Source organism: Meriones unguiculatus, chromosome 6 (assembly GCF_030254825.1).
Source record: "Meriones unguiculatus strain TT.TT164.6M chromosome 6, Bangor_MerUng_6.1, whole genome shotgun sequence".
NCBI classification, from domain to species: domain Eukaryota; kingdom Metazoa; phylum Chordata; class Mammalia; order Rodentia; family Muridae; genus Meriones; species Meriones unguiculatus.
This window is the reverse complement of record NC_083354.1, coordinates 47,892,689-48,035,409: the sequence shown is the minus strand read 5'-3', so window position 1 is coordinate 48,035,409 and position 142,721 is coordinate 47,892,689. Positions and strand designations below refer to the sequence as shown.

The 142,721-nt window shown below is 48.2% G+C and overlaps 1 protein-coding gene and 3 long non-coding RNA genes across 7 annotated transcripts; 2 read left to right on the top strand and 2 right to left on the bottom strand.

Annotated features, from left to right (window-relative positions):
* The first annotated feature begins 49,024 nt into the window (after positions 1-49,024).
* LOC132654669 (uncharacterized) lies at positions 49,025-57,493 on the top strand. The gene is made up of 3 exons (XR_009592339.1): positions 49,025-51,631; positions 55,344-55,546; positions 56,528-57,493. It is a non-coding gene; the product is annotated as an uncharacterized LOC132654669 (long non-coding RNA).
* Positions 57,494-57,929: 436 nt separating this feature from the next.
* LOC132654670 (uncharacterized) lies at positions 57,930-59,967 on the bottom strand. Its single transcript, XR_009592340.1, has 2 exons — positions 59,521-59,967; positions 57,930-58,142 (listed from the first exon to the last, which is right to left on the bottom strand). It is a non-coding gene; the product is annotated as an uncharacterized LOC132654670 (long non-coding RNA).
* On the top strand, positions 58,136-137,261 carry Slco2a1 (solute carrier organic anion transporter family member 2A1). Of its 4 annotated transcripts, none has more exons than XR_009592338.1 (14): positions 58,136-59,293; positions 94,756-94,893; positions 96,278-96,440; positions 112,378-112,605; positions 113,558-113,656; positions 114,699-114,835; positions 117,347-117,422; positions 117,946-118,110; positions 119,180-119,369; positions 120,924-121,146; positions 123,212-123,375; positions 126,505-126,569; positions 128,744-128,819; positions 128,932-129,055. XR_009592338.1 is itself a non-coding variant. In XM_060385414.1 (14 exons), the coding sequence occupies exons 1-14, from the start codon at positions 59,198-59,200 to the stop codon at positions 129,942-129,944; spliced, it is 1,932 nt and encodes a 643-aa protein (XP_060241397.1). In that variant the 5' UTR covers positions 58,136-59,197; the 3' UTR covers positions 129,945-137,261. The 4 variants fall into 4 exon arrangements, 3 of the variants coding, with proteins under 3 accessions (XP_060241397.1, XP_060241398.1, XP_060241395.1); XM_060385414.1 differs by lacking the exon at positions 128,744-128,819 and adding an exon at positions 129,824-137,261 and having other exon boundaries at positions 120,924-121,089; XM_060385412.1 differs by lacking the exon at positions 128,744-128,819 and adding an exon at positions 129,824-137,261 and having other exon boundaries at positions 58,141-59,293.
* LOC132654671 (uncharacterized) lies at positions 120,045-122,438 on the bottom strand. Its single transcript, XR_009592341.1, has 2 exons — positions 122,197-122,438; positions 120,045-121,239 (listed from the first exon to the last, which is right to left on the bottom strand). It is a non-coding gene; the product is annotated as an uncharacterized LOC132654671 (long non-coding RNA).
* Positions 137,262-142,721: the final 5,460 nt, after the last annotated feature.

Below are 142,721 nucleotides of genomic sequence, written 5' to 3'. Positions count from 1 at the left end.
CGCTAAGATAGAGCTATCCACTCTTCCCTGTGTGTGCAGAGGTGGGCGAGGTGTTCCTTTAGAAAGGGTAACAGCTGGAGCACACCTTTAGTCCTGGCACATTTGAGGCCAACCTGGTCTACAGAGTTCCAGGACAGCCAGAGTTATGCAGAGAAACCCTGTCTCAACACACACATACACACGCATACAGAGAGAGAGAGACAGAGAGAGAAGCTGTTGCAGGGTAATCAGTCCCACTGTGAAGTGGAAAACTGTGAACTGTAAAACACTGTTTCTTGTTTGTGGTTGAACCCTATCACACACCTTTAAATCCAAGAACTTTCTGTTTCTTGTAATCAGGTGATTATGGTGTGGTTCACCCAGCCCTAGCACACACCTTTAATCCAAGAGCTTTCTGCACACAGGATTTAATAAAATTAAGTTAACCCTAGGTTAAGAGGCGGAGCGAGAAACCAGCTGATAAGGCTTAATGAGTAGAAGGGACTTTGAGTTAAGGAGTGTTCAAGACAGCAGGAAGGTGATGCCTTGAAGAGCAAGCCATGGTCTCAGCAACTGGAGGAGTGAAGCCACCTTCCAGCACTCACCTACTCCCAAGGGGCGAGTCACCCCCACCAGTCACTGAACAGTCCCTAGTGGGATTCTATAGAGACTCCCTCTCCGCACAGGGAGATCAGTCTTCTTATGAACTTTCTACAGTCTCTCTGCGCTTTTAGACATTCAGCCAGGACATGTGTGTCACACAAGGAGGAGAAAACTGAGACAATTCCAGAGAAAGGGCTGCTATCCTGTCCTATGTGATCACAGCAGAAAGCCGTGGAGAGCCGAAGCACAAAGCTGGAGAGACAGCTCGTGCCTAAGAGCACTGGCTGCTCTTCCAGAGGGTCCACAGTTTGGTTCCCAGCACTCACGCGGTGCTCACACTATCTATAAACTCCACTTCCAGGGGATCTGATACTCTCTTCTGGCCTCTGAGCATACAAGGCAGGCAAGTGGAGCACAGGCAGACATGTGGGCAAGACATTCACACACAGAAAATATTTTTTATTAAAAAATATAAAAAATATGCTTTCTTCCACTGTAGCGGTTTAAACCAGATGGAAGGTACCAGGTTCCTCTAGATCAGTGGCCCCTACAGGGTGTCCTTAAGTTGTTCCTGCAAACACCTGGATCGTCTTTTTACTACCTAAGCAGTAGAAGCTTCTAGAAAGAATCAAGGGACACGCTGGGACCTTTCCTGAAGTTCGCTGCCCTGTGCATCTATCACAGTGACACTGGTGGCACCCTGAGGAAGAGTTCATCTCTGAAGGGTTTTCCTATGGAATCGTCAGGCTCCCCCTTGGGGTGTGGAAATTTATCATCTCATATGTGGAAATGTAGAGGAGAAGGCAGGAAGGCTCGGGAGACGCACCCTCAGGATGACACATTTTCACCAGCAGCCTCCTGTTGTTTCTGGAGTTGCCAGGTCAGAGCCTCAACACTGGCCACCCTAACAAAGCAGTCTGGGCTGTCCTCAATCAGCCAGCTAAACAGACAACTAAGTAATAGCGACAAGCAGAGGAAGGTGATTTATCCCATGTGGCCGCAGAGGGAGGAAGAAGAGGAATAAGTAAAGATGTCCAGTGACCCTGCCCCCAAGGTCATCTGTGGGATCCTGATGTGAAGCTGAGGTTTAAATAGAGGGCAAGAGGTAAGGGTGTGGTCCTTCCCATCAATGAGCCAGTCATTGATGCTGGTCTCTTCCAAAAGGTGGTCTGGCAAGTTGCCAAAACCGTGTGGCAGCTCTTCCCTAGCTGGCTGGCACCAATGCTTTGGCCTCTTCTGTCTTCCAGATGAGACTCCTGGAGAAATTCCAGTTTCCTGGGATCCATTATCCGAACAGTCTGGAAAGGGGAGCGAGCGTCTCTTTGGAACTCTGCACGCCTGTCAGGACCACCTGGGTGCATTTCTTAAGCCAGCTGTGTCTCCAGCCAGTCCTGTACAGAAACAGATGTTGCTTGGCTCTGCCAGCACACAGCGTGATTACAGAGCTGAAGAACAAATGGGCCTGATGTGTCCCAGGTGCATTTTATTGTTCCCTTTGTCCTAGCATCTGTCTCCCCCATCACCACCACACCTTCCTCAGGATTACCTCCTCTTTACACTTTAGATGACCTTTGCTGTATTAATTACTCATCTCATCTGTGAGACAAACAGCCTTATGAAATCAGCTTCAGGAAGGATTGGTTTTGGTCCAGTTTAGGAGTGCCGCCCCTCACAGAAGGGAAGGTACGGTGGCCCTAGCAGACACACTGTGGTGGCAGGAGCACGAAGTGGCTGGCCACCCTATGTCTAGAGCGAGGAAGCATGGACCGAGGAATACTGGTACCCAGCTGCCTTCCTCTTTCACCCCTTTTATTGAGCCTGGAGCCATTTACATTACAATGGGTCTCCCCCACTCACTTAAGCCTCTCAGAAAAACATCTTTACAGACACACCCAGAAGTGTGTCTCCTCGGCGGCTCCAGCTCTCACAGGTTGACAGCAAAGGCTAAGCATCACACTTGGTGAGAGATGAAGTAAGTTTGCATCTTGCCCCAGGAAGGGAAGTGAAGAATAAGGAGACCCTGCTCATCTGCATAAAGCCTTCTTGTCCCCAAGGGTAATTGTAGAGAAGGAGGAGATGCATTCTTGGACAGGGGACATTGGTTAATGTGAGGATCCCGTACGGAACAGAGAGTCGTTGGCTAATTAACTGCAAAGTCCATTGGACTAGAGCCTGTATTAGTTGAATGAGGTCCTCCACACCCAGCATGGTACCCAGCACATGACAGGTATTCAACAAGCTCTACAATGACTTCCTCACTAAAGACCTTAGGTTATAGCACAAATGTAAGAATCATTAATGGGAGCAGCTCTGCCTCCAAGCCCATCTTAGTGGGGAGGGTGCCTGTGAACCTTCTATTAATTGAAACTGAAGGTCCTGCTCTGTGACCTCTGTTGTGACCTTAACTGTTCTCTGAGTCAAACAACCACCATCTTGAGGAGTCCCAATTCTTGCAAAAGATCATTCCGGTTGGGATGATTGACAGTTTATGTGATAGAGGCCAGAGAATCCATTTCTCCTGAGTATCCTGCTGCTCCCTACCACCCACCCAGCGAACCTGCATATGGTCTAGAGAGGAGCTAGAATATATAGGCTGGGGAAGGTTAAGAAGACCACATCTTTCCAGATGTGGACAGTGGGAGGAGTGTCACAGCCCTGAAAGTAACCCTTCACCTAGGCTTAATAGAGAAACCCAGTAAAGTCATTTGTTCTCAGGGAGACGTCTGATGGAATCCTACCTGGGTTTGTCACTGGGACCTTGGAAGGAAAGATAGACGTTGCTTTATTTCCCCCCAGGGAAGGAATTCTAGCAGCATCCTCACATCACCTGGCCTCAGGAGGCTGCTTCCTTCCACATACTGTGCTGTGCTGCACACAGGTTCAGCTTTCTCGTGACAGAGACTGGAGACAAGAGCCATCGGCATACAGTAGAAGCTGTGGGAATGTCTTGCTCCTTGGTTGAGTCACTGTGCCCTCATTCTACACTTATTTCCTCGGCATGCACCTGGTGCCAGAGGCAGAGAGACAGACAAGGTCTGTCTCTGTCTGTAAGGGCCTCAAGGTCTGGACAGCAGGATGGACACAGAAGCCAAAGGGCACTGGGTGGTACAATAGCCAATTCTCCCTCTCCAGTCTGTGTGTCCAAAAGAAGGGTCATAGACCCTCTTCCTCGCAGTCCAAGTATAAAGGCCTAGGTTCTGTCCTAGGGACAAGGTGTCTCCACTAGTGACGTGAGAGCCATTCGTCCCTTCGAGACACCCCCCCACCCCTCAAATTAAGAAATTAAAAGTTAAGAAAAAGATGCAGTCACGGGTATGAGGAGCGAGGGCAAGAGAGCATGGAACAAGGCACAGGGGAGAAAGTGCCAGGAGGAGCTGTCACTAACCTCCTTGCCCCTAGGCACCATCTCCCATCACCACAGATTAAGAACTGAATGTTCCAGCCCTTGGATTTTGGGAGGACACACTCAAACAACAACGCTTGGCTATCAGCTCCCATCAGCCTCTGGAGGGGTCAGTGCGCAGAAGTACCGAACAGTCACAAGGAGGAGGATGTGGTAGTTAATTTCCTGTTTCAACTTGACTGGGCTGAGGGATGTCCAGATAGTGTGTTAAATATTATTCCTAGGTGTGTCCACGAGGACGTATCTAGAAGAAACATTTGCGTCAGAGACACTATAAAGAAAATCACCTTGGGCAATATGAATGGACATCATCCAGTCCATTGAGAACCAAGACAGGACAAAAAAAGACCTAGGAAGCTGTCCTCTCTTCTCCATAGATGTCAGCACCATTGGTTCTTAAGTCTTTGGATTTAGACTAAGAAATAAACAATTGGCTACAGGTTCTCAGGTTTTATAACTCAAAAGTCTATCAGCATTTTTTGCTCTCCAGTTTGCAGGTCAAAGATCTTGGGACGTCTCTGCTTTTGTAATTGCATGAGCCGATCTCTCATAATAAATCTCTTTCCAGCCAGGTGTGGAGGCAGAGGCAGGCAGATTGCTGTGAACTTGAGGCCAGCCTGGTCTACAAAGTGAGTCCAGGACAGCCAAGGCTACACAAAGAAACACTGTCTCGAGAAAAGAAAAAACAAAACAAACAAACAAAAAAAAAACCTCTTTCCTTATGTTTTAAGTTTAGCCTGTTGCTTTTGCCTTTCTCAAGAATCCTAAGTATGGTGGGTGGGGATAGGTAGGCAGGTGGGCAGAAGTGAAGATGGGCATATGGACAGTGCTATAGATTCACCAAGAAATTGTCTTTCAGAGTAAATTCTGTGTAAGATAATGACATTTCCCAGTGTTCCCTGTTTCTGCACAGGGCCTGGGACTAGTTCTGGCTAATGCAGTATCATTTCCTGGCCCAGTGCCTAGGAAATGGTGGTGTTTGAGACAGGATCTCTCATCTGGCTCTGGCTGACCAGGAACTCAATATGTAGACTAGGCCAGCCTCCAACTCACAGAATTCCACCTGCCTCTGCCGTGGGCCACCACGCCTGGCTGTCTCCTAGACTCTCCAGCTGCCTTTGGTCTTTCAGTACCCCAAATACGGAGAACCTAACTGAGGTGCCTGATCAAGGAGCCACAGCTGGGAGTAACCGCTCAGCCAGGAACACTCACTGGGTTAGAGTAGGAAATAAAACCACAAAACTAGATTGCAATTAGCTCCTTGACCTTATAAAAAGATGGTTAAAGGCAGCGAGAGCTTGTTGGGATAAAATCCCAAAATAGAAGCTGCGGGCTTAGTAGTATGTTGTAACAGTGAAGGGCTGGTACAGGAGTCTGGAGAAGGCGCCCATGTTGTCAGAGGCAACTGTGTGGTAGAATCATTGCTTTGTCAAGAGGGAGAGGAAAGGACTCACACTGCCAGAACCTCAGGACCAGGAAGGCGTAAGGTGAGCAGCATCCTGGATAGAATCAGCCAATTATCCAAAGCAGCAATACAATAAACTGAGACATTCTAAGATAAGAGGTTGGTGCAGAGATGAGAAGATTAAGAGTATTTTGAAGCTCTAAGAAAGAATAAAGTGGGATTTTAAAAAAAGCTCTGAGTAGCAAAGTCTCACTAACACTTATTAGCTAAGTAAATGCTCGAACATTTTATTTTGGCTTTTTTGTTCAAGATGGGCTCTGAGTAGCTGCAGCAACACTGAGAGGCAGCAAGCGGTGGGCATGAGAAAAGAAAGCCAGTGTCGGGCTTTGAGACCGGGAGGAGAAAGAATGTGCAGTGATTAATACCCTGGAACCAACACAGAGAAATTGGCAATTGAGTAAATGCTTGAAGGAATTAACAGTTTGTAATCTACACAAGCCTTGACAGCAGAGCAACAGAAGTGGCTGTCTGTTCAAGACAGAACAGTCGTCAGAGTGACGGTGGTGGTGGAGTGGGAAATGAGCCTGGGTCACACATTCCTCCAAGCACAGAACGTTTTGGGATCTTCTCTTATCTCTCAGCTGCCAAGGTGTTCTCAGCAAGTTCCAAGAAAACAAGCCATTTCCAGGGGACTGAAGGAGCTGCCGCCCCGAAGCCTTTGACTCATAAGGTCCTAGGCTATACATCACCACTTGGATGACTAACAGAGACTTCAGTCTTATCCTCTCAAAAGACAGATATCCGAGACTCCCAATTCTGAACAAGATGGATTAATGGAACAGGTTTACTTCCACCCAAAACAGATAAAACTTCTTGACAAATATGTAGCACATCTTTCTTAGAGCATTACATATTAAGCATTAAGGAACTATAATTCCCTAACACCAGAGAAGGAACGGAGGTGTGCGTCCCACCGTGCCTCAGCTGATCCCAGAAGGGTGAGCCAGGGAGGACCAAAGGAACCTCTCTAACCGGAGAAGACAGAACTAGAGGCCAAGCAGGCTTGACTTAGCAGAAGAAATGATTAACAAAGAGAAGCTGTTGGAAGGAAACTCCAGGAATACACCGGGGGTCCCTCAAGTATGTAGAGTGCAAGGGAAAAGGTCACTCAAGGCAGGGGGAAATAAAAGCTTACCCCCAGCCTTATTCACATGAGGCTTCTTAGTCCTCCCACCCCCTAACTCTGACTCCAGGGGAGCCAATGCCCTTTCCTGGCCCTGTGGGCACCTGCGCTCTTATGCACATACCCACACAGAAATAGATACATAATTAAAAATAGGTGGTTTTTTTTTAAATGTCAGTCTTTAAGTGATTTAATGATATCTCATAACAACGTTCAAGCACGTTCATAGGAATACCAAAACATGTAGTCCCCAGCAAGGTAATATTTACATGCTGGCATACACTCGAAGATTATCAGATATGAAAAAATGTAGAGAGATATGATACTCCATGAAGAGAAATCATTACCAAAAAGAACTAGAGCAGAACTTACATAAATGAAAGAATCAGTAGGCCAAGGTCTTCGCACATCACTTCAGTACATCTTGGGGAAGACAGAGGGAGGAGTGACTGAACACACTAAGGGATATAAGAGTCAGACTGAATTTACAGACACAGAAATGCCCAAACCTGAGGTTTATTTAGTATTGGAAATGGTGGGTTGGACATCAGAGAGAGAGAAGATGAGGGAACTAAAGACAGAGTGATAAGAGCCACCTGGAAACAGATAGGAAAAATGCCACACACACACACACACACACACACACACACACACACACGATGAGCTCTGAGGTAACAACAAACACCCCACACACATGTTGCCGGAGTGCCCAAAGAGGAGAGATCGGACAAAAGCAATTCTGTCCACTACTGACAATGGAAACCACACTAAGCGCCTCATGATTAAATGCTCTGAAAAGTCCGAAACAGAGCCCGAGGGGACAAAGATGGCAGATGGCTCTCTGGTTGCAATCGACACAAGCCAGAAACATTTTTTAAGATAGAGATAAAGAGTGTTTCTTACCTAGTAAAAATGCCTTTTGGTAATGGTGAAATAACCTTTTCAGGTATAAAAATCCCAAAAGAAGCCTTTGCCAAGTGCAGACTTGCACTACTGGAAAAGATCAAAGAAATCCTTGGAACAGGTAGGAGTGTGAATTTGCTAGGAACAATCATGCCTTGAACAAAACAGAAGCTTTTGGGGTTCGTTAATCCCCTTCAGAGGAGCTTGTTTCATTTAAAAAAAAAAAGTATGCGCATTTTTACTTGTGAGAAACGCTGGTTTCCCTCTCCAGACCTTTATAGAGCTAGTTTGAGCCTACTCACCTCCCACTCTTCTTTCCTCCCCGCACTGTTCCCTTTCTCTTCCTTAGTAGCTAACCTTGAACACAAATAGTCAATAAAAGTCTTCAATACCCTTAGCAACATTTTCCTTTAAAAACCATTTTAAATTTACTTTTTGAAATGTTATACATGTTTATGCCTGTACACATTGATCTCATTCACCCCATTTCCTCTTCTCAACTTTCCCAAGGACCTACCAACCTGTCTGTCTCCACATTTCAAATAATCCTTTGAGTTGGATGAGTGTTGACCACGTGACTGTTGGGCCATCCTCCCCTGGGACATGGAGACGACATTCTCCAGTGACTACATTCTCAAGGAAAAGTGACTCTCCCTCCCTAAGTAGCCATGAAATAGCAATATCTCCTCAGCTAGGGGTGAGGCCTCTGGAGCCCTTCCTCATCCATGCTGGAATTTTGATTGGCTTGCTCTTGTGCAGGACTCGTACAGGCAGCCATTGCTGTGAGCTGAAGTCCACATCAGCCTTTTCCTTCCCATTCTCTGGATCTCACATTCTTTCTACCCTTCTTTGATGTTTCCTGAGATTTGAATTGGACAGGAGCTTGCTAGGAATGACCGTCTACGGCTGAGCACTCACAAGCCCTAAGTCTAAGCACTTTAACCAGTTCTGAATCTCCGCATTAACCACCTCCCACTGCAAAAAGAGGCTTCTCTGACCAAGGCTGGAAGCATCATAAATTTACGTGTGTAAACATAGATATTAAGAAGATAGGTTGACAACATGGCCGCTTCCCAGGACACCACCAGTGGATTCCCTGCCTAGGGCCTACGATCTCCACACTCACTGCTCTGTTCACACCGAGAACAGAAACAGCCCAGATGTCCATCAACAGATGAGTGGGTCATGAACACGCGGTATGTGGATGCGATGGAATTTTATCAAGCCATAAAGGACAACAAAATCATGAAAACTTGGTGCAAAATGGGCGGATCTGGAAGTTATTATAGTAACTCCAGAGGTGGAGACAGAGAGACAAATACCACGTGTTCTCTCTCGGATGTAGATCCTAGCTTCTAATTGTGATGCTGTGTGTGTTTCTGGGTGGCTGAGTGTAGATACAGGTCGTGAGATGAGAAGGGAAAATGAGGGGCAAAGGAGTAGAACACTTGTGGCATGGAAGTGGGGAGGGAACTATTAGGAGTGGAAGGGCCCACTGAGGCAGGCAGTGAGGTGGGGGAGGGGAGCAGGGAGGGAGGGTCAGCCAGCACTGTGTGTGTGAAGATGACCTAAGGAAACCCGCTTACTTTGCATGATTTAAAAGTTCCCCTTCTCCTTCCCTGCTAACGGAGAACTGTCTGTGTTGAGGGGGGAAATGTTTATGTGTGTAGGTGTGTGAGCACGTGTGTGTAGAGGCCAGAGGTCAGCCTGACACCCACCCCACCTTGGTTTTTGAGAGAGGGCCTCTCACTGGGCCCTGAGGTTCACTGGTCAGTCTAGGCTGGTTGGCCAGTAAACCCCAGTGATCCTCCTGTCCCTGCCTCCTGAGTGCTGGGACTTCTAACATGCATTGATGCATCTGGCTTTTGATGTAGGTGCTGGAGATTGAACACAGACCCTCACGCTTCTGCAACAAGCGCTGTATCGATGAGCTGTCTCCCCATCTCACTCTCTGTATGTGGTACGTGTTTATGTGTGTGGTGTATCTGTGTATGTGGTGTGTGTCTGTGTGTATGCCTTTGTGCGTGTGTGTGTATGTATGTGGTAGTTTATGTGTGTGTGTGTGTGTGGTATGTCTCCCTGTATGTGATACGTGTGTCTGTGTGTAGATGGTGTGTGGATGTGTGTGTGTATCTGTGTGTCTGTGTCTGTCTGTGTCTCTGTGTGGTATGTGTGTATGTATGTGGTATGTATGTGTGTGTGTGTGTGTGTGTGTGTGCAAAATATATGTCTGCAAGTCCCTCATTTCACATGAAGTGGAACAAAGTCGTTTTAAAGCAGACTCAGCAAATCTCATCTCGATGTGGCAATGTGTTACTCAGACGTTGACAACAGAGGAGACAGGGCCCAGTTTACTGATGCCAGAGAAAAAGAGAAAAAAAAGGAAGGAAATGTCAGACGAGGTGTCAGCCGTTTGCCAGGTAAGGCTGTTTGTTTGCTTGTTTGTTTGTTTGAGAGGGACTTGTCTTTTAAAAAAAATTCTTATTAAAAGTTTATCTACATTTATTTATTTATTTAGTGCATACATGTATGCCTCAGTGGGCGTGTGGAGGTCAGGAAAGCGGCATATGTCCACGGCGGATAGAAAACATGTACACAAGAAGAAACACACACGCACAGGCCTGAGAGACGGCTCAGAGGGCAAGGTGCTTGCCACCAATGCCCTGAGTTCAATTCCTGGGACCCGCACGATAAAAGAAGAGAACTGCCTCCTTCGAGTTGTGCTCTGACCTCCCTATGTTTGCTATGGTTCCCACACATGTTCATACCCAGTCTATAAACATTGCCCTGCCCTAGGTCATCTCCTGTAAAAGAGAAAATTAAGATTAAAAAGAATTTTTTTTTTTTTACACTATGGAATCCCTCTTGAGAAACGGTACCTGGCAGTTATCTGGTAAAAAGCTGCTGCCTGCAACTATTAACTTGTCTTGCAGAGAGAAATAGTGAAGCAGCTGCCTACGGTTGTCCTGTGCAGAGACTATGTTTTACCCTTCTCACCCGGCATCTCAACATGCTTGACCAACTGACCACAGAAAGGAATTTCCCAGCACAAACTTAGTCACGTCGACTCTCTGTGGCTCTTAGTTTAAGTCCGCCAATGATACAGTGGCTTGGAAGCAATGCGAGAAAGCCTACAGATGTAGAAACCTCCGTGCGATCACTCAGACTCAAGACGATTCTCTTCTGTGAGCTGCAAATAATAAAATTTCTCCGGCCCTCTGAGCAGTCTTGCTGTCTGCTTGAGAGCAGTGACGTCCTCGCTCCGTCTTTTGCGTAACCCCTACGTGACTCTTAGCCAATGCAGCTAGGCAACCCCGTGATTTCCCAGCTCTGGTTCCTTCTGCCTCCCAGGAATGTGGTCAGTTGGAAGCATACCTCAGGGTCACCAGTCCCTGCTCTTGTGGATCAACAAGCCATTCCTTGGTGTTTATAGAGCAAGAGCCACGGTTTGAGGACCCCGGTGTTGGGACAACAGTGAAAGCAAAGAGGAAGTCCTGTTGCTAACTTGTGACGTCTGAAGAATGGCTGACATTCCTGGAGGAAATTAACAGAACCAGGAGCCTGTGGCCCTGCCTCCTAGGCTCCCCAGCTGCTTCGGGCAGCACTCCCCAACCCAACACACCTAAGCCCTGCCAATGGGCAGCTACAGGAAGAAACAAACAGCATGCCTTCTCCAGGAGCTGGCCACAGGGTACCGGGAGGAGGAAAGCAAGAGTCAGAAGCCAGGATTGCTCATGTGGGTACTTCTTCATCACATCCAAAGAGAAGGGGTCAGCTGGGCGGAGCTTCTCTGTCGCTAACGTCATAGAGGTCAGAGTGCAGGGGCTTTGTATGGCTCCTCTCCTGTAGGCTTGATCTCAAGCCTGCAGTTAGCTGGGCAGTGTCCCCTCCCTCTGTGGCTTAAGAGAAGGGTGCATTGTATACATTCGTATTTGTATGTACAGTACATATGCTAACACGGCATGGTGATTAGCAGAGCTACTGTGCAGGCATAGCATGCAAATTCATGATGCGCTCCCCTTTAAGAAATTATTTTGTGCGTATAGGTGTTCTGCCTGTGCGCATGTCTGCATCATGACAGTGCTCGATCACCTGGAACAGCAGTTACAGATGGATGTGAGCTTCGTGGGTGCTAGGTTCTCTAGAAGCGCAGCCCGTGAGACCCTGTGCTCTGTGGAAGAGCAGCCAGTGCTCCTAACCATTGAGCAATATCTCCAGCCCACGTGGTCCACGTTTTTAACAAAGCGGTCGCTGCCTGAGGGATGGACAACAAAGGTTGACCACTGGCCTCCACATGCACGCACACACATGTGCACCTCCAGCATCTTCATACAAACATACACATGTACACACACACACAGGGGCAGAGAAGCACTGAGCCTCATGAGACCTCTCTATTCCCACCACCATCACCTGCCTCCATTCATTCACATATAAAGACAGTTAATACCTGACAAGCAAGAGGCTCTGCACCAAGCACAGAGAAGTCATTGAAATATTTTGCAGATTGTATAGCAAATTTACTCATCATTAGTGTGCAGTTTTATAGGTGCCTAAAACATGGTCACACCTGGATAAACGCAATCCCCACCAACATAGAATTTTTTCATCGGCCCCAGAAAATTCTTTAGGCCCTGGTGAAACACCTTTCCCCAGCCCAGCCCAGCTTTAGCTGCTACAGGTTTGTGCTGTCTTTCTAGAGATCATATAAAGGAGCGAGTAGAGATTGTGTTCTTTTGCGTCTGGCCTCTGGAGCTCAGCACAAAGCAGCAGAGAATCGGTAGCTGGTTGTTTTGGTTAGTATTCCGTGGTAGACGCAGACTATACTTTTTATCCTTTTTTTGTCTACTGAGGGGTAGTTGGGTTAGTTGCAGTTTGGAGGGTATTACAAGCTCTTAAGAGCAGCTGCGTGCGAGGCTTTTGCTGGATTGATGCCTTCGTCTCTCTTTGTCTATGCGCTGGTGGAATTGTTGGGCCATCATCCGCCAGTGTTCTGTTTAACTATACGAGAAAATTCTAGACTCTATCATGTAACTGCCGTCTCACTTTCCACTCTGCTCATGTAACCTTTGATAGCGTCCTGTTTTAAACTATAACTTCCTCTGGAGGCAGAGTGGAATCCTGCAGTGGTTTTGAACCCATCTTCCTTTGATTGTAATGGAGTTAATATCGCTCCCACGCTTATTGGTCATTTGTACTTTTTAAAAAGTACCTGTCCAGCCGGGCAGTAATGGTGCACACCTTTAATCCCTGAAGCAGGTGCATGTCTGTAAATTTGAGGCCAGCCTGGTCTATAGATTGAGTTCCAGGGCAGCCAAGGCTACACAGAGAAACCCTGACTTGAAAAACCAACCAACCAACCAACCAACCAACCAAAACCAAAAACCCCACAACCAAACCAAAAAAGTATCTGTCTAAATTTTTTGCTCATTGTCTTATAATTAAATTGTGTTTGTTTTGTTTTGTTTTCCTTTTTTATTTTTCAAGACAGGGTTTCTCTGTGTAGCCTTGGCTATCCTGGACTCACTTTGTAGACCAGGCTGGCCTTGAACTCACAGACATCTGCCTGCTTCTGTTTCCCTGAGTGCTGGGATTACAAGTGTGCACCACTGATATATATATATATATATATATATATATATATATATACATATTATATAATATATATTATAAGTCTTTTGTCTACTTTATATATAGACTAGAATTTAAAAAACAGGGTTTCTCTGTGTAGCCCTGCTGTCCTTGAACTCACTCTGTAGATCAGGCTGATCTCAAAGTCACAAAGATCCACCTGCCATAGCCTCTCAATCACTGGGATTAAAGATATGAGTTACCATTGCCCAGTTCAGGTCAGACAACATTTTAATTTTTTTTCATACTATGTAGCTTGACCTTTTATTTTCTCATTGGTGTTTTTGTTTGTTTATTTTCAGTTTTTCAAGACAAGGTTTTTCTGTGTTATAGCCCTGGCCTGGCTGTCCTGGACTTGCTTTGTAGACCAGGCTGATCTTGAACTCACAGAGATCCACCTGCCTCTGCCTCCAGAGTATTTGAATTAAAGGCATGCCACCATGTCTGGCCTTCGATAGTGTTTTTTCAAGAAAGGCTTTTAACTGTGATAAAATTTAGGCGGCCACCTTTACTTTTACAGTTGATTCTTTTTATACACTAGGGAATCCCACATTATTTTTTCTAGAAATGTAGTTTTGGCTTTTACACTTGTTTCTATGCTTTTTTTTTTTTCCAGTTTTTGTGTATAGTCTGAGCTTAAGAATTGAAGTTCCTTTCCATTTTTGTTTTTAAGATAGTCAGGTGTCTTATTTCATTTGACGAATAAATTATATTCTTCTACATACTGAGCTTTTGATATCCCTTATTGGTTTTTGCTGACCATCTATGTGGTTTTATTCTGCATTGTTGTATTGGTTCATTTTAAGTTAATTCTAAAATAATGTGCATGGGTGTTTTGCCTGCCTGTATGTCTGTGTACCATGTGAGTGCAATGCCCACAGATGCCAGAAGAGGGAGTCTGATCCCCTGGGACTGGAGTTAGAGACAGTTGTGAGCTGCAGAGCTCTTAACTGCTCAGCCATTTCTCCAGCCCTGGTTTTATGTCAACTTTATACAAAGCAGAGTTATTTGGGCTGGTGGTTCTGTGTTGTGTTGGGTAAGAAAACAGACTGAGCAAGCCATGAGGAGCAAGCCAGTAAGCAGTATTCCTCTATAGCCTTGGCTTCACTTCCTGCTTCCTGCCTTTAGTTCTTGACCTGGCTTCTCTTGGCAACGGGCTGTGATATGGAAGTGTAAGCTGGACTAAGCCCGCAGTACAAGCTGCTTTTGTGTTTTATCACAACAATAGAGACTCTGACAAAAAAAAAAAAAAAAAAAAAAACAACTCTCTGAACTGTTTCACTGATCTTGGGCCTCAGATGTAAGGCACATCTGAAAGTCAAATATAACACTAAGTCTCCCAATGAATATATCTTTAAAAAATATTATTTAGCTATTCTAGGTCCTTAGCATTTCAATATAAATATTACCATTAGTTTGCCTGCTTCTACAAGAAAAACCTGCTGGATTTTTTATTAGAATTTCACAAGTCAAATTGGAGATAAATTGATGTTTTAACAATGTAAGACCTTCCAATCCATGAACATGGTATATCTCTTCATTTATTTAAATTCTATCTAGTTTTTCCTAATTTCTTACAGCTTTCATTGAATGAAAACTTGAACATACTTGGTTTAAAATAATTTTAAATACTACATATTTTCTTTATACTACTTAAAAGGGTTTTTAGTTTCTTTTCCCAGTTGTTCATTATTGGCAGACACTAAAATATTTTTTAAATATTTCGTTTACTGTAGTCTTTCTCAATTCTGTTATTGCCAATAGTAACTTTCTAAGATGGATTCCTTAGGATAATTGATGAAATTCTTGTTTGCAAATAAAGGCACTTTTACTTCTTCATTTCTAGTATTTATTCTTTCTTTTTTTGGTTTTATATCCTAGACTAGTACTAATTAAGCTGAATAGAAGTAAGAAGAAGTAAATTTTAGAATAATTTTTGTTTTATTTCTTGCAACCTCACATCATGCCATTATTATATCATATTAGTTCTTTCTTTGAAATACTTGCTTATATTCTATATAATGAGTTGATTAAAATATGAAATCTAGACCTAAGTGCCTATATTTAAATCTTGAATCTATATTTCATTGGTTGTTTATACTTGGACAATTACCTAATCTCTTTGGTTCAGGGTTTTTTTTTTTAATTTATAAAGAAATTGATTATAATATGCCTACTACATGGTTTGGGGAGTAAGGATTAAGCCAAGTACACATTAACTGTGAGTATTGTGTAGCCCCCTAAATGGTCACATACTTCCATCTACTCCCAACATGACAGTCAGATTCCGTTAAAACATAACTCAGAATGCATCCCTGTCCAGTTCCAAGTCCTTCAGTGATTCCATTCAAGTAATGCACAGTCAAAGACGTTATAACAGGTTACCTGTCTAGGCCTCGGGGCCTCGGGGACACTCACCTCTACAAGCTGTAGACTGTGGGGTGGTGGTAGCTCATTCCAGAGCATTGGGGGCATCGTGGGGAACAGATGGACGCAGGCAGCCACCCTCCCTCCCCCAGTGTGGGCTGCCCTGCCCTTCCCTCCAGGAAATGTGTTCTTATGCAGCTAAACTCTGTCCTTCTTGAGCTGCACACAGACCAACCTCAGAGGAACACCGTTCACATAGCCAGTCCTCACAGACCAGGCAAGCGAATGAAGGATGGGGACTTCCTCTCCCCCCTCCCCCTGGCCTTTATATCCAGCAAGCAAGATGAGAGCCATCTCTAAACGGTCCTGGAGTGAGATGGCCCTGCTACTGCTTGGCATGAAAAAGGTAGTGTCAGCTGGTGCCATCTGGAAGACAAGGTCAAACCTGGTGTTGGCATATCTTCACACTGCATTTGGAGCTCTGGAGGCCACCCTGGCAGAGCCCTTGCACTAAATGGCAGGCCCACAGTGATGAAGACAGCTCTGCCCTCAGAGTGCTGGTCATTCAGTGGGGAGACAGAAAGAAAACCCACCACAGACATGGGGACAGCAGGGACTGGGGAAAAATTACTCAGCTGGTCGTGAGGGAGAGCAAGCAACTGGGAAAACCTTCCTGGGAAGTGATAACCCAATTTCTGAGGTCAAAGGAAAACATGCTCTGAGACTTTGCAGGTTCTCGTAGGGGTGGAGGCAGAAACTCTGAGGATTTCCTGCAGTTCTGATAAGCTGGGCTCTGTCACCCACTTCTCACCACACCTGTGCCAGTGTTACCTGGCTGTCCTGAGTGAGTCAGAGCCTTGGCTCAAGCAAGCCTGGAGCTTACCCCAGCACAGTGGAACAAAGGGTGTCCTGGGGGAGAGTTGGGCATCCACTGTGTGCCCCGTAATCCTAGTCTTGGGGCCCACCTTTTCAACACTGTCTGAAACGCTGGCGTCGTTACCTTCAATTTGGAGGTGTACGAACTGAGGTTCAGAGGGATTTTGTTTCATCCAAGGCCACGCAGTTAGGCCTAGATTTGCACACGTGTCTGCCAACCTCCATTGAAAGCGTGAGAGGCCTTCTTCCTTCTTGCTCTTGGCAGTGACGTTTGTGATGGCCTCCTCACGCCTCGGGGCTCTCGGTGTGACAAAAGCCCAGCCGTGATTCAGTAGCTTCCATTGCTGCCCCGCCCCAGCTTTCCTCCACCCAGCCCCCATCAGGCATTCTCACCCCCTGAAACATGAGGTTGAGTGGGGCATGTTTATTATGAACAAGACTGGGGGGGAGGAGGGTGTGCCCGGCAGGATCAGAGGGCAGCCGAGCTTTGAGTGCGGGTGACAGGGGGACAGAGGGAATCACATCCTCTCCAGCTCCCGGGCTCAGGTCCGGGTTGAGCCCACCTCAGCGCCAGTAACAGACACAGAGAACAATTTCTTCAACTTCGGTCCAGCCAGCGCCACTAACCTTGGACTGCAGGAAACAAAAAAAAAAAAAAACAAAAAAAAAAAAAAAAGAGAGAGAAGGCCCAGCATGATAAAAGTATCTGACCTGGAGTGGAGTCAGGCTGACCTGGAAAGCCCATCTCACACCCCTACACTCCCTTCCTCCAGTGCTGCCGGGGAGAGGGGAGGGGCAGGGCAGGAGGCATAGGCTCAACAGCTCTTCCAGAACAAACAGCCCAACCTGGGACTTCTTCCAGACTGTGGAATTCTGCAGCTTGCCAGGCTTCACCTTATCTGGGGGAGAAGACCCTTTAGCAGCAAGGACATTCTAATGTTTGGCCCACGGTGACAACCTTTAAATGAGGTCACCACAGATGTGATGTCCCTGCTCCTTCTTCGTCTTGCTTTCTCAGCTCAGAGGGGATTCTCCATCCTGGCTACATACTGCAATCCTCAAGAATTTCTAGACCCCCACTCCAGCGATGTAGGTCAGGACAGGAATCTTGACGGGTCAAAAGTCTCCCCTGCACCCAGGTTAAATAATACAGTCTCTGTTCCCCCTCAACTTCCATTCTCCTGTGCAGATTTACCCGATGCGAGGACCCTGAGCGGGAGCACAAGGACAGGGGCTGGGGGCTCTGCAGAGCGGACCGCTGATGTCTACTGTTGCTGACTACGTCACCCAGAGCGCTGAGGCTTCTCTGCCGGCTTTGCTCTTCAGACATCTGAATGGAAGCAGAGTGCATTTTTGCAAGGCCAGTTCCCAGTCTCCAGATGTCCTCTCCTTCTAGGGATGAGGAATTTGGGTACTTTGTACCTCCTTCCTTGGAAATCTGACTCTACAGCCGTCAGAGGTTGGCCAAAGGCATATAATTTTATAGGTATGGGGCCAAGGGCACTTCCTGGAAGGCTCCCAAGGTGCCGGTGTCACATAAGCCTCTCTTGCTCTGTTGACACAACCTTTGCCACCCAGGCCTCTGAGGCAGGCCTGCTACTGCAGCTGGGTCCAGGAACCAAGAGCTGCAGGTGACACACTTATAAATGACAGGCCGCTGAGTGGCTTGACAGCTATGTACAGGAAGCAGCGTCTATGGAGGAGGCCGTCAAGGGACACAGGGTGCGTGTTTGCCATTTGGACAGAAGTGCTCGTACTTTTTTGGCTTCCATGTTCATGGATCCAAATCCAAGGCCACACCCCCCACCCCACCAAAGAAAGACCATGAGTCTGGGAGGTCAGAGAAATACTGGGAACCCGTTTGGGGCTCTGAGTGCCTATGGGTGAGATGCACCCACAGAAGTTCTTCCTAGGGACCTGGTATTCCTAGCATCCTTCCTGGGCTGCCACAGGGACAGGAACAAGGACAGTAGAGCCTCTGGGGCAATGCTTTGCCACCCCTTCTACTCATGGACCCTCTCCTGGGGTGGGTTCTTATTGGAGGGTTCCTCCTCTCTAGCAATGACGGGCTGGCAGGACACAGAAAGAGATCCCGAGGCTTCACTTCCTTTCTTTTTTTTTTTTTTTTTTTTTTTACCTGGGTTGACCTCTGTATAAACTGACAGCAAAATCAGTCCGTGGGATGGATAAGAGGGAGGCTTTTATTGTGGATATGAGAGAGAGAACAGCCGGAGGGGTCTGGAAGAGTCCAGGGGACAGAGAGGAAGAAGCAGACTGAACATGGCGAGCACGCTTGCGCATGGCCAGGGCTATCTGTGAGAGACGGAGAATAGCAGGGGATAGAGAACAGAGAAAACATAAAGAGAGAAATATAGCAAAGCACAGAGAGAGGAGGAGTGAGACACAGGAGGGAAGAAGGAGAGAAAGAGAGCAGGGGGATGTGGGATGTGGTAGGGAACAGAGTGAAAATAGCAGGGTTAAAAGGAGAATGAGTAGCTTTGGGGGAAGGAAAGCCCATGAGCTGCAGGGAGTTTAGGGTAGGGGAGAAGGTGAAAAGGCGAGGATGATGTGTGACAGATACTTGTGATACTGAGAAGCCTGGAGGTCAGTGTGTGCTTTGGTATGCTAATAGACACCACGGGTAGCCATACAGACCCTTCAGCCACACGGAGAGGGGAACCAGGTTCACAAGTTCCCGAGGAAAGCTGGCTTTTATCCAACCACCAGAGAGCTCCAGGTTGAGCCCATTTCTGGATATTTGGACTGCCTTTCGGAGTTTGGGGAGTTGGAGTCTCTTTTAGCTCTGCTGGTGTCACTGTGCAGCCTGCCAGATTTCCAGGCTAGGAGTGTGAATCCTAAGGGAGGATTTTACAACCTTGCTACCAGGAAGAGTTAGAAACCTTGAAACTGACAGTGACTTCATGGGAGCCATGGAGCGCTCTCAGGCCTGAGTGTGGCCTACTACCCAGAGACCCCAGGGAAGGAATGTAAGGGGTGAGGGGAGGATTTCACGGGAAGAGAGCGTCAGACACCCAAGTGCTTTGGTGCAGGAGGGCTGGGGCTGCTCCTCATGAGCAGATTCAGAGCTTCAACAGAAACTGTCCCCTTTCTTCAACAATGCTTTTGGCCTCAGGCCCAAGATGGGGGACAATAGGGAACAGAGAAGGAAGGACCAGAGGTGGGCACAAGGAAGAGGAGGCGGTCCCCAGACACTCCCTCCCATCAGAGAGAGGGTTCAGCCCATTGACATGAAAAACATCTGATTTTTGTGTGTGTGTGTGGGGGGGGTGTTGACAGTAATTGTAGTTTGCTCTCTCTTTATGCTAATAACTTCCAGAAAGTAAATTTAAAACAGGCCGTCTCCTTAGGTATAGACACAGACATGGGGCAAAGTGTTCCCAAATGTCATTTAGGGATGAGATAGCTTAAGCCTTTGTGAGGTGGGCTTTCCTTCTCAGATTGACAATCGCTTTAGTTCTGCTCAATACGTTAATGCCACTTATTTGAATTTCTTCAGGTGTCTCATTTGAGAGGCCCAGGAACAGCATTTTGCCTAAACCCACCACTTTCTACCAGGCAAAACTTCTAACATAAGGGGCGAAGCCAGTCTCCACTGTGCCATGAAGAGGTTTAATGATTGTTGCCATCTGACCAGGCTTGTTTCCTCTGCATTCCCACCCCCACTCCCTCCCTCATTCCTGGTCACTGGATTACTGTAGGCCAGCTCCAGACTTGAAGGATTTTATTTGTGAATACTCAGTGTCTCTAAAAAAATAGGGCTCCCTCTTCAAAACCAGACGCACAAGCTAATGCAACGGGCAAGGTTTAACCGTGTGACTCCTGAATATCGTCAGATTTTCCATCGAGATTAAATTCCCCAGCTGTCTCCTTAAGGGCACAGATGAGTGTGCAGGTGTGTGTAGCCAAAAGCCATGGGAGAGCATGGAGAGTCCTCCCCCAGGCTGAGGTTACCGGTGAGTGGGTGGCCACACCCAAATGTTGTCACCTGGGTTCCAGGATCTGAACTCAAGTCCTTATGATGGCAAAGCAGGTGCTCTTACCTGATGAATCATTTATGTACGTCCTTCGGACAGCTTTTCACAGATGGTCGGTTGAAACAAAGCTTACACGATGATTGTGTTTGGTTAACATGTCTCTTAAGTTTTCTTAAGACAACCATTTTTTTTTTCTCTCCTTCTAATAGATTTATTGAAAGAAACCAAGTCACTTGTCCTGCAGAGTCTTCTATGTCCTGATGGTTGTTGATTGCACCCTCCCAGTGCCTTTCCCGTATTCCTCTGGTCTCTCTTCCTGATGATAGTTTAATCCTTGCAAAGTTTTTCAAAAAACCCTGGCTAATGATTTTAAACGACATCCACAGGCCCACAAGATGGCTCAGGGGCTAGGGGTGCTTGCTGCCAAGCTTGAAAACCTGGGTTTAATCTTTGAAACCCACATGGTCTGACGCCTGAGGGTGTCTCTGACTGCCACCTGTACACTGTTACACAGATGCCCACACGATAAACACACAAACACAAATAAGCATAAAAAGAATGTTGAAACCGTCCACGAGTGCCTTGGTCCATCATTACATTAAGACAAGGAAAACAGTGGTTCTCTAAGTCTGCCAAGCACTTCTGAATTTATTACCTCAGATCCTTCCCTAAAGCAGCTGGTTGGACGCGATACTTGGTTACCCTGAAACCCAGTTGAGTGTAAGAGTTTCAGATAAACGGTTCCCTCAGCTTGTGTCCCGATATCTGTCAAAGGCAATTAGTGAGACAGGTGTTAACCTCTGACAGTTTTGCAGAAAGCCACTTGGGTAGCCTGGGTGCCAGCTGAAATTTTGTTGAGTTCCAAATCAGCCTCATCGTCACACCGATTCTCCCCTTCTCTCTCCAAGTCTCTCCGGGGCGACATCACATTTCTCAGCTGGGTGTTGTCTGTGTAATGGGTTGTGTGGCAGCTGAGACGTGCTGAACTTAGGGGATCCTTGAGGGATTCACCTTTGCTCTGAGGACAACATCCTTTGACCCAACACAATTACTCTGTGTACACATAGTTATGATGGCCAGTATGGGTGAGAGGGGATGAGGCTAAGGAAAATCGGAGGTACAGGGCTCATGTCCTGAGCGTGGTGCTCAAATGTCCCTTCTGTACTGGTGGGAGCCTTTGATTTGGCTCCTGTGGTCTCTTGGAATGGCTGCAGTGGTTCTGCATGGCCTTCTACTCTGGCAAGGTCTTTTGGGCTCACCGTGTTCGTTTCCTACTCCAGAACTGCATATATTTCCTCCTTCACTGGCTGTTAGTGTTTAGACCCACAAACAGGGTGGAAAGTGTGCTCTGAGGTCATCGTCCATTCTATGTCCTCAGGGAAATAAGTATTTGTTTTGAAATACAAAACCATTATGGATCGTATTGATGTTTTAGATTAAAAATTCAGACTGCAGAGCTCAACCTAACTTTAAAATGTTTGTCTCCATCTTTGTTATTTTTTTTTAACTTGTGAGAAGTGTATGTATGTGTACCTGTTTTGTGCACATGTGCGTGTGTATATACATGTATGTAGAGGCTAGAGGCTGATATTGGATGTGTTCTATCAGTATCTTTCTTTCTTTCTTTCTTTCTTTCTTTCTTTCTTTCTTTCTTTCTTTCTTTCTTTCTTTCTTTCTTACTGAGACAAGGTCTGTCACTGAACGCAGAGCTCATCGACTGGCTAAAGTGGCTGGCCGTCCAATTCTGGGGATATATTTTTTCCCCATGACTCTCTACCAGTCCCCCCCCACCCCAACCCCTCCACCCCACCAAGGGTTACATGTGTGAACCCAATCTGGCATTTTCACAGATGCTGAGTGTCTGAACTCAGATCCTCACGCTCCCATGAAAAATACATTGACTGAGCCATCCCCCCAGGCCCCATTTCCCCAATTTTTACGTAAAAGATAACATACTGGCAGGATGGTGGCGGTGCGTACCTTTAATCCCAGCACTCGGGAGGCGGGGGCAGCACTCCAAGTTCTTGGCCAGCCTGGTCTACAGAGCAAGTTCCAGGACAGCCAGAGCTACACAGAGAAACCCTGTCTCAAAACGAAAACAAAACAAAAGGACACCAGAAAACAAAAAAGGTAACATATTGTTTCACGCATTTTGCATAGTTGGTGACAAATTTGTGCTGTTTTGAAGAATGTGTTGCCTTAAGTGATCAGACTGGTGGGAACAGGCCACTGGGTGGGCCTTTGAAGATTGTACTTGGCCCTGCTTCCAACCTGAGCTCTTAGCTTCCTGTCTGTGCCATGTGAATCAATGTTGACCTGTTTTCCCTCAGGAGTTGCTCCTGATGTCACGCCTTCCCTACCTGAGTAGACCATAATCCCCCTGAAACTGTGAGTCAAAATAAACTCTTCCCTCCTTTAAATTGGTTCTGCCAGGTACTTTGGCCACAGCCACAAGAAAAGTAACTAATGTTCACAGTATACACGCTGCCTGTGGCTTCCTCTCTGTCTGCTTCACAACATATGCCTAAAACAGCAGAGCTCTTTCTTACTCCTTGTTATCTCTGTATGGTCTGATCACGTGGGGCGGGGCCTATCTTACTCCTGTGGTTCAAATTCATGTTTGTGACCAGACTCGTAGAAGTTCAGTGGAAGAGTGAACAGTGCAGACTCTGATCACACAGTTACTTGGTCCTGTGAGATATCTGAACCTTTTATTGAAAACAAGCCTTGTTTACAGATAGGCGCTGATCGATGTCTGGGTTGGTGCCATTCATTTCCTGTCACCACACTTTTGCAATAAGCTTTTTATTTTTTTTTAACTTTGTTTACAGTTCTAACATCTGCTCTCCCTCTTCTCCCCCCCATCATCGAGGTAAATAAGATCTTTGACTTTGGAATTTTTTTAAATGTATGAGTCATGAATGTATCTAGTCCCCAAAACCAACCAAACAAACACCATCACCACCACCACCAACAAAAAACGAAAGGAGTAAAGGCTAGTGTAATTTAGTTTGTTTCATCATCAAAGTCCCTTTCACAATGCGTTGGCTAGTTTTATGTCAACTTCATACAAGCTAGAGTCATCAGAAAGGAAGAGGGAAAATGTTTCTATGAGATAGGGCTGCAGGCAAGCTTCTGGAGAATTTTCTTAGTTAGTTATTGACAGGAGAGGGCCCAGCTTAGTGCGGGTGGTGTCATCCCCAGGCTGGTGGTCCTGGGTTCTATAAGAAAGCCGGCTGAGCAAGCCATGAGGAACAAGCCAGTAAGCCACACTCTTCCATGACCTTTGTATCCGTTCCTGCATCCAGGAGCCCTGTTTGAGTTCCTGCTCCGACTTCCTTCAGTGATGGACTACAATGTGAAAGCATAAAACAAATAAACCCTTTCGTCTCCAACTTGCTTTTTGGTCATGGTACCTCATCACAGCAATAGAAACCGTAAGGCAGACAGGGTTGGGCCCTGCCACTTCCTACCAGTGAATAGAATACATTATCAAGAGCGATGGGACATTTTTCTTAATATATCCAGAGTATCTTAAATTACATATTTACAGTAATTTAGACTTGCTGTAAAATAACCTTTTCAATTAATTTTGGGAGAGTACAAAGGTCTTTCAAAAAAAAACTTTCAAGGCCACTGGTCCTCTTGTTTCCACTTCCTAAGTGCTAGGCTTCCAGGCATTCATGTCTGGAAAAAGAATTCATCTTAATCATGTGACCAAAGACAACAAGCACTGAAGAGAATATGAAGAAAAGAGCCTCTTCCACTGTTGGTGGGAATGCAAATCTATATAGCCATCATGGAAACAAGGTACGTCCTTAAAAGGTTTAAAAATAAACTCACATGTGGTTTATTGAATATATACCAGAAGAGATGGAGTCAGTGTGTTTAAAAAGACACCTACATCCCATGGTGATTGTAGCACTGTTCATAAGAGCCAATAAATAAATAAATAAATAAATGGCAGCCATTAACCAATGAGTAGCTAAAAAATGTGTAGTCTATACACCATGAACACTATTCAGCCAGGAAAAAAGAAGAATTCTGTCAAATGCAGGTGTTACATGATGTCACTCTTACATAGAATCTTCGGAAGTTGCTTTTATGGAAGATGACAACAGAGTGGTTGTTAACCAGAGAGAGTACAGTGGAATTGGAGACTGTAGATCAGTGGGTCCGAAGTGACAGAGGAATGACATGTTCTCATAAGCTATGACACAGCCATTATACGATGGAATCTAGATAACAATAATGTATTGTTTATTTAGAACATTAGAATGGATTTTGAATTTTTTTTTTTTTTGCCATTAGCAAATGATAGGACTAAGGGTGTGGCTTGGTGATGGAATGTTTGCCTAGCATTTGTGAGGACCTCGGCTCAATCCTCAGCAAAGAAGAAAGAAAGACAGACAGAAAGAAAAATAGAAATGACAAACATTTGTGATAATACAGATATTTGCCCTAATTTAAAGATTTTACAAGCTTGGGGCTATAGAAGGTTTGCTTAGCACATATAAAGACCTGGGATTTGATCCTCTGTGTGTGTGTGTGTGTGTGTGTGTGTGTATGTAAAACTCACGGGTTGAAACCTCATATGGTTCCCGGAATATGTATAATTTAGTTGTTATTGGTTAAAAGGCAAACATTCAAAAAGCACAAGTGGTAACAGAAACTAAATATTTGTATTAGTCCTGGGTAAAGTGCTCTGTTGTCACATGGACCTGAGTCCCCATTCTTGCCTCCTTGTTTGTTGGTCAGGTGAGTCTGGGGGGACCATTAGTGAGAAATGTGGGGTATAAATGCCTGGAAAGCTCATGGGAGATCACTGTCTGAGAGGGACACGTCTCTGCCCGAGCACACACAACCTTTGTCTTCACGGGTCTGAGTACAGGAGGCAATGACACTCGAAACAGGCGGAGTAATTTGCCCTCGTTTGCCCAGAACTTCTCTGACTTCATTCCTGGAAGTCCTTGCCCTGGGACACCCCCACCCCCCCAAACAGGAGTAAACCACAACAAACGGCTTCCCTGCTGAAGAAACAGACCTGGATTGAGGGGTTTCCGAGACCCCCTCAACAGAGTTGGAGACAGAGATACCTCACCCTTGTCAAAAGTTCACAAAGCACAGCTGTAGTGAGAATTTTGGAATTTTGGTTTCTTTAAAAACACAGAACTGTTGTGGGAATGTGTTTTTGTTTTAATCCCAGGTGTGGGGATATGGGGCTGCTTCTCAGCTGTTGACTGTGACTTGCCTCGTGCTCTACCAGGGGTACGGGGTTTCGTGAGCTGCGATCCTGTGATGTTTGGAATTCTGGAGACTTTTCGGAGGGTGTGTAAATGCTAGCTAGAGCCCCGATGTGGGAGTGGTTATTGGTTGCTGTTGGTGGTGGTTTTGTTAAGCAGCCATGGGCGAAGAAGAAATTAGATATCCTGACAGTAAAGATCAAACTTGCCCCAAGGAGCCTGACATTCCTCATCAGCAGGGAGTAGTCTAACAATAATGCCACCCCCTTTCCAACCCCTAACTTTATTCAGGGTTCTCTTTCCTTTCCTCTCTCACGTCTAGTGTTAGGAGTTTGAAAAAGAAGAAGAAAAGGAGTGGAGAAGAATGGAAGAAGGAAAAATCTATAAAGTTAACAACGCTGGTCACACACAGTGGTTTCTAACCTTCCTAATGCTGGGACCTTTTAATACAGTCCCTCACGTTGTGGGGACCCCCAACTTTGTTGCTACTTTATAACTGTTATAATTTTGCTAGTTATGAATCGTAATGTAAATATATGTGTTTTCTGGTGGTCTTAGGTGACCCCTGTGGAAGGGTCCTTGAACACTCCCCACTAGGGTCAAGGCCCACAGGTTGAGAAACAGTGACATTGAAAACAAACATAGCTATTATTGCTGAGGGAACTGGAATTGTCTTGAAGCTAAAGGGAAGCCCTCTTCTTGAGGAAACTACAGATCTGGTTGGTTCCTTTCTCCTGTCTGTCGCTGGGAGCAGTCTTAGAAATGGTCTCTAACGGGGTCAAGGAGATTCTGTAAACTGTTGGCTTTGTAAGCACAAGGGTTCAAGTTCAAGCCCCTGAATCCATGTTAAAATCCAGGTGTGGTGGTGCACACTTATGATCTCAGCGTTGGCAGGCAGGGACAGCAAGGTTACCTGGGGCTCGCTGGCCAACCGGTCTAGCACTTGGCAAGATCCAGGTTAGTAAGACTCTGTCTCAAAATAAAAGAAAGGTGGATAGCGTCTAAGGGGTACTACTGAGGTTGTCCTTTGATCTTCACATGCGTGCTTACACGTGCATACACCGGTCTTTGGCCTATTGGTATCAATGTAAACTGGAAAGACAGTCAGTTTCTCTCAGGCTGATGAAGGCTAATATTTTCTTGGTAACAATGGTGAGGTATGCATTAGCCTTCAGCCATTCTGAATTATGGCTTCCAGTTTAATAAAAGGCAATCGCCTGGTGTCGAATTTTCTCATCCTTATTCACTGAGGGGCTAGTCATGCTTTCAGAATGGCCAAGTGAGAGCCCTGGTATTTGGCAGCCTGGGTTTCAGGCCTCATGGCAGGAGTTTCTGTGCCAGACTTGTGTCATTGATCGCGTTTCTCTGCTCCAACTATTTCATCATTTTCAGAAAAGCGCAATGTCCTTCCATGGACTATAGAGTGTCCCCAAGATTGCCAAGAAGTAGGCTACTCAGCCAGAAAATTGGAGGTTGTGCTGGGACCTCCCTATGTCCCCCAACGTCTTGATCCTCCAGCTCTCTGCTTTTTACTAGAAACCAAGGAACAGGCTCAGGCGTGGCTCCTCAGACCCCTCCGGGGGCGGGGGGAGGGGAGTGATTTATAACTGAGTCATGCATCCTAAATCCTTATTAATTGCCTTTGAAGTGTAGCTTTCCATTCAAAGTAGTGTAGCCATTCTCCAAAGCCTGGGATTTCTTCTTTGTGGACAGGAAATGAGTGTCAGTCTCCCGTGGCCTATTACACGCTCTTCGCTCCCTTTGATCCGACCGTCCACTCTCACACTTCTTCTCCCTCCAATTTCAGGTACATTTGTTCTGTCAATGCTGTGAGGGATGTGGGAATCAATTTCCTTCAGATGTGAGGCCATTCCCCCGTGGGTAACCCAAGGTGGTTGCAAGATGCTTACTTCCTGTCCCTCTCTTACCACTCAGACAGACACAGCCTAATGTGGCCCCGACCCAAGGGGTCTTTCTCTCCAGAGACCTTATTCTCCAAAACAGCAAACCACGAAGAACGCTGGGGCCACGTTTATACCTGAGCCCACTCAGGGTAGCTTGCAGAGTGGCTCAGAAGCAGCCTGGCTCTGCAGGCCCTGGCCTCCTGGTGGCCACCAAGCGCCTTCCAGCTCTGCGCAGTCTTCGCGTGTGCTGGGTACTCAGTGGTGAAGAAAGCCTGTGGGCAGCTTGAGTGAGGACTTGCCCACAAAACAGTCTGGCTCCTTGGAGTCTGAAAATTGAAAAAGGAGAATTTTTTATTTTTTATTTCAAAAAAGATTAATTGCTCATTTTGCTTAAACAGTGTAAAGCCTGATATAAAACTCAAGACACATCATAAAACACAACAAAATTTACTCTGCCTTCTGTTCCCATCCCCCACCCTTCCCCTAGCCTCCTGCAGGTCCTGACTCACATCTATTAAGGAGAGCGAGTGAGCGATGAATTAATGGCTGGAAGGCTTGGGCTCCTTGGGCACCTTACTTACTTACTTACTTGGCTACAATTGAGCTTTTCTCTGTGGTGCAGATGGGAACGGGTAGGTGAGTGGTTTTCATTTGTCTGGAGGTGGACAGTGATCTTGGGCACCGACAGTCAGGACCGGATGCAGCCCATGAATGGCCCCATGGGTCTGTAGCACTGCGGCCCTTTCTACCGGGAGACGCAATGCCGGAGAGACAAAGCAAAAGCCACACGGCTATCTCATCTGAGGATGACTTTGTAGTGGATGCATGCCTCTGGCACCTGTTGTTCTGCGAGGAGTGAATGGGGTCAAGAGAACAGATCCTTTCCGTCCCGTTAGCACAATGCCCTGGCACACAGTAGGTATTGCAGAAGTTTCCTTCTGCCTAAGCCCACAACACAAATACTGCAGCCTGCCCTGCCTGTGTGATTGCAGCCCGCCTTGCCAGCCCTTGTTCGGGAAGCAGTTTTGTTGGGGTTTGGTGCCTTTTGTTTCTTCTCCATGGAATATCCTGCTGCTTCTGTTCTCCTTTTATGGGCTAGTCACCCTCACTGGGAGGTTCTTAAGCTCCTTCCATGGCTGGCTGGCCATGAGGGCAACAGCTGTGACTGGCATCATGTCCAGCTCCTGAGAAGATTCTGTTCTGGGGAGGAGGGTGAATGCCATGCCACAAATGTATATAGCAGACCAGGAGGCAGAGAGGGGGCATATGCCAACAATTTCATCAGGAGTGTCTGGGGAGATCTCCCTGAAAAAGGACAGGGGGAGGAAGTGGGGAGCGGGCCTGAGGGGACTGGAGCATCGCAGGACAGTGACAGGATCAGACTTACAAAGTCATTTGGTTTGCAGCTGTGTAGGGAAAGGCTGCAGCAGCTCCGGGCAGAAGCAGTGGGAAGAGCCCGAGGCAGTGACCCAGGCTGGGGAGGACAGGGCCTCAGCTAGGGTGACCCTGATGTAGTGAGAGAGGACCTGATACAGGCAAGATCCAAAGGGGGAGCCAGCTGGAAGTGATGAGAGCTGAGTACCTGAAAGTGCAGGGGTGTGGGGAGCAGGGAGGGGGAAGCTCCTCCCAGAGGGGACAGGTCCACCCGGCTACTCAACAGGGCCTCCTGTGAGGGGAAGAGCCTCTAGGGTCTCTTTTGACTCAAGAAACCTGACAGGTTTGCTCCTTCCTGTCCTTACCCCGTTCTTTATGACCAGCTCACCTGACAGATTTAGATCAAATTTCTCAAAATTTAACCAGAAAGACAGCTTATAGATTCTACCAGGAGGTATATGTGTTTTAAGTAATAAGTTTTGCCATCATCACACAGCCTGGCCTCAGCCGTGAGGCACAGGAATTCAGACCCACTCTCAGCCTGGTTGTGGGATATGGGCACACTGTCATGGCGGAAAGGCCTGGTGCCCTGCGGAACACTGGAGCCTGCTAAAATGCAGGCAGCACCCTCAGTCCTGGCTGCCCTGGGCAGGTGCTCCTTCCCCGCTCCCTCGTGGTCTCTACACAGCCTGTCTTTCAGTGAGAAGATGCAAAGAGGCTGCTCCTCAAATTTCTGGGTCTGGTTACCTAGCAACGTCAGCTACCCACTTATGTGGTAGGGTGGGGGGGAGCTGCCACAGTCCTCCTATGAGAAGCCCCCTTACAGCTCCAGACTGGGACGACGAGGGCTCTCTGATGAGAACACAAGCAGCTGCTTTGGCCAATTCTTTGAGATTTTTTTTCCCCTTTTCCATTTGTGTGTGTGTGTCTGAGTGCCCATGCATGCACAGGTATGTACACGTGTGTGTTGAGGTCCGACGCTGATGGAGAGCGATGGTTCTCGGTCTTCCTAATGCTGCAGCCCTCATTGTTGTGGTGACTCCCAGCCGTAAAATCACTTCGCTGCTGCTTCATAACTGTAATTTTGCTGCCGTTATGAATCATGATGCAAACATCTGCCGGCACGATGGCTGACGGGCAACCGCCGCAGGGTTGCGACCCGCGGGTTGAGAAGCACTGACGTAGGGACTCAACTTCGATGATCCTTCTGCCTTATTGAGTCAGGGGCTTGCAACCAAACCCAGACCTCACCCACGTGGCTGGTCTCAGTGGTCAGCATTGTTCTAGGCAATGCTGATGTTCTAGGCACCCAGCGTCGTAGCCTTCCGTGGCTGGAATTACAGGCAGGTCACCACACCCACAAGCATTTATGTGGGCTCTGAACTCCAGTCCTTACGCTTGTATGACAGGCTCTTTCCCCACTGAGCCATCTCTCCAGCCCCAATTTTGATCTGCAGGCTGTTGGGCTGTAACAGTGGTGGAGTCGGGCATCTATGGACGGTTTGCTGTGTGCCTGGAACTGTCCAGAGCACTTGATGTGACAGTACTATCTAATCCCCTCGACTGACCGATGATGTAAGCGGCGTTTCTGCTATCCTATGGCCAAGGGGACATCCGTGTTTGGAGGAATCCGCAATGTCAAGTGTGTGTATGTGCTCACACATGTGCGTCTGTGCATGTATGCATGTATGTGTGAGTGTGTGTGTGTGTGTGTGTGTGCTTAATCACTATGCCCAACACTCTTAGGGTTCCCATTAATTACATAGATCTTTTATTCCAAGGTGGACACAAAACCCACACTACAAGTTGTTAAGCTGGTAGTTTTCAGTATGCTAAAATTTGTATGTAACACATTTGAGTGGGTGTGTTGTTTTTATTTTAATTTTTGAGGAATGGGAAAATCTTCATGTTAGAAACATTCAAACCAAATGTTGGCACATTTCCTGAAGCCCTTTGAGAGTCAGCTTGGAGCCAACAGTGCTGGTTTGGATCTGAACATGGTCACAGGTTAGGCTGGGAGGGCAGCCTAGCCATTGCCCAGGGGAACCTTTACAAACACAGGCTTGGGGGGGGGAGGAGACTGTGTGCACAGGCCTGGGAACCTCTCCTGAGAGGGTCTGGGACTAAAGCAAGGAACTAAAGATTGATTTAGGGTGTGAGCCCAAGGGAAAAAACAAGCCCCTGGCCCTGTGCAACACTGAGAAAGAGCCTATGATCCCGGTGACGCAGGGCCAGGAGGTTAAACCCAGAATAATCATAATGAAAACAATCTGTTTGCACTACTGATGTTTCCAGAAATTCCTGGGAGCAAGTCCAAGGTGGAGAACCCCAGCCGGAAGTGCTGCTGGTTGGAACTCAGAGGGTAGAGGTGGGACCAAGGGCCAGAAGAGAGCGTCTTCCTCTGCGTCCAAGAACAGGGGCACGAGGGGAGGGGAGGGCGGTGCCCCCCCCCACCCCCCGGGGAAGCAGCAGCCAGCAGAGGCAGAGGGGTCCACGAGCTGCAGAAACGACAGCTGGGTTTAATGTTCTTGGAAGCAGTCCTTTGATGGAATCAATTTGTTCTCCCTTCTCTGAAATTTCAAGGCTTGCCCCTCAGGAAATCTGCCTAACATGAGGTGAGACGCCTGACCACAGGCCACCTACCACAATGTCCACGGGGATGTAACAGACACAGTGACCCACGGCGAAGTCCTGACAGGGCAGCCAGCTGTCCGCTTGTATCTCCGAGACCTCAAGGGTAGTTCTCAGCAGGAGCCTGGCCTGGGGCTAAGGAGGCACAGAGAGGCCATGTTTCCTCTCCTCCATGCTTAGGGCAAATCTCGTTCTTGTCCATTCCCGTTCGCCAGATATTACTTTTAATAATTTGTTTTAATTTTATGTGCATTGGTGTTTTTGCCCCGCATGTTTGTCTGTGTGAAGGTATCAGATCTTGGGGTTACGGACAGTTGTGAGCTGCCGTGTGGGTGCTGGGAATCAAACCCCAGACCTTTGGGAGAGCAGTCAGTGCTCTTTTCTGCTGAGTCATCTCTTCGGTCCCATGGGTCAGAAACTTGTGCTAAGAAAGGCTTTGGAAATAATATGGTCGGAGGGATTAGTGAGACTTTAGCAAGATGACATAAGTCACCTGCCCAGGCTTCCTGCCCAACTGTGTTCTTCTAAACCTGCCAAATTCTTCCCAATGTGAACGGCCCAAGGCTTCTCAGCTTGATCACCCTGCAGTCTCCTGGGACGCAGTGTGTGTGGATCTATGGACACTGGGGTTGTGTGCGTGAACCCCAGTGTCTACAAGTCTACACACTAGGGGACTGTCACCTGATTGTACATGTATAGAGTGAAGTGCTGACACTAGGGTAAGGCTTAGGGAAGGACCAGATACCAGGGTGAGTGTTGAGATTGAGGTAGTCCTCGATGGCCCTGGAGGGTCTATGGTTGGGGCTGTTATTAGTTCAAATAAGACAGATAAGTCATCCCCAAAGGAATGGTTTAGGAAGGGCATTTAGAATGTGACTCGAAGAGGGACTTGGGAGGACTCCCATGGCAAAAAAAAAAGAGTGAGGCCTGGGAAGCTGAAAAACAAGGGCATGGTTGGGAAACACCCAACAGTCCCTGCTGTCTGTGGGGTTGGGTCTACACGAGGAGCAAGCCGCCATCTGGTCGGCATCTGTCGAATACCCACTGCATGTCTGGTGCTGTGCTGGGTGCTGGGGGCCAAGCCAGAGGAAAGGGTTTAGAGTCCAGCATGAGTTGCTGTTGTCTGGCTTCCCACCCACAGAGCCCCTGGTCTGTGGGTTCTGAAAAGAATGAGACATGGTCCACACCCCAGAGAACTCCCTGACCACAGGGAAGACCCCACAGGTTCATTTCAAAATGGAGTGCAGAGGGATATGGGAGCAGCCAAGCTAGGGTGCTGGAAACTGTACTTAATTCCTATCCTAATCTTAACCCCCGTACGCCAGCCTCCCAGGGCCCCATAGCGAGGACTTCGTGTTTCATTCTATCTGGAACGAGTGTCTGAACTCAGGGGGTATGTGCATATGTTTCCATCGCCTCCTGGGAAGAGCCTCAAAGGACTGCCTCCCAAACAGAACCCTGGGTCTGAGTGTGGGGAGCTCAGCGTTCATACCTCCTTGGGTGAACAAGGCCTACCGGTGCTAACTATCCACAATGTGGGGATCTCTAGGTCCCAGCTCACCAGCTTCTTCCCCTTCCTGTCACCTCAAAGTCCTCCACGGGACTCGATAGATCAGGTTCCATCTTAGAGGCAAGGACATGGAGGCTGGGGTGGTAGAGTAGCTACTTCCTATGCGACTGACTGACTGGTTCAATTTCCAAAACCAACCGTGAGGTTTCCTGAAATGTGCTTTAGAGTGGCTGGCTTCAAGGGCTCTCAGCAGGGCCCTGCCCAGGAAGTAATGAGCCAACACTTCCCTGGCTATGTGCATGTGGCTGACCCTGGCTTCAGGGGCCTTCCCCTCCTCATTAGGGAAGGATGCTGAGGAGGGTGGAGTAGGCTCTGGAGACAGCCAAAGCAGTTCTGGGAACCATCTTAAGGGAAATGGATGCTCCTGCATGGCCCCGCCTTCTTCTGGGCCTAACCCACCCTCAGCTTCGGCAGCTTTTGGTGCCGGAAAGAATGGACCTTGCTTCCTGAACCATGCAACATGAAGAGGTCAGCACATTCCAGGGCCTGGCCTTTCTTCTTTGGTCAAATATTCCTAGCAGATGGAAGGCGTGGGCCTCCTCCTGTCCCTAGAGTGACCAGGGAGTTGGCAGGTCTCTCTTTGATGGACGGAGGTAGATACTGAGGCTGGCCCCCCCCCCCACAAAGCTTCTGGGCTCGAGACCATTGCCTTCACCCGGGGCCTGGTCACATGGGGTAATCTCGTATTCTAAGACTTACAAATTCTAGTTCTGTGGCTCCTGCAGACATCTCCAGGTGTTTTGACCTCCGGCACGAAGGGTCTTCTCAGGTCCCCATACCTCTCTCCTTGCCTTCTCCTTGGCTAGGAACACCCTCTCTTGCATCTTCCTCTTGCTGCCTCCTACTCGTCCCTCAGCCCATCCCTCAGCCCAAGCCCTATTTCCACTTCCCCACAAGTCAGTGTATGCCTGGGAGGGTTGGTCCTTCGGCCCCACATGCTGGGTTTCCGCTCTTGTAGTCTTGATAGTCTTTAGAGAGCTTCAGGCTCCTGGCTAGTCCCAGTTAGTTCCCTTTCCTAGACAAGCATGGAGTTAGGGTGACAGCTCCCACACTAGCTCTGGGCACTGAGCCCAGACTGGCTCCACCCTTATCTGAGAGGATAGGGACTCTGTCCTTCCAGTTGTTCTCTGTGGTGGGGCCAAAATCCTAGAGTCATCCTGACCCTCCCCTTTCTCTCACAATCCACACCCAAATCCATTAACCAGTCCTGTTAGCTCTGCCTCAAAATATGAGCAGAAGCTAATTCATGGGACCAGGAAGCAGATCTGTGGTACCTGGAGAGTGGAGTGAGGGGTAGGGACAGAGAGGCTTGGAGAAATTTGGTGAAGATGCAAACCTAAGCACCTCAGTCACGGAGATGGTTTCTTGGGTGTCCATGAACACATAAACTCATTAATGTGTGGATTATGTGCAGCTCAATGTGTGCCAATAAAGTTGTTTGTTATTTAAATCAGAGGTTCTGCCCAAAGTTTGGCTGTGATTCTCTGCATCTGCTTCATTCCCCTGTTGGTGCGCAGGGAGTCTTAGGAAGAAGGGGAGGGTAGAAGGACCTGGAGGGGACAGGAGGTCCACAAGGAGACCAACAAAGCCAAATAATCTGGGCCCAGGGTGGACTGCAGAGATTGATGCACCAACCAAGGACATGGAGAGGACCTAGACCCCCTGCTCAGATGCAGCCCATAGGTAGCTCAGTCTCCATGTGTGTTCCCAAGTAAGGGGAGAAAAGACAGCCTCGTGGACATGAACTCAGTTGCTTACTCCTTGATCACTTCTCGCTGGTAGAGTGACCTAGCCAGCCCACAGAGGAAGAGGATCTAGGCAGTCCTGATGAGACTTGATAAGCTAGGGTCAGATGGCAGGGGAGGAGATCTCCCCTGTTAGTGGACTAGGAGAAGGGAATATGGGGGAAAGATGAGGGGAGGTGAGACTGGGAGGAGATGAGGGAGGGGCTACAATTGGGATATAAAATGAATAAATTGTAAAAAAAAAAATTATAAATAAATAAATAAATGGGAGGTTCTCCATGGCCTGTGATACTGTGACTAGTTCCCTTTCTTTCTCTTAGCTTGCAGTAATGGCTGGCTGATTTTGTGTCAACTTGACAAAAGCAGAGTTGTCAGAGTGGAAGGAGCCTCAGCTGAGGAAATGCCTCCATGAGATCCAGCTGTCAGGCATTTTCACAATTAGTGATCAACGGGGGAGGGCCCAGCTCATTGCGGGTGGTGCCAGCCCTGGGCTGGTGGTTCTGGATTTGATAAGAAGGCAGGCTGAGCAAGCCATGGGAAGCAAGCCAGTAAGCAGCACCCTCCATGGCCTCTGATCAGCTCCTGCCTCCAGGTTCCTGCCCCATTTGAGTTCCTGTCCTGACTTCCTTTGGTAATGAACAACAATGTGGAAGTCTGAGCTGAATAAACCCTCTCCTCCCCGATTTGCCTTGTAGGTCACAGTGTTTTGTTGCAGCAATGGAAACCCTAACTGAGACACTTGCCCACATATGAAGTGTGCTCTCCATAGAATTTTCCAGCAGGGCCTTATCCTGTCACCCAGAGAGGCTGCAGTGGGTGGGCTGTGTCTGTGTGACTCAGGTTTCTTCCAGGACTCTTCTGACCCTGGTTCAGCCCCTCAGCACTTCCTGTAAAAGTGGCTCAGACCTAGCTAAGGGATCAGCTGGAGAGAGGGAGCATGCCAAGGTGCACAGTCAAATCATGCAGGGCCGATCATTTCCGGGGGTCTTTGCCGCTTGGAGCAATTTTCAGATCCCCCCAAACCTCTAGAGCTTGCTTGGAGAGAGGCTCAGAGATGGTCATCAGTACCCACGTTTGGCTGGTGGGAAACAGGCTTGCACAGAGCATTTTGCAAATCCACTCATCTGGGTAGTGATAGAGCTTATATAGAGATGCTAGATTCTTGATTTATTTCCCCCTGAGACAGGAAATCACAAAGTTGTCCATGTCTTCAACATGCAATTCTCCTGCTTTGGCTTTATGAGTACTAAAATGATAGGCCTGTGCTACAGGCCCAGACCAGGTGACTAACTAGATTCTTCATCTAATGCTAAGTCACTCACTCCCTGATCCCTGTTTCTTTCTTTCTTTCTTTCTTTCTTTCTTTCTTTCTTTCTTTCTTTCTTTCTTTCTTTCTTTCTTTCTTTCTTTTCCTTCCTTCCTTCCTTCCTTCCTTCCTTCCTTTTTATTTGCATAGCGTCTTTCCTTTTTATTGTATAACATAGTTTACTTATTTATTTCAGGTAATCTTTGTCCCCCTTGGGAGAAGGTAAGATCCACACAGCCAGAGGTGGGTGTCATTCTATAAACTGAAGAATTCTGAACACTTAGAATAGCATCTTTCACAGGCCCTGGCATAGACCCCGTCCTTAAACAAATGCCTTAGCCCAAGGTCACTGCTGTGCAGAAGAACAAGGGCTCCCAGATTATTCTATTGAACTCAGTGGTTCTCTACAGGACTACCGCTCTATCTCATCCTCGCTGGCCTGTGTTTTCTGACCTACAAAATATGGTTTCCCAGAGTCCACGCAAGCACCGAGGTGCCTAGCAGGGGCCAGCTGCAGGGAGAAGGGCCTTTATTTAGCAAATAAATGTCACAGGGTGAGAGTAGGACAGGCAGAGGACCAGCAGGCTTGATTTAGGTGTGAAGCCCACAGAGGAAGGATTTTCCTCTCTCTCCTTGTGGAAAACTGTTCTGGTTTGAGACCCAGGAGGTTGGAAGTGCCCTGCGGTGGAAGAGCCTTTATTGTGCTCAGCTCTGGTCACTCGCACTTGCTGGCAACGGGGCTGCTGTCTTCCCCTCTGTGAAATGGGATGAGAATGTTTTCTCCATTGGCTTCTGGACTGATTGGAGGGTGGAAATGCTCTGACAACGCTTTATGAGTAGTGTGGGGCTCTGCCTGGCGGTAGGGGGCTCCAGCTGACAGCAGGCTCACAAAGCTGCCTTCTTGTTTTGGACAGTGTGCTGGCTGCTTGGGCTCAGTCTGCATTCCCTGAAATTCATATGTTGAAGTCCCAACTCATCCCCTACTCCCACCCCAAGACACTCGAGGTGTTTGTAGACAGGGTCATCAAAGAGGCAGTAAAGTTACAAATAGGTCGTTAGAAGCCAGAGACGGTGGCACACACTTGTAATCCCAGCTCCCTGGGAGGCAGAGACAGAGGAATCTCTGTGAGTTGGAGGCTGGCCTGGTCTCCAAAGTGAGTCCAGGATAGCCAAGGCTACACAGAGAAACCCTGTTTCGAAAAACAAAACAGAACGAGAACAAATAGGTCATTGGGGGAGGACATTATCCAATCCTAATGCCCTCGTTCTATGAAGGGGAGTTTTGAGACGAAGCTAATATCGAGACAGGGAAGTGAGCATTAATAACCAAAAAGCAAGAGAGACCCCCACTCCCACTCCAAAGAAACCTGCCCTGCCAATGACGCCATTGCCTTCCAGCCTCGGAATCAGGAAGTGACACATTCCTGAGGCAGAAGCTGTCCAGTGTCAGCAGCTCCAGGAAAACAATGCAGAGGCTGCTCTCTCTTCTCCCACAAAGACCCCTTTCTACACATAGCTCCAAACATCCCATCTCTACCTGGATTCCAGAGCTGGGGACTTATGTGCCTGTTCCTGAGAAACCTATTAACTCGAGACTGTCCCTAGGACACTGTGTGCACTTTTCCTGAGCTAGACCCTAGGAACATGGCTTTTGAGGAAGCACTTTTAGAAGGATTTCATCAATTTTCAAGAGATGGAATGCGGTCTTGGCTCACCTTTTCTCCCATGTCATTCAAGTGAGTCAGATGAGTAAAGTCTAGTCTCTGTAACAAACAGTCACCCAAATCCCAAAGGTCCTGTGTGGACACACAGGGCTGTTAGGATTGGGGGCCATGTCCACATGCAGGACTACATCCTGAGCCAGGGACTCTTGGCTCACCCACGGGACGGGGCAGGGTGCCAGGCAGTTGCCAGGCCTGTCCTGGCTTTTCTACTCAGTAGCCATCCCTGCTGGGGCAGCTCATCTGGACACCTTCTGTTCCGATCTGGGCTTTGACTCAGTCACAAAATGTCGAAGCGTCCTGTTACCAGGATCACCCCATCCCCCCCTTCTGGCCATGAGACCTCGTTCAACTGCTATAGTCAACAATATAGGCCAAAGGCCACAGAAATGAGCTCAGCATATCACAGTTGTGAACATTAATGAAATCCTTTTGGAAGAGTGTCCGAGTCAAAGGGTGGGGCAGAAATAGTATGCAACCTGGTAGAAAGGATCTTATTTTCTCTTCAGAGTAAGGGGAAAAATAAAAAGAAAATAAGGCCACCCACGTACAGTCTCCTCGGAAATCTAGGCCTGGCAGGAGTGACTGTGAATTTTGGTCCATTGTCGTGTGACTGTCATTCTGTAGCCCATGGTCTGCAGCCATCTCCTTATTTGACTCACTCTTGGTTTAAGAAAGAGGAGCTGCCAGTACCCAAGCTGTCAACCCCACAGTCTCCACCCTTTAACCCCAGCTCTTCTGGCTTTCCTTGTATATCTGTGACATGCCCAGGGGTCTGTGGGGAGAGAGAATAGAGTTCTAACCCTACTCACTACCTTGATCCCACATACTTCTGGAGTCTGAGAACCCTAAGGTCATCCTGAATGTGGCCAGTGGGCAAGGGAGGCTGTCAGAGGGAATCTTTGGGGAGAGAGGGCAAGCCCGACAGAGCTGGGTGTTGTCCAAATAGCTGCTGCCATTGGATAGTGAGAGCTGCTGGGAGCTCTGTGTGTTGGAGGAACAGAGTTCAGTATCCCCACTTCAGCTCTGAGATGGGTATCCAGTTCGCTCAAGTGTTTCTGTGATGTTTTGAAGACTTTCAGTCTGCCTATGTTATGTCCTATCTGCCCTGAGGGTGGATGTTTTCTCATAGGAGTCAAAGTCTGTGGCCTCTAATCTTTTTGCACAAAAGGTCAGACTGAAATGGGCTTTTCCTGGCAGTTCCGAGAGCAGAGTAGCAGCCTGTGTTTGTTGGTCCCATGGCTGGAGTGACCTGAGTAGTCCATCTTTCATCCTTCTGTCCGTGTGGACAGCTCCCAGGAAGAGAGATGATGGAGGTGCTGGCCTCCATCCCCAAATGACTGAGACCTCCTTGGAGGTCCTTCATGCACATGGCTGTCTCAGCAGTCCAGGCTGGAAATGTCAAGGAGAAGCAGCTCAAAATGACTGGACTTGCCCGTGTTTTCTGTGGACGCCATGGCACCCAAGTTCATTGGAATCCATTGCCAGGGACTTTTTCTCCTTGAGTTGCCTCCAGAGACAAAGGAAGGCAGGGAACCAAGCAGGAATGCATGTGTCAAAGATGTCTAGGGAGTTTCCTGGCTGTCACCACACACTAACTCTTTATTTCCTACTTTCACAGCTTGGTCTGCTTGGCGTTCAGAATCCCATCCCTGAAAATCCTAAAATTCTGGCTAATTTTGTAAGAGGTTCGATTGTGCTGATTAGATGAATCTTACAGAGTCAGGAAGATGCACTGAATAAAGAGCTTCAGTAATGGTCCAGAGGATCAGATAATGGGCCTGGACACAGCTAAGGTCCCACTTGAGGCAGCTGCTGGCTGATGAGACAGAGGGACTCATCTGGGGGAGGTGTTCTGCTTTTTTTTTTTTTTCTTCAGTATAGTTCCATGCTGGTTGGATTCTGACTGATCCAAATGGTCCTCCCTCTGGAAGTTTCCAGCCAGGGACTATCTTAGTTCCTTTTCTATTGCTTCGAAAATACATCATAACCAAGGCAACTTATAAGAGAGTGCATTTGGATTGGGCTTATGGTTTCAGAGGGTTGGAGTTTATGGTGGCCGATCAAAGGCAAGGTGCTAGGAACAGCTGCGAGCTCGCACCGAGATCTGAGAGCAAGAACCGGAATGGGAGGAGACTTTCAAAGCCCACCCCCAGTGACACAGCCCTTCCAACAAAGCCACACCTCCTCCTTCTCAAACAGTTCTCCCAAGTGAGAACCAGATACTCAAATATATGAGCCTATGGGGTGGGCCATTCTCCTTCAAACCACCACGGGGACACACAGAATAGAAAACAGAGGAGGTGGGGGGTGTAGATGGAGGGCTGAAAGAGATGCAGAGGAACAAGGAAGTTGTGTCCAAGAGTGGCAGGTCACAGATACCAGCTTAGGGGATGGGGACTCACTTTGGCAGAATCGTTTTCCTGGGCTCTGATAGGTTAGGATTGAATTTCAGCCCTAAACACACTAGCCGCAAGACTTGGGAGAAGTCACAAAGTTCTCTAAATCTAGACAAGCTCCCGATAGGGTTGATGGGTGTAGCTTGCTTCCTCAGCTGTGACAGAATGAAAGACGATTCTCATAGAGTCCTTCCTGAAACCCAGGCAAAGACAGTGTTTGACAAGCAAAAGCTATCATCATTGTTAACCTGGCCTTAGAAGAAACCTCCGACCCCCAAGTCCTGGCTACTGGGCACTGCTGATATCCTGTCCAACTGTCTATGTATACATCCATTTGTCCAGACACACATCCATCTGTCTAGTCACCCTTCCCTCTTTTACAATAAACAGCTTTCTCGTGAAGTGACTTGCATGCCTGGGTTTCTTGCATCTTGGAAGAGCCCATTCAGAATGGAAAGACAGGAAGCTTACTGGAGCACTGAGGCCAGGTTACTACACCATTTAACCCACGTGACCCGTGAAGGACCTGGGCTTCACAAGGTCTCCAACCCAGAACAAACAGGATAGAATATAATTTTGAGAGCAATGCCCTGGTGGCCATGGTAAGGGACATTTTGAGAAAAGCTTGAGGGGACACATCTAGGGTCTTCAGGCTTTCTGGAGGGCTTTTGGAAGCACACGCAGTGGTTAGGTGTCATTTCAGAGGCCATCTACCTGGTGTGTGTGTGTGTAGTGGGCATGTGAGAGACAGGAATGGTGTATCTGTGATATGGATTCTTGTATCCATGGATGAATGGTTCACGGATATCTTCTGGAGGGAAGGGGGGGTTAAATAGTTTTATACCCGGGGAGGGATATGTGTGCAGTTAGGGAGCTGTGAGTGAGGACACCTCCTGTGTTGATACATACCTGAGGCTGGGCACATGCACACAGGTGTGTGACCCTGACCATAGAGTGTGTTCCCAGCATGTGTGCCATTTCTGTGTATGGCTGGTGGGTGGGAGCTCTATTTTGCCTTCAAGATCTTAGCCTGCCATAAACGAGGATTGCATGGACCAAGCCACCTGACCTCTGGCTACGGAGGTCAGATTTTACAGGGCTTATCACACTCCAGGAACCAGACCCATTCAGAAACGTGTGTCAAAGTCCAGAAAAGGGGGCGGGGATCCCAAAGACTCTTCTGGGTTTTCATCTCAAGGGATACAAAATGACCTCTGACTCTTCCAACTAGCCAAGTTCCTGGTCCCTTCCCCCAGGGAGGGAAGAGAGGCCAGGTTCCTAGTCCCTCCCCGCAGCAAGGGACGAGAGAAGGTTTCACTTTTCTTCTTGTCATTTTCGATTTCGGACTCTCTTGCCGAGCCACACCACCTTTATGAAGGCCAGGCCTGTGAGCAAGGCTGGGTGGAGATGTCCTCACCTCGGAGCTGGCCTTGTGATCTGGTAAAGACAGGCTCTGACATCAACTAGCACACCTCGCTAGCTCTCCGTGCTGATAAGAAAGCAGCTTCCGAGAAGAAGTGGATCCATCCATCTGGGGTAACAGTACGGGGGTTATGGTCCAGAGCCGGGCAGTTGTGAGACCTGGTGCTGAGAAAGGACACTGGCTGCTGGTTGGCCACCACCGGGTAAAGAAAGGTGCTAGAGCCCAACCTCAGTCCTTAACAATAGTCTGTGTCAGACATCTCGACTCCCAGGAAACCTGGCTACCCAGAGATACCCTCTCTTGCTCCTCAGTGGTTCTGACATGCGGCCAGGTGTCAGGCATGGTCTGGCTACTCTCACAGAGCATCTACTCTCTGGTAAATCCCCCTTGTTACACAGGCTATGAAAAACAGAGCCAGCTTTCCCCTCTGCCCACAGATAGCCTCCCTGGAGTCCGAGGCTGCCCCTACTCTCCGTCCCTCCGGGAGCTGCATCAGATCACAACATCAACACATACACAGGCACAGACACACAACACCCATAGGCATTTCATATCCTACAATGCCTCTACTCCCAAACTGCCACCCACTTCTCACAGTCCACCTAAGCTGTTCCTTTCTCTACCCTCTGCCTGAAGTTGGCTCTCCTCTCCTCCACCCTTTGTTGACAGCCTGTGCCAACAAAACATGTGCTGGTGGACTCTTGCCATTCCTCCGGCTGTGTCCCAGAGAAAATAAGAATGGGCTTAACTCAGGAGGAATTAAGTGCCTAGCAACATCCACACCTCCTTCTATCAGGCACTTGACATTGCAACTTCAAAGGCAGAAATAATCCAGATTTTAAGTATAGCATCCAGACACAGTCTGCCAACTTTAATCTTCCCATCTGAATTATTGTTAACTCTTCTCCTACAGAAATACTTCATGTGCCTGAGACAAAAATATCAGAACCCTGACATCCCACCCATGGAATGAATGAAATATGCCTGTTCCCTCAGAGGTCGCTTGAGAACGGCTTTACTGTCTTCTGACCATCCAAAGATGCTTGGCCACAGTGGATGTTTATAGCTTGCTCAAAACAGCCTTTAGTCACTTATAAAGGGTTGTCAGGTTTGGTTATTTTGTTTCCAGGACATTTTGATTTTTGGATCAATGGATGAGTTTTTGGTATATGCTTGCCTCCAGTATGGAATAACTTTAATGGTCTGCTGTACATATTCACAAAACGTGGTTTGTTTGAAATTCAAATTGACCTGGCATCCAGTATCTTATCCAGTGACCCTATAGGCTCACTGGCCACTGAAGGCTCCTACATCCATTGTCTGTCCTATCAGACATCAGAGGCTCAGCAAGGGAACCCGTTGCCATAGCAACCAATAAGCTTGTCAATGATTTTCACTGAGGACAGGGCCAGGTTCTTCCCAGCAATCACATCCTCTCCAGGGTTCTAGAAAGTAAGCTTGGCCAATACACTGGATGCTTGGCCTTGAGGTCACTCTGGTGTCTTGTTTAGCAATTTCAAGCTGGGTAGTGCCTTGAGGCCATGCTTCCATGGTTCCTCCTGTTTTTCTTTCTCTTCTCCCCACAAACAGAAGGAAGAAGGCAAGATCCATTAAGAGAGTGACATCCTGAGTGAGGTACCCCAGAAGCAGAAAGACACACGAGGTATATACTCACTTATAAGTGGATATTATACATAGAATATAGGATAAACACACTAAAATCTGTTCACCTAAAGAAGCTAATCAAGAAGGAGGACCCTGGGTAAGATGATCAATCCTCACTCAGAAAGGTAAATGGGATAGACATCAGAAAAGGGAGAAAACAGGAAACAGGAAAGGAGCCTAGAACAGAAGGCATCTGAAGGAATCTACCCAGCAGGGTATCAAAGCAGACGCTGAGGCTCAAAACCAAACTTTGGGCAGAGCACAGGGAAGCTTATGAAAGAAGAGGGAGATGAAAGATCTGGAGGGGACAAGAGCTCCACAAGGAGAGCAACAGAACCAAGAAATCTGGGCACAGGGGTCTTTTCTGAGACTGATACTCCATCCAAGGATCATGCATGGAGATAACCTAGAACCCCTGTACAGATGTAGCCCATGGCAGCTCAGTCTCCAAGTGGGTTCCCTAGTAAGGGGAACAAGGACAGTCTCTGACATGAATTCAGGGGCAAGGTTTTTTGATCACCTCCCCCTGAGTGGGGAGCAGCCTCACCAGACCACAGAGGAAGACAATGTATCCAGTCCTGAGGAGATCTGATAGGCTAGGGTCAGATGGAAGGGGAGGAGGACTTCCCCTGTCAGTCCATTGGAGAGGGGCATGGGAGAAGATGAGAGACAGAGGGTGGGATTAGGAGGGAATGAGGGAGGGGGCTACAGCTGGGATACAAAGTGAATAAACTGTAATTAATATAAAAAATAAAAATTAAAATAAAAAACAAAAAAAGAGAGTGATGAAACCAACGGCCCTGGTGACATTGTATCTCGGCAAGGGCGACCCTTGTGAATACATAGGGCATAGCTTCCACACACAGCTCCATTCGGGTTGGTGTTCATCTTGGGTTAAATTATAGAGACTATTGTCTTCAACTTCAGCAATGCTTCTAATCCTATCAGTGACACCAACGAAAGAAATGTAGCCAGATCAACACTCAAGGAAAGTGCACAGTATCCGAGCACTTAGTTTGATGCTATTTATCTATCCTGTAAAACACGACACTTCAGGCTGATTTGTTTACTCACGTAATTGTGAAATGCTTTGGCACATGTGTTGCTTCCAAATTCCTCAGCTGTGGCAGGTTCTGCTTTGCTTCCCTACACACACAGTGGTTTGGAGACAGGCTGACAGCTGGGGTGGACCCGGGAGGGGCTGAGGGCCTGATTGGCACAGAGCATCGCTGAGAGCTCTCCTTTCCACAGCTTTGTGAACCTCGGCAGCCAGATCTCCTTCAACAGCAAGGCTGTGTGGAGACCAAGGCAGGTTAATGCAGAAACCTGCTGGGAGTTTTCTGTTTCTCCTCATTGTTGTTTTCCTTGACCTAAGTCCACTCTTGAGAGATCTTGTGGCAGATAGAATGGTTTTAGTATCATTTTCTTAGGCTGGCAAAGGGTCCAGGTGGAAAAGCAATGGACAGCCCCTACTTTGGGGGATTTGGAGCACATCATGCTCACTGTCCTTGGTGTCGCTGAAGCACTTTGGAATCTTATCACAGAGAGGCAACCTGGGCTGTAACTTTAGATCACACAGTCCAACTTCAACTCCCATCCCTGCCAGCTAGACTTGAGGGACAATAGTCATTTGGATACAGCTTTATATGGGAAGTCTTCCATGGCCAGATATTGCGGCAATATCTCTCCAAGAAATCCAGTATCACTTAATGTGAGTTTAGGTCTATAAACATTGGTATTTCTCTAGAGGACGGGTTAAGGAAAACTAGAAAAGTGTGGCCCCACTGCAGCATACTGATTTCTTACACCATGGCATGCTGCAGAGCAAATTGTGGGCCATGCTGCTCTGTCCTGTCTCTTAACTGTTTTAAGGAAGATGACTTTATCTCCCAGTCTGTGGGATGTGAGGGCAGTCTGGCTGCCATATCTGGCTGCCATGCCGTTGGTTGACAGGGTAAACTTGACTTATCTGGCTGGCTAGGTGGGTGTTGCTTTCCTCTCTCGCTGTTCCAGTGTGTCCATCCTGAAGCCATGTGCTTAGCTGAAAAATCACCTTCTCCGAACAGAGGAAGACTGGTCTCCGGTCAAGGGTAGCTTCATTCCCCTGCTAAACCTCCAAACCTTATGTTGGATTTCTGTGATGCCCCTTTGGTTGAGCACAGAAAGCCTAAAGAACAAGGTCAACCAAGCATGAAAAGAGACATAGATCCAAGTGACTCTTCCTGACTCTAGGCAAGGCAACTCTTTTTATTGACCCCTGTAGTCTCTCACGTCTCTGAAGCCTGGGGAATAATGGGCACCACTTTTTTTTGACTGAGGAATTACAATGGAAAGTGGGAATTCCTTCACAGTAGATAGAGCATAGTCACACCCTTGCAGCTTCCTGTAAAGAGAAGGATGAGAGACCTTGAATGTCTGCAACCCACTGGGGCCTATCAGAGGCATCAGTGGGGAAGACTGGCTCCATTCCAGATGGTCCCGAGGCCCACAATGAAGGAATTTTAAATTTGTGTATTGCTGAGGGACACTGTCTACTGACTCCAAGTAACCTTGGTAGCGAGGCTACAGGATAAAAGAGAATTTGTTTTATGTCCAGTATGGTCCCTTACGAAAGGGAAGGCTGAAAAGAGAAAGAAAACAAAAACAAAAACCAAAACCACTGAATCCAGAGTAGCCAGGATCACCTTGGACCTGCTGAAATGGACAGACTGACAGGATGGGTATGCTCATTTGTCTGCCCTGCAAGTATTTATTGGGCACCTTCAGTCAGCCGGGCAATGATGACCCAGGCCTTGCTGCCTGAGCATTAAAGTATGGCTGTTTTGAATGATTAAATCAGAGCTGGATCTTTGGAAGGAAGCAAGGGCCATTTTATTATAGCATTTACCAAAGAAAATAGCAAATACTTTTAGACTTTCTCCAGGGAAACCTGATTCCTGCCCCCGCACTTCACAAAATGTGAGACCCTGTGCCTTCCTTCGGCTCTGAGAATCAGCCGCCTTCTTCCTGTGCAGATAGGATCAGCCCTGGGCTGAGGAAAACAGGGCAGGCATTTGGCACAGCTCTCCGGGCAGAGCCATGCGCAGACGAGGGTAAAAAGAAAGGCTCTTGGAGGCTCTAAGGCTATGCCCCTGGGCAGCTCCACTGCCAGTTCTGAGGCTGGCAGTTCTGGTCACTGGCTGCATCAGCGAACGCCTTTATCCGTTTCCTCTCTGGGGCTGGCATCCTTCTGTGTCTTTCTAGAGACAGAATCTGGGGGCTGGGCAGAGGGGACTCAGAGGTGCTAAAGAAAAGTGAGAACCTAAGCTGAGGGCAATTCATAACCTGGTGAGCCTCTGTGGAAGTGTGGTTTTGTGTCCTCTTAAAACAGACAAGAATGAGGCCTAGAAAAAAAAAAATGCAACGTGAGGAACCAGCGAGATGGCTCAGCGTATAAGGGCACCTGCTGCCAAGTCTAACAGCTTGAGTTCAGTCCCTGGGATGCACTTGGTGGAAAGGGAGGACAGACAAATTGTCCCTAGAATACCCACCCACCCACCCACCCACCCACACACACACACACACACACACACAGTTGGGAGGACTATAACTCTGGGAGCGTGGACAGGCAGGACGCCCTTCCAATGGCTGTCATCACCACTCATCTATGCCTTGCACATGAGCCACTCCCATTCCCTGCCCTTGAGTCACAGCAAGAGTGACCAAGAATGACCAACTGGGAAATGAGGCATGAGTGAATCCAGTCACTGAAAGCAAGTCAGTGACGAAGGACCTGCTTCTGTCAGCTGAGTGAGCTGTCCCTCGGGCCTAGGCGGTTAATAGTCCTCGTGTGAGGGTCCCTGCAGTACTCATCAGCGGTATTCAAGAGTGTGCTTTCCTCTAAGGGTTCTGTGACGTGCTCTTTGAGCCCACAGCAGCATCTGCTAACTTGTTGGAGATGCAATTTTGGACCCCCCACCTCAGACCTTCTGAGTCAGAGTCTCCAGGCAGGGCGCAGAGATCTAGGTTTGAATCATCTCTGGGAGCCCCTGGTGCACACTCAAGTGCGGAAGCCACTGGTGCACACTCAAGTACGGAAGCCACTGCCCTCTGTATAACCACTTCCTCCATGGGTTCCGTAGTCACCTGTGCCAGGCCACACAGCAATGCTGCATCGGCAGATCCCAGGTGCGGCCAGTGACTGAAGGTGGGATGTCCTCTCCACTTCCCTGGCAGATCGCCCAGCTGCTGCTCTCTACACTTTCCTTTCTCATTTTCATTGCGGTGCCACAGTGTGTGGAAGGCAGAGGGGCAGAGACGTCCATCGCCCGGGTGACCCGATAGGCCATCTTCCCTTGGATTTGTGACTCTTTTTCTGTAGAAAAGGAAAGGAGCGCCAAGACTTACGGAGAAGCCCATGAACTTTCACCTGGAACAGCTAAGCGTGGATTTGTGGTTAGCTGGGGGTGGGACTTCCATGGACAGAATTCGAAAAAGGCACCAAAGGGATGCAGCTAGAGGAATCCAAAGGTTGGGGGTCAGAATGAGCCACCTCCTCTGAGTCCTAATACTCTAGAGGAACGTCGCAGTCTGGACATGTCACTTGTACTCTTGACACCTGTCTGTTCTAGCATCATCACTGACACAGTAGCGAGCGCCCTTACCTGCAGAGGTTACCTAGAAAGTTTAATTCCTAAATTAGGCAAAGGCGACTAACAGTGATGACAATAAAAATGGAACAATTATAACAATTCTAATAAAAGTCACGTGATTATTCCAGGGCAAGAGAGCCCCGGTCAGTTCATTCCTGCTCCTATTTCTGTGATAAAATGCCTGACGAAAGCCACTTACAGTTCTGTGAATGTTCTCTTTCTCCCTTCCCTCCTGTGAGGTTGTACGATGGTACATCTTTGTGAAGAGATAAAGAGAGAGATACAGACACTGTGCTAAAGTCTGAGGTGCTGTTAACCTTCTGACCACACATCAGAAGGGGAACCGTTGGGCCAGGGTGATGCTGATCGAAGGTAACTTGTGGGAGAAAGGGTTTTGGTTTTTTGCTTTGCTCGTATTTCAAGTTTACGGTGAGTCATGATAGGGAAATTGCAGTGGGAGGAGCTTGAGGAAGCTGCAGTCAGGAAACAGCAGTGAAGGCTGGTGCTCCTCTTGCTTCCTCTTTTTCTGCAGTCAGTCCAGGACCCCAGCCCGGAGACCACTAACTTCTTGTGTGTTGGATTTTCCTATATCAATTAATCCAGTCACTATAATTCCTCACAAAGACACTCCCAGAGGCTAACATAGTCCAGATAATTTTCTCCCAGGTGTTCCTGGAGCTTCAACTCCTAGGTAGTTCTAGGCCCAGCCGGGTACGTGCATTTCCCTTTGTCTGTTCTGAGCTTCTAGGATGGACTTGTGTTCTAGAGTTCCTCCTTGTCTCCTGGGTAAACAAGAATCATGTTATGTGCATAGCTGGTGCTCAGCAAATATTTGGGAAGGGAACAAATAAACATGTCGCCCAGGAATGTTCTAGAAGAGAGGTAATGTCACAGTGTGACCAGTGATTGGACTTTGGAACAGGCCAGATTGCAGCTTGAGTCCCAACCCTGCCTCCCACTGGCCCGGTGAGGCAGATCCCGTAGTTAGCCTCTTCCGGCCTCAGGGTTCTCCTGCGTAAAGGACACGAGGCCCACGGCTTCCAATCGGCTTGTTTGAAGGCAGTAAACAGCAGAGTAGCTGTGTAGGCAGGATGAGAGAGCATGACCCACACTCCCTGGGAGCTGACAGGAGTAGCAGAGCCCCTGGCTATTTATTCAGTGCATGCTCTAAGAGGGTGGGCTCCTCTGGGATGGCGGAGGACAAACGTGAGTTTTGGCGGTCACAGTGGCTGAACTGTTATTAGCTTGGAGGCCAACTGTGTGACTTCCCATTGTGTACAGAAGTAACAGAGAGGAGCTGTGAGCCTCCAAAACCACAGAGGGGCGATCACGGTGGGACAGAACCCAGTGTCCTCCTTGCCCCCACCTGCATGTGGGGCTGCTGGTGATGGATTCCCATTCCAAAACTGTGCGTACAGAAAACTGCTGCATGTTGGGTGGTTTCTCTTCCTCCTTCTCCTCCTCCTCCTCCTCCTCCGTTTCCATCTCCTGCTCCATCCCCTCCTCCTCCTCCAAATCCTCCCCATCTTCTTCCGGTTCCTTTTTCTTTTTAAACAAAGCCTATTATGTTTGCTTCATTATAAAGCAATACTTCTAAAATTCAAACGATAAAGAAGAATGAAATCATACAAGGACACATGTCCGCTAAATACAATGGTGATCTTTATTAATATTTCGGTGCGTGTTCTTTTAATCTTACACTGTATGTAATAGCATGTATGCAGTATGAATACATATGCGTTCATGAGTACGTGGATACGTGAAGGCCAGAGGTCAGTGTTGGGTGTCTCCTTTAATCACTGCATTTTTTTGAGGCAGCCTAGGCTGGCTGGCCAGTGAGCCCCAGAGATCTGCCTGTCTCTTCCTCACTAATGTCGGGATTATGGACACACACATTGCTGCATAGACCTGTGGTAGCACTTTACAATCACAAACAACAACTATTATATATGGAATATATAATTTAAAAAATTTAAATCGCATTTGTTTATTCATTGTGTGAGTGTGTGCATGTGTGTCTGTGTGTGTCTATGAGGACAACTTGGAGAAGTTGTTTCTCTCCTTCTGTTGTGGGTTCCCAGGGATCGCACCCAGATCCTCCAGCTTGGTGGCGAACATCTCTACCCAGTGAGCCATCTTGCCCACCCATATTAGCCTTTTTATCTGACGTCATGATATCAATGTTTTCTTTAGTATTATAACTTTTTATGATGACTCTTAGTGCTGCAGATAGCCCATGGAGCTGTGTCTGCACACTTTGGAGCCCTCTTCTCCTCTTGCCTCTGCCCTGGCAACCACTTAGGGCTTGAGCCCAGCAGCGCCTAGTGGCTCGGCAATGTGTGAGACTAAGAGGGACAATGTCTGCCCTCAGAAGACCTGAGAGCCAGGTCACACTTATCTCTCATGACACCAGCCCTTGGCCTCTTCTTTGAAATGGGATCAACAACATGTCTCAAAGGGTGGCTGGCAGGAAGGCGAGCTAGCTCAGTCCAAATCTTGGTTTATTGGTGTCACCAGAACCTTCAGGAGCCAGAAGCAGGAAATCCAGCCCAACCAACGAAACTTAAACCATAAAGACGATTTATTAGCTCACAGAATGACAAAGTCCAGATCCAGTGACCTGAGAGGGGCATAGAGCCTGAAGGATGCGGCCACAGGCCTCGGTGATTGTTGTCATGCATGCCTACCGTTCTGGTCACGCCTTCCTCGGGAACATTCTTTGCAGAACTTCCAAGACCTTCACAGGAGGGCAGCATACCCCGCTGCTGGCAGGCCCAAGAGAAAGCATGTTGCCCCGACTGAGCCAGCAGAGGCCCAAATGGCGAGGCCTGGCCCACATCCTCCTGGTCAGTGGATGCCCACTCACCTATACCTCCTGGCTTGTGAGGGATTGAGGGGGGCTGGTCCCAAGAAGGGTCAGGCCTTTCCTCAAAAGAGAGGTGGACTTGGAGGGCAAATAGCAGCCATGTGCTTCATAGAGAACCAATCTCACTGTGGCCAGAGGGAAGTTCTCAGAGCAGGAAGCCCAGCAGTCCCTGTGGGTTTGATGTTCACAATCCTCTGTGATGTGGTCAGAATCTTCTCTGGTCACTCGCTTTTCCTGCCAGCCGTGCACTAACACAGTAAGTATTTTTCTTTCAAATGCCCATGCAAAGAACCACACCCTTGGGCATTCAGTCCTCATGACCATGAACTGGGAGGAGCCTAACCTTTGGTGACCTCATCAGGTGACTCACCTCCTCTTCACAGACATGGTCCAAGGGGTATTACAGTCTCAGATGAAGTGCCCCATGGGAAGAGAAGAGTGGGTGGGAGAGCATGTGGTGGGTGGGGACAGGACCTGGGTCAGGAAGAGGTTGGGACTGCAGAGCCCATGACAGCTCTAGGTGGGGCTGGAAACCCCTGTCCGGTCTCAACACCCAGGGCCCTGTCTGTGTTCTGCAGGGAACAAAGACGTGCAGCAAGTATGTTTCCCATCAGCCCTGGCGTTGAGAGGAGAAGAGCCCATTGGATCCACGCAGCTGTGTGCCCTGCCAATGGCATCCTGCTTTCTGCACTTGTGTTTGCAATCGGTCCCTGGCCTGAAAGCTCACAAGCCACCTGGTAGGAAGTCAATCCAAGCAAGGCAGTGAGGATGTGCTAATGGCAAGGCAGGGCTCTGCTTTCTTTCAGAGGTGAGAAAATCAGGACTCGGTACTGTGGGGCTCAAGGTTGCTGCGGGAGGGTGGGAGAGGGTAGACAAGGAGCCTGAGGCTCTTTTGGGAATGGAGGACACCACAGATCTAGACAAACAAGGAGGAAAGACACTGTGGGAGCTAAGGAAAGACTGAAGAGCAAAGGTCTGAGGAGAGAGGGGCTCAGACAGAGATCCAGAACCAGGATACAGGGTACATGGCACAGGCAGGACACCTGCTTCAGAGAAGTCAAGTGTTGAGTTAGGTGTTTGTGGGAAATCCAGGAAGTGGCAAGTATCCTCAGGCCTTCTCATGAAGACTTCCATGGGTTGACTGGGCTGTGGATGAAGTCCAAAGACATAAGGACAGATGGGGAAGGCAGGAGTACTGACACTTTTTATGCAATTCAACCCCAGTAGCTGGTTGAATAATTCCTGCTTGCTGGCAAAGCCATTTATGAGATCAGGAAGAAAAGCCTCTATCACGTATAACAATGCATATGGTTAAAAACTTGGGTGCACAAGAGCCCCCAGGCGCTTAGACTTTGTACCTGGCTGCTGTGTTTCTGTCTGGGCTCTGCCACCTACCAGTTCTGTGACTGACCAAGCTATTGGACCTCTTTGTGCCTTACTTTTTCTTTTACAAAAACTATTGTTCATTATGTGTATGTGTGTGTGTATTCACATGTGAGTGCAGTTGTTCATGGAGGCCAGAAGAGTGTGCCAAATCTCCCAGAGCTGTAGTTACAGGCAGTTGTGAGCCTGGGAACTGAACTCCAGTCCTCCGCAAAAGCTGTGCTCACACTTAATCACTCAACCATCTCTCCAGTCCTCTTGCTTCAGTTTCTTCAAATGTAAACCAGAACCGATAAAAGCATTATCTTTCATTGGACCGCTTAGAGGATTAAATGAATCGTCATTGTTGAACATTGACTGTTGGAAATATGTGTTAAATACAAATATAAAATAGTGTGGGACATCTCCTCCTGAGCTGTTGCCCAGGGATGACCCAAGAACCCTCAAAACAATTCAGGTTATTGTCATAGCTTTTGATTGCCCACTAGAACTAGATGATAAGACTATATTGCTGAAGATACCATATACCTTAGGTACAGGACATAAAGAAATCAACCTGAAACTGGACTGGGAGTGTCTTCAATGCCAGCTAGTCCTCATAGCACTAGAAGGTACTAAGTGCTGTACAGGCAGCCGGAAGAGGAAAACCACTAATGGTCTTATCTAGCTGCCTGAGAGTTACATCACCAATCAGTAGTGGCATGCCTATTGTGGTGGTAACCAACCACTTTCTTGTTGGCTTGTAGGCCTGCTCCAAAGGAAGAATTTGAACCAGTTACTGTAAATCTGGTGAAAAAGCCCATGGCAAATGGGGTCATAGGTCCCATAGGAGAACCCGCTACTGTTGTTTTGCTAGATGGAAATGGTGTCAAACTGCCTTCTAAATATTTATGTTTCTGCCATAAACCAGTGCTTTTCTCAGCCTCAGTCAGAGAAGCATCTGTTTGCAGTGAATGGTGAGTAATGGAGAGAGTCAAATGGCCACAGTGCTGAAAATAAGTGGCTGTTGATTGCTAAGCACTAAATAGGACGTCTATGTCACTCTGTCCAAGGCTCTAAGAACATTCCAGAAGAGGAAGAGGAAAGGATGTAAGAGGCCGAGGGCGAGAAAGAGTACCGCCGAGGGCGAGAAAGAGTACCTCGAAATGCTGTCTCTGGACAGGACACGGCTTTTGCATCATGAACTCAAAGCAGTAGTGGCTACCTGCGCAAGAATGGGTCCATCAACATTCCATTAATAGACAAGGGCGGGGATCACAAGGCCCCACCCCTCCCTGAGGAACCCTAGGCAATTAATGGTTGCTGAAGCAGAGAGAGTCATATTTCTCAGTGGTCTAGCCACTGGTAGGTTGTTCTTGCTCGAGTAAATAACTCCCCACCCATGCTCACTCAGGGAACCCTAATTAAATGCAGTAGGTCACAGAAAACAAAAAAGCAACACCAGAAAGAAAGATGTGAGTGTAGGAGGGGACTTGCTGGGAACAAGAAGGGTTTAGTGAGAGGGGAAAAGAAATAACAGAGGAGAATGGGAAGGAGAAATGAGCACAGTGTGTGCTTGCGTGTGCGTGTGTGTGTGTGTATGTGCGTGCGCATGCATGCGTGAGTGTCCGTGCGTGCGTGTGTGTGTGTGTGTGTGTGTGTGTGTGTGTGTCTATGTATACACGTCTATGCAGAAGTCAGAGGTCAACCCCAAGTTTTTCCTCAATTGCACCCTACCTTGCGTTTTGAGGCAAGGTCTTTCATAGAACCTGAGGCTTCTTACCAATTTGGCTAGACTGTCTAGCCAGCAAACCCCAGTCATTCTCTGTCTTCACCTTCCAGTGTTGGGATTACACATACATGCTGCTGGGAGAAGCCTTTTAAGAACAGGTTTCAATCAATGCTTTAAGAATTTCATAGCTGCAGACTATGTATGTGTCCAGCTTTCTTACGTGGGTGCTGGGGATCGAATTCAGGCCCTTATGCTTGTATGGCAAGCACTTTTTCAAGTAATTAGGTGTTCTGGCCAAGTGGGAGGTACAAAGAGAATTGATACAAAACCTTTGCTCTCAAGGAGCCCACAGCTGAGCTGGAGGAAGAGCCAGCACCACAGCAATGGCCTGAATTGTCTGCCATCTCACGTACTTTATAGCAGCCTGTGGGGCTCGTTAAAGGTTAAGAAAGAGATTGAGGCAATAGAGATGGTATGAAGTCAGAGTCTTTGTCCGACAGAAAGAAGTGTGCCTTTGGTCATCACACAGATTGTCTCAGCTATGACCGGTGATTTAAAAAAAAAAAGTCAGGAAGACTGCGTATTTAAACTTTCTCCTTTCTGGGTCCTCCTGGACCCATAGAATCTGGCTTTTGACTATAATATCCACTGAAAACAGCCCTGCTTGGGTCCTCAGTGCAGGACCTGGCCAATACCTTCCCCCCAGGTCATACCTTGTCCATAACGTGAACAGTTCCAGCCTTCCTCTTTGAACATGGTCTCTGGTCTCTACCCACTCTTCTCTTCCCTGCCTTACTGCCCTCCCCTCTGGTTTCATCCTTTGGTCTATTACAGATGTTTCTGTCATCTTTGCTGGACACCCTTCTCCACACACTGTCACTGGGAGACATCATCCCTTCTGGAGGGTTAGCATCACCTCTCCACAGCCTTCTCTTGACTTCTGTGTCTATCTGGACATTGAGTCTGCATAGCCACCTACCAAAAACATTTATTTTAATTAAACAAAAATAAAATAAAATTATATTATTTTCCCTCTTTTCTTTATTCCCATTCAACTCATCCCACATCCTTCTCTGCTTCCTCTAAAATTCATGGCCTCTTTTTGTTTTCACACACACACACATACACACACATCCCCAAATATGTAAATTCAACCTTCTCAGTCATTTGGCGTTACTTGTGGGTATATGATTTCAGGGCTGACCATTTGGTATTGCTGACCAGGTATGAGGCTCATCCTTGGAAAAGACTGTTTCTCCCATCCTCCCAATTCTTTAGGTGCCTAAAGAATGCTTCATCTGTGGGTGGGGCCTGTGAGATTTCCTCTATCTGTGTTAGTGTATCTGCTGCTGTCATCCTTGTTTGGGTGTTGGTTAGGCAGCCACATTATTGGGTATCAAGGGTGAAGCTTCCCTTTCGTTTCTAGGAGACAGCCTGACAGCAGATTTCCCGGTCCTCTGGCTCTTAGAATCAGCCTCTCCACTACATCTTCCGAAATGTTCCCTGAGCCTTCAGTGCAAGAGTCGTGTTGCAGAGGTCTCAACTGGGGTTTAACACCCCACGATCGCTTGTGTCCTATACTTTGACCAGTTGTGGGTTTTTTGGTAATGGTGTCCATCTGTTGCAAAGGTAAGTTCATTTGATGAGAAATGAGAGCTACAAGGATAAATACAAGGCATAGGGATAAATATTTAGACTCCAGATGCCCATCTTTGCTTATATGTAGTTCAAAGCTGGGTAAACTCATAGAAAATCCATAGGATACCATTGGCTTGTCCCAATGGCTGCTGGTCCCCTCTGCCAGGGACGAGCATGGCAAATGCTGTGTGCACAAGCTGAATCATGGGACTCACCACTAACGTGTCTACTACTGGAGCATGACTGCTGTTTCCTTGCAACAGTTCCCGAGGTTTTCTGCCCACCTCTTGTGCAGTCCAAGCTTGCATCCCTGCCCCTGGAATGTTTTTCCATGCCTAGCCCCTTTCCCTTCTTATCTGGTTGCCATCGAGGCTCATGGGAAATGCAAATCAGCTCAGAACCCCTGATTCTCAGAAGTCTTCGGTAGCTGTCCCTGAGCTCTGGAGATAAGGCCTCCATTCTTGGCATGCCTCTCAAATTTCCAGTCTCAACCTCCCTTTCTTTTCCCTCCTCAACCTCACTTATTCCTGCTGCTCCTGGTTTTGTACCCCAACCAGAATGATACCAGGGAGCAGATGTACCCTCCTTCTTTCTATCCTTTCTCATCCTCCTTATTCTTAGGGTTTTTTTTTTTTTTACAGTCACATCTTCAACAGGCTCTCCTGCTGTCCTGTGTGAATTAGAGCCCCTCTCCTGCATGTTCATGGCTGTTATACACAGTTGCTCTCTGACACACCCACGTCTTCTCTCCACAATCCCCACCGAGATGAAATGGTTGAGCGGCCTGGCCTTGCTGCTATGCACTGGAGCTGGACTCTTGTGTTTTTTAGCACTAGAAAACATTTCCTGAAATCAAGGGATGGAAAGTCCAGCAGACAGATCTGGCCATGCTCTTTTAAGAATGTGGATAACTCTAAGTGGAGATACTGAATGTTGATGATACGACATCCCTTCTCTTCTTTTTCCTAACAGAATTTCAATTCTACGTCCCTCGGGGGAGCCAGCATCCGTGTGAAGCTTAAGTTTTAGCATCCTTTGCAGGGAGTTACTCCATGGTCCAGCCAGGAAGATTTAAGGCAAAGTGAATGAGAAGTTTGCTTCTCTGCGGTGAGACTGGCCCCTTCCTGTTTTTCCTGCTTCCACTTCTTTCCTGAAATAAATAAAGGCTGGAGGAGAAGCAGCCATCTTGTGACCATGAGCTAGCCCTAGTCACGGGAGCCACATACTAATGTCATGACTCCCTGACTACCAACCAGCAAACCTCTTACGAAAGACTGTCCCGTTTAAAGTGAGTCCACGTCCCCAGATCCCGGTGCTTAGACAAAAGCCAGCTGCTCATTCCACTTACAAACCTGGTGTTTGAGCCGTGCTCCCTCTTTTCTGTCCTTCCTTCTCCCTCCCTTTGTCTTGCTCTCCTGGTCCCCACCCGGCCTCTCCCTCTCTCTAGGTTCCGCTATCTCCCTGCTCTGCTCCTGCTTCTCTCCTGCACGGGTCCGGTGTGTTGACCATGTTCAATCTACTACTTTTTCCCTCTGCTCCGGACTCTTCCAGATGCCTCTGGCTGTTCTCTCCCTCACACCTGCAATAAAAACCCTCCCCCTCAACCGTACCACGGAGTGGTCATGCCATCAGTTCACACACAGACAAGTGAGTCTCACCGGAAGTCACCATGGTTGAACTCCACTGCATTTAGCCGAACTCTACTGATAGCATTTCTGAATAAACATTTTCTTTGGAGGTGACACACTGGCCCTGATGCCGGGCAGAGGGCAAAGTTAAAGGAGCAGGACAACAGACACGGGAGAGGCGGACTCTCCCTGAGAGTCTACTAGAAGAGCATAGGGAGGTCACATGTCCAGGAAGAAATTCTGATCACCGATGCCCCGGTGTGAAAGAAGCTTGCTGCACTAGATGACTTTAACAGTGCTCGAGGCCTGAGAAGATAGATATCAGTAAAGTGCCTACCTTGCAAGCAGGAGGGCCTAAATTCAACCTAAGAAAACAAGTCAGGGCAGCGTGCACTTTTATAATCCCAGGCCTGGGAAAGCAGAGACAGGCGGGTCCCCAGGTGACCTCCAGACCAGTGAGGTCCCGTTTCAAAAACAAGATGGATGACCTCTGAGAAACACCTGGGAGCGTCCTCTGGCTGCCACCCCTCCTCCATGCCACACACAAGAGCCCTCCATGGCTGGGCTTCTGCGTCTGGCAAAACTGAGTTCACCATCTAGTTCTATCACTTCCTGTGTAGTCCTGGTCACATTCTAACTGACCCCCGCTAGAATCCTCGCCTGTAAAGTCCAGATCATCGGAGCATCTATCCCTTAGATCTAAACGCTGGTGGGTCGTGAAATCTGCAGAGCATGGGTCCCACCCACCATGGCTGTGGCCATCTGTGCCCAGTGTCCATTGAGTGTCAACTCCGGACAGCCATGCCTGTGTTCTTCCTTCCCAGGGACAGGACAGAGATCAAGTTGCCGTAGGTCTGAGAAGTCCGGCTGTATGCGCCTCTCCCTGCGGGTGAACGAAGCAACCAGAAGTTATTCACTGTCAACAGCCTCTGCGTGTTGCTGTGTCCAGGGTCCTTGGCCTGCGGGTGCACAGAAAGACGTCTCCAGACCCCTGGGTCAGACAGGAATTGAAAAGGCATCTACCTGGCCTTGGCTAGAAATAAGGCAATGTGCGCCGTCTTTCACCCACGCTGGATCTCTGTGGCGTTTCCCCGGGGAAAGGCTCACCTTCTTTCTCTCTCTAAGATCCCAGTCCAGGAGAGGAAAGAATCTTGCTCACTCTAACCTTGCAGAGGTCAGCGCGGGGGCAATCCCGCCCGACCAGCGCTTCCCATTGTCCCAACCCCCCAGCACTCCAGGCCAGACCCGCTGACACTCGACAGCGCCTGCAGTTTACCTTGGCTCGGTTCCAGTGAGTTCGAGCCCAGCCCTGGGGCGGCCCCCACCTCTCCACCTCGTTACGCCTTTCCACCCTCCTCTGCAGCGCAAAGAGCAGTTTAAATATAAATCAGTCCTCAGCACAAACAGAGTTTGGGCGGCGAGTCTCAGAGCCATCACCGGAACCGAGGGCCCAGGTTTGCGGACGAGTGCAGACTCGCAGAGCCGGGCTCTGGACAACCCCAAGAGCCAGCGAGACTCTTCCATTCCCTTCCACTCGAGTTCCCTCCAGCTCCCCACCCCTTCCTTAGCGCCACGCCCACACTCTGCCCCACTAAGTTCCAGGTCTCTGCACTGGCCTGCAGCCTCCTGTCTCCTCCATCCGCAGCCGCCCCTTGCCACGGGAGCACGCTCTCTCCCCGGCACGCCACCGCCTAGGCAGCCAGGGTTCACCCGGGTCGAGTCCCAGAGCCTCTGGGCTTCCGCAGCCGCGACGCCACGGCCCAAGACACCTGCCCGAGGAGGCGACAGCGGCTGGGCGGGGGCTTGCAGCACCTCTGACACCCGAGGAAGAGAGGGAGGAGGGAGAGCGCGTTTCATCATCAGCCGCCACTTATAAAAACTTCTGGGCGCTCACTCCCTGGCTCAGTCTCCGCGCCGTGCTCCTCATCACCGGGCTACCCACGCCTGCAGCCCCGAAGAGCCCAAGCTTATCGCCGCCACGGCCCGGCCAGGGGACAAAAACGCCACTGTCACCATGGGACTCCTGCCCAATCCCGGAGCCCGCCAGGGCAGCGGCACCTCCTCGGTCCCAGCCACAGGCTGCTCTCGCTCGATCTTCAGCAACATTAAGGTGAGTAGAGTTCCCGGGAGTGGCAAGGCTGCAAAGCAACCCAGAAGTCGATAAGGACAGTCCGGGAGCTCTGGGTGCATACACCAGGCTCCTTTCTCTGTGTCCGGTGCCACATCCTTGGGGCCTGGCTGGGGTGTAAGAGTCAGTCTCTTTCTCTCTCTCAATCTGTGTGTGTGTGTGTGTGTGTGTATACACTCTCGTGGGTACAATAACCAGAATAGATGTACCTTCGCACAGAGGGAGCTGTCCTGTTCTTCCACGGAGAATGAAGACCTCCAGCGAAGTCTTTTGGGTCTCTGCTGTGGGTACGCTCTGTCTTGATGAGTGGATGCAGATGAGCTTGGCCGGCATCCTGTGGGCAACAGGCTGTAGGCTCCCTGAGATGCTTCAAGTCAGAACGCACGCGCACGCACGCACGCACGCACTCAGGTTGTCCCTGGTGGATGGCAAGAAGCCTGCGTTCCGTGGCTGGATTTTCATCTTTGCAATAGTATTGCTACCTGGCTACAAAGCTCCCAGCAGTTTTGAGAATTTCCCCAACTCTCTGATCTTGAAATGGCCTCAAGGAAACAGCGGTCGCTTGAGGTTTATTAAGAAAGGTCACAGGAGGTGCCCGTGCCTTGAGAGTTATGGGTAATTAGGGAAGAAAAAAAAAGGGGGGGTATTGAAAACTGTTAGGATGAGAATGCCTTCTTTGATAAGAGTCAGAAGTGGGGTCCACTTCTCCACGGGTACAGGAGAACCTGGGATGGTGTTGAATGCTGGCTCACAGCATTTGGGGGAGAGGTTCCTGAAGACAGTACCTCCTGGGAGGGGCTAGATGATTCTGTGGAAAGCAGGAAGCTACAGAGCCTTGAGGTCAGGCAAGAGAATGATGCTGAGAGATTATTTCCCACACTCCTACCTTAGAGGCAACGAGTGCTACAAGTATGGGGTGCCCAGACCTGGCATGAAAGCATTGGGGCAGTGTGGGCAGGTTATGTGCGTCTAACAGAAAGAGAGTCAGAGGTCTGAGAGGATGCCACCTACATGGTTTATCTCAGGCTGTTACTGGTGGAACTGCAGTTCCTTCTGGGGATTCCTGCTTCTCGCATCCCCCCCCCACCCCCACCCCATCACAGGTTTAAAAGGTTGCGTCGATCTTCTATTGGAATATTACTAGCACAGAAAATTGGAGATAACTGAAAACAGCCCTCAGATCTCCTCCGCTTTAGCCAGACCTGACTGGAACACCATGGATCACTTTGGTTCTACCAGTTTAGAGGGACCTGGAGAATTGTGGAGATTCCTTTTTAACCTAGGAATTAGAAGGAAAGGGTGCGTGCAAGGGATGGGTGGTCTCAAAGGAATGGGTTGTGGCAGGATGGGAGGGAGGGCTTTCTTAGGCAGGAGAGGTAACTGTCCCAGGATTCCTGACAGTAAGGGTGATAAAGAATGAGGTGGTACCACGTAGAGCTACCTTCAATCTCTAAAAAGAAGTGGATGGCAGCCATTTCTTTAAAAACATATTAAAGTAAGATAAAAACCATGTTCATATGCCCAAGATTCATGCCTGAGACCTGGACCCAGGCCAGCTGGCCTCTGAAGGGAGTTTAAGAGCTCTTTTCAGGCAGTTCTTGATTCTTTTAAAGCAGCATCTCGGTTGGTGGATGACAAGTATCAGATGGCGGGCAGTTTGGAGAGACTCCACCTTGGCTTCACTATAAATCAAAGTCAGGTTCCTCCAGGAGACCCCAAGTGGACCTGGAGGGGAGAGTCCTAGCTCCTTCCTGGTGACACGATGGCCTGGGGCTGTGCTGTTTGAAGGGAGATTTCCTCCTCTTGCTAACAGGTTGACTGCCTTACATTTTCCCAGTAGGGGAAAGGTGGCGCAAGTGACATGGGGGAAGGTGACCAGAGCTATCCAGCCCAAGGATGTGTCATTTTGCTAGAATCTTTGTCACCGGGATGGACTATCAAGAGCGGATGTTGCTGTAAATGCATGTTGCTCATGGTTCAGGGAAGGAGCAAAGTCAGAGGATTCAGGTCCACGGCCCGTCCCAGCCGCTCACTTCCTGGGTCATGCAGGAAACCTCCATAAACAGGACTGTGCATTCCTGTGTCACTTAGGAACTCTTGTTTCAATGCCAGCCCAGCTTATAGAAGACCCTGGTTCCCACTTCCACCCCATAGTATGCAGGCCAGATGGGGTCCCAGCACGGAGAGGGGGGTAGTGGGCCAGACTGGCCCCAGACTCAGAGATCTGCCTCTGCCTGTGCCTCTGCCTCTGGAGTTCACCACCACCAACCAACGAGGGAATATTTTTTATATAGCATGTGTCCTACGTGCGTGCGTGCATCTGTGCATGCATGTGTGTGTGTAGGTTGCACGTATGTGTGTGTGCTTGCACGTGTGCACACGTATACACAAGCGGACCCACGCACACAGATGTGTGGGGACCAGAGGAAAAGCTACAATGTCAGCCTCGGGAACACCTTCCGTCTCCCTTAAGAAAGGGTCTGAACAGACTTGAAGCTCACTGATTAGGCTTGGCTGGCTGGCCAGAAAGCCCCAGGGCTCCTCCTGTCTACCTAGTGCTGGAATCAAAAGCACTCCGGCCTTAGACAATGACGTTTTTACACAGGTGCCAAGGGTGGACCTGGGATCTTATAAGTTGGGCTATCACCTTATCCCATGGGAAGGTTTTGTTTCTGTTTGTTTTGTGGTGCTGAGAGCTGAATCCGGAGCCATGTACAAGAAAGCATTCTACCACTGAGCTACCGCCCAAAGCTCTTTGGGGTAAATTTTCATACCTCCTGCAGGAGACATCTGGCAAGAAGATTTTTAGGAATCCCAGAACTTGCTCAAACAATCGCTGTCAACTGGCATAGTCCAGCCTCAGGACTCTAAATTAAAAACAGGTTCCCTTGTAGATCCCGGGGTGGGAGGATGGCAGGAGGCTTCTGGAGGCTGCAGATAGATCCGAAGCTCCCTATACTGAAGCACCCTTTTGGGGCTAAATTGAGGTTATCTTAGAGTGGGAGGGGTCTGTTGGCGAGGGCTGCCAAACTTGAGGAAAAGCCACATTCAGTGGGGGGTGAAGGTGCACCCCAGCCCCAGTGAAAGAACTGTGAGAAGAGGGGAAATAAAGGGTCAACCTCATGCTTTGGTTTGAGTGGCCTGGGAGCACTAATGGAGGGAAAGTACCTTGCTCTTATCTGAGTCTGTTACTTCGGAGGCCTTTGACCCTAAACCCTGGGGAGGCAGCTTGTGTACACACGCACACACATGATTCTGGGTTTCCAGAATCTAGGGCAGCAAGTCCGCAATCTAATCTACCCCCAGGAAAACAGCAAACGAAGGTGCATCCAGTTCCCTCCAGGGGGCGCATTTCTCTAGCGTTCAGAGCAGTGTTCTGTTCTCAGGCGGCCATCTTGCCAAAGTTATCAGGTGGAGAAATGGAAAAGAAGAGACGGGATTGATGGCTTCTCCGGTAATAGAACGCTGGGATCTTCTCTGGGATGATGAGCTAAGCCCTCCGTAGCTTTTTTTCCTCCCAAAACAGAACAAATGAGAACAAGTTACATTTCTGAGGGTGGAGAAGTCCCTTTCCTTTTTCTAGATTGTGACATGACTGTTTCTGTTTCCATGCTAGGAGACCCAAGCCTGCGATGTTGGGATGCGTGGGCAGGCTTCTCCTCACCTTCTGAAGGCTGAAGGTCAGAAGCCTCTGACTCCACTCTCCTCATTCTCCCTCTTCCCACCCTTGCGTGGCTTTATCCTGTGCTGTGGTTTTAACCACCTCCTGAAAGCCTCTCTGTCTGGCTTCACAGTGCATCTGTTATGTGCACAGTCCCAGGGGTAGGGCTGGGGGAGGGACATCAAGAGGGCACGCGTGGGGAGAATCAGAGGCTAGGGGCATTCCTGGGTTACCCGGAGAACTCTGTGTCGGGGTAGAAGGTTGTTCTCTATCATTCTTAGACTATCTTTGTACCCTGTTTTCTCAAGGAATGCTGTGATGAAATTGTGGGGAGGGCAAGTTTGCCCTTTTTCACACCCATAGGACTTACACAGGTAGCTGTCACTGAGACTGGGGGGGGGGGTGTCCCACAGTGGCCTCATGAGAAAGTCTGATGTTGCTAGTACCAGAAACAACTTGATTGGTTTAGAGTCATTTAGAAAATGGTTTTCGGTTCAAAATGATGACAGATTCATGGCAAAGCTGGTCTTAGAGATCCTGTGTATCCTTCACCCACTTTCTCGCAGGGTTCCATGTTACATAATGACAGGAATTACAAAGGATATCAAAAGCAGGAAATTGACATTGCTATCTCGTGCACATATAGTACAGTCCTGGACTGTTTTTATCACATGTAGATTTGTGGGGACACCGCCCACCCAAGGATACAGAAGTGTTTGCCCCACCATAAAGAATCCCCTTGTGCCAACTTGCTGAGGGTCTCATCCTCTGACCATTGTCCCTAACCCCCAGTGTTGATCTCTTCTCCGTCTCTATGATTGTATTGCTTCAAGGATGTTCTATGAATGAAGTCATGTAACAGGTGACCTTTTGGAAATCAGCTGTTCTCACTCAGAATAATGCATTTGAGTTCCATTCCATCTAAACTGTTAGACGGGGAGAGAGTTGGTTCCTCTTTACTGCTGAGTACTATGCCAGGATGTTGGTGTAATGTACATCGTTTACACATGTTCATTTACTGAAGGGCGTTTGGCTTATTTCCCACTTGGGCCTAGTTCAGATAAACCTGCAAGAGTGATTGTGTGTACAGGCTCTTGTGTGGATGTAGCTCTTGCCGGGTGGTGTGGTCATTGAACGAGGATACTTTGAAAAAGGAACTCCCCAACTATTTCCTGAAACGATCATTTCGCTCTATGCTTAGTCCAGCTGCTCGACAGGTTGTTGGGCATTTGATGTTGTCGCTCCTTTCCATAAAACTAACAGCTGTGCAGTGGCGTCTCTCCTGGTCTTGATTTGTGTTTTTCTCGTGGCTGGCGAGATCAAGCTTGAACCTCTTTGCACGTGTTTGTTGGCCACGCTTGTCGGCGGTTGCTTTAGTGTTGTGTGCTTTTGAGAGTTCTCTGTAGGCCAGCTACAAGCCCTTTGTTGGGCATTTGTTCTGCAAATTTTGTCTTTGAATCTGTAGGTTGGCTTTTTAAAAAGCCATTTAAAAGCCAGGGGCAGAGGTACACGCCTGTAATCCCAGCACTCAGGAAGGCACAGATAAGCAGATTGCTGTGAGGCCAGCCTGGTCTACAAAGCGAGTCCAGGACAGCCAGGGACACACAGAGAAGCCCTGTCTTGAAAAACCAAAAACAACAACAAAATCATTTAAAATGATTTATAGAGAAAATTCTTAATTTTGGTGAATTCCAATGATCAGTCTCCCTATGTGAGTTTCTGTGCATAAATGTGCTCATGTGTGAACACACAATAATCAAAAAACCTCAGGTATTGCCTCTCAACTTTAACATTGTTTGAGACAGGGTTTGTTTGTTTGTTTGTTTATTCCTGTGCACAACCCCAGCCTTGTTGATGAATATTAATAATCAATATTCATTCATATTATTAATAAAGCTTAGTTACTCCTTAAGCAGCAATTTCCCTAAATAACCACACATGGAGACTATGATTTATTCAAAAGCTAAACACAGAGCTGAGCATGAAATTTAACCTACTCCCCTACTATCAGCTTATCTTCCAACCATTCAAAGTCCCCAATACTTGCAGTTAGTATCTTCTCTGGAATCCGTCCTTCCTCTTTCCCTCCTGCATCTCTCTCCTCTCTAACCACTTCAAACCTCACACCTTGGTTCCACCTCCCTCTCCCTCCTCAGCCAGTGTCAGCAATTTTGTTATTTAATCAGGGATAATTTGGGAGGCAAGAGTTTCAAATGTCATTTTGGGTACTTAGGTGTCTGCTTGTAAATGACAGCAAAACAATTCACATTAGAATACATAGCACCAGACCAACCCCCAACATAGCCTTTGTTTGTTTTTGTTAATCTCATGTAAGCCAGGTTGCCCTCTGCTCACTATATAGCTGAGCCTGGCCTGGAACTCCCAACCCTCTTGATTCTGTCTCTGAATCGCTGAAGCAGCAAGTTTGTGCTGCCGTGACTGGCTTACATTAATTGGGCTTTCGGTGTTTTGGATCCTTCTTTTGGTGCTACATCTAAGAACCCCTAATTGAATCATCATTCCATGAGTGTTTTTCCCTCCTATATCTTCTTGCAAAAGTCTTTCAGTTTTGCGATTAAATCTACTCCATTTTGAGAAGTCCCAGTGTTGTAATGGATAAGGCATTTGGCCTCTTAAATCTATTCCATTTTGTGTAGATGGGAGGCTTGGGCCAAGGTCTTGTTTTTCTCATCTCTTGATGCTCTTACACCACATCTTTCTCTCCTAAATTGTCTCTGCACTCCTGTCAAAAGCGAGTTGGTCATTCTCACGTAGGTCTGTTGGTTCTTCATTCAGTTTCACTGCTACGTCACTGCAGCTCTCCCCCTACCACAGCTTGAGAGTCGTAGCTGTGGAGTGAGGCTTGAAGCAGGCGGGGCTTGCTTGTCACCCTGTAATGGTGTACTTGTCAAGCTTGCTAACTCACAGTGTTTCCCTTGCCCTTTTGCTTTTAGGATGGTTTCAGGGCAGATTCTCAAGTTCGCTTTTGATCATGGGGCTGAGATCTCGTGCACCTGTGTCTTCCAGCTTGCCTTCTGGTCTCAGCTGATTGGCAGGCCTTTCTCCCCTTGGAATTTTAGATCTGTGCTTCTAAACTCTTTTCTGTGGGAGATGTAAGTCTGTAAGGTATTAGCCATGCAAGCACGAGGACCTGAGTTCAGATCCCCAGAACCCATGTAAAAATCTGGGAGCAGTGGCACAGGCTACCAGGGCTGAGAAGGCAGAGAAAGGACAATTCCTGAGGCTCACTGGCTGGCCAGCCCAGATGAATCTTTAAGTTCCGGATTCAGTGAGAGACCCTGTCTCAAAACTAAGATGGAGAGAGACAGAGGCTGGACATGTATAAGCATGTGCCCTTGCACAGAGATGTCTGCACACAGACATAGACACACATGATGAGTAAGAATTCCTTTCTGATTCTAATGGCATCGCGTCAACACCACACCTCCATCTCACAGGTGAGGAAAAAGTGAACCGAGCACGGCCACATGCTGAGTAACTGGCACAGCAGGATTCCCACTCAGCCTCTCCCTCCCAGGCCTGCTTCTTCCCGTGACCACACAGGGACCCTGACTTCTAGATTCTCTCATCCATGACCGCCAGGCTTGGGCTCAGGGATCTCAGTCTCAAATTCTCATCTCATGCTGGCAGTTGCTGACTGAGATGAGACTAGGAGCAGGGCCAGTTGGATCCACACTGAGCTTGGAGAACGGTTATGGAACCAGTGGAAGCAGTGAGATCCCTCCGTCTCTCCTGCTGCCTTGGCTCAGGGTGCTTTGGTAGCCTGGGTCTGCCTTACTGTTGGAAGTTGATTAAATCTGTTCAGGAGTGGAGGGCGAAACCAAGGCAGACGTCTTGGGCTTCACTGTGGGGGTGATGGGATGGGCTGATGTGGGGGTCGGCAGCCCCCTTGCTTTCTGAGTAGTGAAGCTCAGCAGTATTTCCAAGAGGCTCAGGCACAGCCTAAGGGTGAAGCGAGGGAGCCTAAAGGAGCCCGAGGGCTTGGGAGGGACCATTGGGACACTCGATCTGTTCAGTATTTGGTGCTAACCGCCAGCACTGCCCTCCACAACCAGAGATGTGGCAAACTTTCCCCTCTCATCTCAGGGTTTCTGTGGCGGTAATGAAACGCCGTGACCAAAAGGCAAGTTGGGGAGAAAAGTGTTTACTTGGCTGATACTTCCATATTTCTGCACATCATCAAAGGAAATCCAGGACAGGAACTCAAACAGGGCACGAACCTGGAGGCAGGAGCTGATGAGTAGGCTATGGGAGGGGTGCTGCTTACTGACTTGCTCATTATGGCTTGCCTTCTTATAGAATCCAGGACCACCAGCCCAGGGATGGCATCACCCACAGTGGGCTGGGCCCTCCCCCATCAATCACTAAGTAAAGAAATGCCTCTTATGGAGGCATTTTTTTTTTCAATTGAGGTTCCCTCCTTTCAGATAACTTTACTGTGTCAGGTTGACATGAGTCTAGCCAGCACACCTCCTTAGAGATTTAATGAGTATCTGGGTCCTGGAGGAACCTGGAAGCCTTCTTGCCAAGCTGCTTGTGTTCAGAGGACTGTTACACCTGATTTCCCTGGGATATGGGCTAGTGGAGAGCACCAGGAGGCTTGGGTAGGATGTAGAGGTCTTCAGAAGGGTCCTGAGGGTTCCTGTTTGTCAAATGCTCTATCTCAAGGCCCTGGCTTCTAAATGGGGTAAATAGGCTTACACATCTGGGAAGGACGAAAGGACCAACGTATCTGGGGATATGGCCAGAAAATCAAATGATCTTTATATTATGTTTTACAGACATCTATTTCTATAAGTTTGTTCTTATTCCCCAAATCTTGGGGTAATCGCCACATCCAGGGACCTGTTTTGTGTCTCTCAAATTCAGGATCCCAGATGAAGCCCACCAAGTTTGGGAAACACCACCCAGATAGACCTCAGGTGAGAGCTACTTTAAAATTTGGTTAGCTCACTCAGCCAGCTTGTGGGCTCAGAGGGAAGGATTATGGACAGTTTAACTGGGATGGGAATTATGGTGTGGGTTAGAAAATCCCTAAACTGAATCTGGTGGGACACTCTGGAAAAGGAGCCAGTTACCGAATCTGGTGAGACCCCTGGGTTTGGGGGAAGGGATTTATTGGTAGATCGCTTCTCATACCGATCGGTAGAAATAACAACAGTATTTTCCTGATATCTTTTGGTTGCCAAACAGACCCCTAGAATGATCTCAATCATCCACTTTCTCGGTCAAAAAAAGCTGTTCCCCACTTGTACCTTGACATCCTCCCCAGCCTCTTTTTTCTTAAACTTTCTGTTTTTCTTTGGCTCACAATGGAGATGGAGACGACAGCTGGGATGCGAGCCAGGAGTCTGTAGCTGATTGATTGATTGTGGGTGAGACCTTTTCTAGCTAGGTACTGCTGTTCTGTCCGGTTCTCCAAGAGGCTCCAAAGTTTCTGAAAACAAATTGCCTGTAAGTTCCCCTGGTCCCAGGCTGAACAACTGCCCCCATTTGCCCTGGGACACAGGACTTTCCGTTTTAAAACTGGAAATGTTCTAGGGAGATTGAAGTAAGCTAGTGAACACTACTGCCTCCCGTACAAGGATAATTTACAAAAACAAGCTTCTATCCTCTGACTATGGGGTGCCAGAGGCAGTGAGGAGGGTCAGAGATGATGTTCCTGGCTAGAAATGAACCTCGGAAGCTCACGGAAGCTTCCCGAGAGTGGCTGGTGACGGACCAGATCCTGGGTTTTCAGAGTGGCAAGGCTTGTCAGTCTCTCCCACATACAGGTGAAAGCCTTTCTCCCCAGCTTCCTGCATCTGCTGGGGATCATGACGAGTCCATTGTGTAGAGTCTGTACAAATAAGGATGGAATGAGCTATGGAAAGATGATGCTTCCTGGTCTGGGGAATTACTGAATTTCAGAATTGACTGTGATGTATGAACTGATGGAGAAATCTCAGCCAAGGCTACATAGGAAAACAATATCTCAACAAACAAACAAAAAGCAGAAATCTGCTGCTGTCCCTGTCTTTGTCCATGTGGTTTCAAGGATGAGGACCTACCTCACTGTATCACCAGCAAGCCCTGCAGATGGTAGCAGGGTTTTTTTGATCCATGTTGAGCTAAAATCTGCATAAGCACACACGTGCGTGTGCACACACACACACACACACACACACACAGCCTTCCATTTTTCTGCCCTGCAGAAGCCCCTCCATTCTTGGCCACTCACCTCTTAGAAAATCAGGACCTCATTTAACCCAGTCTAGCTTGCTTTTCTGATTAAAAACAAAACAAAACAAAACAAAACAAAAAAACAAAAAAAAACCCACGTTGACCAGAAGCAACCTGGGGAGGAAAGAGTTTATTTTATCATACGATTTCAGGTCATAACCCATCGGTAAGGGAAGTCAAGGCAGCAACTAAAGGCAGCAGTCATGGAGGGACACTGCTTGCTGGTTTGCTCTCTGGCTCACTCACAGGCTAGCTTTCTTCTACAGCCCAGGCCCATCTGCCTTGGGATGACACCACTCACAGTACGTGAGGCCCTCCACATCAATCTTCAGCTAAGACCGTCTCTCAGAGGCCCACCCACAGGCCACTCCGATCTGGGTACTCCTTCAATGGAGACTCCTTCAAATGACTCTAGGGTCTATCAGGTTGATAGAGGAAGCTAACTAGGATATACCCTATTTAACACATAAGAATGTAAAATTTACAGGGAGTGGGGTAGCATTATTCATACCTGTTTGTCTTATTCGTACTATATTTTAGCCCAATTTGATTTCATTTTTGCTTTTTTTTGGGGGGGGGGTGGCAGAATCTTGCTCTGTGGTCCACACTTACCTGGAATTCACTAAATTAACCAGGTGTACCTTGAACTTGCAATAATCCTCCTGCCTCTGCCTTCCAAGTGTGGTGAGGCACTGTGCTTAGTCTTGGTTATTTTTAAATCGCAAACATTCAGAATACTGCCCTCAGTTCCAACACGTCCTTAGTAGCAACTGCAAACTTCCTTCACGTAATCACACACAAAAATGTATTCATGTAATTAGGACCATGTGCATGGTGAACCATAAAAACTGGACAGATATTCAGCTGCGACTGTAATTATCAATGTATTTGAGCTTCCTGCCTGGGAGCATACGCACTGTGTACAAGTTTAGCGAGATAATGTGGACAAAAATAGGTCCTTCCAGAACAATAACTGACGTAGCTCTTTCCCTATGCTATGAAGGGCAGACCATTAATTCACATTTTGTCATGGAGGAAACTGGGAGGTGGTCTATAGGGACTGTCACTTACCCAGGTTTGGGGCTGAAACTAGGGCTCTCTGGAGGATACTGTCTTGAGATATTTTTCCCCCTTCCAGCTGCACTGCACTTCATAAATCTCTAGTAGTTTAGCCAGAGTCGTACTACAGCGTGGCTTCCTCCGGAGGAGCAGTGGGCCACTGATGTCTGTCTGTTGCTGTTTTCTAAGTCTGAATTGTCAGCTGTGGCCCTGGAACTCCAGCTTCCTCCTGTCCTTCTCTGGATGTACATCCCCTCTTCTCTAGCCTTGAGCCAAGAGCCACACTCCAGTATAGTACATTTAGAGCCGGTGTGGAGATGGAGCCAGCTCATGGCTTAAAAAAAAAAAAACAAAAACAGAAAAAAAAAACAAAAACAAACAACCTCACTTGCTTTCTAAATGAAAGAATTAACAGAAACCTACTCAGTTGTGCAGTGTAAACCATGTGCTTAGAAACTCAGGTTGAGGGAAGGGCTAATTAATCTATGCTGTTGGCGAGTCAATAAACAAATGGCATGCTGCCTGTGGAATATTTACAAGCCTTCTGTGTGGTGTTCGCAGTCAAACTACAAATCAGTTTTAAAGTTTTAGGAGTAAATTAAACATTGGGGAGGAGCTTATTCTCTGATGTTAAGTAAAAGGAGGCTGGATGGACAGAGGGGATGCATATTTTTGAAACTACACACAGATCAAGGCAGCTCTGAAGACACCCAAACATCGGTGATTCTCCCCTACCAACAGTTTCACTTTGTTCTTCGTGGATTTCTATTGTTCTCTATTGTTCTCCAGCAAGTATGCCCTGGTATTTATGGGTAGACGAAACTGTCATCTCCACACCCTAAAGTCTGTGGTGACACCCACTCTCCATTGCCAGGTGCACCCAGACGCTGCACCAGTGGTATATGAGAAAAAGCAATGGAGGGCAATGCTTTTCCAGGACTGACAGTGTTTTCCAGGGCTCTGAGAATGGACCAAGGCTGCAGTGGGATTGCTGTGAGAGAGATGGGGTTGTCCTGTAGTGTCGTTGCTGTTCCCGATGCATTCCTACAATGCAATTACCACTGCATTACCATATTCGAGGCTTAGTGATTCCCAGAAATGGAAGTAAAGTCAGATAACAGTACTTGAAGCCTTGAAGAGTGGCAAGAATGCAAAACATTCTCCTTTCTGGGAAGAGAAGGGGGGGATGGGAACAGGTCTGTCTATCCAGGAAGCCCTCTCTGCTCTTCTGGTGCGTACTCCCAGAGCCTGGCTCAAAGCTTAGGAATCCAGCCCTGAGGGTTGGCTGGCTGAACTACTTAGAGAGATGGCTATATCTTATCAGTACTCTGTACCATAGGAAGAGCAGCCCAGGGGTGAGGCAGCAAGGACAGAAGCTGCCTTTGGGCTGGGAAGCACTGCCTGGAGGCCTAGTCCTGTGCCTGGGGTTCTAGGCCCGGGAGGATGTGGAAACCATCCCTGAGCAGGCTTTCCCACAGACCTTTTGGTGAGCCTGGGTTGCCCCCGTATTGTCTGCAAGGCTGCACCCTGCTGCTCTAAGCATCAGCTCTTACCCTCTTAGGGAAAGGGTGATAAGGTTCATTTATTCATGTGTGTGAGGCTCATTTATTTGTGTGTGTGATATGCATGTGTATGTATGTGTGTTTGCATGTGTGTTTGCACAAGAATATGTGCACATGTGGGGGGGTCAGAGGACAACTGGGTTTTTGTTGTTTTGTTTTGTTTTTTAAGGCAGGATCTCTCACTGGCCTGGAACTCACCAACTAAACTACCCGGATGATCAGAAAGCTACAGTCACTGCAGTGGAGGATAGGTGGGAAAGGAGCACAGGGGCAACTAAGCCAGGAAAGAAAGCCTGAGGATTGTCTAAAAAGGATTTGGTGCAGCATTGATTTGCCAGCTAAGTTACAGTAACCACACAATAGACCAGACTTTACACTATATAAAAATTAACCCAAATGGATCAGAGACTTAATATTTAAGACTCAAAACTATAAAACTCAGAAGGAGACATGGAGGTCACACTTGGCGACACAGGACTGAGCAAAGTTTTCTTAGATGTGGTGTCAAAAGTATAGGCAATGTATGTTAAAAAAAAAAACATTATAATATGACACTGAAGTTTTTAAAGTCTGTGTGCCAGATGACACAGTCAACAGCATCTTAGAAAAGGCCAGAGAGTCTCAAGTTGGATTTAAAAATAGAGTCAAATTGCTTTTGAAAAGAGACATCCAAAACAGTGGGATGTGAGGGTCATCTACATCCCTTCATGTCCTACCCCTTCTTCCATTTTCTAAATTGGTGGTTTAGCATCTAGAAATCTCTCAGCTCACCCCTTCCCCTCCTTTCTCATGAAGACTGTTGTGATCAAACCATGCCACCAGGGATCTTGAATAAAATCCCAATTTATCATCCTAATCACACCTTCAAATTTTCCTTTGCCACCATAAGCTAATATTCTCAAAGGTCCCACTCATAATCCCAGAAATTTGGGAGGTGGAGAGTTCAAGGCCAGCCTTGGCTACACAGCAAGTTGGAGGCAAGCCTGTGCTGCATCTAACCCTGACTCAGAAACCAAACAAACAAATAAAACCAAATTCCATAAAGATAAACGTTAAAACAATGTGAGGCAGAAAGGTCGACAATCTAGGGACAGGAGAAGATTACCAGGAGACCAAGACTTAAAGATGATTCATCACTTTTAACAAGTGCACGTGCCTAAAGTAAAAAGAGTATCAGACTACGACATATTTGCAAGGTCTAAAAATGGGCGGGACTCATATATACAGAACAGATCACAAGAAATCCAGCAAGGAAATACGTGGTAGACCTGAGCAGGGGCACTACAGTCTCTCTGAATGTCACCATATTTTGTCCTCATGAAGCTCTGTCTTCTGGGTAGACAGAGTCACAGCCAGCGAGAGCATGCCCACCGCCTTTCATTTAATTTGAAAAAATCCCAGAGCAGACTCTAATTGGCTCAGCTAGGTCACGTGGCCTTTCCCAGGCAGGACGCCATACCCCAACTGGCAGTGTCTCCTTGAATCATTTGGTCCAACAGGAGCCCTTCTAGAACTGTTCTCACAAAGTGGGTGGACAGACAGGGCAATCGAGACTTCCTGTATTAGGAAAGAGAACAAATGAAGACATACACACACAAAAGGTGTGCTCCCTGGTCCAGTGAAACATTCCTTAGGCAGCGTGCTAAGCACATTGTTTGAGCAAAGAACAAAATGAAAATGGTTCATCCACATGGCAGCTTCTAAGGAGCTACCAACATAACCACGACCTTAGGGGAAAACGGAAGTGAGGCTTAGAAAGCTTCTCAGTTGGCCACAGCTCAGCAGCTGGCTACAGCTTAGCTAATTGGTCCAGTGTTGCACTTTTCCTCCCCTCCAAATGTTATTTAACATCTTGCTGCAGAGAAAAGGTCCCTCCAGAATGAGGGTAGATGAGCTACAGGTGAGGGAACTTTATGAATTGGATTCATTCCTGTTCTTTTTTATTATTATTACTATTTCGAGACAGGATTTCTCTGTGTAGTCTTGGCTGTCCTGGACTCGCTTTGCAGACCAGGCTGGCCTGGAACCCACAGAGATCCAACTGCCTCTGCCTCCCTGAGTGCTGGAATTAAAGGCACGTGCCACCATGCCCGGTTTACACCTGTTTCTTATTACTGTTGTAGCATATGATTCCAGCTGTGGTGCTTAAACAGCATGGGCTTACTGTCTCACTATGGATGTCAGGAAAGCTGTATCCTTGGAGGATGTAGTGGCAAGCAGTTTCCTTGCGTCCTCCGGCCTCTAGTGTCACCTACCTTTCTCCATGTCCCGCCCCTTCCTCCGTCTTCAAAGGTGGCGGCTTAGTGTCTTGAAATCTGTTATAGAGAGATTTCAAACCTCCCCCTCCTCTCTCATAGAGGATCGGATCTTGTAATGACATTGTCCACCCTTCTCCATGAATCTTGGATAAGCTCTCAATTTAAAATTGTATTCATACCTTCAAGTTTCCTTTTTGCAGGTAAGCTAATATATTCAAAATTTCTGAGGACTACAGTTCTGCACAGAGGAAGCCATTCTTTTATTCAACTCAAGGTTTCCTCGGACTCAAGTCAGTAGAAGGTACTCCCACACACATGTTAAGACATAGTGCAAGGAATTGGCAGCTACCCTATTGGGGACAAGCAGATTGAGCTCTTAGAACTCACTGGCCTGAGCCAAAGCAGCTGTCCATGGTGTGTGTGTTTGTGTGTGTGTTTTCACAGCACACGCTTGTTCAGTTCTCTTAAAGTTCTGTGATTGACTGCATCAGGCCCACTCAGATTATATAGGATCATCTTCCTTGCCTAAAGTCAAGTGATTCCGCCTTTTACTTACATCTGCAGACTTTAATATTGACACCTGGACTGTGTTCAACAGGCAGAGGCAAGCATATGGACACATCCAACACACTGTTACAATTAGGACTGTGGCAGCTCCAGGAGTTGGGGATACGGTGGGAGCATAAGGAATCCCCTGAAAGGTGGGGCCTTCCTGAATCTGTTGGGGTAAGGAATGCATGCTTAGGTGAGCTCCTGTAAGAAGCCTAGGAGGGGGTGCGGCCTGCTCCTTCTCACAGTTTGAGAAAGCTATGATGGGCATCAACTTCCTTCCCCACCAGCTTTTGCCAGGCCACATGATGAGCCTATCACCAGTGTCTACAGATGCCCCTTCCTTGCGTTGCCTTTTCATTGCTAAGTCACAGGGCCCTGGGGCGTAGACGTGACTGGGCGGGCCGTGGAAGGTAGGTGAGCTCACGTCTGCTGCTCCTGGACCGGCAGCTGTAGGCGTCAAGTGTTTGCTTAGCTTATCTTTTTCCATCTGAAGATGATCGTTGATGATTTCATCCAGGAGTCTTGAGGTCAGAAGGGAGAAAGCCCAGCCAAAACCAGGCACAGACAGAGGACACATGTTCCTCCATACTCCCGCACTTGCCTTCCAGAGGTCTAAGTGAATCACCACGGGGAGGGGGACCCCCACACCCACTGTGCAGCCAGACCCTCGTGAGGACTCCCCATGCCCAGACAGCCAAGAGGAGGGGGAGAGAAATCCCCTAAGTCTCATCCATTCTCACTCCACAGGAAGAGCTTACATTTTTAGCAGCCCTGTTCGCAGAATATGTTTGTCCAGAGGTTGAGCTTTGTTGCTGGGAATAAAAAGATATCAGGAAGGAAGGACTTAGGCTCGGGAGAATCTCCTTTGACTCAACAGCAGTGGCCAGTGGTGCTCACCCCACGTGGGAGCTTATTGTAAAGGCACCATCCTAGACTACTGAATGACAAGCTCTCTGGTGGCACTAGATCCACAGTGTTCCGCTAAGACCTCTGGGTGCTTCTGATGTGCTCCTATGTTCAAGAGCATCCTCTGTGAGGCGAGCCCACAGTGAGCCCCTGCCATACATGCAGATCGTGCTGTGTCTGTTACGAATGTGACCAAGACGCTCACGGAAGTGATTGGTGGGAAGTCATTGACATTTAACTCCTGTGTTTGCCAGGTAACGTGAACTTCTGATGTGGGATCTTGGCTTCTGGCCTTTCTTCCGTTTAGAATGACCAGTGGAGGCCTCCCAGAATTTTCTGGTATGGTTCAGATAAAAGCCAAGGACTGTGATCCACTGGCCCTGAGACCTCTCTGAGCCAGAAGACCAGAGTGGAAAGGTACCAGCCAGAGCCTTCTTAGGCAGGAGGAGCAGCCATCCTGGAAACTGCAGGCTCTCTAGGGGCACCCAAGTCATGCAGGCTGGGTTCCATAGCAACCTCACTTAAGCCATTTGGGAAGGACCAATTGTCTGGGAGGCTGAGATCAGGAGTTCAAGTTAAATACTCAAAGTAAGCAGTGAGTCTGAGAAACGGACTTTCTCTTCTCTTTGCATCTACCCTTGGCCTTAGTCCCAATGACTGGGCATTATATGGTGCTGAGAATAGTAGTAAGAACACCTGGTGCCCTGGATGACCCATTCCAGAAATTGTGGAGATCCCTTGTTGCTCTTTGGGGCCATGGCGTGAATTTGGGCTGGGAAAGCACACCAAAGGGTCGTGGGAACCAAGGCGCCATACTCAGGCAGAGGCGCACCTTTCCTGCCCTCCTTCCTTGACTTCTGCATTTGCCCATTTATTTTCTTCTGTCACAACAGCCTAGGACCTGATGAAGCTTTTCTGGGAAAGGACTTGGCATTTCTGTGGTCTGACTGAAGACACCCCTCCCCACTCCGTTCAGGCAAAAAGCAACCCAACGTGAAGAAAGGGTTCTGTTTGGATGGTGGTCTGTGTATTCACTCTGGCATGGTAGGAAAGGCATGATGGGAGCAGAAGGCAGTTGGTCATTGCACCCCTGCTCAGGAGCAGAAAGAGGGTAACTGCTAACACTGCGTGCACACTCTCCTTTTTGTGTGGTCCGGGACCCCAGGAAATGGGACTGTACCACCTACACCCATGGTGGGCCTTCTTTCTTCAGTTAAACCTCTCAGGAAAGACAGAAATTGTCTCTGAGGTGCTTCTAAATCCAGTGGAGTTGCTAGTCGAGATTAAGTACAGCAGGAGGAAGAAGGAGAGCCAGACAGAGCGGAGAGGAAAGAAGATGTTCTGAGACACGCAGGAGAAAAGAAAGCTTGAGAGTTGAGGTCACAGAACTTGCCTCTGTCTGGCAAAGGCTGGAAAGAAACGACAGAGAGCCCAGTGTCTTCCTATCATGATGAGTGCAAAGCCAGAACCCAAGAGACAAAAGAGCAGAGAAAGGGTTGATGCTCGTAGCAGGCAAGGAAAGCGTAGAGTTGTTTCTGAGTCAGGAACAGAGTGTTGCAGAGTCTGGGGACTGTATGCATTCTCATATAGGAAAGCACCTTCACTTCGGGGACACCCCTGAGCCTGCTCATTTCAGGAGTACATTCTTGGCTATTCTGTGTGGAAGGTCCACAGAAGGAGAGATGGTGGGCCCATTTTTAGGCATGCTTAGCTCAGTGACTTGTTCAAAGGCTTAAAAGGGCAGGCAAAAAACCTCTTCCCTGACATTCTGGGCCTGCATTATTGAGAGGGCAGCAACGCCTCTGGGCATGTTCAACCTGCATCACATACAGAACTAGGACAATGATGCCTCTGGGCATGCTCAGTGGGGCCTTAAAGAAGGGGGAGAAGAAGTTTATGTCACATAGATGGTGGTCACAAACACCTCTGGGCATGTCTGATCTGTGTCATAAGGATAGTGAACAGGAATGCCTTTAAGTATGTTCAACTTGTTTGTAAAGATGGTGGGCAGGAATGCCTGGGCATGCTCACCTTTCTCCAAATGATGTTGGCTAAAAATATTATACACACACACACACACACACACGAAAGGACACATTGAAGGTATTTAATATAGGAGTTTTCCCCTAAAGCTGCCTGCCTTACTTCACTGCTTTGGGGTGAGAAAGCAGGAGTCCCAGCCCATGTACTGAGTGAGAGTGACCTCAGAACAACAAGAGGATAGCTTGCCTCTCTGCCCTCTTGATACAGCCATCAGTGAGAAAGCTTCTACTTCTGGGTAGGACCACATGGGCAGACTTCCACCCATCCAAAGTCTAGATTGGAGACTCAGTTTGGACCAGATCACAGATACTGTTAGAGATCAAGTGGCCCTTGTCTGGCTGTAGACCTCAGAAGTCAGAGTTTGGCTGTGTCAGGGAATCTGCCACACGTCTGGGGCTTTGTCCTGGTTTTGTGCGTCTTTAGCACTGCGCTGTCAGGAGGTTTCCATACACACTCTGTCAAGTAAGCCTTCTACCTTACTAATAGGGAAAATGGAGTCATTGAAACCCCTGCCAAAGGCAAACAGGAGTGAAAGGTAGTAAAGATGATGAGATCGGTCTTGGGAGAGAAGACAGCTCAGCCTAGCACTCATAGGCCCCATGGTTTGATCTCAGCATTATCAGAAAACCAATGAAGAAGGAAGAAAGGAGTGAAAAAGAGAATGGAAAAAAATGTTCTCCAACTGGAAGATTGCACAAAGGGCTGCAGTTGTATGGAGCCCAAGAGGGGCATTTTCCAAGAACCCAAACACAACCCCTGGGCCCCTATTTTCCATTGGATTTGGTGTTTGCAAAGGCCCTCGGGGTGAATTGTTCAGACAGTAGAGAAATGACACAAGTAATGTTGCCATACTATGACCAGTACCTCGGGAGGGGGGAGAACAGGCTCCTAGAGGAATGAGTTGGAACTAGGTGTTTGAGGGTGAGATTTTAGGAAGTGGAGAGGGGAAGGAGGGGGCATCTCCAGGCCCAGGAGACAAGGAAAGTGGGGTGATTGCATCAGGAGAAAGGCCTGCTTACCTGGGGAAAGGTCTGGGTGCATGGCAAGAAGAAAGGAAATTGTGAATGAGAACCAGCTCCCTAGACGGGAGAAGTTCACCTCCACTGGCCATCACTGAAGACTTCTAAGCAGGGAGCTCACAACGGTTGACCTGAATAAGGGATGAAAGCAGATAGGTCTTGTCCTAGCAGCCTTCCTTTCTCTAGCCTATGTGCCTTCATCTTCTGAGCTCCTTACTTCCCTGACATCTCTCTGTCCTCTCTTGGCTCTCAGGTGCTCCTGGCTCTCCCTGGGACACCTCAATTCTCAGGACTGTCCTCAATAGAACTCCTCACCTTCAGCTGTTTCCTTGCCATAGCCATTGTACAAACAGACAAGGATCTTACCAACAAACTGTTCCAGCACTGTTTGACCCTTGACTTCTTTTGGAATGTACCCAGCCTAGGGAACTAGTCAATAACTATTTGCTTGTGGTCCCAAATGGTTTTTTGTTTGTTTTTTTCCTGGAAGAATCAGCAATTATACACTGTCCCTCTCCCCACAGCCCTAGATTAAGAAAAGCCAATCCTGTCAAAACTGGTAGACCAAGACAATTCTAAAGTGTTCATTGCTGGCGGAGGGAGCCACCATCTTGGCTCTCAAAGGATGAGTGCTTACCCAGCAGGTAAGCTAAGCGCTCTGCAAGTGTATCCTGTTAGTCTCTGAACAACCCTATAGGACTGTTCATAGTCGCTGCCATTACTATTACTTTAAGGATACAGAGACTTAAAAATGATGCTGGAATTGGCTTGTCATCTTACATTTCGTAGCATTTGGAAAAGGTGAGAATCAAATTCAGGTTTCACGTGACACTCAGGCTTCAGCCTTGCCTTGAAACAAAGCCCTGGATCCACTGTATTATGACAGCCTCTGAGAGTTGACAAAACAAAACGTCAAATGCTGGAGTGCTTAAAACATCAGGGATTTATTCTCCTTCATGTTCGAAGACCAGAAATTAAAAACAAACAAAACAAGACAACAACAACAAACAACAAACCAAGATGGGTAGGTAGAGTTGGTTTCCTCTGAAGGCTGAAGGCATACAGGACATACCCCTCTCCTTCCTTCTGTAACAGTCAGAAATCCTGGGTATCCCCTTGCTTGTAGACACACTATCCCAGTTTCTGCCTTCACTGTCATGTGTGTCCCTGTCTGGGTGTCTTTCTTTCTTTCTTTTTTTTTTTTAACTTAGTTTTTATTCATAATCATAAATTTAACTCTGCAATCCAGCTATACTTGGAAGGGAATGAGGGAAATATGGAACCCAAAGAACTTCAGTGGAGGCAGAGATTACAGGGCACTACAGCGGGGGGGGGGTGCTCTCCTGAGCTATAGAAGGAATAGTCTGGTGGGTAAGAGGCCCACAAGTCAGAAGAATTAGACTTGTCCACCATCAGAAATGATGATCTTCTTGCTGGTATGGCCATTCCTGGAACCAAAATGTTTCATAGCTTCTACAACACTCATGCCCTCTTTGACCTTTCCAAAGACCACATCTGCCACCAAGCCACTCAGTCTTGGTAGTGCAGAAACAAGCAAACAAAAAACTGAGAACCATTTGTATTTGGTCCAGCATTTGCCATGGAAAAGATACCAGGACCTATATCCATCAGGATGAAGTTCTCATCCTCAAAGAAATGCCCTCTTATGAGCAAAAACCAGTGGATTTGTGCCTCCTCTATTTCAATAACCACCATCTTGATTATAGCTCTAAGGAGCCTATTTTCTAATAAGCCAGGTACCAGGAGTTAGGATGCTAATGTATCTTTCTGGAAAGCATAATTCAACCTGAAATACTCAACAAGGAGGCTAGAGACAGAGAATGTCCTTAATGTTTTGTATGCGTCCTAAAAGGATGGAGGAAGACCATAGCAAAATATACTAGGATCACGTGTAAGGCTGGAGAAGAGAGGGACTACGGAAAAGATGTACAGGCTTGTGACACTGGTAAGAGGCACACATCCTGGCTTCACCATCATGGTCACCCACATATGGGCCTTGAGGTCCACACCTTTGGACCTTCGTTGGTAAAGTCAGAGCACCGGTGGCTGGACCCTCTAGTGATCTACCTGCCGGAGGTCATGTGGTAAAACTGTGCTCACAGCCCAAGGCAGAGAGGCATTTCTTTCTCCTGAGGTGTCTGTTGGAATACAGAGATATGAATGATGTAAGAGCTTTTTTTTTTTTCTCTTCCTACCATCCTCTTCCTTGCCTCCAGGGGAGAACGGAAAGATGACCACAAAAGTAGGCTCACTGGTTTCCCTGAGGGAGAGAGGGGTCACTCGGCTCGGCTGAGTGGAGCCTCTTTCTGTTTTGCTTTGCCGGAATATTTTATCCTGGCTGGACCTGCTCTGCACAGAAGCAAGCTTTCGGGAGACCGACATCATGTTTGGAGTTGGGGGGGGGAGTAGGTTACCTGTGAAGACTGCCTGTAGTTCTGTGGGTCCCAGGCAGGCTGGGAAGGAGACTATGAAGTGACGATGGAGGGCTGTGTGAGTGTCCCCATGGGAGAACTTTACAACTGCTGACTGTAGAAAAAGACCCAGTCCATGAGCAGTGACTGCGCATGTGTGGATTCTGGGATGCCATAACCTGGAGAGGCACTTTTACTTGAGAGCAGCCAGAGGAGATGGTGTTGACAATGAGTTTGGCCAGGGATCCACTCAGGGGAAGGGTATACACACACACACACACACACAAACACACATTCTCCTCAAGTCCTCTCCTCCCGTGTCTCTTACATATCTCTTTGGGGCCCTACCACAGACCAAAACTCTGTTCTCAGACCCCCACTGTGGCCTCCAACAAGTGTGCTGAGGTTTATCAGAAGGTCTCCTGAGACCCACCATTGCTGTAGAGGGTGAATGGCCGGTGGGTAGACATGGGCTGCCCTGGGCAGGGAGTTCCCTGAATGAAGAAGGTTCTTTCCCATCCTGCCAGGGCACTGACTCATTTCTGATGGAACTTGCTTGGCTCTTTCCTGGGTACCTCAGGGGCACAGCTTAATACTCTTGTTTCTCATGCCCAGAAGAAGTTCAACAGCCCATTGTCTGTCTGCCAAAATAAACCCGCAGGAAGGACCAAAAGTAAAAACTGAGTCTATGGCTTGACTTCTCCACATGGAGAGGGGTTTTGTTGGGAGCTCTGGGCTAGAAAATGGCCCCTGGGATTCTGAAGAGAATTTAAATAAAAAAAAAAAAAAATTGTCACACATCAGTATCCCAGCACTCAGAGGCAGAGGTAGGTGGAGCTCTGTGAGTTCAAAGCCAGCCTGGTCTAGAAAGCAAGTCTAGGACAGACAAGGCTACACAGAGAAACCGTCTCAAAACAAACAAACAAACAGAAAAAAAATGTAAATTTTTTTGTCTCTGGAACATTTAGGGGGAGATAAATGGATACAATGAAAGAAAAGCATGCAATGAGTTTACAGCCTAATTTCACAATCTTGTATGCACTTAATACTAGCTTTTGGTTGTCTAGGTAACCAGTGAGGTCACCCACTGATGCTTACTCCTCGCCTTCACCCTGTTCACTGGGGTAAAGGGTAGTTCATGAAGGGGATCGCTTCTTCCTCATGCTTACCCTACCTCTGTGGCCATGTCACCTGCTGGTGACAGGTGTGTGCTGGGTGCCTGGGATTGCGGAAGGGCCCTGAACCCTCCTAGCGATTGTGATCGCACTCTGGGCTCAGTTCTCTGAAGGAACGATGAAGAACTGTAGCTCTTTGACACTAGGTGGTGAGCAGACATTTAATGAAAAGAGGCTGGAGGCCGGGAAGGTGGATCAGTCAGTGAAGTGTTTGCCGCGTAAGCATGAGGAGCTGAGTTCAGTTCCCAGAGTCCACATTTAAAAAAACAAACAAAACAGAGTGTGTAATCCAGTGCTAGGTGGGAGAAAGCGCAGAGACTGGTGGATCCCAGAGGCAGGCTGTTCAATCAGCTCGACCTCCTTCTCAAGCTCTAGGTCAGTGAAGACCCAGTGGGTGGCAACTGAGGTTGTTCTCTGGCCCCCATACACAGATGTGTGTATGCACACACACACACAGAGAGAGAGAGAGAGAGAGGGAGGAGAGGATAAGAATGAAGAGCTGTCTAAACATTTCTTGAAATCATTTGTTGCCCCCACAAGACTTCCCCTGGTATGGGAGACACTCTTTCGATTCGGCTACACCTTTCAAGGCTTATCACCAAGCACTGAATGTGAGTAGGTTGGGACCTGAGAGGTGGGTTATGACCACTGTGCTGGGAAGCTTAGGGAGGGGGCAAAGGTGGATGAGGGTTAGAGCATGGCGGGGATTGAAGGCTGGGTACTGTGTTTGGATTTTCATCCGAGGTGGTGGGAACCCACAGGCTTGACCCCGCTGCACACGCGGCACACCCTGGTCTCCATTTTCAGACCATGCTGCCACCTAAAAATGTCCTTTCCCGCAGAGTCCAAGGGCCAAGTGACCCAAGCTCTTGGGAGTCAGAAGAGTCCACCTCAGAAGAGAGGCAGGCATAAGCAAGGCACCCCAGGTTGCTTTGGGAAAGCCGCTAGCCTAGTTTTTATTATGGGCCCTTCATGTGTAGCCAGCTTGGGAGCTTTTTCAAGCTGGACTCTCACAACGTCTGTGTTTTCTATGTGAATGTCATACTCCAATAAAAGACTTCTTCAAAGACTTCTCTGGCTGTTGTTTAAAAAGCAGATCAGAAGGAGGACAGAAGAGGTATAGGAAATGGGAAGGGAGATGTGACTGAGGGCCAGCTGAGAGCCTCTGGTGCCAGGGACTGGAGGGGACCAAGACAGATGAAAAGAAAAAAAAGTAACAAATCTGAGATCTGGCTGGAATGCACCAAGGGCGAAAACCAGAATCGAGAAGAGACTGTAGGAAGGCATGCATGGTGAGCGGCATGGGCTTGATAGAAAATCAGCGGAAATAGGAGGGGCACCGTTGAGAGGTATCAGCTTGAGGAGGGCGGGCAACCATGCTCCCATGGGCGGGTGAAGGAGACACTAAAGGAAGGTATGTGTGGTGATGCTGACGACAGCCTGGGCACCATCAGTGTCAGGCAGAGGGAGAAGTCTCTCTTGCCAAGGTTTTTACAGCAGAACAGAATAACTAGACAGTGACAGCACATATTTCTAGTGTGGACCATTGTTGAATTAGCTGGGCATGGCAGTGCATACCTGTGATCCCAACACTCGAGAGGTAGGAGTTCAAGGCCAGCCTGGGCTGTCCAGCTAGACCCTATCTCAGAGAGAGGGGGGCGGAGGAGGGAGAGAGGAGAGGATAGGGAGTCCTATAGAACTTAGTTAATTTGGGGAGAATCCATTGATGATATGGTCAGGAACTGTCAACTCCAGCGAAAACAAGTTCTGCTGCACCGCTTTCCTCTGAGCTCTCATAAGAGTAGACATTGTGGCGAAACGGAAGAGCGGTATGACTTGGTGCCTGTTGACTACTGTCATTTGCCAACTGCATGAGATTTTGCAACCTTCTCATTGCCCTAAGCCTGAGTCACCTTCTGCACAGGGTCAGGTGAAATTAACTAGCTTTGCAAACATTTACTGAGCATATACTATGTGTTGGCCTGTAGGTATAAAAGTGAGAACATGCCAAGCCTGAAAAATTGAGAGATGAAAATAAATAATAAAGACAGATGATGTGAAGGCTCCAAGTGCTTACCCTCAGAATTTCCTATGGCCACTTCCCACTTATGGGGCCATAGGACCCCTCCCTGAGGTCGGCTCCTAGGGTCCTGGGCTCTTGTGAGACTGTGTTTTTGTTACAGTTTGCATTTTCTGTGTCTGAAAAACTGGCTGCCCTTTGCTTGAAGGCAGGAAGGGACGGGCTTTATCTTCAAACCCTTCCAGGATGTGAGAAAAAATATTGACATCCCATCTTGTTACCAGAACAAAGATGAGGAAGGATATAAAATAGCAAAGTTTCCATATTCACAGGGTCTGAATGTCCTTTCCCTGCCATAAATGTGTTCAAAGCACGTTGGCCAACTGCAGCTTCATTTCAACCTGACAGGTGACCGAGAGCCAACTTCCACAAAACACAAGATAGTACTTGTTCTTCATTAAGGAGTGTTTTACTGTCTTTAAAAAAAAAAAAAAAAAAAAAAAATATATATATATATATATATATATATATATATATATAATCTTTCAGAATCTCTGAAAAAGAATTCCAGCATATATTGACACGAACACCAGTGGTAATTTTGTTTTCAAGTGTTTATTTAAAAACATTTCTTCTAGTTAACATGATGAATTCATACACTCTCACACGCTTGATTATTGCAAATAGTCCCTTCTAAAACTTTTTTTTCTCTCCTCTTCGCAAATCTGTGACTTCTAAAGTACAGAACCTAGACCTCAGGCGGTCTCTCGCAGTTTGCTCTTCCAAGTGACTCTGTCACCACCTCCGTGCAGTGGCCTACCTCATACATTCTTTGTGTGCAGCACCAGGCAGAACCCGCCCCCATGCAGGACCCGGGGAGACCCGAGCATCACAGAGCAGCCAGCACAGGGTGCCTTTTAGGGTCCTTGGCGTGGTTTGGGGCTCAGAAGCTCTACTGCTTCTCTCCCTTATACCCAGCTTTAAAGTGAGGGTGCAGCAGGGAAATCCACAGGCTTCATTTCCAAAGTGAAATTCTACATTTTCTCTTACTTCAGGGGACATCTGAGGGCCCCGTCTTATCAAAGATCCTTTCTAGTGAGACTATAATCCCAAACTCAGCCCCCCAAGTTGCCTGCCTTCCCTATGAAAGAACAAGAGATGTCTTATATCTTCTGTATTCTTTTTAGGGTGGTCTGATTTTCTTTTTCTTTTTCTTTTTTACTTCTAAGAGCCAACGGGACACTGTCTCATCAAATAGCCGTTCTATTTCATAAAAACACTAATAACCCTGACAATATCTTGGCTTATTTCTCTTCCGAAGGACACTGACTTTGAGCCCAGGCTGGCTATTTTAAATCTGAGTGTTATCTTGCGCAGACATTCTTCCTGCATGGGACTACACTTGATTTCCTGAATCACTTTGTGAAAGGTCCACTCTCCCAGGGCCGCAGTAGGTACAGGAGGCATAAGCAAGCCCACAGGCTGCCTGAGATCTTTCACCCTAGGACACGTCTGATTCTTTACTTTACCTCCTACCGTCCTTTTGGAAAGACAGTAAGAAGGATTCACCCTCCCTCTTCCAATCCCGAGGGCCTCTCAAGCGGGTCCCAGAGGCACCAACTCAGCCCCTCTCCTTTTTTTCTGAAACATCTGAGGACACTGGAAAACGTCTTTGTCTCAGTTGCACTAGGGTGCCTTGAATCTGGGGCTGCACCATTCTGGGCTTAAGCACTGGTCAACTGCCAGCCAGCAAGGAGGATGAGCTGGGCAGGGGAGTATACGTGGAAATGAGCATACATCTAGAGGCAGTGCCACTATCGGGCCAAATGCCCGCAGAGGCCCACCGCACTCCGCAAGGGCCGGCCCACTAGATAACAGTATCCTAAGCTAAGTGTGCTCGCGGACAGGAAGGATCGGTTTGCACCTGTGGGCTTGACAGTCCATTGACCAGCATTTAATGGATGACCCCTCAAGGATGTTCTTGATGCTGCTGCGGTATGAAAGGACACACACACCACCGCACCGTCCGTCTTCTGATCTCAGTACAGTGTTCAGTAAGCTGGATGAGATAGACAATAGCTTGTGAGGACACAGGCTTTCTCTTAAAGGATGCTGCTCCGTGACAGATGGTTATAAATGCCTTGTCCTGAAGGTGGGAAGAACCGCAGAAGTTGGCTAGAGCTGAGTGTCCCCTGGCCCTTCTGGGCTACTTGAGTTTTTTTTTAAGCATTTGCATGTTATTATATCGATTATAAGATGAAGGGGGAGGAACAGAATGTGTAAAGAAATATGGACAAATTTTAATGTCTCAAATGGAATCTGGTTGACGGAGGTTAGGAGTCCCTGTAGGCTGGAACTGCCCAGGCCCAGCAGTGGGAAGTGGGGGTTGGGGCAGGGGGATCAGTGTGATTTGAAACTACTCTGGCCGAGAACTCCGTTCCTCTGAGTGGTTAGCTCCAGCTTAGAGAGAAAAGAAGAGAACGGTCTCTGAGGCCAGGTGTGTGTGTGCGCGCGCACGTGTGTATCTGTGTACGTGTGTGTATATGTGTCCATGTGCACGCATGTGTGTATATTTGTGTGTGTGTGTCTGCATGTGGGTGTGCCTATGCATGCATTCGTGTGTGTGTGTGTGTGCATGTGCCTGTGTGTGGGTGTATGCATGCACATATGCATGAGTAGGTGTGCACCCTGTATTGTGTATGTGGTGTGTGTGTATGTGTATATTTGGAACACGTGTGTATGAAGAGCACAGTGGGTCAGCTTCAAGTGTTGCTCCTCAGGATAGCCATTTATTTGTTGTTGTTGTTGTGGAGAAAGCATCTTATCTAGGACCTGGGTCTCATCCATTAGGTTAGCTGTCTAGAGAGCAAGCTCCAGGGACCGGAGATCTTTCCACCTCTGCCGTTACAGTACTGGGATTTCAAGTGCACGTCACTACACCCAGCTCTTTGGGGGTTTTCGCATGGGTTCTGGGGATTGATTCGCTGCTGTACAAACCCCTTACAGTCTGTGCTATCTCTCAAGTTCTCTCTGAGGTCAAAGAAGCTAAAGCAGGCAGCCTGGGCACACCCCAAAGCTCTTGTGGAGTGAGTGGAATGTTTCTCTATGTCTGTTTTTTTTTTTTCCTTCCCTCTCTTCTTTGGGAAGGACTGCTTCTTCTAGTCCACCAAGAAAGTCTTTGGGACACAGACAGCTGCCACCTAGGGATGGAAGTGCTGGGAGGTCAGCAGCTGATGCTCAGTGAGGCAGCCCGAGGGAGGTCTGTATGCCCAGAATCAGAGCTGGGTGACAACAGGGGCAGCCATTAGCTGGGCATCACATGATGACCTGCTTGGTAGTTTCATAGCTGTTGCTTCTGTGGTCTGATGCCAGTTACCTCATAGCTCCAATAGTATGGGGGATGTGGGGAAGCCATGAACATGACAATGAAAACGAAACAAAACATAACTGTGCTGGGGTGTCCTCTGACCCTTTCCCATTTTTCCTGAGTTATCAGGGTTCCCTTATTTTTAGGGCTTTCTGTAAAGTCATCCTCCGCACGTCACCGGAACTTGCCTTGATCCGGGACCCCTCATTCTATCATCATGGGCATCCTCTCAGCCTTCCAAAGGTCACTGGTCTTTAACGGTCACTCCAGTTTCTCCGCTCTTTTTCTTCTGCACTCTCCCTGCCGTACCCCACCCCTCATACTTGTTAGGATTGAGGAGTAGGGTTTGTGGAATGGGGCTATGAGCATGACTTTCACATTTGCATGTCTGAGGGCCTCCCTCACATCCAGCCCTGCAAGAAAGGGCCCCAGCACGGGATGTCCTTGCTAACTTCCTCTGTGAGATATAAGAGTTCCGTGTTAATCAAACACACACGACACACACGCACGCATGCACTCCCTGTAAACCTAGATATTTGGGTTAGCATACACACACAAATCTAAATATTTACATGAGTTTTGAACCTTTGAGCATAGGCCCCTTGAATAAACAAACATGCTCACAACATTGTCAATGTTCATTCTTTAAAACAAATACAAAAACAGAAAACTGTTTGTGGAATGTCCTTCAAAGCGTCAGAATATTATTTTGAAAACCTTCATGCTTATGACTCTGTCTTCAAAGGAATTTTCCTTTAGTCAATTTAGTTTGCCTATAATAAAATGCACAGACTTTAAACATAAACTCTACCTGTATAAATATCACTGCTGTAAAAATGTAGACAATTTTGACCACATCAGAAAGTCCCTGTATACACAGTTGCAAATCTTTAACTTTTGTAGTTTGGGTTTCAAATACGTAAGAGCAACTCTGAGTGAATGAGGGCGACAGCTGAACCATGCTTACAAATCATAGCCACGTCAGAGGGGAATTTTGCAAATGATCAAGACTGGCCATTGCGATGAACCTGCAGCCCACTGAGGGCCGAACATTCCAGGCCATAGGTCAACTGCGGCCTTTTACAGACGTGATGCTCACTTGCCAGCTCTGAACCAGGCATTGCTTCAAGCACTGGGAGACTGTTTGTTCTGAAAATCTCCAGCCATCTTTTCCCCCTGGAAGTCTAAAGCCTGTTGGGGAACTATCAATGAGCAAGAGATCATCTGTGCCATACAGTCTAAGGAAGCAAGACGCGCCTAGAAATGAATGAAAGTATAGCAAGGAGATGGAAAGCCATTGATAGTAGTAATCTTTGTGGTGCAAATTTTCTTTTCTTTATCTTTCTGTGGAGCATTTTGGAGAGTTTTTGCGTTTGTTAAGTGGAGTGGAATGGAACACCTAGCTTTTTATAGATACTGGGTCAGGGTTCTGCCTAAAGAACTTGCCTTTAAAGCACAAGGGCCCAAACCTTCAAAAACCAAGATGGCTGCCCTAAGCAAAGTTAGAGGGAGGCTGTAACCCAGCTCAGCAAGGCCTCCCTACTCCACTGTCGTCCACATGTACCCTCAAACCACGTCCCCTTCAAGACATGGCTTACACTATTTTGTACTGGCTGGTAATCATTTCTTCCTCTCCTTCTGGCTATGAGTGGGTATTTGGTAAGTCTGAGCAGATGAGGACAAGGTCTCCCGGTTCTGTCCTCATGAAATAGTATGCAGGGCCAGGTGTCTGGGACCCTGGAAGTGGCCCTCCCAGCAAGCTTTGTCAAACCCATCCTCCTCCCATTTTCTCCTCCCATTATGGCCATACATCTCATCTGTCTCCAACTGCTGTATCCCCTGGGACATCGGGCTCAGACCCATATCAGCACCTCTGCAGGACATCCACAAAATACCCAGGCTAGTCATAGCTGCAGTGACCAACGCTGATGTGATCTTGGTGAGGTCAGAGGCCCTCACTATGGCCCAGGGCTGAAGATGCAGAATTCCAGGACTTACTGGAAATAGCAAAGGCGTATCTTTCAGGAAAGGCTTTGAGGCAGTTTCTCTCCCACCATCCCCATCTTCCTCTCTGGAGACAGCAGAGGAAGCTGGTAGGGATTACTCACTGCTGCACATTATATGTTACTAATTAAAGCGAAGTCTTCTGTAGATGCTCAGAAACTAAAGTATACTAACCCTGAACCCACAGTCCTTCCTTCCCACACCACACTTCTCTTGGGCTCCCCTTTTCACCGATGGCTTGCCTCCTTGGCTTCTGGCCTTTCTTCCATTTAGAGTCAATGACAGCTGAATTTCTGTGGGAGTCTCTGATCTGGTCCCTTCTCATATATCCTGTGAGACTTCCCTGGCCTGGCCTAAGTTCAGCCCTAATGGCTTTCCTCCGTCTTCTGCTAGACGCTATCATCACTAGCGTGTAACAAGCCTTCAAGGTACCTCTGTGTGAAAGTCATCAGTAAGGTTCTGGGATTTGAGGAAGCAACCTTGAACTTGACATACAACTGAGCCTCACCCCGGTAAGAGGGATACTGAAGGTCAGGAGCAAAGTTCTAGATAACGAACCAGAAGGTTCCACGGAAACGGTGAGCAAAGGTGGGGATGCTGATCACCTGTAAGAGGTGATCATGATGGTGTTTGAGGAGCAAGATGTACTCAGCAGGGTTTGGAGGTGTACCTGCTCCCAACCCCCACAACCCTGGTGCTGAATGACAGAGCAAACCCAAACTCAGTGCTTCAAACAATAGCAACTTTAGTTTGTTGTCACATAGGCTATCTGCACAGGGCTCTTCAAGGTATAGTTGCTCATTTCTGGTTTGCTTGGCATCGAAGGCTGGGACTAGAATCATCTAAGGGAATGCTCAGTAGCCTGCCTGGCAGTTGACACCAGCAGAGGACTGAACAATCTAGACAGATAACGTACTCGTATTTAGGTGCTGGCCTCAGACACCACAGCTTCATGGTGGCTCTGCTTCCACTGGAAGCAAGCACCTTGCTGACCCATATTCAAGTGGCGAGAACACGTACCCATCCCTTGATGGCATCGTTGTCACACTGCAAGAGGTGTGCGTGGGTGGAGATGCCGATGTGGCTATCTTTGTGAAATGTGATCAACCTCATCAGTATCTCCTACCCACACACACCTCTTCCCCAGCTCAGGGGCTTCCCTTTCATTCCCCCAACTTCTCTTTTCTATATAAATCTGACATTTCAGGCACATGCTGTCTTGGTCCTCAACTTTTCTGTTGGTCTGCTTACCTTCTCCTTCTCCTCCTCCTCCTTCTCTTCTTCCTCCTCTTCTTTTTCCTCTTCCTCCTCCTTCATCCTAACTCTTCTCCTCCTCCTTCTCATCATCATTATTATTATCTTTTCTTCATCTCTTGCTGCTCCCTCCCCCCTTGTGGCCTGGTTCAAGCTGAACCCTTCCAGATGCCTTTGGCTGAACTCTCCCTCATATCTACAATAAAATCCTTCTCCTCCACCATACCCTGGAGTGTCATGTCCTCATTTTCACTCAGGCAGCAGTTTGGGCTTAGATGATATTTCTGTATAGCAGACTTGCTTTCATTTGCTTTTAAAAAGTTCTCCTTGGGGTAGTAAGATGGAAGATTTGGAGGGGCAGACAAGAGACCCCAGAGACTTTATTATAGTATTCCAGGGTAGGAATAGTTAAGGCCCGAGCTAAGGTATACATCTGAAGATGATGAAGAGACTCAGGTATGAGAGACACCAACAAGAGATCACAGGGTCTGGCAACAGAGTTGGACATAGGTAAGGGGTCATGTAGGAAGAACCCTGGTTTCTTACTTGGGAAACTAAAAGTGGTAGGAGTATGGTGGTTTGAATGAGAATTCCCACCCCCCCCCCACTCCCCATTGGCTCATGTCTTTGAGTGCTTGGTCCACAGCTGGTGGAACTGTTTGGGAAGGATTAGGAGGTGTGGCCTTGTTGGAGCGGGTGTGTCACTGAGAGTGGCTTTGAGGTCTCCAAAGTTCCTAATTAGTTCCCTATCTCTCAGATGTAGACTTTCAGCTACTGCTCCAGTGTCATGCCTAACCGCGTGCTGTTCTTCTTCTCACCATAATGGTCATGGAGTCTACCACCCTCTAGAACCATGAGCCCCAAATCAAATGCTTTCTTTTAGAGTTGCCTCGTTCATGGTGTCTCTTCACAGCAATAGAAAAGTAACTAAGTCAGGGAGTGAAAGAAAAAAGAAGTCTGTGGGAAAGACAGTACATCACAGTTGGGGAAGTGACTGGCATGAGGAGTCTGGGATATACAGGTGGACATGCGCAATAGACAGTAGAATAAACCTGAGTGCAGAGTTTTAGGGAAACGATCTTGAAGAGGGACCAAGATTTGACTTGGGGGATGGTCAGGAGAATGCACAAAACAGAATGAATGTCCAGAAAAGGACCTCAGGCAATTTTAGGGGGCATTAACCTTCGAGAGATGATCAGAGAAGGATGTTCTAGTGAGGCATTACATATTAGATTGTGTCTTCTTTCCTGAGTCTGGCCTGACCCAGGGGAGAGTCCAAGATTAAGTGTGGTTTTGATGTCTTGTATTCATGAACAATGCCCAAACTGTCTAATCCCACTATCTTCAGTACCATCTCCTACACCAACTCCTTCACTTTGCTCTCACTTTTGCCATCAGCATTACCTGTATTTCTGTCAATACTTTCACCATCAGCAATATCAATACCATCTTTTTTATCCCATCTTCACTAATAGTTTCTGTCCTAATTAGCATCAACTTGACATAGCCTAGACTCGTCTCTTGAAAAAAAAGTCTCGGTTGAGTAAGTGTCTTGATGGAGTTCATCTGTGGGCATGACTATGAGGGATTGTCTTGATTGTGAATTAGTATTGGAGATCTCAGTCCACCCTGGGAAGGTCATCCTGGGCTGTGTAAGAAAACTAGCTCTAAAAGTCTGAGAAGCCCAGCAAGCAATGTTCCTCATGCTTTCTGCTTCAAATCCCTATTTGAGTTTCTGCAACGGCCTCAATTTCTCCATCTTGGAAAAAAAACCGGGACAAAAATAATTCTCAAAAAAATATTTTATCATGAAATATTAAGAAGAGTTCAGGTAATGAAAGGAAACACAGGAGGGGCTTTCTAGGCAGTGGGACTGAAGAGGTGTCTCTGGCGCAAGGTAGCCTCTCTGCTGCCTCTGGTGAGGAGGAAGCTGGTTGCTGGGGCTCAGAGAGAGGCAGCAGTTTGGAGAGGTGTCTGCTTTCTTGAGAGCTATATGGCCTTCTTGGATTTGGAGGCCATGAACACAGATGGGCATCTGTACAGAGTACACAGTTCCAGACTCTGTTGAAGAAGCCTCAAGCTGGCCTTGCCAAGGCTCTGTTCTAACAGCTGGGAAATTCCATGGGTTGGAGTGAGAGCCCAGCAGAGAGGCTGGCTTAGTTTTGGAGGGAAAGTAAAATGAAGATGGAGTCTCGTTTGCTTCTCTCAGACAGCAGCCTTTCGATTCAGGGTGTTGAAAAGACCCTGCTGTTTGAGGTTGCAGTCCTCCATTCAAAATTCGGCCTTAAGGTGCAGGACTCCCTCTCCCCAGCAGGGCCTCCTACTCTGCCTGACTTCATCTGGAGAGCGTCTTTAGACATGGATGCCCCTAACCACAATTGACACAGCTCCCTGCTAGCTCTCCCCTAATGATAATTAGATACTATACTATATGATAATTAGCTACTGTGTTCCTAATTGCTGTTTAATGCAAATCAAGCATCCTTAAAGTGCCTAGTTTTAACCAATTATGTACACCTATCTTTGGAGCCCCCACCCACTCCCCAAGGAGTATGTAGCCTTTGTTCTCTGGAATTAAAGTTGAACTATCTCCATAAAGTGGTTCCCAGAGTGATCTCCATCCTGCTCACGGCCTTCCAAGCTCTGTGCCTCAACTTCTGCTCCTCCTGCCTTCACAGGCTGGTGGCTAACAGCACCTGCCCCCCCCTCCCCTGGGAAGAAGAAGACCACTTCAGAGAATAATTTTGGCAGAGTATGAAACATCACCTACCCTACCCTTCCCTGGAGGGAAAACATGACCCAACAGAAACCTTCCAAACACCGCTTAAGGATGTGGGACTTGTGGCTTGGTACCTGTTCGTGCAACAGCTGAAATGGCAGGAGGGCTCAGCCTGGAGCTGAGGACACCATCAAATTCTTCTTCCATGTTCCATGATGTTATTTGTCTACCCCTGTCAAGTATGGGACTCCCACTTACTCAGTACACACAGGACAAAGCATGTGAGGTCAGGTGGGACTCAGTGACAGGTAACCCATGGACCTGTGTCCAAGGCCTTGACTATCTATCTAGAGCGGAACATGTCCAGTCACAAATGTTCTTGGTGAGAGGTCAAGATAGCCCTGTTAGAAGCTTGGTATGACAGAATGAGCATATTCATTTGATTAGGTGGCTGGAGGACTCTGTCAGACCACCTTCCTGGAGACACAAGAGGTGGGCCTTGGAGGATGGAGGACAGGACTAGTGGAGCACTCCAAACTGAAGGTTCCCTGTTATCACTGAGAATAGTCCAGATGGAATAGCGGATGACCTTTAGCCCTCTCGGGACACAGGAGGAAGCCCAAAGAGCAGTTCACGGTATACTGTGATATGGTTAGGGAGGAACCCAAGGTGGCAAAGGCCCTTGCTGCTTGTTTAAGTCAGGACTTTTCTTGGGGATGGCATTCTCCATGGTTTTAATGAGCTCTGTGTGACAACAGAGGCAGCTCATTAGGTGGAGTGCTTGCCTGCTATGCACAAAACCTTGGGTTCGATTCCCCAGCACCACGTGAAAACAAAGTGCGGTAGCACTGGCCTGTGAGCTCAGCACAGAGTAGAGGCAGGAGGATCAGAAGTTCATCCTCAGCCTCACGTTGAGTTTGAAGCCAACTTGGGAGACCTGAGACAGGGTCTCAAAAAAAAATCTGGTAAACCTAGGAACGGTTAGCGCTTTTGAAATGTTTTCCAAGGAAGAGAACCTGTGGCGCCTGATAGAGTTTTACCCTCAGAACCATCCAGTGATGTGTTTTTGTGGGGAGACAGTCCCAGCTGCCCCAGACGCCCTGGATGGAAGGCCGGGCAGGCACCTGGGCCACAGTACAGAGAGCTCACAGGGCTGTCATCTGTTACCAGGTGTTCGTGCTGTGCCATGGCCTCCTGCAGCTCTGCCAGCTCCTTTACAGCGCCTACTTCAAGAGCAGCCTCACCACAATCGAGAAGCGCTTTGGGCTCTCCAGTTCTTCCTCGGGTCTCATTTCCAGCTTGAATGAGGTGAGCGAGGTGGGGGGTGGGGTGGGGTAGTCTTTATTTTTTAAAACAAAATTGATTGCATTTGTTTATTTTATGTGCAAGTGTTTTGCCTGCCTATATGTATGTATACTGTGTGCATGTTTGGTGCCTGAGGAAGCCTGGAGAGGGCACTGGATCTCCTGGAACTGGACTTATGGATGGTTGCGAACCACTACGCTGGGAACTGGACCTAGGTCTTCTGCAAGAGCAACAAGCGATCTTAAGTGCTGAGCCGTCATTCCAGCCCTGGGGGGGAGGCTCTTGACCATCCTTCAATGTGTGCACCATCCTAACCACGGGCTCCGAGAGGAACATAACAGGGGCTGGGCTTACATCCTAGTGCAGAATAGCTCCCCTAAATTTTTGTCTTTGACTTGTTATTGTCCTCACAGACAACAGACAGCAAGGAAACAAACCTTTGACATTCATGTCACTGTAGCCTTGTCCTGGCCCTTGTATGAATCAAAAGTCACCCACAGTTCTTGATGAGTCCAGAGACATCCTCTGGATTCTTTTCCCATGTGTCCTAGGCCCCTCTACTAAACAGATGAGATCTGGCATGTCCGGTAGATCCTCTCTTACAGCACTCAAGAGGATCCAAAGCTATGACCTCGCACATCTGAACTTTGATCTGCATCACTGAATGCTTAAAAGGAAACTGTGGTCCAGGAACAAATAAAGTTTGTACACTGCTGTTAGCAGTGTGTGAATGTGTGTATGGGGCCAGAGGTGTGTAAAGAGCCCAGCCTGGTGCAGGAGTGGGGGAGGCCATCTGAGTGTGTGGTGTGTACAGACCTTCAGACAGAAGCTCCAATCTCAAAGCCGTCCTGGGCCCAGGTGATATGAAAGGGCACAGGCCGCCTATGGCAGTTCAAGGGCAGGTGGAGGCGCTCGAACAAGTGGCTTGGCCTTGGAAAGCAGCTGTCCTATTTTCCACTCTGACGTGACATTGAGGGATAAACAGGCAAGGTGGGTGGGAGCCCTAGAGCCCTGTCCTAAGTGTCCAACTCCAGCCCTGAGGCCCCTTTGGTTTTGAGACGTGGAAGAGCAGCGTGTGCTGTCAATGGGCTTTATGTCAGATTCCAAATGTTCACCACCACCAAGAAGATATGGCTGTTCTCGGGCACTCTGAGGGTGATAGGTGAGGCTGGAAGTCCGCTTCTTGGCTAGAACAACTGCAGTTTTGAGGTCTGCTAAAAAATAAAAAAAGCTTGGGAGCAATACCCAATACCCAAGCAAGTTCAGGGACCCCACCAATAATGGACAGTCCCTTCCCTGACTATTCTCCCTGGGTGAAATATGGTCTCCTCTGGGCTAGGGGAGGGTAGGACCTGGGTCTCATTTGATCCCTTGTTTCCCTTTGCAGATCAGCAATGCTACCCTCATCATCTTTGTCAGCTACTTTGGCAGCCGGGTGAACCGCCCCCGGATGATCGGCATAGGGGGCCTCCTCCTGGCTGTAGGTGCCTTCGTCCTCACCCTCCCACACTTCCTGTCGGAGCCCTATCAGTACACCTCGACCGATGCTGGTGAGTGACCCCGGCTCCTGCCCTGAGGAACTGAGGCAGGGCGAGCATGGCACAGGATTGATGAGTGCTCAGGCGCTCGGGGTTTCCGCTCTGGGTCATGCTTCTCTCCTCTCCCTTCAGAGGCCGCCCTTGGCTTTAGAGGTTCAGTTGCCCTCCAGACCACATCTGAAGTACAGAACCTGTTGAAACACACAGAAGTGTGAAGTGGCCCAGCTACTTGGTTCCCGGTTTGTTGAGGATGTGCCTGCCAGCCTCTCCCCATGACCCCTTGTGCTTTGTGCCCGGATCAGTCTAAACTCCACCTGCCTGGAACCAGAGTCCACAGAGGCTTAGCAGAAAGACGGGCAAAGTGTGGAACGTGATGGCGTTTGGGGGTTTTCTTGATGTTCTGTGACTGTTACGTCAATTTTACATTAAATCACATAGTGTTTAATGTTTTACATTAAATCACATAGTGTTTAATGTTTTACATTAAATCACATAGTCGTTGATGTCCAGACATTAACTAGTAGTGTGCAAAGAAAAGTCATAATTTGAGAACTTATGTAACTTCTCCTGGAAACATGAACAATCATCTGTCCACTCCACATAAGGCACTATGGCAACCTAAAGAGATGACTCTATTTAACACTTGCTTTAATGAGCCAATAAGTTTATTTGGGTTACCTACAGGAGCTTGGGTAAGGGATTATAGGAGCATAGGTAACTCAAAGGCAGCCATGTCATCAAAAGGCACAGTCCATCATGGGTAAGGACTCAGAAAAACTTATCCTCAGAGCCTCTTTACAACTTGCAGGCAATTCCGTCAGATCCTCTCCTCTTCCCCTACTACTGATTCCTGCTTTGTACGACCTTGGGGGAAGCTTTGTAAATCTTGTAATTTTTATGAACTTCTGAGCCTTCCAAGTTTCTATAGCTCTCTTAGTTTTAAGAGCTCCCGCTCTTTCTTCCTCTAACCTGAAGGGAATGTTTCAGTTGGGAGGAAATGGCTACCTAGTAGGTCTTCACACTTGAAGGTGTTCAGATACTGTCTCTTGGCCCAAGTAGCTAAGCGGGAAGGGGTTCCTCTGTCCTGACCCTCAGATAAGGGCTCTTTCTGTGACTCAAACTTCTGCTTTTTTTATTGGGAGGTCTGGTGGCAGGATGAAATAGACATGTATGTGGTTAAGCGTGGTAATAATTAATGCTGAAGTATCTAGAAAAAGGTAACTTTTCCTTTTTACTTTTTAATTATTCTAATTAGCATATATTGGTTATGCATAATAGGTTTCGTTATGATATTTTATACATGTACATGATTATTTTGGTTATATTCACTTTATTTCTTCTACTCTTGCTCTTCCTCTTCCTTTTCTCAACTAGTTCCCCCTTCTGTTTTCATTTGTGTGTATGTGTGAGCGTATTTTCTTAGAGTTGATTAAAAGAGTGTGAGGGTTTATTTATAAGCACATAGGCACCTTACCCATGGCTTCATCACTGGAGAAAATGCTCCTCTCTCTCCCCTATCAACCCATTAACTAATTATAAATTGTTATTGTTTTAAATTGTTGAGATTTCATACAAATTCCAGACAGTTCTTCGTTGAGTATAAACTTCACACATATTCCCTCCCAGTCTCTAGATCATCACACATACTCTTTTAACAGAATACATGTCACTTCCAGAACAAAAACAGATTTTAATTTTGACAAAATCCAATTTTTTTTTTCCTTATTTTTCTCTCCCATGACTCATTCTTCTGGTACCGCACTTAAGACCTCTGCTTGATCCCAGGAGAGAGAGAGAGAGAGAGAGAGAGAGAGAGAGAGATTTTCTACGCACATTCTCAGGGTGTTTCTGTTTTTTATAGTTACATGTAGACTTATGGTCTGGTTTGAGTTAACCGTTTATAAGTGCTCAAGTTTTTCCTTTTGTGCAGGAATGTCATGTTTTTTTTTCAGCCCAATTTGTTACAAAAAGAAAAAAGTCTTTTTTCACCATACCATAATTTTGTAACATTCTGACAGATAAATTGTCTTGGGCTAAGGCTGCAGCTCAGTGGTAGAGAGTTGGCCCCAAATTCACAGGAGCCAGAGCTCTGCCACCAGCAGAGAAGAAAGTCTGCCCTGTCTGTGGCTTCATCTCTGGACTTCCTTTCCCACCCCACTGATCTAGGTGTCACTGCTGCCACTACTGCAGTCCCTCCCTCCCTAGTGTTTTAGTCAGTTTTGTTCTTTTTTTTTTTTTTTTCTATATAAACTTCGAGATCTAGTTGTTTATATTCAAAAGAAAATACCCTTCTGGAATTTTAAGTGGGATCGCATTAAATCCATAGACCTCTTTGCACGCCTGTTGTGGGCGATCCTCTCAAAACCCTTAAACAGTGTGGCTCACCACTGCCCTTGCGTTTCACACTGATTTATGACTGAAAAAGCTCTCGGCTGCTAAGCGTCTTTATTCTCCAGGAGAGCGTAGCCCCTGAATGCCTTAGTGCCCGTTGTCCATCATTGCTGCCCAGTGCTGTGGACACACCTGGCTAACTTATCTGCAGTGCTCAGCGCCTACTGATATTTACCAGCAAAGTGTTCGCTGTTATTTGGGGGCCTTTCACCTGCTTTGTTGCTTCTCTTTTCCTAGGCTATATCCTCTGTTGTTACTTTGATGAGCCCTGGGGTGATAAAATCTCTGTCAGAAAAGACCTTAATTTCACCCTTGCTCTTGAATTATTTAGCTGCAAATAACTATTAATAGTTATTCCTGCTCAGGACTTTGAAGACAGCACACCTTTGTCTTTTCGCATTCCTTGCTGGACCTTCTTCGTCTGTCTAATTATCAGCCCTCATTTTTAGGCATCCTGGTTTGATTCTCTCTAGTTGCACTTACAATTTCTTTGTGTGTGTGTGTGTGTGTGTTGCTACCATAATATGTTTGAATGTGGGCTAATCTGTGCCTGTATGGGAGTTCAGGTATGGATTTTGGGGTTTTTTGTTTTGTTTTGTTGGTTTTTTTGTTTGTTTGTTTTTTTAATAAGACCAAATTTTTCATTTAATTCTAAAAACTTGTCAGCCAAAAACGCTCCTGATTTTCTTCATCCTTCCCTCTGGAACTTTTATGTAAATATGCATGTCAGTCATCTGCCATCTCTTAGCCTCACTTTAGTTTTCAACTCTTTGTCCTTCTATACCGTATTCTTAGTGGTTTCCTTAAAGCATGCCTTCCTGTTCTGTGAGTCTCTCTCTAGCTTTTTAAATCAGAATCACTGTGAGTCCTCTCTTTGTATGCTCTATAATGTGACTGTGGAGCAAACTGTGGTAGGATTTATCCCCCCTGTGTAAATTATGTGTGGTCAGATTGAGGGTAGATCTGCAATGGTGTAGTATTTTACATCCTCGTGTGGACTCAGCACTCCAGGGTCATCACTGCTTTGGAGATAACTTCAGCTCAGGATGAATTTGCCTTTGTCTTGGGAGAAGCAGGACGTGGTCATGGCCTCATGATAAACAGCATCGAGGAGCCCCATCTGCAAATGCTCATCCTTAGTTCTCGGCAGGCAGTAAAGCTGTATGTTGTCTCCGGAGGGTAAATGGGCCATCCGGGAACATGCTGGGCAAGTAACTGATTCGTGTTTGCTTGACTCTCAGGCTCTTCTAAAAGTAGACTTAAGTTCCAGAGAGAATCATTCAGAATGGCAGCAGAAATCTCACTGTGGGTTGTAAGGCCTGTGCTGGAGATAGGTAGTTGGGAGAGGGATAGTTTGGGGTAGGGGGGAGAGTGGGGTACCAGGGAGAATTAGGAGCAGGGAGGTCTACCGATGAAGTGTCTGCAACACTCTTTCTGTCACTCACTGTCGCTCTTTCCAGGTGCTCTGGTCATTTTCATAGGCGTGCGGCAGTTCTGGACTGCTCAAAGGTTGAGCCTTGCCTTGGGAGAGCCAAGGATGAAGACAGATCCAAGCCCACGGGTTCTGCCCTGTCCTTTCTTCCCTCCATCTAGACGAGGCATTGGAGCCCAGTTCTGGTGGAGAGTCAGGACTCGACCTCTTTGATGCATGAAGACAGGGCTAATGAGATCAGCAAGGGAGCCAGGAGCGCTGGGGCCAGGCTGAGGGGAGGGCACCTTGCCAGACACCACACACCATGGCCTACTCAGTCAGGCTGGTCGGCTCCCCGCGGCCTGGGCCCACAGCCCGTGGCATTTGCCTTGCACAATGTAGCCATGGGAAGGGAGCCACTCCGCTCCTTATTAGGGATGGCTGTTCAGATTGAGTTGGGATTTACCACAAAGCCCCCAGATTACAGGGAGCCCAATCTTAACCCTGGCTCGTATCATCTGAGGGACGGTGGGAAGGGTTTCTAGAAAGACCACAGCTTGCCTGACAGGGAGAGAATGGACTGGTTTGTTATTGCGCGTCCTGCCTGTGCAAACTCTGCAACAATAGAATGACGTCTGCTTTGACTGGGAGTCAAACAACAGCTGGAAGTGTTCAAGGATAGACTGACTACCTTCGGGCAGCTTTCTGGTGCCAGACAATAAAAGAAGGAGGACCTTGGCCTAGGAATCTCATCTGTGCGCTTTAGTCGGGCTGTGTACCAGGTGCCGAGGCAGTGTTGAAGTTTGCTGCGTTAATACGTTCAGATAAAAATATTTACCGGGTCTCACTTCATGGGGAAAAAAAAGGCTGATTGTGAGTCCACTTCAAACAGATTCCTGTGGGAACTTCAGCTTTGAATTATGTAAGGTCGTGGGGCGGGGAGTGGGAGGGGAACGTATTTCATTAGATGTGACACCCAAATGGCGGTGTGTCTGAGCTGTCTTCTGGAGCCAGGCAGTCCTCCGGCCGAGACTGGATGTCGAGGCTCTCTGATGGCGTGGCCTTGGGCCATTTCCTCCCTGCCTTGAGTCTCAGTACCTCAGGAGGGTCTAAAAGAGAGACACCTCCCCGATAAGGCTCTGGTGGCTGCAGAGGCACTTAGCCCAGTGGCTGGCACAGGCGGCGACTGTGAAGTGGTGGCTATTGTTCGGGTGGAAAGGGCTTATAGGACTCTGAGAACATGGGTAGGTAGCCCCTTGGAATCCCCAGTGAGAACACACATGAGTGCTTTGGCAAGCACTTTGCTGTGGGCTGGATAGCGTGGGAGAACCCGCAGGGGATCTCTAGTCTTAGCCCTAGGTCCTCCATGGCACCCTCATTCCGGCATGGGCCCCTCTGGGTGAGAGCTCGGGTTGCTGTTCTGACAAGTTCCCAGAGCATACCGAATGGGGTTTGATGCGGACCCTCTTAGAGTCACGGTGTAGGGAAGGAGAGATCCTCACATTGGTAGATGAAACATGGGCTTTGATGCTCAAATCCCACCTCTGCGGCTCCCTTGCCAACTCTCCTTACGGGAGGTCCTCTGCCCTTCTGAACCTTATATGTAAAGTGGGAGCAACAATCCCTTCTCACTCAGCGTGTCCTCAGAATAAAATCTATCGTGGATGTAAAGAGCGTGGCTCGCAGTGGCTGCTGGGGACATTTCTGTTTGCTTCCCCTCGCTGTCGCATTTGGAATCTGTTATTGATCGCTATCTGCCCCACTCTTCTCTTCGTGAGTATTTGCTGATTTCTTCCCACCTTGGAACAAAGCTGCTCCAGAAATGACCATGGGAAATGAAGAGGAACTATGATTTTCAGAGGGGGGAAAAATTAAAGAAAGGCTGACCTTTGTGGGAAATCACGAAGACTTTCAACAACTAATTGCCAATTTAAAAGAGTCCACGCAGACATTTATGGATGTTTAGACTTTCCAAATGTCAGTGGGGTCCGGAAATGTGCCTTGGAGCCTTTAGAGGCTAGCTACCCAGCCAAAGCCTCCATCCAAGCTCACGTCTAGAAGGTGCAGAGAAGCTTTTGTAGATGGGAAACAGGCCCGCATGAGAGCAGCTCTCCCAGGAGAGAAGAGAAGGAGCTTTTTGAAACCAGTGCTTTGAGGGACTAGGTTTAACCCTGTGAAAGATTCAGTTTGTCCATTCAGAAGTCAGTCTGGCAGATAATGGTGGGGTGGGGGGAGGAGGCAGGAAGTTTCTTGGAGGCTAAGCAGGAAATGGGGATCGGAAGTTGTATTTTGGGAGCAATCAAGAAAACAAAGGGAAGAGTCCCTTCCTATCCCTTTATAGCTGAGGCTGCTGGTCCCTATCCTGTACTCTCTATGGTGTCCTTAGGAAGGCGATAATAGCAAAGCATGGAAAGTGGAGCCTCAGGATGCAGTGGGACTTCAACTCTTTCTTGTGCAACTCACACAACCTCCAGAGCCAAATCCATCCCCTAAACCCATAAGCCACGAAGGGCCAGGCCACAGAATCACCCTGGAACGTGAGCTCAGGTGGCTCTGTGGTAAAAACCCAGCTGTGGCATGAAATGGAGATGATGCCAGAAGCCATCGGGGAAATGAGGGGTGCACAGCGTGTGGGCGGCCCGAGTGCGCCTGTAACACGTAGGGTATGTGCAGGGCAGACCATCTCTACACGCAGGAAGTTGAATGAGGTAGGGGAGACGCTGAGCATGAGGAAGCTGGTGCATGTGGAGACGGGTATCGGAGGCAGCAGCGTGTGGGCGCAGGGGTGAAGCTATGGAGGTGGGGAGATTGTGAGGAGGTGGGAGTATACAGGAAGGAGGAAGTACGGTGAAATGGAGGACTCATATATAGGAGGAATCGTGTGGGTGGGGATACAGGTTGAGCATGCATGTGAGGGGAAGTAGGTGGGTGGAAATTGGCTGGAGGGTTGAGGTAGGGTATATGTAAAGGATGGAGGGGAAGCGTGTACTGGGGTGAATGCGTGGGTAGTTGGGGTGAAAGTTGCACAGGCTGGCTAATTGGAACTGTTTAACCTGTTTAATTTGGGGGGGGGGGGAAGGAAGAAAAAAACCAAGCAAACACAAAACACATGGCCACTATTAATTCAACTAAAAGTAAAACATCCCTGAACAGATGAGCAGAACAAAACCAGATGAGGTTTGATGCAGACCCTCTTAAAGTCATGGCGTAGGAAAGCATAGAAGTGAACCTGGAGAAAGGACAGCCTGCTCCTGGCTGCTGTGTCGAGTCTCAGGGGAGGGTCAGAACTTCAAAGGTTGTGGAGCAAGCGTTCCCACTGCAGCGGAATGATAGGCAGCCCCTCTCAAGGCGGCAGCTGTCAGCCGTCGACCTACTCTGTCCGCTCTCTGTCTGGTTCTTTGAGAGTGTGTTTTGTGGGCAAGTCAGGTGAATTGAATACATGACTCATTCTCCTGGGCCTCCAGCAGGAGGCTGAGTGTGGCTCCCCTCCACCTTCTGGCCCTTGGGAACTGCGCTGTCATTTTTCTTGTTCAGCGATGAGGCCAGGGGGCAGGCCGGCTACAAGCGTCTGGGAGACAAGCTCCTTCCTGCTCCTCCGTCGACTCACTCTTCCTGGATGGTTGGTGGACTCTGTTTAAGTCCTATCCGGGGCGGGGGAAAGGTCTCCTTAAGAGTTGTCATTCATGGCAGATAAAAAAGGCTGCTTGCTATTCTAGTGGCTTTGGACATCCTAGGAAGCAGTTCCTGTCCCCTTGTGGAATGTGGTTTTAAGAAACCATTGTCCATCACTATAGGAGACAGTGGGCTCCTGAGGACCCAGGGAATCAGGAAGGCGCTATCTACTTTTCTTGCTGCCCTTGGTGAGAATGGGGCTGCTGACTGTACCCAGACAGCCTCCTGTGACCCAAAGACTTGACACAGACTCCCCAGGAACACCTAGGCAGTGAATGCCCTGAGAATTGGGGGTCAACTTTTCTTTCTCCCATGACCAGGGGACTTTTAAGAGCTCCAAGCTTGTGCTGTCCACAATCAGAGAAGATGGGAACTCAGGCATTGAAAGAGGGAAAAGACCACAACAGGCAACTAACTGACCCACATACAAGGACCTCGCAAATATCCCCTTTCTGTCTTCTTCCTAGTCTGGGGTAGGAGTAAGAAGAAAGATGAATAGGAGAAACCCCCTCTCCTCCCAGATACCCACCCTTCAAGAGCTCTGCTCATGTCTGGTTTGAGCTTTGTGTCTCAGGAGCTTTGATTGTTGCAAGTTTTTAGTGGCTGAAGTGTTTGAAAGCCATGTCAGACCGAGGGCAGACATTTTTGTTCAAGAGCCGGGTAGCGAATATTTCTGGCTTGCCAACCCTTGAGTCTCTATGAAGCTGTTCAGCATGTTATAGGGACACTGGGGGAGAAGAGACAAGTGTCTAGGTGTCTGCTAAAATCCTCTTTGGCACAAACAGGATGGGGATCAAATCTTACCCTACTTAGTAGTTTCCCAAGCCCTACACTGTAAAAGGAACTTTTATCTGCCTGTTTCAGTTGCTGTCTTGGAGGCTTCCTGCCTCCTTCTGCTAACCTAGGCCTAGTCCGGGAAGCTTCTAGCCTCTGTACAATCTAACCTAGGCCTAGAATGTTTTCAGCCTCTGAGACCTACTGCTTAGTAGGGGCACACTTTCTTGTTCTTACTGAGCTCTGGCATGGCTGGTTCAGCTCAGCTGTTCTGGCTCCAACTCCTCTCCCCACTGACTTATTCAGTCAGGTCCTGAATTGCTCCACTTGACCTCAAACAAACACCAGAAACCTGCTCTAATCTCCTGGCTCCTTCTCATTCCCTGGCTCATTCGGCCTTCACTACACTAGATGGTTCTCCTACCCTTAGAGCTGAACTCCCAGGGTATGAATTCCCCCAGGTTGCCTTGATGTGCTGGCCATGAATCATGAGGACAGGCCTTTCTCTCCCAAGTGACCCTTTTCCTTAGATCTCCCAGTAGTTCTGTGGGTTCTAGTCTGCATCCAGCCCAAGCCTGTTAGTCCCCAGCTGCAGGAACAGCCGTCCCAGAGCTGAGCTAAGCTTCTGTCTTTTCAGCGGCAGCATCCTCACACAACCTCAGAAAATAAGGCAGCCGGACTTCAGGGTCTCCCCAGGAAAAAGACAGAGAAGCCTCTACTCTGGACCTGAAGGTCCTAAAGCAAGCTTAAATTGTGAGTGTATGATCAAAAAAACCAGAAACTCAACCCCGCAGATTTTTATTTTATTTATTTATTTTTTTGAGACAGGCTTTTTCTGTGTACTTTTGGCTGGAGCTGTCCTGGAACTCACTCTGTAGACCAGGCTGGCCCCAGACTCAGAGATCCACTTCCCTCTGCCTCCTAAGTGCTAGGCCTTACCTTTTCCCTATTTGCTGTCTAGGGGAAGCCATGCCTTGTATTTTATCCCCATAAGATTCACTTTCTTTGGTTGGAGCCCTTCTTTTTATCCTTGGGTCTAACTTTTTTTTTTTTTTTTTTTTTTAATTTTCAGCCTTCAGAATATTCTGTTTTCCCTTCTCCTGGCCCTACAGCATTCCTGTCATTCTTAGACTTGCCAGCCGTGTCCCGGAAGACATAGCACACAGAGCGATAGGCACACGGCCCCTTTCCCTCAGGTGTGCAGTAGCTGATTCCTCACGAGGACTCTCCAGATATGGTTCCCCAGCTTGCCTAGCAGATATGACAGACTCTGTCAACAGGCTGCCTCCAGCCAAGCCAGGCCATGGCTTCTGCTGGCTAAAGAGCTCTCACTAACAAGGAAAATGTGGGGTGGGGTGGGGGATGTATGAATGCCTTTTGATGAACTGGTATTGGCTCTTCTAACAGTTCTGGGTTTTCTTCAAAGAGCTCCCAGCAGGCTGGGGGATAAAACTGTGAGCACTAAGTTCTATTTCACAACCAGTGAAAGGTGCTGGTGGAAGGCCCATCCCTTTAAAATGGTAAATGCAGTGCTGTAAGCTGTCATCTTTTTTTTCCCCCCTCTCCTAGCCACGAAAGAAATGAGCCTGATACTCGGGGGTACCAGCTCCTATGCACTGGCAAAGGGCAATGAGGAGGCAGGAGAGGGAGACCCAGGCCAGCAGCAGTGCGGCTCGTGATTTCGTTAAGTCCTGCACACAGCAAGCCTGTCGTCTCGTGCCCGGTAGAAGTAGCATGGTCTAGGTCTCTTGTAGGACAAAGGAAGAGTGTTACAGTCTCAGGACACACACACACCCACACACACGCACACACCACCACCACCACCACCACCACCAGCACACTCCTCTTTCCCTGTGCAGGTATAAACCCATCCCAGCACACACATCACTTCCGCCTGTGATCTCTCTGTTGGAAACCACCACTGGTCTTGTCTCTCATCACTGGCCCCGGGCCCCACGTTTCTAAAAGCCTGAGTAACTTTGCCTGCCAGTGGGCTTTTCCCTTATCCATTTGACTCTCTCCAAGTGACTCGTCGTTTTGAATGGAGAGTGGTGTTATTGGAAGACCTTTCTGTCCCAGATTATGTTACACTAATTATTTTTTTTTATAATATAAAGTTTTCTGAACAAAGAGAACACAAAGAGCTGGCGGATGGAATGAGACTGAATACAATAAAAACATTGTATGAAGTTCCCAAAAAATCACCACGATAGTGTGTTAAAATATGTTTTTATTTGTGATGGCACACAGCACCTGCATATACTTACACGGTATCTGGCATTTCACACCTGCGTGTGTACTGATCGGATCAGAATGACTGACATATCTCTATCATGTTAGCCACTTATGATTTCTTTATGTTGGGAACACATCAGCCCTGCCTCACCCCTGCCTGGGTCCCTGGGTCACATCCTAGGAAAGCTGATTTCCTGACACAAAAATCTCCTGAATTGCAAAACCACTGAGGGGTCCAGAAAATCAGAACTGGAATTTTGCAGATATTAAAACTCAGGGTGAGTCAGAAGGTTGACTCCTGTGCTGCCGGAGTGGGGCTGGGTGACCCCAGGAGAAGTGAGGCCAGCCTGTTTTCAGTTAACATTGCCCGGTCCTGTAAGAATTAATGGAACCAGGCCTCCTGTGTCCTACTGGGGTTAAGGAATGTGCTGTAATGAACTTGTGCCTTCCAGGAGCCTGCGCTGGAGAAGGCAGGAAATAGGCTAGCATCCTGTTAATGAAGATTTTCCTCCCCACTAAGGGCCACTGCAGTGTGGGGACAGACAGTCTTGGGTGGGCAGATGGATTTCAGAGAAGTTCTGTAGTGGCTGCAGAGAATGCCATTTTTCTGGTCTCACTATAGGACTTTCATTATTTTTAAAACTTTTTTGGGGGCAGATACAGCGACACACACCTTCAATCCCAGCACTCAGGAGGCAGAGGCAGGCAGATCTCTGTGAGTTTGAAGCCAGCCTGGTCTACACAGTGAGTTCCAGGACAGCCAGAGCTATATAGTAAAGGCTCTGACCCCCACCCCCCAAATGTGGGACTGGAGAGATGGCTCAGTGATTGAGAGGGCTTGTTCTTGAAGAGGATCAAGTTTCAGTTCCCACCACCTACATGGTGGCTCATAACCATTTGAAACTCCAGTTTCAGGGAATCTTCTGCTTCCCAAGGGTACCAGACACACATGGTTAATACACACACACACACACACACACACACACGCAGGCAGAACATAAATATATACATAAAATAAATACAATAAAAATAAAGTACATACATGTGAAACAAATAGATCTATAAAACATTTTTAATTTGTGTGTGAGGTGTACGCATATAAGTGTGTTTGTATGTATGTTCATGTGTGCACATGTGCACGTACATACATTTGTGTGGAAGCCAGCAGTCAATGTTAGATGTTCTCTCCATACTCTTAACTGTATGTCTTTTTAGACAGCCTCTCTCACTGAACCCGGAGCTCACCTATTTGATGAGGCTGTTTGCCAGTGAGTTCCAGGAATTGGCCTGCCTCTGCCTCCTCAGTGGTTGGATTTCCTGCTGTGGGTGCATGCTGCCCTGCCTGACATTCTCTCTCTGTGTGCTGATGATCTGAACTGAGGTCTGCATGCCGGCATGGCCATCCCTTTACTGACTGGGCCGTGTCCTTAATCACAGTGAGCAGCCAGGGAAGGCTCTGAAAGTCCCCAGGTCTGTGACTTGAGACATGATGACATACATGTTGATCCTGTACATGGGCTCAAACCTCTGGGAAAAAAAAGCTGAGAACCCTGCTGCAGGGAGGAAAGGAGGGGGGGGCCTCCAGCCCAGAAAACCAACGACATACTCTGTCATTCATGTCTCTGTTGAAAACCCGCCTGTAAGGATGGTTCCCTCCAGAGCCTGTGCTTTGCCTCTTCAGTAAGCTATCTGTAACGCCCCTCCTTCACGCTGTTTTGTTTTGTTTTGTTTTTGAAGAAAAGAGCTTAATGGTCTAAAAATCTAAGACCCTATTCTCACCGGGGTGTGATGGTCAGAGACACCCACTTACACGGGCTCCCTGGCTTGTTCCCAAGTCCCCACATAAGGATCCAACTGATGTCAACTGCCCCATGGGGCAGGGAGCAACAGATTTTCTCAGCACATCCTACCCACTGCTTTCCTCTGTTCCTTCAGGCTCCGCAGTTCAGTGCTTACCACCCCCAAGATAGCCAGCTGCTGCTCCTCTGAGCTGGTGCCCAGGGTGCCATCACACTGAGCCCCTCACATTGGCTCTGGAGATCAAATTCAGGTCTTCGTGTTTATGAGGTCAAGCACTTTATGAACTGAGCCGTTTCCTCAGCTCTAACTACCATCCCCTTTCACAAGGGTCTCCGCTGGAACAGGCTTGAGCCCCATTCAGGGCTGGCATTGGGAAAGGCATGTTCTCCAGGGAGCTCCTGAATCAGTGTGGGAAACAGAATGAAGCCACTGAGCATTTGGAAACTTGAATGTTGTTGGAGCCAACTGATAATTTTTTTTCAAACATATTTTGAATAAGAGGCATTTCTGACCAGCACACTGACATTTTTAAACTTAATAATAGTGAAACAATCCCCAGAGACTTCGGCTGCTGAACACTTCATTAGGTGAAACTTCATGGGGATATTTGTGGCTTTGGCACACTACGCATTATGCCACATGAAGACTTAATAAGGCAGTCGATGTTTTTATGATCTTTGATGACCGTTAAATGTCTCACAAAAAAGTGCTTTTGCCAGCCAAGGCAGCAACAATGTTCTCATAAATGTGAGTTTAGTCGAATAATGAGGATGAACAAAATCAGGAAGTAGAATAAACTCTGTTCTCTGCTTCTTTTGTTTCCCCCAGAGAGTTCCTCAAGTCGTTGTCATTGGCCCTCTCCCATCCCCACCTCTAATTCCCTTCATCCTCCTACTGCAGTCCGACCCTGGGTATGTTTTCAACCATGGAGCCCTGCAAGCCCTGACCCTCCTTTCACAGCAGCAGCTTTGCCTGTTTGAGCTCTAGGCAGTTCTGGCTGAGGGACTTCCTACCCCTCCCTCAGAGCTTTTGGAGCCCAGGCCTTAGTTCACCCAGCAAATTTATTGCATTGGCCTGTCAGGGTCTTCGCCCATCTGGGAGTGTCCTTGGGGTACAATGCAGGCCCCCTCCCAAGGCACTCTAGACCACTTGCAGTAGCGGCATCACATACCTACTGAGTGCCGAGCTACACCCTGACTTCCCACTATGCTGCCATCTTGGTTCAGAGGCTTCTTTCCCCAGGAAACTTGTTCCAAGCCCCTCCCCACCCCTAACTCTGAGTTTTCTGACTTCACCATTTACCCTTTGCTCCTTGTCCTACTGTGTGCTTGACAGTATTTTTTTTTCAATTGTGGTGAAAAACGTAACATGAAATTTACCATTCTACCATTGTAAGATGCATGCATGTTGGTGACGCTAAGGGCAGCCATCACGGCCATCATCTCCAGAACATTCTTATCTGAATTCATTATGCACAATGGCTTCATTCCTTTCTTCCCCAGCCTTTGGCAAACCCCATTGCACCCTCTGTCTTTATGAGTTTGACTGCTTTAGAAGCCTCCTATCATTGGAGTCAGATGGGACTTGCCATTTTGTATTTGGCTTCTTTCACTTAGCACAGTGTCCTCAAGGCTCATCTGTATTAGCATATAGCAGAATTTGTTTCCTTTTTAGGCTGAACAATATCCTTTTGAATAAACCATGGATGGCTTATTTGCTGGGTTGTTTCTTTGTCTTGGTTTTCACCAACAATGATACCACAAATATGGGAACATGAAGATCTCTTCCAGGGCAGTGGTGGCACATGCCTTTGATCCCAGCACTGGGGAGAGACAGAGGCAGGCAGTTCTCTGAGTTCAAGGCCAGCTTTGTTTATAGAGTGGGTTTCAAAACAGCCAGGGCTACACAGAGAGACTCTATCTTGAAAACAAAAGCAAAACAAAACAAAACAGCAACAACAACAAAATCCTCTGCTTCTAATTATTTTGATTATTATGGGAATTGTTGGGTCATATGGTGATGCTGTTTTTGATTTTAGAACCCGTCTTGCAGACTGGCTGCACCATTTCACATGCTTCACCAGCCATGCACAAGGGTCTCTCTGTCTCTGTGTCCTCACCAGCATTTGCTGTTTTCCGGCTTTTTGATGACAGCCATCCTGTGGGATGTTAAGTGATATCTCATCTTGGTTCTGATTTGGTGAAGCAATACCGTGATTGCCTTTTTAACAACCCCGGGGGCCAAGGCGGGTCGAAAAATGTGTAAGGGCTAGGCCTGTGTCCCTCTGTCACTTGCACAGAGAAGGCCCTTTGACAGAGAGACTAAAGAGGAAGAGGCAGGTACCACCTACACTGCTGTTCTGAAGATGGCCTCCCCGATCAAGATGTGGGCCTCCAGTGGCCAAGCTGGGCACGGGGGACAACTCTTCACACCTCTTTTGTGACATTATCATTGGATTTAAGATGGCCTTTAAACTATTCTTGAATAGGCAATGGGCACAAAAGGACACTCACTAAAGGTGGCCAAGGAGAGAGCCCCTTTGCTGGAAGTTTACAAATGGGTCTCATATAGACCCTGCACTGAGAACAGGCAGTGATAGGGTGAGGCCAGATGAGGCCTGCATGGAAGAGGAATAGGGGCAGCAGGGATGGCGAGCTGCTGTCCCATCCCCACCATCTATTCCACGGCCCTCACTTTTCCTCTCCTGGGGACTCTGGGGCCCCTAGCTCAGGGCCATACATCTGGGAACATCATGGGTAGGAATTAAACCGACTCCATTAGTGTTAGTGAAAACCCCACAGAAGGAGATTGGTGACGTCAGTGATTTCCATTGGCCAGAATAAGGCAGGAATAAAAGGAAACTGGAAAAGGTTCCTCTAACCCCTCAAGGCCTTGGAAAGCTGACAATGCTGATTGTTTGGTTCGGGCCAAATTGAAAACAGAGGCATGGAAGCAGCTGCCAGGCTTGGCACGGGCTACAGCCACAAGAACCACAGCATCCAAAGGCCATCCTGGGATGGCTAGAGCCCTCCAAGAAAGACCTCCAGGTGCAGCCTAGCCCTCTGATCTGTAATATAAGAGGGTCTCCAAATCCCCTTGTTCTCAGAGTCTGTGACTCTTCATATGATCCCAGCCAAATGCAGAGAAGCTTAAGAGTTTACGATTCTGGGGAGCTGCCCAGGTGTGGTCAGGTCACTAATACCTTTGGCAGCAAGTCCTTCGATGTGATGTGGTTCTGGGGTTGTGAAGAAGTTAAGGACCAGGGGGGTCAAGACTTAGGGCGGACCAGAGCCAAGGCTGGTGGAGACATGCATGGTCTTTTGAGGAGAAGAACTCAGCATTTGACTGGATCCCCTCTTCTAGATGGGTGGGCGCTTTCTTCCAGTGCTGCAGTGCTGATCCGCCATGCTCAGCCGGTTGCCAGCACCAGCAGAGGAAGAGAGTGCTCCTTGTCCTTCCTGGGCAGAGCTGCTCCTGTTGCAGGGACCGCAGCCTGCCTTACTCTCACCTCGGTGTCTGTGGCCCCTTCTCCCAACCAAGGAGAGGACTATTCCTCAAGGGCCATACCCTCCTTTCCTATCCCCTGGCCCTCCTTTCCCTCCCGCTGGGATTGGGAGAAAGGATGGGAGACCCGGTGGTGGTGACCAGTGCGCATGCTCATTGCAGGAAACAGCAGCCACTCTCCAACCAACCTCTGTCAGAAGCACTTGCCCGACCTGCTCCCCAGTAAGTGCCACAGCACCGTGCCAGACACGCAAAAGGAGACCAGCAGCATGTGGGGCCTGATGGTGATTGCTCAGCTGCTGGCCGGCGTGGGGACAGTGCCCATTCAGCCATTTGGGATCTCCTATGTGGACGACTTTGCAGAGCCCACCAACTCGCCTCTGTATATCTGTGAGTCCTGAGCTTCTGCAGGGCTGTGAGGGGTGGAGAGCCAGGACCTGATAGGGCACCTGCTGGAGCTCTTGGGGCTGAAATTGGGTCTTATGTTCGTCATGGTCATTGTCGAAGACCTGTTGTGAATGCCAGCTCAGCTTCCTTCCAATTGTATAGACCTCAAGTGGCTAATCTAGATCCCCAGGCTCTTACTGGAGGACAGAACTAAGGTTCTTTGCGTGTGCATGTGCACACACAGAGGTTATATGAGCTGATGTAGATCACCATTCAGCCCTGTTTTGAGCCTTTGACATCATGGCAGGACATTGTGTTCTACCAAGTTCACAACAAAAATTATGTAATGCTTTAGGTAAGCTTAAATTTTGTCTGAGCCACATTCACAGCCATCCTGGATCCCCTGTGGCCTATGAGCCATGGGTTAGACACTCTGTCGATCCCCAACAGATTAGCCAGTTCTCCAGGCTCCTGCTGGGTGGTAACACCAATTCTCTGAGCTGTGGACACGCTGCCATGTGTGAAGCAGGTAGCAGATGGTCACCTGGTGCCCAATGCCTTCCCTTATAAAAAGCCACATGGAGCTTTCTCATGTCACGGACTGCATCTGTGACTCCACAAGCATTTGCCAGAGCCGCCAGCACCATATACGCAGGGAGCTCCATCTGTAACACACCCTGGACTGGCATTCTTAAAGATACTGTGGAGGCAGGTTCGTTCCAGGCCAGCGGATATCTCTGGCAGGTGCTAGAGGAGCAGCAGTCTTGGCTCTGCAAACCTTGGCATCTGGCCCTTATCCACAGGAGATGTAACAGGTGTGGGCTTCAGGGGGTGTCATAAGCATGGGCTCCTTATTCCCAGGGGACAGTTTGGGAATCTCCCTCAGTTTAGAAGACTAGGGCTGCTGAACTTCTTCACTGCCCCTCAACCTTTCATCCCTTGCTTCAATTTCCAGCCATCTTATTTGCCATCGCTGTGTTTGGACCGGCTTTCGGGTACCTGCTGGGCTCAGTCATGCTGAGAATCTTCGTGGACTTTGGAAGAGTGGACACTGGTGGGTATGCGGAGGACACTCATTCTAATCACCCTTTTCCTGGTGTTTCTGACTTATCTTCTCCCTCTTGGATGCCTGAAGAGACCAGCAATGGAGCTATCAGTCCACATGGGACAATGCCCAGGGGTGCCAGTCACTGAGTGACTGGAAACCATTCTGCCACTTTCTTCCTCCTTCTGTGTCCATGTTTGATATCAAGAAACACAATGGAGGCTTCTAGATAGAGTGTGGGGCAGATTTTCAGGGGAACATTTCTGTTTTGGAGGCCAGGCAACCCACCTTGTTGACAGCTATATCTTCAGGCTCCTAAGAATCATGGGACCTCCTTTCTTAGGAACCCTGAAAAGTAGGATATGATAGAGCTCAGTGGTTAAGGGTACAAGTACAAGTGGTTAAGGGTACAAGTTGAAAAGAGGAAGACAAGGCAGACAGTCCTGATGAGACCTGATAGGCTAGAGTCAGCTGGAAGGGGAGGAGGACCTCCCCTATCAGTGGACTAGGGGAAGGGACACGGGAGGAGAAGAGGGAGAGAGGGAACAGTTGGGAGGGATTGAGGGAGGGGGCTACAGCCAGGATACAAAGTGAATAAATTGTAATACATTTTAAAAATTAAAAAAGAAAATGACTAATGGACAGGGATTTGGTTTCCTGGAGGAAGTCAGATGTGTGTAACTCCTATTCCACAGACACACTAGAGGAGCCAGTAGGATAATGGAGTAAAGTGTATAGTGCAAGAACCATGTCAGCCCTCTGGTTCATTTCAGACCAGATCATTTCACCCATTATTGCTGCCAAGAGCTAGAGAGGAAACACAGTGAGGGGAGGTCTGGGGATTTTTCTAGTGTTTGCCTTTCTGTGCAGTGGCTGGGGTGCTCTGGGAAGACCAGAAGGGCCTAGAGAGGGAGTGCTGTACTGATTCAGGATCCTACATCATGACGTGTCTTGTCACCATCGTGGGAAGAAAGTCAGTGAAACACCCCCTGAACCAGACTAGATCACACATTCAACCCACAGACACTTTGACCCTTTGTCTTCTTTTCAGCCTCAGTGAACTTGAGCCCAGGGGACCCTCGATGGATCGGAGCCTGGTGGCTGGGCCTGCTCATTTCCTCAGGCCTCTTGATTGTCACTTCTTTGCCCTTTTTTTTCTTTCCTCAAGCAATGCCCAGAGGAGCAGAGGTGAGTTTCCAAGAGCCCACAATGCTGTGGATGTAGCCACTTAAGCAAAAAACACAGGGCTGGAAAATAGCAACCCTGTGAAACTCAGCAAACTGAGAAAAATGAAAACAAGTCTCAGGGATTATCAGAGAGACTGCAGTGTTCTCTTACCATTCTGTCACCTCAAAGACCAGAAGGGCTTCAGGGAACAGAGTTTGGAAATCCTTGAGTTGACCTAAGCTGGGCTAAAGAGTTGTGAAACAATCTGAAATGAACAATGGGATGGGGAGATAGGGAAATAACTCAGTCCATAAAGTGTCTGCTGTGTGAACATGAGGGCCTGAGCTCACAACCTCATTGAAAGAGAAAGAAAGAGAGAGAGAGAGTGAGAGAGAAAGAAAGAAAGAAAGAAAGAAAGAAAGGAAAGAAAAGAGAAGAGAAAAGGAAAGGAAAGCCAAGCATGGTGATGTGTAATTGCAATTCCAGTGCTGGGGAAACAGAAATGAAAGTATTCCCTGGTGCTTACTAGCCAGCCAGTCAATGTGAAGAGCTCCAGGTCACATAAAAACCTCAAAAAAAAAAAAAAAATCAAGATGAATGGTGCCAGAAGGCTGACACCCAAGGTTTCCTTCTAGCTTCCACATGTGCACACACACACACAAGCTGAGCAGGTGGTGAGGCATAACTGATTTGTGCATTCAGTGGAGCTTACTAAGGATTGAGCCTGAAAGCCTGGGTGAGAAGGGGAGTCCACTGGAAGTGTGAGGGCATGGTGCAAGCAAGGGCTGAGTGGAGCGTTATTGGGCAGGGTTGTGTTGTAATTGGTCTTTTACTATTTTGTGTGTTCTTCTTTTTCAAACCATTTATCCCTGTGGGTTCACCCCTATCCCTAGAAAGGATAGGAGAGAAAGGATAGAGGAGACAGAGACAGAGATCCTTGAATCTAATTTCTTTCTTCTTGCTTCTTTGAGCGTGACTAACTCCAATCAACCCTTGAACTACCAACAACCTACCCTGCCTAGTGGGGCTCTAGCATTTACATACCCTCTGAAAAGTTCCCAGAATTCCAATTGTCACACAATGACAGAAACTATCTGCAGCTGGCAAAACCCTGCCTCTGCTAGAGCCGGAAGCAAATCATAGTCAGCTGCTGCAGACAGTCTGAAACAGCCCCACATCCCCCACACCTGGGATTAAAACGAAAACATATTCTTGTAGTATTTCTGGGGTTTTTTTTGTTTTTTTTGTTTTTAAGAGACCAGCATTGCAGACTCCTTGCCACATTGTATCTGATGGGGAAAGGAACCAGGAAAATGAGAAGGGGAAGCAGCAAAGAGGAGTCTGGGTGGAGCCTTGATGTGGGGTCAAAAGTCCTAACATTTTCTCCTGTGAGTTCCAGGCACTGTGGTGACTGGACACTGCGGTGACTGTGTCGCCACCTAGTGACAATGTGGCAGTTGGCTGAGACTGAGATCATGAAAGAATGAGACGTTGGAGATCTGAGAGGCTCAGGAGATAGATGGAAAACACAGCTGAGGGCCAGGGCAATGGCCATCAGAGGGGCAAAGGCCTGGCTGGTTGTCCCTGGAGTAGTGACACAGACATGGCTGTGAATTGGGTTGGAGCTCATGTTTTGTGTCTATGAGTTGAGTCAGAACTAGGCTCCACTGTAGGAAATGGGGGTGTGCGTAGAGATCCAGAAAAGCAGTTAAGAGGTTATAGCATATTTTGATGAGGCTAAGAGTTGGAGAGATCTGAGCTTGAAGGGTGTTCCGCTCATAAACTAGTTGAATGACATTAGGCAAGTTGCTTTGTTTCTAAGCTTCCTCCCTTATAAATTTTTTGGGGTAATTAAAGAATCTGTCTGGGAAGGAAGCTGTGAGGAAGGAGGCAATCCATGGGGAATGATGGGCATGTTGCCCAGGGCAGAGCAGGTGCTTGGTTAATGGGAGCACTAAAGGATGCTAATGGTGGAGCCCAAGCCTGTGCCTATGTGGTGGCTTATAGTGATCTGGGCCCTCCAGCTGGAGCTGCAGACTTCAGAGATTGGCAAGAGCACTGAGGTAATATTGCCAGAAGGCACAAGTAAGGGTTAGGACAGAGCCTGGAGTAGAACTCACCTTTAGACTGAGGAGAAATCAGGGACTCCAGAGAAGACACAGAAAGGGCAGAAGACAGAAGACATTGTAGACACCTGTATCCTAGAAGCCAGCCATCCCTGGAACCCGCATACGGGACACAGTATGATCATGACATACAGGCAAGGGAGAGGATCCAGGATGATGCTTTTGGCATCAGTCATGGGGAAGTCAAATGAAATAATAGGCCCGGAGGTACTGTGGGAGGCATTGGCATAGATTTGCTCTGGGCTCCAGCCAAGGCAGCAGGCTCTTGAGAACACAGGTGGTATTTGCTTCAAGAGTGCCTTCTCAAGATGCCCTCCCACACTACATGTGCTCTGTGAACCACTGAATCCAGAGAGTCAAGGGCTCAAGGATGGGCCATTAACATCACCATGTTTGTTGTCTTCAGAGGTCTGCTATGGCAGATGAAACAATGACGATGGAGGAGGACAAGTCAAGAGGCTCCCTGATGGATTTCATTAAACGTAACTGACTGCCCCAGCAGCCTGGGGTGGGCTGGTTCTAGGCGGCAGGAGGCCAGGTACAGGGTAAAGGGCAACAAGAAACAATAAGGTCTGTGACCGCCTTACCGCCCAGGTGCACCCTCGGTTTAGGGGCCTCCTGCCAAGGATCCTGGTGACTGGTTCTTTACAGGGACCAGTAGACCCCAATTCAGGCCAAGCCAGTCACCACCCCAAGTCTCCACTTCCCTTCTTTCTTCTTCCCTTCCTGTAGAGGTGGCAGTTGTGGGAGGAGACCTTTCCCAGTGTGAGTCCCGTTTCTGTTCCCCCACCACCAGCAGCATCTTAGTCAGACCACAAGTGTGGTGAGTGGGAATCCAAGGACTGTGTACCCCCCTGGGCTGACTGCTGGGAGTCTGGGTGTCTCCGATTCTGCCCGAGAAAGAGAGGAAGCTGACCTCGAGGATGAGTCAGGGTGGAGGCAAGGCTCTAGGAAGCCTGTGATGTGCTCGCCAAGGCCTATCCCCTGACAGCCACCTGCCTGCAGGGTTCCCTCGCATCTTCCTGAGGCTGCTGATGAACCCACTCTTCATTCTGGTGGTCCTGAGCCAGTGTAACTTCTCCTCTGTCATTGCTGGCCTCTCTACGTTCCTCAACAAGTTCCTGGAGAAGCAGTATGGCACCACAGCAGCCTATGCCAACTTGCTTATCGGTATGTAGGGGGTGCTGCATGGCCTGGGTGGTGCTACCGTGGGGAGGAACTGGGTACTGTACAGTCCATCCAGGGATAACCGAGGGCCAGGTCAGATACAGACTGAAGACAGCAGGGCTTGTCCGAGAGAAAGAATTTTAAGGACATTTTTCCTAGTTGGCAATCTGGAATGTTTTTGGCAGGTTTCTGAGGTTCCTATTCTTCTATTCAGGAGTGGGTGGAGACTGGGGGCTGCTTTCCTTCCCATCAAGAGGGTGATTATCTGATATCCTCCCAACTGACCTTATCAGGGGCAACAGAGGAGAGAGGGTACATGGAGCTTGAGCCTCTTAGAGGTTTCCTTCTCCAGGAACTTGAGTCCCAACCCTGTGACTCATCAGGCTCCTTTATACAATGACAGTACATATGCGCGGCCCCATCCAGATTACTGAACCCAGAATCTATTGCGGGGGTGCTCATACTTCTTCCAGTAGACACCAAGAACCACTGATGGGGATTCCACCAAGTGCCTAGGTGAATAGCTAGGCCCAACCCACAGGCGAATTTGACCAAAAATTTTATAAGATAATCAGGGCATGAGATCTGAGGATAACTCCTTATACTCACTGAACTCCTGCATGGCCTCATATGTGACATCATTTCTCTAGCCTTGAGCTCATATCAGGGATTACCACCTGTGAATAATCTGCTCCTTTACTCTTGTTGTTGTCATCTTGTTTTCAATTCTGTTTCTTTGGGACAAGTCCTAGAATAGCCCAGTCTCCTACTGGACTTGCTAGGTAGCTGAGGATGACCTTGAACTCCTGATCCTCCTGCCTCCGCCTCGCAAGTGCTGGGATTATAGGTGTCAGGAGTTGACTGCCTCTTTATTCCTTGATCCGGCAAGCCAACCCTCAAGTGAAGCAAATTCTCGAGGTGTACCCAGCCAACACTCAATAGTTAACAATACTCAGTACTCAGCCACTACTCTTATAACTAAGTATATCTTCAGGGAAGCCATGCTCCTTCCTGGTGGGGCGGCTCAAGGCTCCCAGGGCTTTGCATCCCAGCCTCTCTCCTTCTCACCTAGGTGCTGTAAACCTTCCTGCTGCAGCCTTGGGGATGCTGTTTGGGGGAATCCTCATGAAGCGCTTTGTTTTGCCTCTGCAAACCATCCCCCGAGTGGCTGCCACCATCATGACCATCTCCATAATCCTCTGCGCCCCTCTCTTCTTTATGGGATGTTCCACCCCAGCAGTGGCTGAGGTCTACCCGCCCAGGTAATGGAATAAGGTAGAGACACCCCTTGTAACTACAGCCTGAACCCACCTTTCTTCTCTGACTTTTTATCTCCTCTGTCTTGTTCACTTTGATCTGAACTCTCATATGGCAACACAGGAAACCAGGTCTCAAATAGTATGTTCCATTATGAGATGAGATTGGCCGGTGGACAGGGTCAGGGTTCTGTTCTGTAAGAAACATCACAAACTAATCAGATTGGATTCTGAATGAGCCTGAGCCCTAGTAACCAGGAAGTAAGCGATGGTTAGTGTCAGCTATGGGCCAGCTAGAATTAGAGTCTCACTGAGCTGTCAAAAAAAGATGAGAGGAGACTTGAAGAGATTTCAAGATGAGCAATGGAAGTGGTGACAAACCATTAAAAAAAACAAAATCTAGGGCAGGAGAGGCAGAGGGCAGGTCAGAGTACTAGTTTGTTTGTATAAAGCCAACAAAGTCAAGCTTTATCTTCAAAACAGGCATTGCAATTTGTGAGCAAGGAACATGCCCACCCTCCATCCTCATTTCCCCACCTCCCGTAACCACCCTGCAGCCTTTTTAGGATATTGCTAAGGAAAAGATTTGGAGACTCAGAGCCTTTTAGTGAGTGTGTTCTCTTTCTCATAAACAGCAAAATCTCCAAATATAGCAACAGCATCAGGCAAAAGCCAAAAGAATAGTTTGAGATAACCTCCTCTGTATTTGATAGGTGAAGGAGGACAGGGGAACAAAGGAAGGGAACATTGCCTAGCATGGGGAACTGACTGCTGTTCTGCAGGCTGACTGTGGACCCAGAGAAGCCCGGAAGCTTTGGGACCTTTGGATGGTTTTCACTGGGAGTTTGGTCCCAGCTCTGGTCATCTTTCCGGCCTTACTTCTAGGTGTGATGCTGTCTGTTGCTATGAGGAAGTTATCCATACGTGAAGAGCCCCTTCCGTTGTGATATCCCATAAATACCAACAAGTCACTAGTATTGTTTCATCAATGTGCTACTCAGTTGTCCTGGCTTCGAAAAAAAAAAAGTCAATAAGATCAGCCATTGAAATCCATTTTGATGAAGTTCTGGCCATAGTAGGGAAGTGGAGAGACCCCAGATCCAAGAGTCCATATTGACCCAGATGAGCAATCAGTGAGAACCTCAGACGCCTCCAAAGGTTCCAGCCACTGCTTTTAGCCAGAACCTAGCTGGAAGACGAGACAAGGCAAATGTTACCGATGGCCTTGCTGTGGCATCAGACATTTCTGTCAACAGAGTCTCAGTCAGTTGGTCATTTTGACTCTGACAGTGGCATTGGGGTTTGCTGACTAGACCTTCCCAACTGAGTAATTAGTGGGTCCAAGCGCCGGGAGAAACGGAGAGGGCCTTGATTTCCTTACAGTGGCAGATCCGTGCCTCGCTCCCATGGGCTCAGTTCAGATCCTAGAGTGGCACCGGCCCAAGACAAACAGAGACATGCAAGCACATCAGCCAGGCCGGGAACTCGTGCCGAGCTGGAGTGGAGCGCCGTTTCTTGGTCTCGCTTTGTTTGATTCCTCGCTTCCTGTTTTGCTGGCAGCACATCAAGTTCTATACATCCGCAGCCTCCTGCCTGCCGCAGGGACTGCTTGTGCCCGGATTCCATCTTCCACCCGGTCTGCGGAGACAATGGAGTCGAGTACCTCTCCCCTTGCCACGCCGGCTGCAGCGGCGTCAACGTGAGCTCAGCAGCTTCCAAGCAAACAGTAAGGACGAGGGGGAGTCACGGGGGCAGACAGAGCCACGTGGAGCTCTGGGGCTCGGTGTGTAACCTCCAGAAACTGTTCCTTGGCCCTGATGCTCAGTATCAGCCTCCTAGCCTCCTCTTTCCCTGCTCCTGGGTCGTGACCAGGTGCCTGCAGCCCAAAGTCAATTAAAGGTTGGCGGAAGACCAACAAGTTCATTCTTGGGGACTTGACGAGACAATGGAAACAAGTCCGGGCATTTGCCCTCGGTGGAGACTTGTGACTACTACTGATGGCTCCCCGAGGGGGGAGGAGGCACAGAATTTTGGGTTCTGGGTTCAGGCCATGTTACAGAGTCACATGGGCTGGGAGCAGTGGGGGTGTGGGGAGGGGGGTGCGGTGGCTGTAACAAGGACCTTAAAGGTCAGTGGTAGGATCAGCGGAGGGCTTTGTTTCAATCCCGGGAGTGCCACAGAGCTGGCCTGAAGCTACAAAACTATTTAAGTGGGATTAGAAGCCAAAGCTCTGCTCACCTGGGTTTCAAGGCCATGTGTCTCCTTCTTGGACAATCTCTTGGGGCCTTTCAGTCTTTGAGGACAGTGGCCACAGGCCTTCTGGGATCAGCCAACAGCAAAGGACTAAACAGCAAACAGTAAACACTGGGTGCAGCCACCATGCTGACCGTGAGATTGATGAGCCTGGGACTCAAAGCCCTGGGCTCACAGTTTATATTCAGTCCCATTAATACACAAGATATATGCAGGGGTGGAAGCAGAGACACTTAAAGGCCCAGAGAGTATCTAGGGGACTTCTTGAGGTGACTTACACCTGAGCAAACAGCAGAGGAATCCTATGGAAACTTGGAAGGCCATTGCGGTAAGGGAAGAGCAGGTACAAAGCCCAGGTATGAATCCCCACAGGAACCAAGGAAAGGCCTCCGTGAGGGCTAAGTGACAAATGTCACAACTAGCGGGGGCCAGGGCCAGGCAGGGCCAGGGCTGGGCAGGACCAGGCAAGCATAGGAGGTAAGCTCCTCTCCCCGCCCCCATGAGAGCAATGGGAAGTCCATGCTGTTATCATAGGATGCCCCAGTTGTGAAGGCTATGGGCCAAGCTAGCCCCCACTTACCACCTCTTCCAAGGAGACAGGAGAAATCTGCTTCCCCAACCGTCTCTCATGGCTCTCAGGCATAGAGGGGTGAGGAGCTGAGACAAGATGGTCCCTTAGTTTACCATCCAACTGGAAGAACGGTGGCTTCTGTGGTTTTCTTATCTTTATTTACTTACCTGTGACTCATCTACTTCCATAAATAATCTTGACAAGCTTCCAATAATAGCACAAGTACATCAAAATAAAATCCATTACTACAATATCAAGGAAAAAAATTATGAGGGGGGGGGGAGGAAACTCTTGATATTTTAAAATCCAGACGGAGGGAGCTAACAGCAGTATTACAAACTTCTGAGCCTGAGAGCCGAGGTAGAGCGAGAGCACGGGTCCCACTGTCTGACCAAGGGAAGCATCCCAGCTCAGAAGTTGGCATAGTTCCATAGCTATGACACCAGCTGTGACACTCACATCATCATGGGCTGGCCCATCAGCCACTGCGGGGAGGAAGACAGAGATGACCAGATGAGCAGTGGCCGACAGATGAGTTGTACAACAGCACTGAGCCATGCAGAATTGTGACCAGGCAGGGGTCCCCTCTTAAAGCGAAGAAAACCTCCTAGGTGAGAAGTGCTGCTCCTTCTGCTTTCTAAGTATACCTTTTCCTATACCAACTTGTACAACCACCGCAGCTGGCTGGGCCCAGAGGAGAGCTCTCCCAGGCTCCAGGTGCTTTGCCTGGTGGTGGGATCTTGAACATCCAGATTTGGGGGAGACTGCAGGAAGTTAGCCCATGCTGGACTCTTAGAGATCGTTTCTAATGCCCAAACAATGTGAGAGGTGGGACCCCTCCCCCACACCCCTAAATCCCTCATCTGACCTCTCCAGTCTTCAGATCCAGGCTTTTCCTCCTTCCCTGGAGGGCTGGAGAGAGGGCAAAGGGATTCCTATTGGTGAGAGTCTGTGGCAAGAACCAGTGTGATGGTGTGAACCATCCGGCGGTGAAATCATGACCTACCCCCTCCTGTTCTCCAAGATCTATTCGCGCTGCAGCTGTGTGACTGGGGGATCTTCGTCAGCAAAGACAGGGTCGTGCCCCGTGTCCTGTGCACACTTCCTGCTCCCGTCCATGTTCCTCATCTCCTTCGTGGCGCTCATCGCCTGCGTCTCCCACAACCCGCTCTACATGATGGTTCTTCGGTGAGTCGGACCTCCGAGACTCTGGTTGCTGCTCTCTGGCCCTCCCCTGTCATTACATCCTGTCTCCACTTATAGTCTCCTCTTTTTGGGGCCCTGGGGGACTTAAGAGCAACCTGCAAGAGTCCCGTGGTGTGAAGACAGCAGGCACACTAATGGCGGGTGTTCCTAGGCCCAGGAGGAGCTCCTTGTAAGGTGGCCTTGGTAAGAACCCTAGCACCCATGAAATACAGGCCCTGTTGGCACCCCCATTTTTTTTTATCTGTGGGAAGTTAAACCATAGCCAGTGATGACAGAACTGTCAAAAGGCCGAACCACAGGTTAAAGACAGGCTATACATATAGATGCACTTATTTTTCAATCTTAAGAGAACTGGGACCAAAGAGGAGAAATCAGCTGGATGAAACAGCAAGTCGGAAACATGGAGGAAGGTCCCGGAAGCAGCACGAAAGCTGTTGGAAAGGGCTGAAAATGAGAAAACCTCAGGAGGCTAGTGCTCAGGTTGGAAGGGGCCAGCTGGCCAGGGTGAGGACAGGGGAGGTGTCTAGTTACAGTGGACACTCAAGTGCCTCTAAGGTTTTTGTAGGGAGTGCATCTCCCTTCCTCATTCTATCAAGGAATTTTTTTTAAAGGAAATCTCACCCAAGTTCCCCTAACCACTTCCTTTCTGCCTGCCTCCCAGCACTCACTCCCACCCATTCCCACCTGCTTACTTGGAAGGCAAAGAGGAAGAAACACAGAGATTGAAAACTCCCTGTCAGATTAGAAGTCTCTGCCTGCATCGCACTTCCTGAGTGTCTTGAGTGTTGCCTGACCTGAGGAGCCTCAGTTTCCTTGATTATAACAGGAAGATAGTGATACCCACCTCCGAGTGTTAGTGTCTGCAGGGTCAATTGCTCTGTAAATAGAAGGTCCTCTGATGGGTGAGCTGCTGCCTCCTATAAACCCAGCACGTGGGAGGTACAAGCAGGAGGATCAAGAGTTCAAGGTCACCTTTGCCTATGTAGTAAGTTATAGACCAGCCTAAATGACATGAGACCCCACCTCAGTGATTCTCAATCTATGGGTCATGACCCCCTTGGGGATTGAATGATTCTTTCACAGGAGTCGTCTAAGACCGTCAGAAACTACAGAATTAACATTACAACTCATAACAGTTACGAGATGGCTACGAAAATGACTCTGCAATTGGGATCATCACAGCACCAGGGAATATATTAAAGGGTCGCAGCATTAGGGAGGTTGAGAACCACTGCCCTACCTCAAAAAGGAGGTGGGGGATGGTCTTCTCCATATTGGCAAAGACCTTTTCCCCCCAGAAGGTTAAGGGATGAAGGACCAGATGCTATGTCAAGAATGTGATTGCCTTTGTGCACAAGAGACTAATTTTTGCTGAAGGGAAGACATGGCTTAAGGTAACTTGGCCAATGGCCCCAAGTGTTAGTTATTCGTCGTGGCCCAGAGATCAGCTGACAATGTAGAAGGAGAGAGTGGTCAGAAACCCAGGATTAACTCAGGGATAGATAGGGGCAACAGCCAGAAGGGGCCTAGGAGCTTGGTCAGTAGCCAAATTGGGGTGCCCAAGCCTTACTAAGTTAAAACATGTGGGAGTTAGTCTGCCCAGGTGAAGGACAATGACAAGGGGAGAGGGCAATGCACTACTTCTTTTTCTTGTTCCTGGGACAAAATGCCTGGCAAAAGCAACTTAATGAGGAAAGGACTTACTTTGGTTCACAGTCCAAGGACACAGCCCGTCAGGGCAACGGAGGCATGACAGCAAAAGCAGTTCTAGCTGTGGGGTAGGAGCAGGAGGCCACATCCATGGTCAGAAGCAGAAAGATGGGTATTGATGCTCAGCTCACCTTCTCTGCTCCCTTCATCCTGGGACCCCAAACTATTAAATGGTACCAAGGTCCTCCCAGCTTAATCCAGCCTTTCGGGATACATCTTCATGGATTCACCATGAGGTTTGTTTCCTGGGTGATTTCAGATCCATAAGTAGGCATTGGAGATTGGCCATCACAGTTACCCACTATGGACTGGACCATTGCAGGGAAGCTGTAGACAGAGAGGGAAAGAACATTCAACTGGATTTTCAGGCACTGTCTGCTGGGAGATCCCAGGGGGGCCTCTCTCTCCTACTTGAACCCCAAAGAACATCCCTTCACTGGGTCAGCCCCTGAAGATGTCTCCCATTTGCCGGCTGACTGCTTATAATTGTAAAATGACGTGCAGTGATCTGGAAGGTTACTTTTGAGTCTTCTTCCTTACTGTCCCCTTAGCTCTGAATTCCTTTTCAAATGATTATCACCCACCCAGGACTATGGGTGCTGAAAGCACCTAGGAGTCTGGCCACACAGCAGGCGCTTCCACCTCGGCTCTGAGCTCCCCACCCTGTGTCTGAGATGCCCCCCTCTCTTTCCACTTTCCAGTTGAGGTGGCAGTTCCCTAGGGAGAGCTGAACCTCTTTGCCTGGCCTTGCCTCCCCTCAGGAAAAGCAGGGAAAAGCAGGACCGTTGGCAGAATCCACAGGAACCCGATGCCAATGGAACTGCAAAGCCTTTGACTTGTGAATCATTAAGAATTTCAAGTCATACATAAACCAAAGCTGGGCCTTTCCGGGCATGGCATCCTATGCAGCTGCTCAAGTCATGCCTCACAACGCTAGCCCAGGGCAAGGAATTGTTTCAGACCTGCACAGAAGCTCACAGCCCCGGGTCCTCTTTTCCTGGTACGAGATGTTGCTCAGATGTGGATGTTGTTCAGACCTGCTGCCTAAGCCTCCAGCCAGAAATTCCTTTCTGCTCTTTGTCTCTCCTGCCTGCTTTCTCTCCGAGTAGTCTCTGGACAGCACCTTTCCTGGAATATCCATGTTTTTAATACATGCAGGCTGAGAATCTGTATTTTTGAAGACCGGTTAGCCTAGGTGATGCCTCTGGTCTAGCAATGGTGCTTGGAGAACCATGAGCATAACAGAAGGATTCATCGGATGACTCTCATCGTGTGCCTGGTCAGGTGCACGAGGACTGGTTCTGACCTGCTCTGTTCTGTCTATCTCCCCTCCCCCACCCCCTCCAGGTGATGCTGCTGCCCAGAACCCTCCCAATGCTAATTTTCCATTTTCCCTTTCAGTGTGGTGAACCAGGATGAAAAGTCATTTGCCATTGGAGTGCAGTTCTTGTTGATGCGCTTGCTGGGTAGGTAACTAAGAGCCTTCCTTCTGGAGTAGAGGCCCTGGACCCCGAGCATCTAAAAGCTATGGGGGGTGAGGAAGGTTGGGGGAAGCCCTGTCTCATCTTAGCTGCAGAGAGGAGCTGTATATACCTCACAGCAGGTACCAAACCCTGACAGGGACAGTTTGCCTGATTGCTTGAGATCAGGAAAGATTCTGTCTACAGCATTCACGCCAAATTAAATTATGCGAGAGAAAGAAAAGGGCATGAGAATACTGAACACAGAGTTAAAAGCAGGTATTTTTAAATATTTCTCCAAGAATCCGCCCTAGGAAACAAAACCTTGCATTCCTGCCCCAGACAGAGCTTCAGAGCTGAGCTCTGGCTTCCTTCCCATTTTCCAGACTTCTCTCCTCTGCCATGGTTCATCAAATGTCTCTTCTGTCAGGGGATCCTCTGCCTATGAACCCTGTCTGTTCTCAAGTAGCATGGAGCTCCCCATCTCAACACTCAAGCTGTGCATACATGTGGTCAGCAGAGACCCACAGGGAGAGAGCATCCCCGTGGGAACAGGTGGCATCTGGCTTCCCTGAGTGCAGTGAGCAAGCACATAGCAGATGCCTTCCCAGACTGCCAGCCCTGGGATGCCCTTTGAAAACCGTGATGCACCCATGCATTAGACTGAGCACGAGGCACAAATATGGAGGTCTTGCTATGATGGGTGAACAACAGTAAAGAGACTGGATTCAACAGAGAATCTTTGTTCTAAGGACGGCAGGAGTGGGGATTTGGAGATTCCGGGCAGAAGGATTTCAGTTACTATCGATGTGCACCCTCTCACTGAAACCTGTATGGAGCCTGCTCTGCATTATTACATAGGGACACAGGTCACATCTTGCCCTGCCATGGCTTCCATTATCCTTCCAGCATGTACCATCATTCCTGTTGAGGTCACCTGGGCAGGAGCCTATGTAGGGACTAAGCCAGCATTTTCAATGGAGTTTCTTGAACTCAAGCCATCTATGATGATCTTTAAGTTCCGAAAGATCCTTAACCCTCTAAGTGGCAGTCACATTCCTGGGCCACACAGGGGACACAGGGTATCTTGTCTGGGTAGAGGCTGGCTTGTCAGCACAGCTCCCTGTGTTTATTTATGACTTATCATCCATAGCTGGTTTATAGCTTACTCTAATGCCCTGGCAGGGAAAGAGACCTGGCATTCCTCCCAGAGGACCTCCTGCCCTGCTTCTATTGGTGACCTAAAGAATGGCCTCTCTGTCCCGCAGCTCCAAGCACTTGCTGCTTCTGATTTTCCACCTGTGCTCAGATAACTCAATGTGGGGCTACAGTTAGAAAACCTAGGCCTGGAGGAATTCCACTCATGGCTTAAGAACACAGCTGTACTCTGGGGTAGATGAAAAGATTGCCTATTTATAAACTCCAGCAGGTTTACAGTTACCCACTGAGATGTGCTTGAAAACTCTCCTTTGGCTTCTTTTCTATTTAGGGATGTGTCTCTAGGGTCAAGTTCCAGCCACTGTTCACCTGGACACCGGAAACAGAGCAGGGGCTGAGGGGCTGCTCCTGGGAGTTTCTCAAGTATGGGTAGGGCCACAGGGCTAGATTGCTTCTTTCTTCCAGAAACAGCAACTCACGGGGTGCTAGATAATCAGGTGTTTTCAGTACCATGTCTCTGAGAATGGGATGGCCCGTCCCCATTGTAAATCCTGGACAAGTCCACCCTGACCCACTGGCTGCCCACAGCTTAGCTAGCAACACAGAGTGTAATGGGGTTGGGTGGTTGGTATCTAGAACATTCAGCACCGAGTAAAGTATGGTGCCTGCTGGACTACACCTTACCACTCAGGTACATTTTGGGAGCCTAGGTCTCCAAAGGGTGTTGTCTAATCTAGTGGGGCAGTTTGGAGTGAGAGAAGAGCCTGGGATTTGAACTTCAGTAAAATGGGGTTTGGTGCCTCCGGTGCCTCCTTGGGCCCTCTTGCTCACTTGCTCTTCATTACAATGAAACCCTCGTCAGTGGAGGCCATGTGAGGACTTGGGGATGCTAGTACTCTCAAGATGGACTCTCTACTTGGGGCCAACCTTGAGCATGAGAACTGTGTGGTGTGTCTGAGCTGGCATCTGGCTGACCCCGTGATTCATTCTGTCCTGAAATGATTCCCTCTTTATCTCCTAAGCCTTCTGGTGAAAGGAGAATTCAAGCTTCACTGGCAGTTTTCTGTTCTCCCATGTCACTGTGATTCCAAGGATGAGGTAGAGTTGGCTTCAGATGTGTGGACCATTCCATTGGCACGGGGGGGGGCTCAGGCACACTGCAGCTCCACGTCACTCAAACACTCTGAAATCTCTTTCCCATTGTTGCCAGCCTGGCTGCCAGCTCCAGCCCTATATGGCCTCATCATCGACTCCTCCTGTATCCGGTGGAACCACCTATGCTCAGGGAGACGAGGGGCCTGTGCATATTATGACAATGACAGTCTCCGAAACAGGTGAGGGCTCCTACACACAGGGGTGTCTAGGAGATTGGGCCTGTGGTCCCATCAGGGAATTTTAAAAAGCCTAATTAATTAATTAATTAATTAATTTAGCCTTATGGCTGTGGTAGGGGCTGTCAGGCTTCTAAGGAACAAGATAAGAGAGATGTCTCTGAAGACTCTGCCATGGACAGAGAGCAGAGGTCACTATGGCAGGCATTTGGGGGAATCATTCAGGTGAGGGGACACCTGCATTGAAGTGGTCCCCTCATGAGCCCATCAGAGACTCATAGCAGAAAAAAAAAAGTCACCAAAGATAAAGGGGTACCTGGAGACTGAGAAAGATTATGGATGTGGATAGATACCAGGCAGTCTCCATTGCTTGGAGACAGGAGAATCCAGCATGGTCCCCAGCAGAGGTCTCGGGAAGGGAGTCTAAACTATGTCAGCGAGCCAAATCCAGCCATCTCTCCATCATCTAGAAATGGTGGAGAAGGTGGGCTTGCAGTGGTTATGCAAGGGCTAGAAATACTGGGGACAAACAGCGAAGGCCAGCAGCAGAAAGACAGCTGGGGCAGTAGTATCGTTTCTGGAGAGCAGAGGACCACTAGTGTCATGTGTTTGTCCAAAGTGACCCCCACCTGGGAGGTGACACCAAGTAACGCTCTTCACAGCTCCTAGGCCACTGTGAAAACAGTGTTGATCTTCCTCCTGTCCCTGGTCGGAGGACATGAGCTGAGGAGCCCTCCTCCCTTACCGTTCCTGTCTCCTCTTGCCTCACAGGTACCTGGGCCTACAAGTGGCCTACAAGGCCCTGGGCACACTGCTGCTCTTTGTCATCATCTGGAGGGTGAAGAAGAACAGGGAATATAGCCTGCAGGAGAATGCCGTGGCTCTCATCTGACCTGCAGCAGCCACTTGCTGCCCTGCCCCAGAGCCTGCCCCCACCCCGCCACACCTGATTGTACTAATGTTAACATGCCTTTTGCTCCCCTTCCTTCCTTCCTTCCTTCCTTCCTTCCTTCCTTCCTTCCTTCCTTCCTTTCCTTCCTTCCTTCCTTTCCTTCCTTCCTTCCTTCCTTTTCCTTGCTTCCTTCCTTTCCTTTCTTCCTTCCTTCTTTTCTTCCTTCCTTCTTTCCTTTCTTTCATTCATTCTTAAGAAAGACAGTCCCATTCACCCTTTGTCTCCCTGCCTCCTTCTCTTCCTCCTCCTCCTCCCTCCTAAAGTCTCCCCCATGGTTCTGAAGACCTGAAGTGTACTGAACTGAATGAGCACTGATCTGGAGAGTCCAGAAAGGGGTCCCTCACACAGGCAGGCTCTCCTCAGCACTGGGTCCTCCAACAAGACGCCCATCATCAGGCAGCCTCTGTTCTCACCAGTCTCTCAGGAATACTTAAGAAGAGTGAGAAAAGGGGGCCATGCCTTCCATGCCAGGCAGCCCAGCTCTCCTGTGGCTCCACCCACAACCTGCAGAGAGGCAGAAGAAGAGGGGATGGTTGGTTTCTTAACAGAGAGAACTGGGCTACAGGAGCTGGCTGTGGCCACTTTTCATTTGGATTCGGTCTATAGTGGACCCCAGAATGGGATGGCCCCCCTTGCCTGCCTACTGTCTGCCCTCGAGGCTGATTTGGAAGCTACCATTTGGGAAGTACAGCCCTCTCTCTAACCTCCACCCTGGTATCAGAGCAGGCACTAAGGAACGAGAGGCTAGGTCATCCAAACACTGTTCACGGGAACCCAAAGCCTCTCTACCCTCCTATCAGCATATGTTTCTCTCTGCCTTTCAACCTGAGGAAGCTGCAAGGAACCCACCTAAGGAGGGCCCGGTCTCCCACCCTCACAGTGGAGACCAGACCCTTCCTCCTCAGAGACATGAGATGGCGTTCCTACCATTCCCCGGAAAGCAGAAGAGTGGCCTCGCGTGGACTTCGCCATCCCGACTTCAACTCACGGGCAGAGGAGGAAAGCGGAATGATCCGAGACACAGCCAGAGCGAGGGATGGGGCAGAGTGCATGCCCCCGCCATTGGGCTAGACACGAGCTGCAGCCCACAAAGAGGGCGGCCAGGCTGACTTGCTTGCAAACATGATGTATTCGTCAGCATTTTCTCAGCTTCTTCTCACTACCTCTGGGTGGAGGTGGGCATCTTCTGTGACCCTGGGTTGGAGGGAGGTGGGGGGGGGGAACCACTCTTATAACAGAGAGCCAAAGGCAGAGGCCCAGGGAGGAGGCCTTTTACCAACAGTTTTGCATATTGGAGACTGACTCGGGGCCGAGCAGTGATCCTTCGTGTTTCCCTAAGAGCTCCCTGTAAATCTCACCTCCATTTACACTAGGACCTCCTCCCACAGAGTGCTTGGTGGGCAGCAGGGGCACACTCATGTGCTTGTCATGCTCCTCAAGGGCCCAAAGATTGGCAGAGAAGATCCTGACCTGAGCAGCCATGCCACTTAGGGGCTCTACCAGACTGACTCAGCTTCTGGCCCTGTGCGAGATGGAGAGCTGGTTCCCTGTGCCACCGAAGCGGCTAGGCAATTGTCATTGCCCCATGTGGCATTTCAGCACCCTCCAGAAACAACTTCTGTGGTGAGAAGCTAGCAGGTTTGGGTCAGTGCGGCCAAGCTACTACTGCGAGACTGAAGTCTTCATGGAAGCCAGCGTTACCAACAGCATTCTCTCAGAAGCCTCCGGGCTCATTTCCACAGATCTTGCCGAGGAGGAGGCGCCAAACAATCCCGTGGGCCAGTTTCAGCATGCGCAACGGTTCTGCTTGGAACATGATTCTCCGCAACTAACCCTGGGCTTCCTCACTGCAACTTAGCCGGATTCTGAAGGCACGGCCTTCAGCAAACCTCACGAACAATGAATGCCATCCTTCAGGTTCTGAAAGATTGGTTGCTCCCCTCCTCCCCACACACAAGCCTTTATTATATTGCTATTAATATATTATAATTTTGTTATGGGTGTAAGTTGGTTATGAGTTTGCGCTGTTGTGGGTCTATTAGAGAGCAGGCAGAATTTGTACCTTCTAGACAAAAAAATGCCCATGCTTCAACCTTTTGAGGCCTGTAGCCAAGGAGGCCATGTCATTCTCAATGCCATCTGCCTGGTGCTAAGCAGGCTCCAAGCCTTGCTGGTTGTGTGGGCCTTTGGCTTGCTTTCCACACAGGCCAGTGTCATCGACTCGTGGGAATGAGCTCTTGGGAGGCCCTTGAGTTCATATCCCGCAATGAATGAGCTTGGTCACAAACACTATATCTGTGAATAACATAATCTTAACTGATCGTTTACTACCAGCCAGCAAATCTTGCCTCCCAAATGCCAGAGGGGCTCTAAAGAGCTCACTTTCTTTTCAATTAGAGAGCAAAGCGCCGCAGACTTCCTTGAGTGTATCCTGCGCGAGATTCCCATGAAAACACAGGAACATCCTGCACAAAGTCGAAGTCCATTTCTACGATTGTGAAAGGGATCCAGAAATTCCATCTTCCAGGCAGATGAAGGTAGCCCTCGAGCCCTGGGTGGTGGGTCACCCGTGCATTAGAGCCAAAGCCAGTCAAATTGACCATGGGGATTATCCACCAGGGGTGCCTTTATGTTTCATTTACGAAGGCCATAGTATGTCTTTGGTCTCTTTTCCTTGCTTCTCCATGGAGTTCAGAGACCCTGTAGAGTAGGACTCAGGATCCCAGTCCCCGACCTGGGCACAACCACAACTATATCTTTTCCTGCCACCCCACCCAGCCCTAGGAAACCCTTCCCTTTTCACCATCTTTACCCATCCTTCTTGTATCATCCAGCCTCCATGGGAGGAACCAGAGAACCAGGAAATGAAGGGTCTGCCATCCCTTGGCTCTTCCTGGAAGAAGAGGGGTAGATCTCTATTAAGTATCTTTTGGTCCAAAGCCTTCTGCCAGGTTCCTCACGACAGTACATGATGGAGGCCACACTAGTCTCTGGGTTCTATTTGAAAATAAAGACTCTTAGTCAGGCACAGTGGAGTGTACCTTTAATCCCAGCACCTGGGAGGCAGAGACAGGCAGATCTCTGTGAGTTCAAGGCCACCTTGATCTATATATTGAGTTCAAGATGGTCAGGGCTATATAAGGGAGACCCTGTCTCAGGAAGATAGAGAGAGAGAGAGAGAGAGAGAGAGAGAGAGAGAGAGAGAGGAAGGAAGGAAGGAAAGAAGGAAAGGAAAGGAAAGGAAAGGAAAGGAAAGGAAAGGAAAGGAAAGGAAAAAAATGAGAAATCCAAAGTCAAGGAAGCAGTTAGCAAGGCTCACATCACACAAATAACTTGCCAGGATGCCAGGCTCTTTCCATTTGCCCCAACCCCCTCTCTCCTTCTGAGGTGAGGGGGAATCTTGGGTGTGAGAAGGCCTCCTTTTTTCTCACGTAAGTTCATTGACTTGTGAGATCGACGTGGAGGAATCTCTTTAAAGTCATGTAAGTTGGATGTTCATTTACCCACGTAAGTATTCTAAGAATGCCGTAACTACTCATCAGAAAAGATCCAGTGATCCCTATGGGCACCGCAAGGTAAAAAACAGACACGGAGGAAAGGGCCAAAGAGGAGAGGACTTTGACATGCAGAGCTGTGAGAGTGAGGTACACAGACAGGCCTTTTGGGGACCATGCTCATCTGGAAACTGGTTGGCATGTTTTTGCTTAAGAAACAAAGGCATGTTGTATTTGCCTTCAACACTTCCAGAGATGGAGAGGCGCAGCTAAGCAGGGTCCTGAATTAGTGTCAGCTTGACATTAAAACACTGTGTTGCAGCCTCCCAGAGAGACTGGCAGAGGCATGTGTGAGAGGAAGGGAGAGGGGGGCGGGGAATTTTGCAGATCCAGGAGAAAAATCCCATCTTTCCCAGCCACAGGAACCAAACGTCGGAGGGAAACTGTCCACCCCCTGCCAATAAGGCCAAATTCGTTAACCTTTCATCGGTGATTAAATATGTAAACAGGGTTCTAGGCAGGCCCTTGGCAAATCATTAATGAGACAGAGCTTTTCTCTCATGGCATGCTCTGCCCATTTATCAGTCTCCACACCCATTTCCAGCCCTGTACAGTGGCCACAGGACACAAGGCTCACTACTTTGCTAAACTCCCTGCTCCCTAGGTACCTGCTACACTTTGATAACAATAATAAAATGTGCATAGATCATTACAGTTTGCCAAGCCATGCATTCGTTTAACAAGCTCCTCAAATCACCCAGAATAGGCTTGGCTAGGCTTCAGTCACATGACACAACACACATTTATCTCTTGTTTGCACAAAGCCCACGGCTTGTTTGGGTGGCCTCTCTAGGGCGGTGGCTTCCAAGGCTGGCTCAGTATGCCAGCTATTTGGACTTGAGGTACCTCTGTTTCATCAATCCACAGTTAATGAGGCAGGGAAGAAAGCTGAGAAGGTCTCGCATTGGTAAGCAAATGTTTTAGGCAGAAGCAGCACAGAGTCCTTCTGTTCCCAGGCTCATGGCCAGAACTAGTCTCGGGGCGCTACCTAACTGCTGTACAGGTACAGCTCTGTGCTCAGAAGAGGGAGCAGACTTAGACAAATGCTATACTGGAATCTTCCACCACGGGGAGTGAGTCTAGGTGAACCAATATGCTCACTGAGACCCTTCAATTAGCCTCGCCAGGCTGTTGGAAGAGGGATGAGGAGAGCCAGAGAGGTAGGAAGCAAGGCCAAGGCTGACCTGGTGATGGGAAGGTGGGGAAGAAGATGGGCTCAGAAGAGGCAAAAATGATGAAGCAAAGGCTGAGAGAGATCATGGTTCTAATCTTTAGCTGGCAGGAATTTGGGCAAAGGCTGAGCAGGCTGAGGAGGTGGGGGGAGGACAGCTGGTTAAGCATGCCCTCCAAGGGGAGGAGCTTATCTCCAGGGGAAGAGTCTCACCCAGAGCTTCTTCTTGAACTGTGAGGCCAGTAGGACCACCACATCCCACAGATAGATAAGGGAGGTCACTTCGAGCTGTCAATAATGCTGGTATGTACAAGGAGCAGACACGGCACATTCCCTCACTTTGCAGGATGTATATACCTTGAGCAAGGATGGGAACTTGACAAAGACCCAAATGCTGTGAGTTCAGTTGAGAAATCAGAGAATGGGCTAGGGCTGATTTCAAGGGTCAAAAGTGTAGGCAGAGGGGACAACAAAGTTGTGAACAAAGATAGAAAGATGAGCAAGCACGTGCACATTTTGAGAACTCACTGATCGGGGAACCTGAAGGAGAGCAGTGGTAAGGCCAGGAGAGGGGTTTAGAGCCCCTTTGAAGTCCTTCAAGGCTAGCTTAGACCAAGTCATGAAACTGGAGCCGGCGCGGTTCTCTGCCCACCAAATGCCTCGGGAATGACCTTCGAGGCTAGCCAACCAGTCCCAGGAAAGCATTTCTACTTCTAAGTACTGCCCCGGGGTCCTGGAACGGGACTGCTACACCCCAGAGAGCGGAAGAGCCATCCTCCCAAGGAGCTTCCTCCTGGGGCAGCCTCCCTCCCTTGCTTCAGCCGAAGCTGGCTCCCCACCCTCCCTCCCACCTTCTCTCTCCCCAGCTGGAGCCCCAGGGCTGTAATCAGAGCCAAGTGGGGCAGCTTATTTTAAAAGGTCTTCTGTTCAGGCTCCCCTAAACTTCCCTTTGGATCTCCCAGTACTACATCATTTAAAACGTACCCAGCCCCCAAATCTCCGTGTCCTCCTCAGAGGTCTCAGATAGGGACAAGCATTAGACTGTACCTTCTTAAACAGAAGCTTACGGAAGAGCACGGGGGGGGGGGAGGGGGGAAGATAAGAGGGTAGCGGGGAGGGCGGGGAGGTGTTCTCGAAATGACAAGAGCGCCCTCCCCTGGGCTAGGACTGGGAAAAGGCAACTGGAATTCCAGAAGGGCTCCCAAAGTCGGGAGGGGTTTGAAAGATCAGAGAAAGCCGGGCCCTCCGTGCTTTCGCACTTAGAATCGTGAGATGGGGAGATGGGATGCAGCTGGTCTGACTTCCAGGCCGAGAGCGGTGTCCCGCCCTGTTCTTGCAGGTGACCAGCGTTCCCCAGCGCCGTGGTCCGCCACCAGGGGGCGCCGCTCACCCGGGCCGCAATGAGGCAGCGCCACCGCGGGGGGTCACCGCATTCAGCCTGCAGAGAAGGTGTCCCTCGGGCCAGGAAGAGCACCCCTCAGACGCACCGCCACCCTCTGACACTGCAGACTTCCCACCCGAGCACCCTCAGCCCTGCGGGCTCGCATGCCCTGCCACCTGGCATGGACAGGGTGGTCACTTGGCGGCATCACGGGGGCCCTCACCAAGGTGGGGTCAGCCTCCCCTCAATCTTACAGGCCACAGTATTCAGCGGCTGCAGGGCGCGCAGTCAGCTTCCACCTCCCCCTTCTAGATGTTCACCGGTGTAGCTCTTGGGCCTCAGGAACTGACTTCTGAAACAGATCCTAACCGCAGGCACTTCCCACCTCCAGAAAAGGTCCCTTCTAGGGCATCCTGAAAAGGACTGAGCTCTAGGCCTACGGCCTACGGGCAGGGTGAACAAGACTAGCAATCGCCCCTTGCTCCTGGGAAGCAAAGGCAGACCCAGCAGGGAAAGCACATAGACTGGGCCCCTGTGATTGGTAGATCAGTTGCAGGCGCCGTGCTGCTTAGAGACTCGCAGTCACCTACATCCTGACGCAGGGGAAACTGAATTACCCACCTTTTGCCTCAAGTCTCCCTTCCTTGACTTCCGCCTCTCGAATATCGGCATTTCAGCCCTAAGCTATTAAGCCAAAAATTTACAAACAACACGAAAACATATTTTCAAAAGCCTTTCCTGGCAATGCACAATTAAAATCATTTCGGGTCTGCTTATTGTTCGGTGCATTTTCATAAATGCATATGACACAACCGCCATTGTCATTTAGGGGTAGAGCAAGGTGACTCTTAGATCTATGTTGATATTGCTTTGTGTAGCCTGTGCCCACTTTCCCACCCTGCCCTCCTGTGGGGAGGAGCCCTCCCTCACTATGGATTAGCCTAACTTATTCAAAGCTTCATAAAGATGGGATTGTGCAAGGCATTCTAATGTTTTTGAGATCTGTTGCTGTGGTTGTGGTTGTTCGTTCTTATGTGGCATGTAAGAATGGTTGAATATGCCATGATTTCTGTATCTACTCATCAGGTTATTTAGATGCCTTGCCATTTTCCATTATTATGAATAAAATTGCTATGAAAATTTCTGAGTTAGTGTTTTTGTGGACCTGTGTTTTCATTTTTGTTGGAGAAATGTCCAAAAGTAAAAACTGTTCGGTCATAGGCTAAGTATAAGCTTAGCTTTCTAAGAGATTAACTCTTTGCAGTTGAATGACTTAACATTTAACTAACAATGTAGAAGTTTCTGGAAACTTTGGTGTTTCAAAAAAATAAAAAACCAAAACCAAAACCAAACAAACAAACAAAAACCAGCCCTGTTGCTGTTTAATTGGTTTAGTTCTGTCGACTTGCTTGCCTAAATGTATGCATTAATATGGCTGCCGTGTTGCCCTGAATGGAGTCATGTTTTTGAGTAGTTGGTTCTTCGTTTGTGGTGCTGTTAGGGAGGGTATGGAGAGGTGTGGGAGCGTTGCTGGCAGAAGTGACCCGAGGCTAACTGAGAGTTTGAAGCCTCACCTTTCCTTCGACTTCTGGCTGCCATTAAAGATGTGATCTCTACCCAAAGTTTGGTTAAGAGTCTCAGCATCTGCTTTGATACACTGCTGGGTAGAGTCTTCCAGAGGCCCTCTGTGGTAGGCTCCTGTCCTGTTTCCTGTTTTCTCCTTCTTCCAGTGTCCATCCTGTTTGTCTTTCTGAGTGAGGATTGATCATCTTACCCAGGCAGGGGAGAGATACTGGGACCTGGAGAGGACAGGAGCTCCACAAGGAGAACAACAGAACCAAAAAATCTGGGCCCAGGGGTTTTATCTGAGACTGATACTCCAAGGACCATTCATGGAGATAACCTAGAACCCCTGCACAGATATAGCCCATGGCAGCTCAGTATACAAGTGGGTTCTCTAGTAAGGGGAACAGGGACTATCTCTGACATGAACTCAATGGCAGGCTCTTGACCCCCCCCCCCCCGCCAAGGGGGAAGCAGCCTTACCAGGCAATGCATCCAGCCCTGATGAGACCTGATAGGCTAGGGTCAGAGGGAAGGGGAGGAGGACCTCCCCTATTAGTGGACTTGGAGAGGGGAATGGGAGGAGATGAAGGAGGAACGGAGGTACAGTGGGATTGGGAGGGAATGAGAAAACGGGCTACAGCTGGGATACAAAGTGAATAAACTATAATTAATATTTTTAAAAAAGAATTAATTCATCCTTTAAAAAAAAAAAAGATGTGATCTCTAAGCTTTCTGCTCCAGCTCCCATGCCTCCCCTCCACAACAGTCTCTCCCTGGGGAGAGCAAATTGTGCTTGCTAAGCTAAGCTAGTATATCTTAAATGGTTTTGCAATTCATCTTTTAGACTCTTTCGGAACTCAACTACTGTGGATGATCTGAGACTTTCTGCAGGTCCTTGTTGGTTTTCCTTCACCTTTTTGTTTGTTTGTTTGTTGTTTTGTTTTTTTATCTTGCTGATCCCCAGATTACATTTTTATCGAGTTGTCTTCCAGTTTATTGAGTTTTCTTCTGCATCCTAAAACCATACTCTTGTAACCATCAGGATATATTTTAATTTTAGTTTCATGTTTATCAGTTCTAAAAATACTGTTTCTTTTTTATCACTTGCATAATTTCTGTGCTAAGAGTCCTTGTTTACCAATTAATATGGGCTTTTCCTTTAGCTATGGGGCCTTTGAACTGTTTATAATAGCTGCTTTAAACTCTTCCCTAGGTAAGACATGTGGGCCATGTCATACTTTGGCTGCTCTGGTTTCCAGATGTTGGCCACATTTCCCTTCTTTTCAATATACACTGGATGTTATGAGTGATACTTTGTAGCGACTCCAGATTCCACTGTTGTCTTCTTATCCCTGGTGCTAAGGATCGAACACAAGGCCTTGCATGTGTGAGACAAATGGTCAGCCATTGACCTCCACCCCCAATCCTCTGCCATCACCTCCTAAAGAATCACGATTCTCGTTTGAGTAAACAGTCCTTTACCGACCGATCACCTGGCGCAGAGTTTCTCATCCTGTGGGTCGTCACCCCTTTGGCAAACCTCTATCTCCAAAAATATTTACATTGCGACCCATAACAGTAGCAAAATTACAGTTGTAAAGTGGCAAAAGTAATTTTATGGCTGGAGGTCCCAGCATTGGGAGAGTTGAGAACCAGTGACTTAGGGGATGCTTAGCTTGACTCACTTTGTCACCAAGAGTCTACGCACCCTAAGATGGATGACACTTCATCTAATTCAATGAGGCTCAGCTTTCAAATTCTGTCTCCCTTTAGAGTCTCCTGCAGGCTTGAATGTGGAGATTTTGAGGGAGGTCTAGGCTAGACTCTTAGACACATTCTTGTCCTCCCATAGCATCGGATATGAAGGGAAGGCTCTGGTGTCCATTCTAACACCTTGAGATTTTGAGGTTGTGTGACACAAGGGCCTGGGGAAATAGACTGTGTTGGAGTCACAACTGACCTATGGCATTTTCTCTGGTTTCATGTGCATCTTGTCTTTCTCAAGGGCAGCCACGGGACACCCATGAAGACTATTTCAGGGTCTCGTGCACAATCCACCAGAGTCTGTCTGTGGCATCTAATTCCTCTACACAGACATGGAGATGGGCTGGCCCAAATGCTCAAATTCGTCCTTCAGTTGCTTATTAAAGTTAGGCTGATTTTGTTGTTGTTCTGGCTTGGGTTTGTTTGCCCAGCTACATGATAATCTACCAAAGGTGAATGCGTCACGCAGACATGCAGCCTTGTGTCTCCTCAGTGGTTTTGTAATCATAGTGTCTGAAGGACTCGTAGCATATCTTGATTGTTTGTCTGGGTTTCCTGCTGTCTTAGAATGGGAAGAATGCTCTCTTACAGCTTTTTATTTGTTGAGTAAACTCTATGGCCTCAGAAATAGTCTCCGACACAGAATGAAGTAGCACTGGCCATAAAGTGATCTATCCATTGAACCATATTGTCTTAGCTCGAGTTTCTGCAGCTGCGGTAGAACACTGGGACCAAAAGCAACTAGAAGAGAAAAGGGTTTGTTTCCATCTTACAATTCTTAGCGCGCTCCATCACTGGAGGGAAATCAGGGTGGGAGCCTGGAGGCAGGAGCTGATGCAGAGGCCATGGAGGGGTGCTGCTTACTGTCTTGCTCCCGCTGCTCGCTCAGCTTGATTTCTGATAGCACCAGGTCCACCAACCCAGGGGTGGACTAGGCCTTCCTACTTACACTAGTTATAAGGCCACCAATGCACAAACATGAAGCATCACAGATAAGTCTTGCAAATGTTTTGTTGAGTGAAAACTGAAACACAGAAGAACACAAACTTGACTCCAAAAACAAGCAGCAAAAGAAGAGGTTAAATTTGGAGGAAGAAATGTTAGTGGCTTGTAGAAAGGGAAAGAGGCGTTGATTGTAGCAACGTCCAATTTCTTGAACTCATGGTGGGAATGTGTTGTCATAATTTATTTGCTTGTGCCTTTTACTTCTTCTACTCCTGTGTATTTAACTCCCCAGTATAAAATACTACAATGTCATGCCCATGCCTCAGTTGGACACTATAATAATTATCCCATCATCCCAGGAATTAGACAAAGAATCATTTTTGAAGTCAGATTCACACCTAACATTTTCTGCAGGTTTATTTAATTAGAGGTTTTGAGGGATTTCAGATAATAGTCAGCACTCATGGTTCTATTATATTAATAACATGCTACAGACTTTGGAAAGAAATGTTTTCATGTTAAAATGTCCTGATGGGAAAGCACTTTCCATTGTGGAATTTGTACCAATATGCCTCTCCCTTTGTGAAGTCGTTCAAATGAGGGTTGATGTGACTGCGCTCCAAGGAACTGCTCTTAAATTCATTTTCCCTAGACATGGCCTCAAGCCAAAAGTCAGATTTTTTTTTTCCCCTTACTAAAATCTAAGGGAAAGGTGACATTTCTTCCTTGCTTTCTCAGTCTGCAGTCATAGGGAGAAAACAAATTATGTGGGAAGAAATGGGACCATCAATTGTAGCACTTGGCATAATTTATAATAACAGACTAGCTTGTTATTATAGCTCGAAACTCGTTTGGAACTGAAAATATTGCAATTAGTAGGTTTTTAGCCCCAACCATCTTCATCTGTTTGTTCCCCCTCAACAGAGTGCAGCATTTATTTATTAGATGAAAGCTTAATTATTACTATATGCCTTAATTTTACACTCACAGAGTACTTATTCCAAAAACTTTTTTTTTCTTTTTTCTTTTTTTTTTTTTTTTTGCTGCTGTTGTTTGTTTGTTTTAAAATAAAATCTAATTCTCTATCCGTGGATATAAAGAAAGGAAAGAACTCACTGAATATGCTTACACTCAGCTTTCCATGGGGTTGTCAAACCGGTGGAAGCACCTGCGCCATCCCTGGCTGTAGAGACTCAAGACAGGCAGAGGAAGGAGTATCGATCTGCCTCTGCTGGGAAGACAGTAAGTCAGGAAGCTTCAAACCACTTTGGTGTGTATCTGAATCCAGAAATATTGCCACATCTTTGTGCCAGGGCGTACCGGATCAGAAAGATGTGAGGTTTAGTGTTTTCAGCTGGACAGAATCTGGGGTCACCTGGGAGGCAAGCCTCTGGGCACAGCTGTGAGGGATGGTTTAGCCTCTGTGCTCTCCACGGCTGTGGTGATTGGATTAACTGGTGTGGGAAGATTCACCCAGAAGTGGGCAGCATCATTCCCATCATTCCCTGGGGTTGGGTCCCGGACATTGTAAAGGGGAGAACCCTAGCTGAGCGTGAACGCCACCTCCTCCCCATGGATCGACCACAGTTCCCTCACTATCATAAAAGAGCTACCAGGTTTTATTTTAAAATGAATCTGCTGTAAATTCTTACCAAAGGGGGCGGAAATCCTCTCAAGGAGGGGAGTTTACTATTACTTTGTTTTTCCGTGTTGGGCTCAAACCCCTGAGCCACGCCCACCCCCTTCCACACGCCACTCTCTTAAATGTTTTTTTTTCTTCCCAAGAGACTTGGTTTATGGAGTCTCTGATCAACCATTAGACAAAAGGGAACACAGCCAAGGATTCCTTGTCAGGTGACGAGAGGACAAATTCAAACCTCTAGCACAAATGTAGTGGGCAACATCCAGAATTTTTATAAAATGTGCCCCGATAAGACCTCTTTGTAAATAACAAAATATACAAATAAAGCTAGCGCTGTAGTTGTAGCTTCCACAGCCTCAAGGTGTGTGTGTGTGTGTTGGTGGTGGAGGTGTGTTGGTGGAGCGGTGTTTAAAATGCTGTAGTCCCAGCCCCGCCCCACAAAGCCGCACTATCAAGGACTAGATTCCTTCCAAAGCTAACAGAGAAGCCTAGAGTTAAAGTGCAGACCGCTAGAACTCAGGAAAATAAACTACTTCCAGGTTATGACACGATTAAAATAAACAAAGAATTGTTATTTTCCCATTTTCTCTTTTATGTAAAGAGACGCAGCATGGGTTTGTAAAACCATGATTAGTATAAATTATTCTCACACTGCAAAGAGGTTAAAACAGTTCAAAGCCACCATACACGAATA

Coding starts and splice junctions, on each gene's coding strand:
- Slco2a1 (XM_060385412.1), top strand. CDS start 59,198: ATGGGACTCCTGCCCAATCCCGGAGCCCGCCAGGGCAGCGGCACCTCC. Junction 94,894..96,277: donor TCATTTCCAGCTTGAATGAG/GTGAGCGAGGTG, acceptor TTCCCTTTGCAG/ATCAGCAATGCTACCCTCAT. Junction 129,056..129,823: donor AATGACAGTCTCCGAAACAG/GTGAGGGCTCCT, acceptor CTTGCCTCACAG/GTACCTGGGCCTACAAGTGG.